This window comes from Ascaphus truei, unplaced genomic scaffold, assembly GCF_040206685.1.
Source record: "Ascaphus truei isolate aAscTru1 unplaced genomic scaffold, aAscTru1.hap1 HAP1_SCAFFOLD_484, whole genome shotgun sequence".
In the NCBI taxonomy this organism is placed as follows: Eukaryota; Metazoa; Chordata; class Amphibia; order Anura; family Ascaphidae; genus Ascaphus; species Ascaphus truei.
In genome coordinates, this window is record NW_027456815.1 from 12,912 (window position 1) to 157,090 (window position 144,179).

Below are 144,179 nucleotides of genomic sequence, written 5' to 3' on the forward strand. Positions count from 1 at the left end.
GTTCTGGAATATCTCGTGCACACCAGCTGCTGCTGCATGTTTCTCTGCGCACATTACGATGGATTATTTCTGAGAACTGACATTTGTGATTTTTTACCGTCATGATCACAGGGAGTTCTCTAGTTTTTGTAATGATATATTTTTGTGGTTATTTTGGGTATCTTCCTTAGTGCTTATATAGTATGTATAGAGAGGGGTTATGCTGTATGATTTAAGGGTTGTATCTATTGTCAAGAAATAGTATTATTTTTAGATAAGGGATAATTTATGCATTTTTCATTTGTAAGGGATTTGTTTGTAATAAATATCATGTTAAGGTTTGACATTGTGTTCAAAATGTATGCCTGTTATATGTATTTTTGAGTTTGCGTTTTCTCTTCCTGCTGTTTGATTGGGTTTGTGCTGATTCTAGGACCTCAGTTTGTCTTGTATCATTTATTCTATGCATGTATGTAATTTATAACATTGAGGATTTATTGCAGGTTAGTTTTTTCTTAATAATATCTCTTAATACCGGAGATCTAAAGCCAGCCAATCAGAACCCCAATGAAAATGTGACTTGCCTCCTCTTAATAGTAATCTTCATTAATTTAATACACTAATTATCTAATGTAAAGTAACCACCACTCCCATCATTGGGTAACGAGATGTATTTATTGGTCCATCTCCTGGTCTGTGTCTTTCTCGGTCCCTGCACCTCTCTGAGTTCCTACCTCATGAAGTGTTTATTTGATGTATCAGTTTGCAATCCCCCCACTGTATACCTTCCCGGTGCAAAGTCTTTGCTGTATAATTACCTTTGTGTTTTGTTTCAGATACGGCCCTGCTCTTGTTTCCTGCACTCTCGCTCCTGTCCACTGGAGGCATCCTTCTTATTTTAACTAATATTCAGGTCAGCATCTGTGTCCTCTGTACGTGACACCCCTGCATTGTGGCTTCATGGTGTCACTCACAGGGGTGACACCCCTTCATTGTGGCTTCATGGTGTCACTCACAGGCGTGACACCCCTGCATTGTGGCTTCATGGTGTCACTCACAGGCGTGACACCCCTGCATTGTGGCTTCATGGCGTCACTCACAGGCGTGACACCCCTGCATTGTGGCTTCATGGCGTCACTCACAGGCGTGACACCCCTACATTGTGGCTTCATGGTGTCACTCACCGGCGTGACACCCCTGCATTGTGGCTTCATGGTATCACTCACAGGCGTGACACCCCTGCATTGTGGCTTCTTGGTGTCACTCACCGGCGTGACACCCCTGCATTGTGGCTTCATGGCGTCACTCACAGGCGTGTCACCCCTGCATTGTGGCTTCATGGTGTCACTCACAGGCGTGACACCCCTGCATTGTGGCTTCATGGTGTCACTCACAGGCGTGACACCCCTGCATTGTGGCTTCATGGTGTCACTCACCGGCGTCACACCCCTGCATTGTGGCTTCATGGTGTCACTCACAGGGGTGACACCCCTGCATTGTGGCTTCATGGTGTCACTCACAGGCGTGACACCCCTGCATTGTGGCTTCATGGTGTCACTCACCGGCGTGACACCCCTGCATTGTGGCTTCATGGTGTCACTCACAGGCGTGACACCCCTGCATTGTGGCTTCTTGGTGTCACTCACAGGCGTGACACCCCTGCATTGTGGCTTCTTGGTGTCACTCACCGGCGTGACACCCCTGCATTGTGGCTTCATGGTGTCACTCACAGGCGTGACACCCCTGCATTGTGGCTTCATGGTGTCACTCACAGGAGTGACACCCCTGCATTGTGGCTTCATGGTGTCACTCACCGGCGTGACACCCCTGCATTGTGGCTTCATGGTGTCACTCACAGGCGTGACACCCCTGCATTGTGGCTTCATGGTGTCACTCACAGGCGTGACACCCCTGCATTGTGTCTTCATGGTGTCACTCACAGGCGTGACACCCCTGCATTGTGGCTTCATGGTGTCACTCACAGGCGTGACACCCCTGCATTGTGGCTTCATGGTGTCACTCATAGGCGTCACACCCCTGCATTGTGGCTTCATGGTGTCACTCACCGGCGTGACACCCCTGCATTGTGGCTTCATGGTGTCACTCACAGGCGTGACACCCCTGCATTGTGGCTTCATGGTGTCACTCACAGGGTGACACCCCTGCATTGTGGCTTCATGGTGTCACTCACAGGCGTGACACCCCTGCATTGTGGCTTCATGGTGTCACTCATAGGCGTGACACCCCTGCATTGTGGCTTCATGGTGTCACTCACAGGGGTGACACCCCTGCATTGTGGCTTCTTGGTGTCACTCACAGGGGTGACACCCCTGCATTGTGTCTTCATGGTGTCACTCACAGGGGTGACACCCCTGCATTGTGGCTTCATGGTGTCACTCACAGGGGTGACACCCCTGCATTGTGGCTTCATGGTGTCACTCACAGGCGTGACACCCCTGCATTGTGGCTTCATGGTGTCACTCACAGGCGTGACACCCCTGCATTGTGGCTTCATGGTGTCACTCATAGGCGTCACACCCCTGCATTGTGGCTTCTTGGTGTCACTCACCGGCGTGACACCCCTGCATTGTGGCTTCATGGTGTCACTCACCGGTGTGACACCCCTACATTGTGGCTTCATGGTGTCACTCACCGGTGTGACACCCCTACATTGTGGCTTCATGGCGTCACTCACAGGGGTGACACCCCTGCATTGTGGCTTCATGGCGTCACTCACAGGGGTGACACCCCTGCATTGTGGCTTCATGGTGTCACTCACAGGCGTGACACCCCTGCATTGTGGCTTCATGGTGTCACTCACAGGCGTGACACCCCTACATTGTGGCTTCATGGTGTCACTCACAGGCGTGACACCCCTGCATTGTGGCTTCATGGTGTCACTCACAGGGTGACACCCCTGCATTGTGGCTTCATGGTGTCACTCACAGGCGTGACACCCCTGCATTGTGGCTTCATGGTGTCACTCACCGGCGTGTCACCCCTGCATTGTGGCTTCATGGTGTCACTCACCGGCGTGTCACCCCTACATTGTGGCTTCATGGTGTCACTCACAGTCGTGACACCCCTGCATTGTGGCTTCATGGTGTCACTCACAGGGGTGACACCCCTGCATTGTGGCTTCATGGCGTCACTCACAGGCGTGACACCCCTACATTGTGGCTTCATGGTGTCACTCACAGGCGTGACACCCCTGCATTGTGGCTTCATGGTGTCACTCACCGGCGTGACACCCCTGCATTGTGGCTTCATGGTGTCACTCACAGGGTGACACCCCTGCATTGTGGCTTCATGGTGTCACTCACCGGCGTGACACCCCTGCATTGTGGCTTCATTTTGTCACTCACAGGGGTGACACCCCTGCATTGTGGCTTGATGGTGTCACTCACAGGCGTGACACCCCTGCATTGTGGCTTCATGGTGTCACTCACAGGCGTGACACCCCTGCATTGTGGCTTCATGGTGTCACTCACAGGGGTGACACCCCTGCATTGTGGCTTCATGGTGTCACTCACAGGGGTGACACCCCTGCATTGTGGCTTCATGGCGTCACTCACAGGCGTGACACCCCTGCATTGTGGCTTCATGGTGTCACTCACAGGCGTGACACCCCTGCATTGTGGCTTCATGGTGTCACTCACAGGCGTGACACCCCTGCATTGTGGCTTCATGGTGTCACTCACAGGGTGACACCCCTGCATTGTGGCTTCATGGTGTCACTCACCGGCGTGACACCCCTGCATTGTGGCTTCATGGTGTCACTCACAGGCGTGACACCCCTGCATTGTGGCTTCTTGGTGTCACTCACAGGCGTGACACCCCTGCATTGTGGCTTCTTGGTGTCACTCACCGGCGTGACACCCCTGCATTGTGGCTTCATGGTGTCACTCACAGGGGTGACACCCCTGCATTGTGGCTTCATGGTGTCACTCACAGGGGTGACACCCCTGCATTGTGGCTTCATGGTGTCACTCACAGGGGTGACACCCCTGCATTGTGGCTTCATGGTGTCACTCACAGGGGTGACACCCCTGCATTGTGGCTTCATGGTGTCACTCACCGGCGTGACACCCCTGCATTGTGGCTTCATGGTGTCACTCACATGCGTGACACCCCTGCATTGTGGCTTCATGGTGTCACTCACAGGCGTGACACCCCTGCATTGTGGCTTCTTGGTGTCACTCACCGGCGTGACACCCCTGCATTGTGGCTTCATGGTGTCACTCACAGGCGTGACACCCCTGCATTGTGGCTTCATGGTGTCACTCACAGGGGTGACACCCCTGCATTGTGGCTTCATGGTGTCACTCACAGGGGTGACACCCCTGCATTGTGGCTTCATGGTGTCACTCACAGGCGTGACACCCCTGCATTGTGGCTTCATGGTGTCACTCACAGGCGTGACACCCCTGCATTGTGGCTTCATGGTGTCACTCACAGGGGTGACATCCCTGCATTGTGGCTTCATGGTGTCACTCACAGGGGTGACACCCCTGCATTGTGGCTTCATGGTGTCACTCACAGGCGTGACACCCCTGCATTGTGGCTTCATGGTGTCACTCACAGGCGTGACACCCCTGCATTGTGGCTTCATGGTGTCACTCACCGGCGTGACACCCCTGCATTGTGGCTTCATGGTGTCACTCACAGGCGTGACACCCCTGCATTGTGGCTTCATGGTGTCACTCACAGGCGTGACACCCCTGCATTGTGTCTTCATGGTGTCACTCACAGGGGTGACACCCCTGCATTGTGGCTTCATGGCGTCACTCACAGGCGTGACACCCCTGCATTGTGGCTTCATGGTGTCACACACAGGCGTGACACCCCTGCATTGTGGCTTCATGGCGTCACTCACAGGGGTGACACCCCTGCATTGTGGCTTCATGGCGTCACTCACAGGGGTGACACCCCTGCATTGTGGCTTCATGGTGTCACTCACTGGCGTGACACCCCTGCATTGTGGCTTCATGGCGTCACTCACAGGGGTGACACCCCTGCATTGTGGCTTCATGGCGTCACTCACAGGGGTGACACCCCTGCATTGTGGCTTCATGGCGTCACTCACAGGCGTGACACCCCTGCATTGTGGCTTCATGGTGTCACTCACAGGCGTGACACCCCTGCATTGTGGCTTCATGGTGTCACTCACAGGCGTGACACCCCTGCATTGTGGCTTCATGGTGTCACTCACAGGGTGACACCCCTGCATTGTGGCTTCATGGTGTCACTCACCGGCGTGACACCCCTGCATTGTGGCTTCATGGTGTCACTCACAGGCGTGACACCCCTGCATTGTGGCTTCTTGGTGTCACTCACAGGCGTGACACCCCTGCATTGTGGCTTCTTGGTGTCACTCACCGGCGTGACACCCCTGCATTGTGGCTTCATGGTGTCACTCACAGGGGTGACACCCCTGCATTGTGGCTTCATGGTGTCACTCACAGGGGTGACACCCCTGCATTGTGGCTTCATGGTGTCACTCACAGGGGTGACACCCCTGCATTGTGGCTTCATGGTGTCACTCACAGGGGTGACACCCCTGCATTGTGGCTTCATGGTGTCACTCACCGGCGTGACACCCCTGCATTGTGGCTTCATGGTGTCACTCACATGCGTGACACCCCTGCATTGTGGCTTCATGGTGTCACTCACAGGCGTGACACCCCTGCATTGTGGCTTCTTGGTGTCACTCACCGGCGTGACACCCCTGCATTGTGGCTTCATGGTGTCACTCACAGGCGTGACACCCCTGCATTGTGGCTTCATGGTGTCACTCACAGGGGTGACACCCCTGCATTGTGGCTTCATGGTGTCACTCACAGGGGTGACACCCCTGCATTGTGGCTTCATGGTGTCACTCACAGGCGTGACACCCCTGCATTGTGGCTTCATGGTGTCACTCACAGGCGTGACACCCCTGCATTGTGGCTTCATGGTGTCACTCACAGGGGTGACATCCCTGCATTGTGGCTTCATGGTGTCACTCACAGGGGTGACACCCCTGCATTGTGGCTTCATGGTGTCACTCACAGGCGTGACACCCCTGCATTGTGGCTTCATGGTGTCACTCACAGGCGTGACACCCCTGCATTGTGGCTTCATGGTGTCACTCACCGGCGTGACACCCCTGCATTGTGGCTTCATGGTGTCACTCACAGGCGTGACACCCCTGCATTGTGGCTTCATGGTGTCACTCACAGGCGTGACACCCCTGCATTGTGTCTTCATGGTGTCACTCACAGGGGTGACACCCCTGCATTGTGGCTTCATGGCGTCACTCACAGGCGTGACACCCCTGCATTGTGGCTTCATGGTGTCACACACAGGCGTGACACCCCTGCATTGTGGCTTCATGGCGTCACTCACAGGGGTGACACCCCTGCATTGTGGCTTCATGGCGTCACTCACAGGGGTGACACCCCTGCATTGTGGCTTCATGGTGTCACTCACTGGCGTGACACCCCTGCATTGTGGCTTCATGGCGTCACTCACAGGGGTGACACCCCTGCATTGTGGCTTCATGGCGTCACTCACAGGGGTGACACCCCTGCATTGTGGCTTCATGGCGTCACTCACAGGCGTGACACCCCTGCATTGTGGCTTCATGGTGTCACTCACAGGCGTGACACCCCTGCATTGTGGCTTCATGGTGTCACTCACTGGCGTGACACCCCTACATTGTGGCTTCATGGTGTCACTCACAGGCGTGACACCCCTGCATTGTGGCTTCATGGCGTCACTCACAGGGGTGACACCCCTGCATTGTGGCTTCATGGCGTCACTCACAGGGGTGACACCCCTGCATTGTGGCTTCATGGTGTCACTCACTGGCGTGACACCCCTACATTGTGGCTTCATGGTGTCACTCACAGGCGTGTCACCCCTGCATTGTGGCTTCATGGTGTCACTCACCGGCATGACACCCCTGCATTGTGGCTTCATGGTGTCACTCACAGGCGTGACACCCCTGCATTGTGGCTTCATGGTGTCACTCACAGGCGTCACACCTCTGCATTGTGGCTTCATGGTGTCACTCACAGGCGTGTCACCCCTGCATTGTGGCTTCATGGTGTCACTCACCGGCATGACACCCCTGCATTGTGGCTTCATGGTGTCACTCACTGGCGTGACACCCCTACATTGTGGCTTCATGGTGTCACTCACAGGCGTGACACCCCTGCATTGTGGCTTCATGGTGTCACTCACAGGGGTGACACCCCTGCATTGTGGCTTCATGGTGTCACTCACAGGCGTGACACCCCTGCATTGTGGCTTCATGGTGTCACTCACCGGCATGACACCCCTGCATTGTGGCTTCATGGTGTCACTCACAGGCGTGACACCCCTGCATTGTGGCTTCATGGTGTCACTCACAGGGGTGTCACCCCTGCATTGTGGCTTCATGGTGTCACTCACAGGGGTGACACCCCTGCATTGTGGCTTCATGGTGTCACTCACCGGCATGACACCCCTGCATTGTGGCTTCATGGTGTCACTCACAGGCGTGACACCCCTGCATTGTGGCTTCATGGTGTCACTCACAGGCGTGACACCCCTGCATTGTGGCTTCATGGTGTCACTCACAGGGGTGACACCCTGCATTGTGGCTTCATGGTGTCACTCACCGGCATGACACCCCTGCATTGTGGCTTCATGGTGTCACTCACAGGCGTGACACCCCTGCATTGTGGCTTCATGGTGTCACTCACAGGGGTGTCACCCCTGCATTGTGGCTTCATGGTGTCACTCACCGGCGTGACACCCCTGCATTGTGGCTTCATGGTGTCACTCACAGGCGTGACACCCCTGCATTGTGGCTTCATGGTGTCACTCACAGGCGTGACACCCCTGCATTGTGGCTTCATGGTGTCACTCACAGGGGTGACACCCTGCATTGTGGCTTCATGGTGTCACTCACAGGGGTGACACCCCTGCATTGTGGCTTCATGGTGTCACTCACAGGGGTGACACCCCTGCATTGTGGCTTCATGGTGTCACTCACAGGGGTGACACCCTGCATTGTGGCTTCATGGTGTCACTCACAGGGGTGACACCCCTGCATTGTGGCTTCATGGTGTCACTCACAGGCGTGACACCCCTGCATTGTGGCTTCATGGTGTCACTCACAGGGGTGACACCCCTGCATTGTGGCTTCATGGTGTCACTCACAGGGGTGACACCCCTGCATTGTGGCTTCATGGTGTCACTCACCGGCATGACACCCCTGCATTGTGGCTTCATGGTGTCTGTCATGAGATATTATGTATTTTAATCCATCTGGTGCTTCAGGTTATGAGCTGCAGTTTGATAAAAATATATAAATAAATATTTTATGGCCCGCTTTCCCTTGACCAGGCCCGCTTCCCCTTGGCCAGGCCCGCTACCCCTTGGCCAGGCCCGCTTCCCCTTGGCCAGGCCCGCTTCCCCTTGGCCAGGCCCACTTTCCCTTGACCAGGCCCGCTTCCCCTTGACCAGGCCCGCTTCCCCTTGGCCAGGCCCGCTTCCCCTTGGCCAGGCCCGCTTCCCCTTGGCCAGGCCCGCTTCCCCTTGGCCAGGCCCGCTTCCCCTTGGCCAGGCCCGCTTCCCCTTGGCCAGGCCCGCTTCCCCTTGGCCAGGCCCGCTTCCCCTTGGCCAGGCCCGCTTCCCCTTGGCCAGGCCCGCTTCCCCTTGGCCAGGCCTGGTTGCAGGACTGTTAAAGGCTCTAGAGATGCAATTGTAACCCGTGTTCCCCCCCCCCCCCAGATCACTAAGCCTGCGGTCCCAGTGCATTCTACGGCCGCGGTCCCAGTGCGTTCTACGGCTGCGGTCCCAGTGCGTTCTACGGCTGCGGTCCCAGTGCGTTCTACGGCTGCGGTCCCAGTGCGTTCTACGGCTGCGGTCCCAGTGCGTTCTACGGCTGCGGTCCCAGTGCGTTCTACGGCTGCGGTCCCAGTGCGTTCTACAGCGCACGCCTTGGCTACACAATGCACTGGGACTGCAGCCTTAGACGCCAGTGCATGGGAAAGGAGCGCATTACCTCGCTGTTTGGTGCTTCACCGGTTGGTTCTCAGGAGGTCTGAGTGGTCTGCAGATATACATAGTTACATTGTATAGTTACATAGTTACATACTCACACAGTATAGTTACATAGTTACATAGTCACACAGTATAGTTACATAGTTAAATTGTATAGTTACATAGGTACATTGTATAGTTACATAGGTGCATTGTATAGTTACATAGTTAAATTGTATAGTTACATAGGTACATTGTATAGTTACATAGGTACATTGTATAGTTACATAGTTACATTGTATAGTTACATAGGTACATTGTATAGTTACATAGGTACATTGTATAGTTACATAGGTACATTGTATAGTTACATAGTTACATTGTATAGTTACATAGGTACATTGTATAGTTACATAGTTACATTGTATAGTTACATAGGTACATTGTATAGTTACATAGTTACATTGTATAGTTACATAGGTACATTGTATAGTTACATAGGTGCATTGTATAGTTACATAGTTACATTGTATAGTTACATAGTTACATTGTATAGTTACAGTTACATTGTATAGTTACATATAGTTACATAGTAGATGAGGATGAAAAAAGACGTACGTCCATCAAGTTCAACCTATGCTAAATTTAGATAACAGATACTTTATCCTATATCTACAGATACCCAGCAAGCTCAAACTTCCCCACCCACCACAAAGTGAATATATATTTATGTCAACCAGAGAGCTACTGAGCGTGGCAATTGTATATAACAAGATCATTTCACTTGCTGCAGGAACAAGACCCATTATGGTTTTTTCCCCTCTCACAGAGGTAAAAGGAAAGGTTTCACAGTGTAGTGTAGGACCTGCATTATTTTGGTTATACCTTGACGTTGGTATGCAGGCTTATGACGCCTTTGGCCAAAGGGTTAACTAAATAACCAATTATTATTATTGAAGTATTTTACTTTATATGTCTTGTCAATTGGATGCAGCATTGGGCACCCCCTGTCTCTTGTTATCCTATATCTATACTTCCTTATTGATCCAGAGGAAGGCAAACAAAAACCCCAGAGTCATATCATCCAATGATATCTCATAAGGGGAAAAATAAATTCCTTCCTGACTCCAAGAATTGGCAATCGGATTAATCCCTGGATCAACATCCTTCCCATGTGTACTTATTTGGTATATCCCTGTATACCTTTCCTTTCTAAAAAGATGTCCAACCTTTTTTTGAAGATATCTATTGTATCTGCCATCACAGTCTCCATGGGTAATGAATCCCACATTGTAACTGCCCTTACTGTAAAGAACCCTTTCCTTTGTTAGGAGACTTAAACAGGACTGGCTCACAGGACTCTGGTTCTTTCATGGTGTCATCAGCGCCTCCAATAGTGATGGCTCCCACATAGTGTAGGCATCAGCCCCCACCACTACACACATACCTTCACCCAGCCCAGGAACTGACACCTTGGACTGAGGTATAGTTGCAGGATCTTTATTCACAGCATACATCATTCAGCTCAGCAGCATATTCTTCTGCATTCGCCTCATGACTTCTGGACGGTGCTTTACTTCCACTGCTCCAGGTGGTCTTGACTAGCCAGCCAAGTGAACCAGCTTACCCCGCAATGGGGAAGACTCCCAGTTCCCAACTGCTTCATCCCTCCTTCACCCTAGCCAGGGACACCCTCCTCCACCTCCTCACACCCTGAAGTGCTCAGAGGATCTCCTTCTACCTCCTCACTCCATGAGGAGCTGAGAGGAACTGCCCTCTAACTTTAGCCTACTCCCCTTAAAAACTTCTGGAAGGGGCGGGCTCATGGACTGCACCCACCTACAAGGGGCTGAACACAATCCATGAGTCACCACAGACCTTCCTTAACTTTTTGGGGAAGCAGGAAGGGGGGTCAAGGGCCTACAGATTAACCTGCTAATGCCTGGATCTTAACAGGGCTTACATAGCAGACACACTGGGTGGAGAGAAACAGGTACAGCTGGACATACCCTGTTACATAAGTAAAAATTAAGTTCTCCCGACACTAACATAAACAGGACACTAGTTAAGGGATTTTAAAGCATTCTCTAGAAGGGGTTTATGGATGGCCAGGGGGGGCGTGGCTAAAAGTATTCAACATGAGTGACTTTATTAAAAATGAGAATATCCTGTGACATCATCTCCTCTGCATAATAAAAGTTACAAATCTGTAATCGTGTCACAGGGGGGATGTACAGACACCAGGCACCACATGGTTAAGCGATAATAAGAGACAGATATTAATTTGTCGCTTAAATTTAGGAATAAGATGGTCATTTTTTGTCTCGTTGGATCCGCCATGAGTGTATTGCTGTGTTTCACGTGTGTGTAAGTATTACAGAATTGAAGTTATGAGTGCAGTTATATACTGAGGCAGAATTCAAACGTAGTTGGTAAGAGTTTATTTTCCTCTGTTGTTAAACCATCAATCTCAGAGCTGATTTATGATGGGGGCTGAGTTTTTGTGGTTTACATGGCAAGAAAGAATATTTAAGTCTGAGCAAAGATTATGAAAAAACAGATGTTAAAAGAGGTATTTGGTACCAAATATGTGAAATCTCATATTCTGAACCAGTGACCTCTCTGGGAGAAAACCTTTTACATTTGGGGTAATGTACTATATAGTGTAGGGATTTCTATTTGGCGTTTTACCCTTTTATTTTAAGAAGCTGTTCTGCATTTATTTGTAATGTATGTTTTCGTAATCATTTTTTCTGTAATCTAAGCACTGTATTTTTATATATATATTAAATGTTTTAATAAGTAATACTTTGGGCTCTGAATGAACTGTTGCATGCTCTGGAGAGAGTATTTGCATTTTCTGACACATTTTTCTACAACAGTTTTTTTGGTGTATTAAAGTGCATAGTTTTTCCTATAATTAACAGGGACCTGTCATCACTTATTTGCATACCCTAGGTGGTGGCAGTGTATAGATATGATTGCAATTGAATAAGGGGTTAATATTAACTCACTGAAGGCACCTTGCGCAGGCGAAAGGTGAGTTGGCTAGAATAGCCGTGTGTATTAACCCTATTATAAAAAATACTAGGGCGCTCTCTCTCTAGGGGTTTCTAATTAGAACTCAAACATATAAAATACAGAATTGATGTTACCGTGTAAGAGAGCCCCACTCGTAAGCCTTATGAATGGTATATACTTCTAGAGTCCAATTTCCGCTGCTCGAGACCCTTTAAAGGGGAACCTTTCCTCGTTCCCCGCAAACAGTAGTAGAGACAAAAACACAAGGGGAGCGCAGATTAGAATATGATGATAAAAATATGGATACCAAAGGCAGGGTGGTTGTTATTTTAGCCAGAATTACCTGACACTTCAAGGGCGCACAAGGGTATAGTAGGACCTCAGTCAATGCCCTCTTTTCCGTGTATTCTGCGTGAATGCGGAATAGTGTAATGGGTATAATCAATAATACAGATACTCACACGGCCTTGTGTGAGTACGATCTTCTCAGAAGTTTCTTGTCTTTAATCCTCCCAGTGAGTGGTGTTGCTCTTCTACTGTGTATTAACCCTGATTGAGGCGTGACACCCTTGCATTGTGGCGTCATGGTGTAACTCACAGGCATGACTCCTCTCCCACAGGTGGGGAATCTGTTCGGCCTGCGGCGCTCCACGGTTATCACGCTGTATAATGGGGCCTTTGACTCATCTTCAGTTATTTTTCTGGTTGTCAAGGTAAGGGCACGGACGTCTGCGAGCTGTATCTGGGGTGCACTGTTCCAGGTTGTGCCTCTAAGTGACATATAAGGGGGTGTCTTTCCCAGAGGCGTCTCATGCCTGAATTTAGGAAACTCCAATGTGGGTTATCAGACCCTGATTTGGTGTTAACTATCAGACTTTAATGACCAGATGTGATTGGCCGCTTCAGACCTTGATTCATCTGCTCCTGTCTTTCTGTTCAGGTGCTACAGTACACGGGGACATGCTGTGTGTCCCTATAGGTGCTACAGTACACGGGGACATGCTGTGTGTCCCTATAGGTGCTACAGTACACGGGGACATGCTTTGTGTCCCTATAGGTGCTACAGTACACGGGGACATGCTGTGTGTCCCTATAGGTGCTATAGTACACGGGGACATGCTGTTTGTCCCTATAGGTACTGTAGTAGTGGGGTCTCTTACTCAGTTTCTCCTAGGTGCATTATTAGAGGGGTCTCGTTCTTACTCTATAGGTGAAGTATAAGAGGGGTCTCGTTCTTACTCTTTATGTGTTGCACTACAGGGGTCTCTTTCTTACTGTCTATAGGTGCTGCAGCAATGAGGACACTTACACAGCACCTATAGATAAGTTGTGTAAGAGGAGTTTTTCTTACTCTATATTGGTGCTGTATAAGAGGGGTCGCTTTCTTATTCTCTATAGGTGCTGTATACGAGGGGTCTATTTCTTACTCTATAGGTGCTGTATAAGAGGGGTCTATGTCTTACTCTCTATAGGTGCTGTATAAGAGGGGTCTATTTCTTACTCTATAGGTACTGTACAAGAGGGGTCTATTTCTTACTCTCTATAGGTGCTGTATAAGCGGGGTTTATTTCTTACTCTCTATAGGTGCTGTATAAGACGGGTCTATTTCTTACTCTCTATAGGTGCTGTATAAGCGGGGTCTATTTCTTACTCTATAGGTGCTGTATAAGAGGGGTTTATTTCTTACTCTATAGGTGCTGTATAAGAGGGGTCTATTTCTTACTCTCTATAGGTGCTGTATAAGAGGGGTCGCTCTCTTACTCTCTATAGGTGCTGTATAAGCGGGGTCTATTTCTTTTTCTATGTAGGTTCTCTATCAGAGCGGGATCTCCCTGCGCACCGTGTTTCTCACCATCTCTAGCTGCTGTGTTTGCCACATTGTAAGAACACTTTTTCTGATGCCGAAAACTCACATCCCATTCCCTCTGCCAGAGGGATACCGCTATGGGTGAGTGTGTAACTTTTTGTGTTTTATTATGATACTTGTTGAGTGCTTCAGCCTGATATACAGTAGTGCCTCATCTTTAGATGTACATTCCATGAGAAGACTCCGGGATTCTCACACATGCAGAACGGCTAAATTCTATCAATGTTCTTTAGACCATGTGACTGCGTCATGCTAAAGACCCCCACAGTAGGATAAATGAATGAATAACCAGATACATGTAGGGGGGACCCCTAAACATAAACTTGATAGAAGACAGGTACTGGGTTGCAGTCCCGGATGGTAAGCTCACTAATAAGTGACGCTGTTGTTAACAATAACACCAGGAAGATTGAGCATAATAACACCCTATAACGTACTAATTGTCTAAATAAAGTCCTAAACAGGAAAACATGTAGCAAGCGATCGACTCACTCTGAGTGCTGCACAGTCCATGCGATCCAAAGGTGAGGGGTCCCCAGGTGTGCTTCCGTCCAAAGGTGAGGGGTCCACAGGTGTGCTTCCGTCCAAAGGTGAGGGGTCCCCTGGTGTGCTTCCGTCCAAAGGTGAGGGGTCCCCAGGTGTGCTTCCGTCCAAAGGTGAGGGGTCCCCAGGTGTGCTCCCGTCCAAAGGTGAGGGGTCCCCAGGTGTGCTTCCGTCCAAAGGTGAGGGGTCCCCAGGTGTGCTTCCGTCCAAGGGTGAGGTGTCCCCAGGTGTGCTTCCGTCCAAAGGTGAGGGGTCCCCAGGTGTGCTTCCGTCCAAAGGTGAGGGGTCCCCAGGTGTGCTTCCGTCCAAGAGGTGAGGGGTCCCCAGGTGTGCTTCCATCCAAAGGTGAGGGGTCCCCAGGTGTGCTTCCATCCAAAGGTGAGGGGTCCCCAGGTGTGCTTCCGTCCAAAGGTGAGGGGTCCCCATGTGTGCTTCCGTCCAAAGGTGTGGGGACCCCAGGTGTGCTTCCATCCAAAGGTGAGGGGTCCCCAGGTGTGCTTCCGTCCAAATGTGAGGGGTCCCCAGGTGTGCTTCCGTCCAAAGGTGAGGGGTCCCCAGGTGTGCTTCCGTCCAAAGGTGAGGGGTCCCCAGATGTGCTTCCGTACAAAGGTGAGGGGTCCCCAGGTGTGCTTCCGTCCAAGAGGTGAGGGTCCCCAGGTGTGCTTCCGTCCAAGGGGTGAGGGGTCCCCAGGTGTGCTTCCGTCCAAAGGTGAGGGGTCCCCAGGTGTGCTTCCGTCCAAAGGTGAGGGGTCCCCTGGTGTGCTTCCGTACAAAGGTGAGGGGTCCCCAGGTGTGCTTCAGTCCAAAGGTGAGGGGTCCCCAGGTGTGCTTCCGTCCAAAGGTGAGGGGTCCACAGGTGTGCTTCCGTCCAAAGGTGAGGGGTCCCCTGGTGTGCTTCCGTCCAAAGGTGAGGGGTCCCCAGGTGTGCTTCCGTCCAAAGGTGAGGGGTCCCCAGGTGTGCTCCCGTCCAAAGGTGAGGGGTCCCCAGGTGTGCTTCCGTCCAAAGGTGAGGGGTCCCCAGGTGTGCTTCCGTCCAAGGGTGAGGTGTCCCCAGGTGTGCTTCCGTCCAAAGGTGAGGGGTCCCCAGGTGTGCTTCCGTCCAAAGGTGAGGGGTCCCCAGGTGTGCTTCCGTCCAAGAGGTGAGGGGTCCCCAGGTGTGCTTCCGTCCAAAGGTGAGGGGTCCCCAGGTGTGCTTCCATCCAAAGGTGAGGGGTCCCCAGGTGTGCTTCCGTCCAAAGGTGAGGGGTCCCCATGTGTGCTTCCGTCCAAAGGTGTGGGGACCCCAGGTGTGCTTCCATCCAAAGGTGAGGGGTCCCCAGGTGTGCTTCCGTCCAAATGTGAGGGGTCCCCAGGTGTGCTTCCGTCCAAAGGTGAGGGGTCCCCAGGTGTGCTTCCGTCCAAAGGTGAGGGGTCCCCAGATGTGCTTCCGTACAAAGGTGAGGGGTCCCCAGGTGTGCTTCCGTCCAAGAGGTGAGGGTCCCCAGGTGTGCTTCCGTCCAAGGGGTGAGGGGTCCCCAGGTGTGCTTCCGTCCAAAGGTGAGGGGTCCCCTGGTGTGCTTCAGTCCAAAGGTGAGGGGTCCCCAGGTGTGCTTCAGTCCAAAGGTGAGGGGTCCCCAGGTGTGCTTCCGTCCAAAGGTGAGGGGTCCCCAGGTGTGCTTCAGTCCAAGAGGTGAGGGGTCCCCAGGTATGCTTCCGTCCAAAGGTGAGGGGTCCCCAGGTGTGCTTCCGTCCAAGGGGTGAGGGGTCCCCAGGTGTGCTTCCGTCCAAAGGTGAGGGGTCCCCAGGTGTGCTTCCGTCCAAAGGTGAGGGGTCCCCAGGTGTGCTTCCGTCCAAGCGGTGAAGGGTCCCCAGGTGTGCTTCCGTCCAAGAGGTGAGGGGTCCCCAGGTGTGCTTCCGTCCAAGGGTGAGGGGTCCCCAGGTGTGCTTCCGTCCAAGGGGTAGGCTAGTAGAGAAAGAGAAAAACTGGAAGAGCACTACTGTAGGTATCAAAAAAGTATAAAGGAGGGTGCGTATCCCATAAAAAGATTATTTATTGGTCATGGAAAAACAGGGCGATGGAGAGCCCTACCAACGTTTCACGCGTCACAGAGCGCTTTCTCAAGGTGTGAAGCGTGAAGCGTTGGTAGGGCTCTCCATCGCCCTGTTTTTCCATGACCAATAAATAATCTTTTTATGGGATACGAACCCTCCTTTATACTTTTTTGATACCTACAGTAGTGCTCTTCCAGTTTTTCTCCTTCTCTACTATCAAGGTTCTTTTGCTGATTTTGCTCTGATCATATGAGGAGAGCTGGAGAATGGTCCGGTGAAGCAATGGAAATATTACAGGCCTACGTGCACAAACTACTGTTTCTCGGATGTCAATGCTCTTTCTCTTGTGACAGTCTAAGCTGTGGAAAGTTTGAACCTGATGCTTCCAAACCTCCCGAACCCCCTACACCATCAGCTGATGGAGGACAAGTGACAGATCCATCCATAAACAGCCTCTTAAAGCAAGGTGAGTGTCTCTCCTCCGGGGTCTGCAAGCAAAGTCAGTCCTCTGGGCTCTCCATACACAGGGAACTAGGGATTAGAACAGGAGAGGAGCGGGCAGTACTGTATGTATCAGCGCAGGAGAGGAGCGGGCAGTACTGTATGTATCAGCGCAGGAGAGGAGCGGGCAGTACTGTATGTATCAGCGCAGGAGAGGAGCGGGCAGTACTGTATGTATCAGCGCAGGAGAGGAGCGGGCAGTACTGTATTTATCAGCACAGGAGAGGAGCGGGCAGTACTGTATGTATCAGCGCAGGAGAGGAGCGGGCAGTACTGTATTTATCAGCGCAGGAGAGGAGCGGGCAGTACTGTATGTATCAGCGCAGGAGAGGAGCGGGCAGTACAGTATATATCAGCGCAGGAGAGGAGCGGGCAGTACTGTATTTATCAGCGCAGGAGAGGAGCGGGCAGTACTGTATTTATCAGCACAGGAGAGGAGCGGGCAGTACTGTATATATCAGCGCAGGAGAGGAGCGGGCAGTACTGTATTTATCCGCACAGGAGAGGAGTGGGCAGTACTGTATGTATCAGCGCAGGAGAGGAGCGGGCAGTACAGTATATATCAGCGCAGGAGAGGAGCGGGCAGTACTGTATTTATCAGCGCAGGAGAGGAGCGGGCAGTACTGTATTTATCAGCACAGGAGAGGAGCGGGCAGTACTGTATATATCAGCGCAGGAGAGGAGCGGGCAGTACTGTATTTATCAGCGCAGGAGAGGAGCGGGCAGTACTGTATTTATCAGCGCAGGAGAGGAGCGGGCAGTATTGTATGTATCAGTGCAGGAGAGGAGCGGGCAGTACTGTATGTATCAGCGCAGGAGAGGAGCGGGCAGTACTGTATGTATCAGCGCAGGAGAGGAGCGGGCAGTATTGTATTTATCAGCACAGGAGAGGAGCGGGCAGTACTGTATTTATCAGCACAGGAGAGGAGCGGGCAGTACTGTATTTATCAGCACAGGAGAGGAGCGGGCAGTACTGTATTTATCAGCACAGGAGAGGAGCGGGCAGTACTGTATTTATCAGCTCAGGAGAGGAGCGGGCAGTACTGTATTTATCAGCACAGGAGAGGAGCGGGTAGTACTGTATTTATCAGCACAGGAGAGGAGCGGGCAGTACTGTATGTATCAGCGCAGGAGAGGAGCGGGCAGTACTGTATGTATCAGCGCAGGAGAGGAGCGGGCAGTACTTTATGTATCAGCGCAGGAGAGGAGCGGGCAGTACTGTATTTATCAGCGTAGGAGAGGAGCGGGCAGTACTGTATTTATCAGCGCAGGAGAGGAGCGGGCAGTACTGTATGTATCAGCGCAGGAGAGGAGCGGGCAGTACTGTATTTATCAGCGTAGGAGAGGAGCGGGCAGTACTATATTTATCAGCACAGGAGAGGAGCGGGCAGTACTGTATTTATCAGTGCAGGAGAGGAGCGGGCAGTACTCTATTTATCAGCGCAGGAGAGGAGCGGGCAGTACTGTATGTATCAGTGCAGGAGAGGAGCGGGCAGTACTCTATTTATCAGCGCAGGAGAGGAGCGGGCAGTACTGTATGTATCAGCGCAGGAGAGGAGCGGGCAGTATTGTATGTATCAGTGCAGGAGAGGAGCGGGCAGTACTGTATTTATCAGCACAGGAGAGGAGCGGGTAGTACTGTATTTATCAGCGCAGGAGAGGAGCGGGCAGTACTGTATTTATCAGCACAGGAGAGGAGCGGGCAGTACTGTATGTATCAGCGCAGGAGAGGAGCGGGCAGTATTGTATGTATCAGTGCAGGAGAGGAGCGGGCAGTACTGTATTTATCAGCGCAGGAGAGGAGCGGGCAGTACTGTATGTATCAGCGCAGGAGAGGAGCGGTCAGTATTGTATGTATCAGTGCAGGAGAGGAGCGGGCAGTACTGTATTTATCAGCACAGGAGAGGAGCGGGCAGTACTGTATTTATCAGCACAGGAGAGGAGCGGGCAGTACTGTATGTATCAGCGCAGGAGAGGAGCGGGCAGTACTGTATGTATCAGCGCACGAGAGGAGCGGGCAGTACTGTATGTATCAGCGCAGGAAGGGAGCGGGTAGTACTGTATGTATCAGCGCAGGAGAGGAGCGGGCAGTACTGTATGTATCAGCGCAGGAGAGGAGCGGGCAGTACTGTATTTATCAGCACAGGAGGGGAGCGGGCAGTACTGTATTTATCAGCGCAGGAGAGGAGCGGGCAGTACTGTATTTATCAGCTCAGGAGAGGAGCTGGCAGTACTGTATTTATCAGCACAGGAGAGGAGCGGGCAGTACTGTATTTATCAGCTCAGGAGAGGAGCGGGCAGTACTGTATTTATCAGCACAGGAGAGGAGCGGGTAGTACTGTATTTATCAGCACAGGAGAGGAGCGGGCAGTACTGTATGTATCAGCGCAGGAGAGGAGCGGGCAGTACTGTATTTATCAGCTCAGGAGAGGAGCGGGCAGTACTGTATGTATCACACAGGAGAGGAGCGGGCAGTACTGTATTTATCAGCACAGGAGAGGAGCGGGTAGTACTGTATTTATCAGCACAGGAGAGGAGCGGGCAGTACTGTATGTATCAGCATAGGAGGGGAGCGGGTAGTACTGTATTTATCAGCACAGGAGAGGAGCGGGCAGTACTGTATGTATCAGCGCAGGAGAGGAGCGGGCAGTACTGTATATATCAGCGCAGGAGAGGACCGGGCAGTACTGTATGTATCACACAGGAGAGGAGCGGGCAGTACTGTATGTATCAGCGCAGGAGAAGAGAGGGCAGTACTGTATGTATCAGCGCAGGAGAGGAGCGGGCAGTACTGTATGTATCAGCGCAGGAGAGGAGCGGGCAGTACTGTATGTATCAGCACAGGAGAGGAGCGCGCAGTACTGTATTTATCAGCGCAGGAGAGGAGCGGGCAGTACTGTATTTATCAGCGCAGGAGAGGAGCGGGCAGTACTGTATGTATCAGCGCAGGAGAGGAGCGGGCAGCACTGTATGTATCAGCGCAGGAGAGGAGCGGGCAGTACTGTATTTATCAGCGCAGGAGAGGAGCGGGCAGTACTGTATATATCAGCACAGGCGAGGAGCGGGCAGTACATTATGTATCAGCGTAGGAGAGGAGCGGGCAGTATTGTATTTATCAGCGCAGGAGAGGACCGGGCAGTACTGTATTTATCAGCGCAGGAGAGGAGCGGGCAGTACTGTATATATCAGCACAGGAGAGGAGCGGGCAGTACTGTATTTATCAGCGCAGGAGAGGAGCGGGCAGTACTGTATTTATCAGCACAGGAGAGGAGCGGGCAGTACTGTATGTATCAGCGCAGGAGAGGAGCGGGCAGTACTGTATTTATCAGCGCAGGAGAGGAGCGGGCAGTACTGTATGTATCAGCGCAGGAGGGGAGCGGGCAGTACTGTATTTATCAGCGCAGGAGAGGAGCGGGTAGTACTGTTTTTATCAGCACAGGAGAGGAGCGGGCAGTACTGTATGAATCACACAGGAGAAGAGCGGGCAGTACTGTATTTATCAGCACAGGAGAGGAGCGGGCAGTACTGTATGTATCGGCACAGGAGAGGAGTGGGCAGTACTGTATGTATCACACAGGAGAGGAGCGGGCAGTACTGTATTTATCAGCACAGGAGAGAAGCGGGCAATACTGTATATATCAGCGCAGGAGAGGAATGGGCAGTACTGTATGTATCACACAGGAGAGGAGCGGGCAGTACTGTATTTATCAGCACAGGAGAGGAGCGGGCAGTACTGTATTTATCAGCGCAGGAGAGGAGCGGGTAGTACTGTATATATCAGCACAGGAGAGGAGCGGGCAGTACTGTATGTATAAGCACAGGAGAGGAGTGGGCAGTACTGTATATATCAGCACAGGAGAGGAGTGGGCAGTACTGTATGTATCACACAGGAGAGGAGCGGGCAGTACTGTATGTATCACACAGGAGAGGAGCGGGCAGTACTGTATTTATCAGCACAGGAGAGGAGCGGGCAGTACTGTATGTATCAGCGCAGGAGAGGAGCGGGCAATACTGTATATATCAGCACAGGAGAGGAGCGGGCAGTACTGTATGTATCAGCGCAGGAGGGGAGCGGGCAGTACTGTATGTATCAGCGCAGGAGAGGAGCGGGCAGTACTGTATGTATCAGCGCAGGAGGGGAGCGGGCAGTACTGTATGTATCAGCGCAGGAGAGGAGCGGGCAGTATTGTATGTATCAGCACAGGAGAGGAGCGGGCAGTACTGTATATAACAGTGCAGGAGAGGAGCGGGAAGTACTGTATATATCAGCGCAGGAGAGGAGTGGGCAGTACTGTATTTATCAGCACATGAGAGGAGCAGGCAGTACTGTATTTATCAGCGCAGGAGAGGAGCGGGCAGTACTGTATTTATCAGCGCAGGAGAGGAGCGGGAAGTACTGTATATATCAGCGCAGGAGAGGAGCGGGCAGTACTGTATGTATCAGCGCAGGAGAGGAGCGGGCAGTACTGTATTTATCAGCACAGGAGAGGAGCGGGCAGTACTGTATGTATCAGCGCAGGAGAGGAGCGGGCAGTACTGTATTTATCAGCACAGGAGAGAAGCGGGCAGTACTGTATGTATCAGCGCAGGAGAGGAGCGGGCAGTACTGTATATATCAGCGCAGGAGAGGGCGGGCAGTACTGAATGTATCAGCACAGGAGAGGAGCGAGCAGTACTGTATGTATCAGCGCAGGAGAGGAGCGGGCAGTACTGTATGTATCAGCGCAGGAGAGGAGCGGGCAGTACTGTATGTATCAGCGCAGGAGAGGAGCGGGCAGTACTGTATGTATCAGCGTAGGAGAGGAGCGGGCAGTACTGTATGTATCAGCGCAGGAGAGGAGCGGGCAGTACTGTATATATCAGCGCAGGAGAGGGCGGGCAGTACTGAATGTATCAGCACAGGAGAGGAGCGGGCAGTACTGTATGTATCAGCACAGGAGAGGAGCGGGCAGTACTGTATTTATCAGCACAGGAGAGGAGCGGGCAGTGCTGTATTTATCAGCACAGCAGAGGAGCGGGCAGTACTGTATATATCAGCGCAGGAGAGGACGGGCAGTACTGTATGTATCAGCGCAGGAGAGGAGCGGGCAGTACTGTATTTATCAGCGCAGTAGAGGAGCGGGCAGTACTGTATGTATCAGCGCAGGAGAGGAGCGGGCAGTACTGTATTTATCAGCACAGGAGAGGAGCGGGCAGTACTGTATGTATCAGCGCAGGAGAGGAGTGGGCAGTACTGTATATATCAGCGCAGGAGAGGAGCGGGCAGTACTGTATTTATCAGCGCAGGAGAGGAGCGGGCAGTACTGTATGTATCAGCGCAGGAGAGGAGCGGGCAGTACTGTATGTATCAGCGCAGGAGAGGAGCGGGCAGTACTGTATGTATCAGTGCAGGAGAGGAGCCGGCAGTACTGTATTTATCAGCACAGGAGAGGAGCGGGCAGTACTGTATGTATCAGCACAGGAGGGGAGCGCGCAGTACTGTATGTATCAGCGCAGGAGAGGAGCGGGCAGTACTGTATGTATCAGCACAGGAGAGGAGCGGGCAGTACTGTATGTATCAGCGCAGGAGAGGAGCGGGCAGTACTGTATTTATCAGCGCAGGAGAGGAGCGGGCAGTACTGTATGTATCAGCGCAGGAGAGGAGCGGGCAGTACTGTATGTATCAGCGCAGGAGAGGAGCGGGCAGTACTGTATGTATCAGCGCAGGAGAGGAGCGGGCAGTACTGTATTTATCAGCACAGGAGAGGAGCGGGCAGTACTGTATGTATCAGCACAGGAGAGGAGCAGGCAGTACTCTATGTATCAGCGCAGGAGAGGAGCGGGCAGTACTGTATTTATCAGCGCAGGAGAGGAGCGGGCAGTACTGTATTTATCAGCACAGGAGAGGAGCGGGCAGTACTGTATGTATCAGCGCAGGAGAGGAGCGGGCAGTACTGTATTTATCAGCGCAGGAGAGGAGCGGGCAGTAATGTATGTATCAGCGCAGGAGAGGAGCGGGCAGTACTGTATGTATCAGCGCAGGAGAGGAGCGGGCAGTACTGTATTTATCACACAGGAGAGGAGCGAGCAGTACTGTATGTATCAGCGCAGGAGAGGAGCGGGCAGTACTGTATTTATCAGCGCAGGAGAGGGCGGGCAGTACTGAATGTATCAGCACAGGAGAGGAGCGGGCAGCACTGTATTTATCAGCGCAGGAGAGGAGCGGGCAGTACTGTATGTATCAGCACAGGAGAGGAGCGGGCAGTACTGTATTTATCAGCGCAGGAGAGGAGCGGGCAGTACTGTATTTATCAGCGCAGGAGAGGAGTGGGCAGTACTGTATTTATCAGCGCAGGAGAAGAGCGGGAAGTACTGTATATATCAGCGCAGGAGAGGAGCGGGCAGTACTGTATGTATCAGCGCAGGAGAGGAGCGGGCAGTACTGTATGTATCAGCGCAGGAGAGGAGCGGGCAGTACTGTATGTATCAGCGCAGGAGAGGAGCAGGCAGTACTGTATTTATCAACACAGGAGAGGAGCGGGCAGTACTGTATTTATCAGCGCAGGAGAGGAGCGGGCAGTACTGTATGTATCAGCGCAGGAGAGGAGCGGGCAGTACTGTATTTATCAGCGCAGGAGAGGAGCGGGCAGTACTGTATGTATCAGCGCAGGAGAGGAGCGGGCAGTACTGTATTTATCAGCACAGGAGAGGAGCGGGCAGTACTGTATGTATCAGCGCAGGAGAGGAGTGGGCAGTACTGTATTTATCAGCACAGGAGAGGAGCGGGCAGTACTGTATGTATCAGCACAGGAGGGGAGCGCGCAGTACTGTATGTATCAGCGCAGGAGAGGAGCGGGCAGTACTGTATGTATCAGCACAGGAGAGGAGCGGGCAGTACTGTATGTATCAGCGCAGGAGAGGAGCGGGCAGTACTGTATTTATCAGCGCAGGAGAGGAGCGGGCAGTACTGTATTTATCAGCGCAGGAGAGGAGCGGGCAGTACTGTATGTATCAGCGCAGGAGAGGAGCGGGCAGTACTGTATGTATCAGCACAGGAGAGGAGCGGGCAGTACTCTATGTATCAGCGCAGGAGAGGAGCGGGCAGTACTGTATTTATCAGCGCAGGAGAGGAGCGGGCAGTACTGTATTTATCAGCACAGGAGAGGAGCGGGCAGTACTGTATCTATCAGCGCAGGAGAGGAGCAGGCAGTATTGTATGTATCAGCGCAGGAGAGGAGCGGGCAGTGCTGTATTTTTCCGCGCAGGAGAGGAGCGGGCAGTACTGTATTTATCAGCGCAGGAGAGGAGCGGGCAGTGCTGTATTTTTCCGCGCAGGAGAGGAGCGGGCAGTACTGTATTTATCAGCGCAGGAGAGGAGCGGGCAGTACTGTATTTATCAGCGCAGGAGAGGAGCGGGCAGTACTGTATGTATCAGCGCAGGAGAGGAGCGGGCAGTACTGTATTTATCAGCGCAGGAGAGGAGCGGGCAGTACTGTATTTATCAGCGCAGGAGACTAGCGGGCAGTACTGTATATATCAGCACAGGAGGAGCGGGCAGTACTGTATTTATCAGCGCAGGAGAGGAGCGGGCAGTACTGTATTTATCAGCGCAGGAGAGGAGCGGGCAGTACTGTATTTATCAGCGCAGGAGAGGAGCGGGCAGTACTGTATTTATCAGCACAGGAGAGGAGCAGGCAGTACTGTATATATCAGCGCAGGAGAGGAGCGGGCAGTACTGTATTTATCAGCGCAGGAGAGGAGCGGGCAGTACTGTATTTATCAGCACAGGAGAGGAGCAGGCAGTACTGTATATATCAGCGCAGGAGAGGAGCGGGCAGTACTGAATGTATCAGCGCAGGAGAGGAGCGGGCAGTACTGTATGTATCAGCACAGGAGAGGAGCGGGCAGAACGGTATTTATCAGCGCAGGAGAGGAGCGGGCAGTACTGTATGTATCACACAGGAGAGGAGCGGGCAGTACTGTATGTATCAGCGCAGGAGAGGAGCGGGCAGTACTGTATGTATCAGCGCAGGAGAGGAGCGGGCAGAACGGTATTTATCAGCGCAGGAGAGGAGCGGGCAGTACTGTATGTATCACACAGGAGAGGAGCGGGCAGTACTGTATTTATCAGCGCACGAGAGGAGCGGGCAGTACTGTATGTATCAGCACAGGAGAGGAGCGGGCAGTACTGTATGTATCAGCGCAGGAGAGGAGCGGGCAGTACTGTATATATCAGCGCAGGAGAGGAGCGGGCAGTACTGTATGTATCAGCGCAGGAGAGGAGCGGGCAGTACTGTATTTATCAGCGCAGGAGAGGTGCGGGCAGTACTGTATTTATCAGCGCAGGAGAGGAGCGGGCAGTACTGTATGTATCAGCGCAGGAGAGGAGCGGGCAGTACTGTATTTATCAGCGCAGGAGAGGAGCGGGCAGTACTGTATTTATCAGCGCAGGAGAGGAGCGGGCAGTACTGTATTTTTCAGTGCAGGAGAGGAGCGGGCAGTACTATATTTATCAGCGCAGGAGAGGAGCGGGCAGTACTGTATATATAAGCGCAGGAGAGGAGCGGGCAGTACTGTATTTATCAGCGCAGGAGGGGAGCGGGCAGTACTGTATTTATCAGCGCAGGAGAGGAGCGGGCAGTACTGTATTTATCAGCGCAGGAGAGGAGCGGGCAGTACTGTATTTATCAGTGCAGGAGAGGAGCGGGCAGTACTGTATGTATCAGCGCAGGAGAGGAGCGGGCAGTACTGTATTTATCAGCACAGGAGAGAAGCGGGCAGTACTGTATGTATCAGCGCAGGAGAGGAGCGGGCAGTACTGTATATATCAGCGCAGGAGAGGGCGGGCAGTACTGAATGTATCAGCACAGGAGAGGAGCGAGCAGTACTGTATGTATCAGCGCAGGAGAGGAGCGGGCAGTACTGTATGTATCAGCGCAGGAGAGGAGCGGGCAGTACTGTATGTATCAGCGCAGGAGAGGAGCGGGCAGTACTGTATGTATCAGCGTAGGAGAGGAGCGGGCAGTACTGTATGTATCAGCGCAGGAGAGGAGCGGGCAGTACTGTATATATCAGCGCAGGAGAGGGCGGGCAGTACTGAATGTATCAGCACAGGAGAGGAGCGGGCAGTACTGTATGTATCAGCACAGGAGAGGAGCGGGCAGTACTGTATTTATCAGCACAGGAGAGGAGCGGGCAGTGCTGTATTTATCAGCACAGCAGAGGAGCGGGCAGTACTGTATATATCAGCGCAGGAGAGGGCGGGCAGTACTGAATGTATCAGCACAGGAGAGGAGCGGGCAGTACTGTATTTATCAGCGCAGGAGAGGAGCGGGCAGTACTGTATTTATCAGCGCAGGAGAGGAGCGGGCAGTACTGTATATATCAGCGCAGGAGAGGGCGGGCAGTACTGAATGTATCAGCGCAGGAGAGGAGCGGGCAGTACTGTATGTATCAGCGCAGGAGGGGAGCGGGCAGTACTGTATGTATCAGCACAGGAGAGGAGCGGGCAGTACTGTATTTATCAGCGCAGGAGAGGGCGGGCAGTACTGAATGTATCAGCACAGAAGAGGAGCGGGCAGTACTGTATGTATCAGCACAGGAGAGGAGCGGGCAGTACTGTATTTATCAGCACAGGAGAGGAGTGGGCAGTACTGTATTTATCAGCGCAGGAGAGGAGTGGGCAGTACTGTATTTATCAGCGCAGGAGAGGAGCGGGAAGTACTGTATATATCAGCGCAGGAGAGGAGCGGGCAGTACTGTATGTATCAGCGCAGGAGAGGAGCGGGCAGTACTGTATTTATCAGCGCAGGAGAGGAGCGGGCAGTACTGTATGTATCAGCGCAGGAGAGGAGCGGGCAGTACTGTATTTATCAACACAGGAGAGGAGCGGGCAGTACTGTATTTATCAGCGCAGGAGAGGAGCGGGCAGTACTGTATGTATCAGCGCAGGAGAGGAGCGGGCAGTACTGTATGTATCAGTGCAGGAGAGGAGCCGGCAGTACTGTATTTATCAGCACAGGAGAGGAGCGGGCAGTACTGTATGTATCAGCACAGGAGGGGAGCGCGCAGTACTGTATGTATCAGCGCAGGAGAGGAGCGGGCAGTACTGTATGTATCAGCACAGGAGAGGAGCGGGCAGTACTGTATGTATCAGCGCAGGAGAGGAGCGGGCAGTACTGTATTTATCAGCGCAGGAGAGGAGCGGGCAGTACTGTATGTATCAGCGCAGGAGAGGAGCGGGCAGTACTGTATGTATCAGCGCAGGAGAGGAGCGGGCAGTACTGTATGTATCAGCGCAGGAGAGGAGCGGGCAGTACTGTATTTATCAGCACAGGAGAGGAGCGGGCAGTACTGTATGTATCAGCACAGGAGAGGAGCAGGCAGTACTCTATGTATCAGCGCAGGAGAGGAGCGGGCAGTACTGTATTTATCAGCGCAGGAGAGGAGCGGGCAGTACTGTATTTATCAGCACAGGAGAGGAGCGGGCAGTACTGTATGTATCAGCGCAGGAGAGGAGCGGGCAGTACTGTATTTATCAGCGCAGGAGAGGAGCGGGCAGTAATGTATGTATCAGCGCAGGAGAGGAGCGGGCAGTACTGTATGTATCAGCGCAGGAGAGGAGCGGGCAGTACTGTATTTATCACACAGGAGAGGAGCGAGCAGTACTGTATGTATCAGCGCAGGAGAGGAGCGGGCAGTACTGTATTTATCAGCGCAGGAGAGGGCGGGCAGTACTGAATGTATCAGCACAGGAGAGGAGCGGGCAGCACTGTATTTATCAGCGCAGGAGAGGAGCGGGCAGTACTGTATGTATCAGCACAGGAGAGGAGCGGGCAGTACTGTATTTATCAGCGCAGGAGAGGAGCGGGCAGTACTGTATTTATCAGCGCAGGAGAGGAGTGGGCAGTACTGTATTTATCAGCGCAGGAGAAGAGCGGGAAGTACTGTATATATCAGCGCAGGAGAGGAGCGGGCAGTACTGTATGTATCAGCGCAGGAGAGGAGCGGGCAGTACTGTATGTATCAGCGCAGGAGAGGAGCGGGCAGTACTGTATGTATCAGCGCAGGAGAGGAGCAGGCAGTACTGTATTTATCAACACAGGAGAGGAGCGGGCAGTACTGTATTTATCAGCGCAGGAGAGGAGCGGGCAGTACTGTATGTATCAGCGCAGGAGAGGAGCGGGCAGTACTGTATTTATCAGCGCAGGAGAGGAGCGGGCAGTACTGTATGTATCAGCGCAGGAGAGGAGCGGGCAGTACTGTATTTATCAGCACAGGAGAGGAGCGGGCAGTACTGTATGTATCAGCGCAGGAGAGGAGTGGGCAGTACTGTATTTATCAGCACAGGAGAGGAGCGGGCAGTACTGTATGTATCAGCACAGGAGGGGAGCGCGCAGTACTGTATGTATCAGCGCAGGAGAGGAGCGGGCAGTACTGTATGTATCAGCACAGGAGAGGAGCGGGCAGTACTGTATGTATCAGCGCAGGAGAGGAGCGGGCAGTACTGTATTTATCAGCGCAGGAGAGGAGCGGGCAGTACTGTATTTATCAGCGCAGGAGAGGAGCGGGCAGTACTGTATGTATCAGCGCAGGAGAGGAGCGGGCAGTACTGTATGTATCAGCACAGGAGAGGAGCGGGCAGTACTCTATGTATCAGCGCAGGAGAGGAGCGGGCAGTACTGTATTTATCAGCGCAGGAGAGGAGCGGGCAGTACTGTATTTATCAGCACAGGAGAGGAGCGGGCAGTACTGTATCTATCAGCGCAGGAGAGGAGCAGGCAGTATTGTATGTATCAGCGCAGGAGAGGAGCGGGCAGTGCTGTATTTTTCCGCGCAGGAGAGGAGCGGGCAGTACTGTATTTATCAGCGCAGGAGAGGAGCGGGCAGTGCTGTATTTTTCCGCGCAGGAGAGGAGCGGGCAGTACTGTATTTATCAGCGCAGGAGAGGAGCGGGCAGTACTGTATTTATCAGCGCAGGAGAGGAGCGGGCAGTACTGTATGTATCAGCGCAGGAGAGGAGCGGGCAGTACTGTATTTATCAGCGCAGGAGAGGAGCGGGCAGTACTGTATTTATCAGCGCAGGAGACTAGCGGGCAGTACTGTATATATCAGCACAGGAGGAGCGGGCAGTACTGTATTTATCAGCGCAGGAGAGGAGCGGGCAGTACTGTATTTATCAGCGCAGGAGAGGAGCGGGCAGTACTGTATTTATCAGCGCAGGAGAGGAGCGGGCAGTACTGTATTTATCAGCACAGGAGAGGAGCAGGCAGTACTGTATATATCAGCGCAGGAGAGGAGCGGGCAGTACTGTATTTATCAGCGCAGGAGAGGAGCGGGCAGTACTGTATTTATCAGCACAGGAGAGGAGCAGGCAGTACTGTATATATCAGCGCAGGAGAGGAGCGGGCAGTACTGAATGTATCAGCGCAGGAGAGGAGCGGGCAGTACTGTATGTATCAGCACAGGAGAGGAGCGGGCAGAACGGTATTTATCAGCGCAGGAGAGGAGCGGGCAGTACTGTATGTATCACACAGGAGAGGAGCGGGCAGTACTGTATGTATCAGCGCAGGAGAGGAGCGGGCAGTACTGTATGTATCAGCGCAGGAGAGGAGCGGGCAGAACGGTATTTATCAGCGCAGGAGAGGAGCGGGCAGTACTGTATGTATCACACAGGAGAGGAGCGGGCAGTACTGTATTTATCAGCGCACGAGAGGAGCGGGCAGTACTGTATGTATCAGCACAGGAGAGGAGCGGGCAGTACTGTATGTATCAGCGCAGGAGAGGAGCGGGCAGTACTGTATATATCAGCGCAGGAGAGGAGCGGGCAGTACTGTATGTATCAGCGCAGGAGAGGAGCGGGCAGTACTGTATTTATCAGCGCAGGAGAGGTGCGGGCAGTACTGTATTTATCAGCGCAGGAGAGGAGCGGGCAGTACTGTATGTATCAGCGCAGGAGAGGAGCGGGCAGTACTGTATTTATCAGCGCAGGAGAGGAGCGGGCAGTACTGTATTTATCAGCGCAGGAGAGGAGCGGGCAGTACTGTATTTTTCAGTGCAGGAGAGGAGCGGGCAGTACTATATTTATCAGCGCAGGAGAGGAGCGGGCAGTACTGTATATATAAGCGCAGGAGAGGAGCGGGCAGTACTGTATTTATCAGCGCAGGAGGGGAGCGGGCAGTACTGTATTTATCAGCGCAGGAGAGGAGCGGGCAGTACTGTATTTATCAGCGCAGGAGAGGAGCGGGCAGTACTGTATTTATCAGTGCAGGAGAGGAGCGGGCAGTACTGTATTTATCAACGCAGGAGAGGAGCGGGCAGTACTGTATGTATCAGTGCAGGAGAGGAGCAGGCAGTACTGTATGTATCAGCACAGGAGAGGAGCGGCAGTACTGTATGTATCAGCGCAGGAGAGGAGCGGGCAGTACTGTATTTATCAGCGCAGGAGGGGAGCGGGCGGTACTGTATGTATCAGCGCAGGAGAGGAGCGGGCAGTACTGTATGTATCAGCGCAGGAGGGGAGCGGGCAGTACTGTATGTATCAGCACAGGAGAGGAGCGGGCAGTACTGTATTTATCAGCGCAGGAGAGGAGCGGGCAGTACTCTATGTATCAGCGCAGGAGAGGAGCGGGCAGTACTGTATTTATCAGCGCAGGAGAGGAGCGGGCAGTACTGTATTTATCAGCACAGGAGAGGAGCGGGCAGTACTGTATGTATCAGCGCAGGAGAGGAGCGGGCGGTACTGTATTTATCAGCGCAGGAGAGGAGCGGGCAGTACTGTATGTATCAGCGCAGGAGAGGAGCGGGCAGTACTGTATGTATCAGCGCAGGAGAGGAGCGGGCAGTACTGTATTTATCACACAGGAGAGGAGCGGGCAGTACTGTATCTATCAGCGCAGGAGAGGAGCAGGCAGTATTGTATGTATCAGCGCAGGAGAGGAGCGGGCAGTACTGTATTTATCAGCGCAGGAGAGGAGCGGGCAGTACTGTATCAGCGCAGGAGAGGAGCGGGCAGTACTGTATGTTTCAGCGCAGGAGAGGAGCGGGCAGTACTGTATTTATCACACAGGAGAGGAGCGGGCAGTACTGTATCTATCAGCGCAGGAGAGGAGCAGGCAGTATTGTATGTATCAGCGCAGGAGAGGAGCGGGCAGTGCTGTATTTTTCCGCGCAGGAGAGGAGCGGGCAGTACTGTATTTATCAGCGCAGGAGAGGAGCGGGCAGTGCTGTATTTTTCCGCGCAGGAGAGGAGCGGGCAGTACTGTATGTATCAGCACAGGAGAGGAGCGGGCAGTACTGTATATATCAGCGCAGGAGGGGAGCGGGCAGTACTGTATTTATCAGCGCAGGAGAGGAGCGGGCAGTACTGTATTTATCAGCGCAGGAGAGGAGCGGGCAGTACTGTATTTATCAGCGCAGGAGAGGAGCGGGCAGTACTGTATGTATCAGCACAGGAGAGGAGCGGGCAGTACTGTATATATCAGCGCAGGAGAGGGCGGGCAGTACTGAATGTATCAGCGCAGGAGAGGAGCGGGCAGTACTGTATTTATCAGCGCAGGAGAGGAGCGGGCAGTACTGTATGTATCAGCACAGGAGAGGAGCGGGCAGTACTGTATGTATCAGCGCAGGAGAGGAGCGGGCAGTACTGTATGTATCAGCGCAGGAGAGGAGCGGGCAGTACTGTATGTATCAGCGCAGGAGAGGAGCGGGCAGTACTGTATGTATCAGTGCAGGAGAGGAGCGGGCAGTACTGTATTTATCAGCGCAGGAGACTAGCGGGCAGTACTGTATATATCAGCACAGGAGGAGCGGGCAGTACTGTATTTATCAGCGCAGGAGAGGAGCGGGCAGTACTGTATTTATCAGCGCAGGAGAGGAGCGGGCAGTACTGTATTTATCAGCACAGGAGAGGAGCGGGCAGTACTGTATATATCAGCGCAGGAGAGGAGCGGGCAGTACTGTATTTATCAGCGCAGGAGAGGACCGGGCAGTACTGTATTTATCAGCGCAGGAGAGGAGCGGGCAGTACTGTATTTATCAGCGCAGGAGAGGAGCGGGCAGTACTGTATTTATCAGCGCAGGAGAGGAGCGGGCAGTACTGTATTTATCGGAACAGGAGAGGAGCGGGCAGTACTGTATTTATCGGAACAGGAGAGGAGCGGGCAGTACTGTATTTATCAGCGCAGGAGAGGAGCGGGCAGTACTGTATTTATCGGAACAGGAGAGGAGCGGGCAGTACTGTATTTATCAGCGCAGGAGAGGAGCGGGCAGTACTGTATGTATCAGTGCAGGAGAGGAGCGGGCAGTACTGTATGTATCAGTGCAGGAGAGGAGCGGGCAGTACTGTATGTATCAGCACAGGAGAGGAGCGGGCAGTACTGTATGTATCAGCGCAGGAGAGGAGCGGGCAGAACGGTATTTATCAGCGCAGGAGAGGAGCGGGCAGTACTGTATGTATCAGCGCAGGAGAGGAGCGGGCAGAACGGTATTTATCAGCACAGGAGAGAAGCGGGCAGTACTGTATGTTTCAGCGCAGGAGAGGAGCGGGCAGTACTGTATTTATCAGCGCACGAGAGGAGCGGGCAGTACTGTATGTATCAGCGCAGGAGAGGAGCGGGCAGTACTGTATGTATCAGCACAGGAGAGGTGCGGGCAGTACTGTATTTATCAGCGCAGGAGAGGAGCGGGCAGTACTGTATTTATCAGTGCAGGAGAGGAGCGGGCAGTACTGTATTTATCAGCGCAGGAGAGGAGCGGGCAGTACTGTATTTATCAGTGCAGGAGAGGAGCGGGCAGAACGGTATTTATCAGCGCAGGAGAGGAGCGGGCAGTACTGTATGTATCAGCGCAGGAGAGGAGCGGGCAGTACTGTATGTATCACACAGGAGAGGAGCGGGCAGTACTGTATGTATCAGCGCAGGAGAGGAGCGGGCAGTACTGTATGTATCAGCACAGGAGAGGTGCGGGCAGTACTGTATTTATCAGCGCAGGAGAGGAGCGGGCAGTACTGTATTTATCAGTGCAGGAGAGGAGCGGGCAGTACTGTATTTATCAGCGCAGGAGAGGAGCGGGCAGTACTGTATTTATCAGCGCAGGAGAGGAGCGGGCAGTACTGTATTTATCAGCGCAGGAGAGGAGCGGGCAGTACTGTATTTATCAGCACAGGAGAGGAGCGGGCAGTACTGTATTTATCAGCACAGGAGAAGAGCGGGCAGTACTGTATGTATCAGCTCAGGAGAGGAGCGGGCAGTACAGTATATATCAGCGCAGGAGAGGAGCGGGCAGTACTGTATTTATCACACAGGAGAGGAGAGGGCAGTACTGTATTTATCAGCACAGGAGAGGAGCGGGCAGTACTGTATATATCAGCGCAGGAGAGGAGCGGGCAGTACTGTATTTATCAGCGCAGGAGAGGAGCGGGCAGTACTGTATTTATCAGCGCAGGAGAGGAGCGGGCAGTATTGTATGTATCAGTGCAGGAGAGGAGCGGGCAGTACTGTATGTATCAGCGCAGGAGAGGAGCGGGCAGTACTGTATGTATCAGCGCAGGAGAGGAGCGGGCAGTACTGTATTTATCAGCACAGGAGAGGAGCAGGCGGTACTGTATGTATCAGCGCAGGAGAGGAGCGGGCAGTACTTTATGTATCAGCGCAGGAGAGGAGCGGGCAGTACTCTATTTATCAGCGTAGGAGAGGAGCGGGCAGTACTGTATTTATCAGCGCAGGAGAGGAGCGGGCAGTACTGTATGTATCAGCGCAGGAGAGGAGCGGGCAGTACTGTATTTATCAGCGTAGGAGAGGAGCGGGCAGTACTATATTTATCAGCACAGGAGAGGAGCGGGCAGTACTGTATGTATCAGTGCAGGAGAGGAGCGGGCAGTACTCTATTTATCAGCGCAGGAGAGGAGCGGGCAGTACTGTATGTATCAGCGCAGGAGAGGAGCGGGCAGTATTGTATGTATCAGTGCAGGAGAGGAGCGGGCAGTACTGTATTTATCAGCACAGGAGAGGAGCGGGTAGTACTGTATGTATCAGCGCAGGAGAGGAGCGGGCAGTACTGTATTTATCAGCACAGGAGAGGAGCGGGCAGTACTGTATGTATCAGCGCAGGAGAGGAGCGGGCAGTATTGTATGTATCAGTGCAGGAGAGGAGCGAGCAGTACTGTATTTATCAGCGCAGGAGAGGAGCGGGCAGTACTGTATGTATCAGCGCAGGAGAGGAGCGGGCAGTATTGTATGTATCAGTGCAGGAGAGGAGCGGGCAGTACTGTATTTATCAGCACAGGAGAGGAGCGGGCAGTACTGTATTTATCAGCACAGGAGAGGAGCGGGCAGTACTGTATGTATCAGCGCAGGAGAGGAGCGGGCAGTACTGTATGTATCAGCGCAGGAGAGGAGCGGGCAGTACTGTATGTATCAGCGCAGGAAGGGAGCGGGTAGTACTGTATGTATCAGCGCAGGAGAGGAGCGGGCAGTACTGTATGTATCAGCGCAGGAGAGGAGCGGGCAGTACTGTATTTATCAGCACAGGAGGGGAGCGGGCAGTACTGTATTTATCAGCGCAGGAGAGGAGCGGGCAGTACTGTATTTATCAGCTCAGGAGAGGAGCTGGCAGTACTGTATTTATCAGCACAGGAGAGGAGCGGGTAGTACTGTATTTATCAGCACAGGAGAGGAGCGGGCAGTACTGTATGTATCAGCGCAGGAGAGGAGCGGGCAGTACTGTATTTATCAGCTCAGGAGAGGAGCGGGCAGTACTGTATGTATCACACAGGAGAGGAGCGGGCAGTACTGTATTTATCAGCACAGGAGAGGAGCGGGTAGTACTGTATTTATCAGCACAGGAGAGGAGCGGGCAGTACTGTATGTATCAGCATAGGAGGGGAGCGGGTAGTACTGTATTTATCAGCACAGGAGAGGAGCGGGCAGTACTGTATGTATCAGCGCAGGAGAGGAGCGGGCAGTACTGTATATATCAGCGCAGGAGAGGACCGGGCAGTACTGTATTTATCAGCACAGGAGAGGAGCGGGCAGTACTGTATGTATCAGCGCAGGAGAGGAGCGGGCAGTACTGTATGTATCAGCACAGAAGAGGAGCGCGCAGTACTGTATTTATCAGCGCAGGAGAGGAGCGGGCAGTACTGTATTTATCAGCGCAGGAGAGGAGCGGGCAGTACTGTATGTATCAGCGCAGGAGAGGAGCGGGCAGCACTGTATGTATCAGCGCAGGAGAGGAGCGGGCAGTACTGTATTTATCAGCGCAGGAGAGGAGCGGGCAGTACTGTATATATCAGCACAGGAGAGGAGCGGGCAGTACTGTATGTATCAGCGTAGGAGAGGAGCGGGCAGTATTGTATTTATCAGCGCAGGAGAGGACCGGGCAGTACTGTATTTATCAGCGCAGGAGAGGAGCGGGCAGTACTGTATATATCAGCACAGGAGAGGAGCGGGCAGTACTGTATGTATCAGCGCAGGAGAGGAGCGGGCAGTACTGTATATATCAGCGCAGGAGAGGAGCGGGCAGTACTGTATTTATCAGCGCAGGAGAGGAGCGGGCAGTACTGTATGAATCAGCGCAGGAGAGGAGCGGGCAGTACTGTATGTATCAGCGCAGGAGGGGAGCGGGCAGTACTGTATTTATCAGCGCAGGAGAGGAGCGGGTAGTACTGTATTTATCAGCACAGGAGAGGAGCGGGCAGTACTGTATTTATCAGCGCAGGAGAGGAGCGGGCAGTACTGTATGTATCAGCGCAGGAGAGGAGCGGGCAGCACTGTATGTATCAGCGCAGGAGAGGAGCGGGCAGTACTGTATTTATCAGCGCAGGAGAGGAGCGGGCAGTACTGTATATATCAGCACAGGAGAGGAGCGGGCAGTACTGTATGTATCAGCGTAGGAGAGGAGCGGGCAGTATTGTATTTATCAGCGCAGGAGAGGACCGGGCAGTACTGTATTTATCAGCGCAGGAGAGGAGCGGGCAGTACTGTATATATCAGCACAGGAGAGGAGCGGGCAGTACTGTATGTATCAGCGCAGGAGAGGAGCGGGCAGTACTGTATATATCAGCGCAGGAGAGGAGCGGGCAGTACTGTATTTATCAGCGCAGGAGAGGAGCGGGCAGTATTGTATGTATCAGTGCAGGAGAGGAGCGGGCAGTACTGTATTTATCAGCACAGGAGAGGAGCGGGCAGTACTGTATTTATCAGCACAGGAGAGGAGCGGGCAGTACTGTATGTATCAGCGCAGGAGAGGAGCGGGCAGTACTGTATGTATCAGCGCAGGAGAGGAGCGGGCAGTACTGTATGTATCAGCGCAGGAAAGGAGCGGGTAGTACTGTATGTATCAGCGCAGGAGAGGAGCGGGCAGTACTGTATGTATCAGCGCAGGAGAGGAGCGGGCAGTACTGTATTTATCAGCACAGGAGGGGAGCGGGCAGTACTGTATTTATCAGCGCAGGAGAGGAGCGGGCAGTACTGTATTTATCAGCTCAGGAGAGGAGCTGGCAGTACTGTATTTATCAGCACAGGAGAGGAGCGGGTAGTACTGTATTTATCAGCACAGGAGAGGAGCGGGCAGTACTGTATGTATCAGCGCAGGAGAGGAGCGGGCAGTACTGTATTTATCAGCTCAGGAGAGGAGCGGGCAGTACTGTATGTATCACACAGGAGAGGAGCGGGCAGTACTGTATTTATCAGCACAGGAGAGGAGCGGGTAGTACTGTATTTATCAGCACAGGAGAGGAGCGGGCAGTACTGTATGTATCAGCATAGGAGGGGAGCGGGTAGTACTGTATTTATCAGCACAGGAGAGGAGCGGGCAGTACTGTATGTATCAGCGCAGGAGAGGAGCGGGCAGTACTGTATATATCAGCGCAGGAGAGGACCGGGCAGTACTGTATGTATCACACAGGAGAGGAGCGGGCAGTACTGTATGTATCAGCGCAGGAGAAGAGAGGGCAGTACTGTATGTATCAGCGCAGGAGAGGAGCGGGCAGTACTGTATGTATCAGCGCAGGAGAGGAGCGGGCAGTACTGTATGTATCAGCACAGGAGAGGAGCGCGCAGTACTGTATGTATCAGCGCAGGAGAGGAGTGGGCAGTACTGTATGTATCAGCGCAGGAGAGGAGCGGGCAGCACTGTATGTATCAGCGCAGGAGAGGAGCGGGCAGTACTGTATGTATCAGCGCAGGAGAGGAGCGGGCAGTACTGTATATATCAGCACAGGAGAGGAGCGGGCAGTACTGTATGTATCAGCGTAGGAGAGGAGCGGGCAGTATTGTATTTATCAGCGCAGGAGAGGACCGGGCAGTACTGTATTTATCAGCGCAGGAGAGGAGCGGGCAGTACTGTATATATCAGCACAGGAGAGGAGCGGGCAGTACTGTATGTATCAGCGCAGGAGAGGAGCGGGCAGTACTGTATATATCAGCGCAGGAGAGGAGCGGGCAGTACTGTATTTATCAGCGCAGGAGAGGAGCGGGCAGTACTGTATGAATCAGCGCAGGAGAGGAGCGGGCAGTACTGTATGTATCAGCGCAGGAGGGGAGCGGGCAGTACTGTATTTATCAGCGCAGGAGAGGAGCGGGTAGTACTGTATTTATCAGCACAGGAGAGGAGCGGGCAGTACTGTATGAATCACACAGGAGAGGAGCGGGCAGTACTGTATTTATCAGCACAGGAGAGGAGCGGGCAGTACTGTATGTATCAGCACAGGAGAGGAGTGGGCAGTACTGTATGTATCACACAGGAGAGGAGCGGGCAGTACTGTATTTATCAGCACAGGAGAGAAGCGGGCAATACTGTATATATCAGCGCAGGAGAGGAGTGGGCAGTACTGTATGTATCACACAGGAGAGGAGCGGGCAGTACTGTATTTATCAGCACAGGAGAGGAGCGGGCAGTACTGTATTTATCAGCGCAGGAGAGGAGCAGGTAGTACTGTATATATCAGCACAGGAGAGGAGCGGGCAGTACTGTATGTATAAGCACAGGAGAGGAGTGGGCAGTACTGTATGTATCACACAGGAGAGGAGCGGGCAGTACTGTATTTATCAGCACAGGAGAGGAGCGGGCAGTACTGTATTTATCAGCGCAGGAGAGGAGCGGGCAGTACTGTATGTATCAGCGCAGGAGAGGAGCGGGCAATACTGTATATATCAGCACAGGAGAGGAGCGGGCAGTACTGTATGTATCAGCGCAGGAGGGGAGCGGGCAGTACTGTATGTATCAGCACAGGAGAGGAGCGGGCAGTATTGTATGTATCAGCACAGGAGAGGAGCGGGCAGTACTGTATATAACAGTGCAGGAGAGGAGCGGGAAGTACTGTATATATCAGCGCAGGAGAGGAGCGGGCAGTACTGTATTTATCAGCACATGAGAGGAGCAGGCAGTACTGTATTTATCAGCGCAGGAGAGGAGCGGGCAGTACTGTATTTATCAGCGCAGGAGAGGAGCGGGAAGTACTGTATATATCAGCGCAGGAGAGGAGCGGGCAGTACTGTATGTATCAGCGCAGGAGAGGAGCGGGCAGTACTGTATTTATCAGCACAGGAGATGAGCGGGCAGTACTGTATGTATCAGCGCAGGAGAGGAGCGGGCAGTACTGTATGTATCAGCACAGAAGAGGAGCGCGCAGTACTGTATTTATCAGCGCAGGAGAGGAGCGGGCAGTACTGTATATATCAGCGCAGGAGAGGAGCGGGCAGTACTGTATGTATCAGCGCAGGAGAGGAGCGGGCAGTACTGTATTTATCAGCACAGGAGAGGAGCGGGCAGTACTGTATGTATCAGCGCAGGAGAGGAGCGGGCAGTACTGTATGTATCAGCACAGAAGAGGAGCGCGCAGTACTGTATTTATCAGCGCAGGAGAGGAGCGGGCAGTACTGTATTTATCAGCGCAGGAGAGGAGCGGGCAGTACTGTATGTATCAGCGCAGGAGAGGAGCGGGCAGCACTGTATGTATCAGCGCAGGAGAGGAGCGGGCAGTACTGTATTTATCAGCGCAGGAGAGGAGCGGGCAGTACTGTATATATCAGCACAGGAGAGGAGCGGGCAGTACTGTATGTATCAGCGTAGGAGAGGAGCGGGCAGTATTGTATTTATCAGCGCAGGAGAGGACCGGGCAGTACTGTATTTATCAGCGCAGGAGAGGAGCGGGCAGTACTGTATATATCAGCACAGGAGAGGAGCGGGCAGTACTGTATGTATCAGCGCAGGAGAGGAGCGGGCAGTACTGTATATATCAGCGCAGGAGAGGAGCGGGCAGTACTGTATTTATCAGCGCAGGAGAGGAGCGGGCAGTACTGTATGAATCAGCGCAGGAGAGGAGCGGGCAGTACTGTATGTATCAGCGCAGGAGGGGAGCGGGCAGTACTGTATTTATCAGCGCAGGAGAGGAGCGGGTAGTACTGTATTTATCAGCACAGGAGAGGAGCGGGCAGTACTGTATTTATCAGCGCAGGAGAGGAGCGGGCAGTACTGTATGTATCAGCGCAGGAGAGGAGCGGGCAGCACTGTATGTATCAGCGCAGGAGAGGAGCGGGCAGTACTGTATTTATCAGCGCAGGAGAGGAGCGGGCAGTACTGTATATATCAGCACAGGAGAGGAGCGGGCAGTACTGTATGTATCAGCGTAGGAGAGGAGCGGGCAGTATTGTATTTATCAGCGCAGGAGAGGACCGGGCAGTACTGTATTTATCAGCGCAGGAGAGGAGCGGGCAGTACTGTATATATCAGCACAGGAGAGGAGCGGGCAGTACTGTATGTATCAGCGCAGGAGAGGAGCGGGCAGTACTGTATATATCAGCGCAGGAGAGGAGCGGGCAGTACTGTATTTATCAGCGCAGGAGAGGAGCGGGCAGTATTGTATGTATCAGTGCAGGAGAGGAGCGGGCAGTACTGTATTTATCAGCACAGGAGAGGAGCGGGCAGTACTGTATTTATCAGCACAGGAGAGGAGCGGGCAGTACTGTATGTATCAGCGCAGGAGAGGAGCGGGCAGTACTGTATGTATCAGCGCAGGAGAGGAGCGGGCAGTACTGTATGTATCAGCGCAGGAAAGGAGCGGGTAGTACTGTATGTATCAGCGCAGGAGAGGAGCGGGCAGTACTGTATGTATCAGCGCAGGAGAGGAGCGGGCAGTACTGTATTTATCAGCACAGGAGAGGAGCGGGCAGTACTGTATTTATCAGCACAGGAGAGGAGCGGGTAGTACTGTATTTATCAGCACAGGAGAGGAGCGGGCAGTACTGTATGTATCAGCGCAGGAGAGGAGCGGGCAGTACTGTATTTATCAGCTCAGGAGAGGAGCGGGCAGTACTGTATGTATCACACAGGAGAGGAGCGGGCAGTACTGTATTTATCAGCACAGGAGAGGAGCGGGTAGTACTGTATTTATCAGCACAGGAGAGGAGCGGGCAGTACTGTATGTATCAGCATAGGAGGGGAGCGGGTAGTACTGTATTTATCAGCACAGGAGAGGAGCGGGCAGTACTGTATGTATCAGCGCAGGAGAGGAGCGGGCAGTACTGTATATATCAGCGCAGGAGAGGACCGGGCAGTACTGTATGTATCACACAGGAGAGGAGCGGGCAGTACTGTATGTATCAGCGCAGGAGAAGAGAGGGCAGTACTGTATGTATCAGCGCAGGAGAGGAGCGGGCAGTACTGTATGTATCAGCGCAGGAGAGGAGCGGGCAGTACTGTATGTATCAGCACAGGAGAGGAGCGCGCAGTACTGTATGTATCAGCGCAGGAGAGGAGTGGGCAGTACTGTATGTATCAGCGCAGGAGAGGAGCGGGCAGCACTGTATGTATCAGCGCAGGAGAGGAGCGGGCAGTACTGTATGTATCAGCGCAGGAGAGGAGCGGGCAGTACTGTATATATCAGCACAGGAGAGGAGCGGGCAGTACTGTATGTATCAGCGTAGGAGAGGAGCGGGCAGTATTGTATTTATCAGCGCAGGAGAGGACCGGGCAGTACTGTATTTATCAGCGCAGGAGAGGAGCGGGCAGTACTGTATATATCAGCACAGGAGAGGAGCGGGCAGTACTGTATGTATCAGCGCAGGAGAGGAGCGGGCAGTACTGTATATATCAGCGCAGGAGAGGAGCGGGCAGTACTGTATTTATCAGCGCAGGAGAGGAGCGGGCAGTACTGTATGAATCAGCGCAGGAGAGGAGCGGGCAGTACTGTATGTATCAGCGCAGGAGGGGAGCGGGCAGTACTGTATTTATCAGCGCAGGAGAGGAGCGGGTAGTACTGTATTTATCAGCACAGGAGAGGAGCGGGCAGTACTGTATGAATCACACAGGAGAGGAGCGGGCAGTACTGTATTTATCAGCACAGGAGAGGAGCGGGCAGTACTGTATGTATCAGCACAGGAGAGGAGTGGGCAGTACTGTATGTATCACACAGGAGAGGAGCGGGCAGTACTGTATTTATCAGCACAGGAGAGAAGCGGGCAATACTGTATATATCAGCGCAGGAGAGGAGTGGGCAGTACTGTATGTATCACACAGGAGAGGAGCGGGCAGTACTGTATTTATCAGCACAGGAGAGGAGCGGGCAGTACTGTATTTATCAGCGCAGGAGAGGAGCAGGTAGTACTGTATATATCAGCACAGGAGAGGAGCGGGCAGTACTGTATGTATAAGCACAGGAGAGGAGTGGGCAGTACTGTATGTATCACACAGGAGAGGAGCGGGCAGTACTGTATTTATCAGCACAGGAGAGGAGCGGGCAGTACTGTATTTATCAGCGCAGGAGAGGAGCGGGCAGTACTGTATGTATCAGCGCAGGAGAGGAGCGGGCAATACTGTATATATCAGCACAGGAGAGGAGCGGGCAGTACTGTATGTATCAGCGCAGGAGGGGAGCGGGCAGTACTGTATGTATCAGCACAGGAGAGGAGCGGGCAGTATTGTATGTATCAGCACAGGAGAGGAGCGGGCAGTACTGTATATAACAGTGCAGGAGAGGAGCGGGAAGTACTGTATATATCAGCGCAGGAGAGGAGCGGGCAGTACTGTATTTATCAGCACATGAGAGGAGCAGGCAGTACTGTATTTATCAGCGCAGGAGAGGAGCGGGCAGTACTGTATTTATCAGCGCAGGAGAGGAGCGGGAAGTACTGTATATATCAGCGCAGGAGAGGAGCGGGCAGTACTGTATGTATCAGCGCAGGAGAGGAGCGGGCAGTACTGTATTTATCAGCACAGGAGAGGAGCGGGCAGTACTGTATGTATCAGCGCAGGAGAGGAGCGGGCAGTACTGTATTTATCAGCACAGGAGAGAAGCGGGCAGTACTGTATGTATAAGCGCAGGAGAGGAGCGGGCAGTACTGTATATATCAGCGCAGGAGAGGGCGGGCAGTACTGAATGTATCAGCACAGGAGAGGAGCGGGCAGTACTGTATGTATCAGCGCAGGAGAGGAGCGGGCAGTACTGTATGTATCAGCGCAGGAGAGGAGCGGGCAGTACTGTATGTATCAGCGCAGGAGAGGAGCGGGCAGTACTGTATGTATCAGCGTAGGAGAGGAGCGGGCAGTACTGTATGTATCAGCGCAGGAGAGGAGCGGGCAGTACTGTATATATCAGCGCAGGAGAGGGCGGGCAGTACTGAATGTATCAGCACAGGAGAGGAGCGGGCAGTACTGTATGTATCAGCACTGGAGAGGAGCGGGCAGTACTGTATTTATCAGCACAGGAGAGGAGCGGGCAGTGCTGTATTTATCAGCACAGCAGAGGAGCGGGCAGTACTGTATGTATCAGCACAGGAGAGGAGCGGGCAGTACTGTATGTATCAGCACAGGAGAGGAGCGGGCAGTACTGTATGTATCAGCGCAGGAGAGGAGCGGGCAGTACTGTATTTATCAGCGCAGGAGAGGAGCGGGCAGTACTGTATATATCAGCGCAGGAGAGGGCGGGCAGTACTGAATGTATCAGCACAGGAGAGGAGCGGGCAGTACTGTATTTATCAGCGCAGGAGAGGAGCGTGCAGTACTGTATTTATCAGCGCAGGAGAGGAGCGGGCAGTACTGTATATATCAGCGCAGGAGAGGGCTGGCAGTACTGAATGTATCAGCGCAGGAGAGGAGCGGGCAGTACTGTATGTATCAGCGCAGGAGGGGAGCGGGCAGTACTGTATGTATCAGCACAGGAGAGGAGCGGGCAGTACTGTATTTATCAGCGCAGGAGAGGGCGGGCAGTACTGAATGTATCAGCGCAGGAGAGGAGCGGGCAGTACTGTATTTATCAGCGCAGGAGAGGAGCGGGCAGTACTGTATTTATCAGCACAGGAGAGGAGCGGGCAGTACTGTATGTATCAGCGCAGGAGAGGAGCGGGCAGTACTGTATTTATCAGCGCAGGAGAGGAGCGGGCAGTAATGTATGTATCAGCGCAGGAGAGGAGCGGGCAGTACTGTATGTATCAGCGCAGGAGAGGAGCGGGCAGTACTGTATTTATCACACAGGAGAGGAGCGAGCAGTACTGTATGTATCAGCGCAGGAGAGGAGCGGGCAGTACTGTATTTATCAGCGCAGGAGAGGGCGGGCAGTACTGAATGTATCAGCACAGGAGAGGAGCGGGCAGTACTGTATGTATCAGCACAGGAGAGGAGCGGGCAGTACTGTATTTATCAGCGCAGGAGAGGAGCGGGCAGTACTGTATTTATCAGCGCAGGAGAGGAGCGGGCAGTACTGTATTTATCAGCGCAGGAGAGGAGCGGGAAGTACTGTATATATCAGCGCAGGAGAGGAGCGGGCAGTTCTGTATTTATCAGCGCAGGAGAGGAGCGGGCAGTACAGTATATATCAGCGCAGGAGAGGAGCGGGCAGTACTGTATGTTTCAGCGCAGGAGAGGAGCGGGCAGTACTGTATGTATCAGCGCAGGAGAGGAGCGGGCAGTACTGTATGTATCAGCGCAGGAGAGGAGCGGGCAGTACTGTATGTATCAGCGCAGGAGAGGAGCGGGCAGTACTGTATTTATCAACACAGGAGAGGAGCGGGCAGTACTGTATTTATCAGCGCAGGAGAGGAGCGGGCAGTACTGTATGTATCAGCGCAGGAGAGGAGCGGGCAGTACTGTATTTATCAGCGCAGGAGAGGAGCGGGCAGTACTGTATGTATCAGCGCAGGAGAGGAGCGGGCAGTACTGTATTTATCAGCGCAGGAGAGGAGCGGGCAGTACTGTATTTATCAGCACAGGAGAGGAGCGGGCAGTACTGTATGTATCAGCACAGGAGGGGAGCGCGCAGTACTGTATGTATCAGCGCAGGAGAGGAGCGGGCAGTACTGTATGTATCAGCACAGGAGAGGAGCGGGCAGTACTGTATGTATCAGCGCAGGAGAGGAGCGGGCAGTACTGTATGTATCAGCACAGGAGAGGAGCGGGCAGTACTGTATTTATCAGCGCAGGAGAGGAGCGGGCAGTACTGTATGTATCAGCGCAGGAGAGGAGCGGGCAGTACTGTATGTATCAGCGCAGGAGAGGAGCGGGCAGTACTGTATGTATCAGCGCAGGAGAGGAGCGGGCAGTACTGTATGTATCAGCGCAGGAGAGGAGCGGGCAGTACTGTATTTATCAGCGCAGGAGAGGAGCGGGCAGTACTGTATTTATCAGCACAGGAGAGGAGCGGGCAGTACTGTATGTATCAGCGCAGGAGAGGAGCGGGCAGTACTGTATTTATCAGCACAGGAGAGGAGCGGGCAGTACTGTATGTATCAGCACAGGAGAGGAGCGGGCAGTACTCTATGTATCAGCGCAGGAGAGGAGCGGGCAGTACTGTATTTATCAGCGCAGGAGAGGAGCGGGCAGTACTGTATTTATCAGCACAGGAGAGGAGCGGGCAGTACTGTATGTATCAGCGCAGGAGAGGAGCGGGCAGTACTGTATTTATCAGCGCAGGAGAGGAGCGGGCAGTACTGTATGTATCAGCGCAGGAGAGGAGCGGGCAGTACTGTATGTATCAGCGCAGGAGAGGAGCGGGCAGTACTGTATTTATCACACAGGAGAGGAGCGAGCAGTACTGTATGTATCAGCGCAGGAGAGGAGCGGGCAGTACTGTATTTATCAGCGCAGGAGAGGAGCGGGCAGTACTGTATCTATCAGCGCAGGAGAGGAGCAGGCAGTATTGTATGTATCAGCGCAGGAGAGGAGCGGGCAGTGCTGTATTTTTCCGCGCAGGAGAGGAGCGGGCAGTACTGTATTTATCAGCGCAGGAGAGGAGCGGGCAGTGCTGTATTTTTCCGCGCAGGAGAGGAGCGGGCAGTACTGTATTTATCAGCGCAGGAGAGGAGCGGGCAGTACTGTATTTATCAGCGCAGGAGAGGAGCGGGCAGTACTGTATGAATCAGCGCAGGAGAGGAGCGGGCAGTACTGTATGTATCAGCGCAGGAGAGGAGCGGGCAGTACTGTATGTATCAGCGCAGGAGAGGAGCGGGCAGTACTGTATTTATCAGCGCAGGAGAGGAGCGGGCAGTACTGTATTTATCAGCGCAGGAGACTAGCGGGCAGTACTGTATATATCAGCACAGGAGGAGCGGGCAGTACTGTATTTATCAGCGCAGGAGAGGAGCGGGCAGTACTGTATTTATCAGCGCAGGAGAGGAGCGGGCAGTACTGTATTTATCAGCGCAGGAGAGGAGCGGGCAGTACTGTATTTATCAGCGCAGGAGAGGAGCGGGCAGTACTGTATTTATCAGCACAGGAGAGGAGCAGGCAGTACTGTATATATCAGCGCAGGAGAGGAGCGGGCAGTACTGTATTTATCAGCGCAGGAGAGGAGCGGGCAGTACTGTATGTATCAGCGCAGGAGAGGAGCGGGCAGTACTGTATGTATCAGCACAGGAGAGGAGCGGGCAGTACTGTATGTATCAGCGCAGGAGAGGAGCGGGCAGTACTGTATATATAAGCGCAGGAGAGGAGCGGGCAGTACTGTATTTATCAGCGCAGGAGAGGAGCGGGCAGTACTGTATGTATCAGCGCAGGAGAGGAGCGGGCAGTACTGTATATATAAGCGCAGGAGAGGAGCGGGCAGTACTGTATTTATCAGCGCAGGAGAGGAGCGGGCAGTACTGTATTTATCAGCGCAGGAGAGGAGCGGGCAGTACTGTATTTATCGGAACAGGAGAGGAGCGGGCAGTACTGTATTTATCAGCACAGGAGAGGAGCGGGCAGTACTGTATTTATCAGCGCAGGAGAGGAGCGGGCAGTACTGTATGTATCAGCGCAGGAGAGGAGCGGGCAGTACTGTATGTATCAGCGCAGGAGAGGAGCGGGCAGAACGGTATTTATCAGCGCAGGAGAGGAGCGGGCAGTACTGTATGTATCACACAGGAGAGGAGCGGGCAGTACTGTATGTATCAGCGCAGGAGAGGAGCGGGCAGTACTGTATGTATCAGCGCAGGAGAGGAGCGGGCAGTACTGTATGTATCACACAGGAGAGGAGCGGGCAGTACTGTATGTATCAGCGCAGGAGAGGAGCGGGCAGTACTGTATGTATCAGCGCAGGAGAGGAGCGGGCAGAACGGTATTTATCAGCGCAGGAGAGGAGCGGGCAGTACTGTATGTATCACACAGGAGAGGAGCGGGCAGTACTGTATTTATCAGCGCACGAGAGGAGCGGGCAGTACTGTATGTATCAGCACAGGAGAGGAGCGGGCAGTACTGTATGTATCAGCGCAGGAGAGGAGCGGGCAGTACTGTATATATCAGCGCAGGAGAGGAGCGGGCAGTACTGTATGTATCAGCGCAGGAGAGGAGCGGGCAGTACTGTATTTATCAGCGCAGGAGAGGTGCGGGCAGTACTGTATTTATCAGCGCAGGAGAGGAGCGGGCAGTACTGTATGTATCAACGCAGGAGAGGAGCGGGCAGTACTGTATTTATCAGCGCAGGAGAGGAGCGGGCAGTACTGTATTTATCAGCGCAGGAGAGGAGCGGGCAGTACTGTATTTATCAGTGCAGGAGAGGAGCGGGCAGTACTATATTTATCAGCGCAGGAGAGGAGCGGGCAGTACTGTATGTATCACACAGGAGAGGAGCGGGCAGTACTGTATTTATCAGCGCAGGAGGGGAGCGGGCAGTACTGTATTTATCAGCGCAGGAGAGGAGCGGGCAGTACTGTATTTATCAGCGCAGGAGAGGAGCGGGCAGTACTGTATTTATCAGTGCAGGAGAGGAGCGGGCAGTACTGTATTTATCAACGCAGGAGAGGAGCGGGCAGTACTGTATGTATCAGTGCAGGAGAGGAGCAGGCAGTACTGTATGTATCAGCACAGGAGAGGAGCGGCAGTACTGTATGTATCAGCGCAGGAGAGGAGCGGGCAGTATTGTATTTATCAGCGCAGGAGGGGAGCGGGCGGTACTGTATGTATCAGCGCAGGAGAGGAGCGGGCAGTACTGTATGTATCAGCGCAGGAGGGGAGCGGGCAGTACTGTATGTATCAGCACAGGAGAGGAGCGGGCAGTACTCTATGTATCAGCGCAGGAGAGGAGCGGGCAGTACTGTATTTATCAGCGCAGGAGAGGAGCGGGCAGTACTGTATTTATCAGCACAGGAGAGGAGCGGGCAGTACTGTATGTATCAGCGCAGGAGAGGAGCGGGCAGTACTGTATTTATCAGCGCAGGAGAGGAGCGGGCAGTACTGTATGTATCAGCGCAGGAGAGGAGCGGGCAGTACTGTATGTATCAGCGCAGGAGAGGAGCGGGCAGTACTGTATTTATCACACAGGAGAGGAGCGGGCAGTACTGTATCTATCAGCGCAGGAGAGGAGCAGGCAGTATTGTATGTATCAGCGCAGGAGAGGAGCGGGCAGTGCTGTATTTTTCCGCGCAGGAGAGGAGCGGGCAGTACTGTATTTATCAGCGCAGGAGAGGAGCGGGCAGTACTGTATGTATCAGCGCAGGAGAGGAGCGGGCAGTACTGTATGTATCAGCGCAGGAGAGGAGCGGGCAGTACTGTATTTATCACACAGGAGAGGAGCGGGCAGTACTGTATCTATCAGCGCAGGAGAGGAGCAGGCAGTATTGTATGTATCAGCGCAGGAGAGGAGCGGGCAGTGCTGTATTTTTCCGCGCAGGAGAGGAGCGGGCAGTACTGTATTTATCAGCGCAGGAGAGGAGCGGGCAGTGCTGTATTTTTCCGCGCAGGAGAGGAGCGGGCAGTACTGTATTTATCAGCGCAGGAGAGGAGCGGGCAGTACTGTATTTATCAGCGCAGGAGAGGAGCGGGCAGTACTGTATTTATCAGCGCAGGAGAGGAGCGGGCAGTACTGTATTTATCAGCGCAGGAGACTAGCGGGCAGTACTGTATATATCAGCACAGGAGGAGCGGGCAGTACTGTATTTATCAGCGCAGGAGAGGAGCGGGCAGTACTGTATTTATCAGCGCAGGAGAGGAGCGGGCAGTACTGTATTTATCAGCGCAGGAGAGGAGCGGGCAGTACTGTATTTATCAGCACAGGAGAGGAGCGGGCAGTACTGTATATATCAGCGCAGGAGAGGAGCGGGCAGTACTGTATTTATCAGCGCAGGAGAGGACCGGGCAGTACTGTATTTATCAGCGCAGGAGAGGAGCGGGCAGTACTGTATTTATCAGCGCAGGAGAGGAGCGGGCAGTACTGTATTTATCAGCGCAGGAGAGGAGCGGGCAGTACTGTATTTATCGGAACAGGAGAGGAGCGGGCAGTACTGTATTTATCGGAACAGGAGAGGAGCGGGCAGTACTGTATTTATCGGAACAGGAGAGGAGCGGGCAGTACTGTATTTATCAGCGCAGGAGAGGAGCGGGCAGTACTGTATGTATCAGTGCAGGAGAGGAGCGGGCAGTACTGTATTTATCAGCGCAGGAGAGGAGCGGGCAGTACTGTATTTATCAGCGCAGGAGAGGAGCGGGCAGTACTGTATGTATCAGCACAGGAGAGGAGCGGGCAGTACTGTATGTATCAGTGCAGGAGAGGAGCGGGCAGTACTGTATGTATCAGTGCAGGAGAGGAGCGGGCAGTACTGTATGTATCAGCACAGGAGAGGAGCGGGCAGTACTGTATGTATCAGCGCAGGAGAGGAGCGGGCAGTACTGTATGTATCAGCGCAGGAGAGGAGCGGGCAGAACGGTATTTATCAGCACAGGAGAGAAGCGGGCAGTACTGTATGTATCAGCGCAGGAGAGGAGCGGGCAGTACTGTATTTATCAGCGCACGAGAGGAGCGGGCAGTACTGTATGTATCAGCGCAGGAGATGAGCGGGCAGAACGGTATTTATCAGCGCAGGAGAGGAGCGGGCAGTACTGTATGTATCACACAGGAGAGGAGCGGGCAGTACTGTATGTATCAGCGCAGGAGAGGAGCGGGCAGTACTGTATGTATCAGCGCAGGAGAGGAGCGGGCAGTACTGTATTTATCAACGCAGGAGAGGAGCGGGCAGTACTGTATGTATCAGTGCAGGAGAGGAGCAGGCAGTACTGTATGTATCAGCACAGGAGAGGAGCGGCAGTACTGTATGTATCAGCGCAGGAGAGGAGCGGGCAGTATTGTATTTATCAGCGCAGGAGGGGAGCGGGCGGTACTGTATGTATCAGCGCAGGAGAGGAGCGGGCAGTACTGTATGTATCAGCGCAGGAGCGGAGCGGGCAGTACTGTATGTATCAGCACAGGAGAGGAGCGGGCAGTACTCTATGTATCAGCGCAGGAGAGGAGCGGGCAGTACTGTATTTATCAGCGCAGGAGAGGAGCGGGCAGTACTGTATTTATCAGCACAGGAGAGGAGCGGGCAGTACTGTATGTATCAGCGCAGGAGAGGAGCGGGCAGTACTGTATTTATCAGCGCAGGAGAGGAGCGGGCAGTACTGTATGTATCAGCGCAGGAGAGGAGCGGGCAGTACTGTATGTATCAGCGCAGGAGAGGAGCGGGCAGTACTGTATTTATCACACAGGAGAGGAGCGGGCAGTACTGTATCTATCAGCGCAGGAGAGGAGCAGGCAGTATTGTATGTATCAGCGCAGGAGAGGAGCGGGCAGTGCTGTATTTTTCCGCGCAGGAGAGGAGCGGGCAGTACTGTATTTATCAGCGCAGGAGAGGAGCGGGCAGTACTGTATGTATCAGCGCAGGAGAGAAGCGGGCAGTACTGTATGTATCAGCGCAGGAGAGGAGCGGGCAGTACTGTATTTATCACACAGGAGAGGAGCGGGCAGTACTGTATCTATCAGCGCAGGAGAGGAGCAGGCAGTATTGTATGTATCAGCGCAGGAGAGGAGCGGGCAGTGCTGTATTTTTCCGCGCAGGAGAGGAGCGGGCAGTACTGTATTTATCAGCGCAGGAGAGGAGCGGGCAGTGCTGTATTTTTCCGCGCAGGAGAGGAGCGGGCAGTACTGTATTTATCAGCGCAGGAGAGGAGCGGGCACTACTGTATTTATCAGCGCAGGAGAGGAGCGGGCAGTACTGTATTTATCAGCGCAGGAGAGGAGCGGGCAGTACTGTATTTATCAGCGCAGGAGACTAGCGGGCAGTACTGTATATATCAGCACAGGAGGAGCGGGCAGTACTGTATTTATCAGCGCAGGAGAGGAGCGGGCAGTACTGTATTTATCAGCGCAGGAGAGGAGCGGGCAGTACTGTATTTATCAGCGCAGGAGAGGAGCGGGCAGTACTGTATTTATCAGCACAGGAGAGGAGCGGGCAGTACTGTATATATCAGCGCAGGAGAGGAGCGGGCAGTACTGTATTTATCAGCGCAGGAGAGGACCGGGCAGTACTGTATTTATCAGCGCAGGAGAGGAGCGGGCAGTACTGTATTTATCAGCGCAGGTGAGGAGCGGGCAGTACTGTATTTATCAGCGCAGGAGAGGAGCGGGCAGTACTGTATTTATCGGAACAGGAGAGGAGCGGGCAGTACTGTATTTATCGGAACAGGAGAGGAGCGGGCAGTACTGTATTTATCGGAACAGGAGAGGAGCGGGCAGTACTGTATTTATCAGCGCAGGAGAGGAGCGGGCAGTACTGTATGTATCAGTGCAGGAGAGGAGCGGGCAGTACTGTATGTATCAGTGCAGGAGAGGAGCGGGCAGTACTGTATGTATCAGCACAGGAGAGGAGCGGGCAGTACTGTATGTATCAGCGCAGGAGAGGAGCGGGCAGTACTGTATGTATCAGCGCAGGAGAGGAGCGGGCAGAATGGTATTTATCAGCACAGGAGAGAAGCGGGCAGTACTGTATGTATCAGCGCAGGAGAGGAGCGGGCAGTACTGTATTTATCAGCGCACGAGAGGAGCGGGCAGTACTGTATGTATCAGCGCAGGAGAGGAGCAGGCAGTACTGTATGTATCAGCACAGGAGAGGTGCGGGCAGTACTGTATTTATCAGCGCAGGAGAGGAGCGGGCAGTACTGTATTTATCAGTGCAGGAGAGGAGCGGGCAGTACTGTATTTATCAGCGCAGGAGAGGAGCGGGCAGTACTGTATTTATCAGTGCAGGAGAGGAGCGGGCAGAACGGTATTTATCAGCGCAGGAGAGGAGCGGGCAGTACTGTATGTATCAGCGCAGGAGAGGAGCGGGCAGTACTGTATGTATCACACAGGAGAGGAGCGGGCAGTACTGTATGTATCAGCGCAGGAGAGGAGCGGGCAGTACTGTATGTATCACACAGGAGAGGAGCGGGCAGTACTGTATTTATCAGCGCAGGAGGGGAGCGGGCAGTACTGTATTTATCAGCGCAGGAGAGGAGCGGACAGTACTGTATTTATCAGCGCAGGAGAGGAGCGGGCAGTACTGTATTTATCAGCGCAGGAGAGGAGCGGGCAGTACTGTATTTATCAGCGCAGGAGAGGAGCGGACAGTACTGTATTTATCAGCGCAGGAGAGGAGCGGGCAGTACTGTATTTATCAGCGCAGGAGAGGAGCGGGCAGTACTGTATTTATCAACGCAGGAGAGGAGCGGGCAGTACTGTATGTATCAGCGCAGGAGAGGAGCGGACAGTACTGTATGTATCAGCACAGGAGAGGAGCGGGCAGTACTGTATTTATCAGCACAGGAGAGGAGCGGGCAGTACTGTATGTATCAGCGCAGGAGGGGAGCGGGCAGTACTGTATGTATCAGCGCAGGAGAGGAGCGGGCAGTACTGTATTTATCAGCGCAGGAGAGGAGCGGGCAGTACTGTATGTATCAGCGCAGGAGAGGAGCGGGCAGTACTGTATTTATCAACGCAGGAGAGGAGCGGGCAGTACTGTATGTATCAGTGCAGGAGAGGAGCAGGCAGTACTGTATGTATCAGCACAGGAGAGGAGCAGCAGTACTGTATGTATCAGCGCAGGAGAGGAGCGGGCAGTATTGTATTTATCAGCGCAGGAGGGGAGCGGGCGGTACTGTATGTATCAGCGCAGGAGAGGAGCGGGCAGTACTGTATGTATCAGCGCAGGAGGGGAGCGGGCAGTACTGTATGTATCAGCACAGGAGAGGAGCGGGCAGTACTCTATGTATCAGCGCAGGAGAGGAGCGGGCAGTACTGTATTTATCAGCGCAGGAGAGGAGCGGGCAGTACTGTATTTATCAGCACAGGAGAGGAGCGGGCAGTACTGTATGTATCAGCGCAGGAGAGGAGCGGGCAGTACTGTATTTATCAGCGCAGGAGAGGAGCGGGCAGTACTGTATGTATCAGCGCAGGAGAGGAGCGGGCAGTACTGTATGTATCAGCGCAGGAGAGGAGCGGGCAGTACTGTATTTATCACACAGGAGAGGAGCGGGCAGTACTGTATCTATCAGCGCAGGAGAGGAGCAGGCAGTATTGTATGTATCAGCGCAGGAGAGGAGCGGGCAGTGCTGTATTTTTCCGCGCAGGAGAGGAGCGGGCAGTACTGTATTTATCAGCGCAGGAGAGGAGCGGGCAGTACTGTATGTATCAGCGCAGGAGAGGAGCGGGCAGTACTGTATGTATCAGCGCAGGAGAGGAGCGGGCAGTACTGTATTTATCACACAGGAGAGGAGCGGGCAGTACTGTATCTATCAGCGCAGGAGAGGAGCAGGCAGTATTGTATGTATCAGCGCAGGAGAGGAGCGGGCAGTGCTGTATTTTTCCGCGCAGGAGAGGAGCGGGCAGTACTGTATTTATCAGCGCAGGAGAGGAGCGGGCAGTGCTGTATTTTTCCGCGCAGGAGAGGAGCGGGCAGTACTGTATTTATCAGCGCAGGAGAGGAGCGGGCACTACTGTATTTATCAGCGCAGGAGAGGAGCGGGCAGTACTGTATTTATCAGCGCAGGAGAGGAGCGGGCAGTACTGTATTTATCAGCGCAGGAGACTAGCGGGCAGTACTGTATATATCAGCACAGGAGGAGCGGGCAGTACTGTATTTATCAGCGCAGGAGAGGAGCGGGCAGTACTGTATTTATCAGCGCAGGAGAGGAGCGGGCAGTACTGTATTTATCAGCGCAGGAGAGGAGCGGGCAGTACTGTATTTATCAGCACAGGAGAGGAGCGGGCAGTACTGTATATATCAGCGCAGGAGAGGAGCGGGCAGTACTGTATTTATCAGCGCAGGAGAGGACCGGGCAGTACTGTATTTATCAGCGCAGGAGAGGAGCGGGCAGTACTGTATTTATCAGCGCAGGAGAGGAGCGGGCAGTACTGTATTTATCAGCGCAGGAGAGGAGCGGGCAGTACTGTATTTATCGGAACAGGAGAGGAGCGGGCAGTACTGTATTTATCGGAACAGGAGAGGAGCGGGCAGTACTGTATTTATCGGAACAGGAGAGGAGCGGGCAGTACTGTATTTATCAGCGCAGGAGAGGAGCGGGCAGTACTGTATGTATCAGTGCAGGAGAGGAGCGGGCAGTACTGTATGTATCAGTGCAGGAGAGGAGCGGGCAGTACTGTATGTATCAGCACAGGAGAGGAGCGGGCAGTACTGTATGTATCAGCACAGGAGAGGAGCGGGCAGTACTGTATGTATCAGCGCAGGAGAGGAGCGGGCAGTACTGTATGTATCAGCGCAGGAGAGGAGCGGGCAGAACGGTATTTATCAGCACAGGAGAGAAGCGGGCAGTACTGTATGTATCAGCGCAGGAGAGGAGCGGGCAGTACTGTATTTATCAGCGCACGAGAGGAGCGGGCAGTACTGTATGTATCAGCGCAGGAGAGGAGCAGGCAGTACTGTATGTATCAGCACAGGAGAGGTGCGGGCAGTACTGTATTTATCAGCGCAGGAGAGGAGCGGGCAGTACTGTATTTATCAGTGCAGGAGAGGAGCGGGCAGTACTGTATTTATCAGCGCAGGAGAGGAGCGGGCAGTACTGTATTTATCAGTGCAGGAGAGGAGCGGGCAGAACGGTATTTATCAGCGCAGGAGAGGAGCGGGCAGTACTGTATGTATCAGCGCAGGAGAGGAGCGGGCAGTACTGTATGTATCACACAGGAGAGGAGCGGGCAGTACTGTATGTATCAGCGCAGGAGAGGAGCGGGCAGTACTGTATGTATCACACAGGAGAGGAGCGGGCAGTACTGTATTTATCAGCGCAGGAGGGGAGCGGGCAGTACTGTATTTATCAGCGCAGGAGAGGAGCGGACAGTACTGTATTTATCAGCGCAGGAGAGGAGCGGGCAGTACTGTATTTATCAGCGCAGGAGAGGAGCGGGCAGTACTGTATTTATCAGTGCAGGAGAGGAGCGGGCAGTACTGTATTTATCAGCGCAGGAGAGGAGCGGGCAGTACTGTATTTATCAGTGCAGGAGAGGAGCGGGCAGAACGGTATTTATCAGCGCAGGAGAGGAGCGGGCAGTACTGTATGTATCAGCGCAGGAGAGGAGCGGGCAGTACTGTATGTATCACACAGGAGAGGAGCGGGCAGTACTGTATGTATCAGCGCAGGAGAGGAGCGGGCAGTACTGTATGTATCACACAGGAGAGGAGCGGGCAGTACTGTATTTATCAGCGCAGGAGGGGAGCGGGCAGTACTGTATTTATCAGCGCAGGAGAGGAGCGGGCAGTACTGTATTTATCAGCGCAGGAGAGGAGCGGGCAGTACTGTATTTATCAGCGCAGGAGAGGAGCGGGCAGTACTGTATTTATCAGCGCAGGAGAGGAGCGGACAGTACTGTATTTATCAGCGCAGGAGAGGAGCGGGCAGTACTGTATTTATCAGCGCAGGAGAGGAGCGGGCAGTACTGTATTTATCAACGCAGGAGAGGAGCGGGCAGTACTGTATGTATCAGCGCAGGAGAGGAGCGGACAGTACTGTATGTATCAGCACAGGAGAGGAGCGGGCAGTACTGTATTTATCAGCACAGGAGAGGAGCGGGCAGTACTGTATGTATCAGCGCAGGAGGGGAGCGGGCAGTACTGTATGTATCAGCGCAGGAGAGGAGCGGGCAGTACTGTATTTATCAGCGCAGGAGAGGAGCGGGCAGTACTGTATGTATCAGCGCAGGAGAGGAGCGGGCAGTACTGTATTTATCAACGCAGGAGAGGAGCGGGCAGTACTGTATGTATCAGTGCAGGAGAGGAGCAGGCAGTACTGTATGTATCAGCACAGGAGAGGAGCGGCAGTACTGTATGTATCAGCGCAGGAGAGGAGCGGGCAGTATTGTATTTATCAGCGCAGGAGGGGAGCGGGCGGTACTGTATGTATCAGCGCAGGAGAGGAGCGGGCAGTACTGTATGTATCAGCGCAGGAGGGGAGCGGGCAGTACTGTATGTATCAGCACAGGAGAGGAGCGGGCAGTACTCTATGTATCAGCGCAGGAGAGGAGCGGGCAGTACTGTATTTATCAGCGCAGGAGAGGAGCGGGCAGTACTGTATTTATCAGCACAGGAGAGGAGCGGGCAGTACTGTATGTATCAGCGCAGGAGAGGAGCGGGCAGTACTGTATTTATCAGCGCAGGAGAGGAGCGGGCAGTACTGTATGTATCAGCGCAGGAGAGGAGCGGGCAGTACTGTATGTATCAGCGCAGGAGAGGAGCGGGCAGTACTGTATTTATCACACAGGAGAGGAGCGGGCAGTACTGTATCTATCAGCGCAGGAGAGGAGCAGGCAGTATTGTATGTATCAGCGCAGGAGAGGAGCGGGCAGTGCTGTATTTTTCCGCGCAGGAGAGGAGCGGGCAGTACTGTATTTATCAGCGCAGGAGAGGAGCTGGCAGTACTGTATGTATCAGCGCAGGAGAGGAGCGGGCAGTACTGTATGTATCAGCGCAGGAGAGGAGCGGGCAGTACTGTATTTATCACACAGGAGAGGAGCGGGCAGTACTGTATCTATCAGCGCAGGAGAGGAGCAGGCAGTATTGTATGTATCAGCGCAGGAGAGGAGCGGGCAGTGCTGTATTTTTCCGCGCAGGAGAGGAGCGGGCAGTACTGTATTTATCAGCGCAGGAGAGGAGCGGGCAGTGCTGTATTTTTCCGCGCAGGAGAGGAGCGGGCAGTACTGTATTTATCAGCGCAGGAGAGGAGCGGGCACTACTGTATTTATCAGCGCAGGAGAGGAGCGGGCAGTACTGTATTTATCAGCGCAGGAGAGGAGCGGGCAGTACTGTATTTATCAGCGCAGGAGACTAGCGGGCAGTACTGTATATATCAGCACAGGAGGAGCGGGCAGTACTGTATTTATCAGCGCAGGAGAGGAGCGGGCAGTACTGTATTTATCAGCGCAGGAGAGGAGCGGGCAGTACTGTATTTATCAGCGCAGGAGAGGAGCGGGCAGTACTGTATTTATCAGCACAGGAGAGGAGCGGGCAGTACTGTATATATCAGCGCAGGAGAGGAGCGGGCAGTACTGTATTTATCAGCGCAGGAGAGGACCGGGCAGTACTGTATTTATCAGCGCAGGAGAGGAGCGGGCAGTACTGTATTTATCAGCGCAGGAGAGGAGCGGGCAGTACTGTATTTATCAGCGCAGGAGAGGAGCGGGCAGTACTGTATTTATCGGAACAGGAGAGGAGCGGGCAGTACTGTATTTATCGGAACAGGAGAGGAGCGGGCAGTACTGTATTTATCGGAACAGGAGAGGAGCGGGCAGTACTGTATTTATCAGCGCAGGAGAGGAGCGGGCAGTACTGTATGTATCAGTGCAGGAGAGGAGCGGGCAGTACTGTATGTATCAGTGCAGGAGAGGAGCGGGCAGTACTGTATGTATCAGCACAGGAGAGGAGCGGGCAGTACTGTATGTATCAGCACAGGAGAGGAGCGGGCAGTACTGTATGTATCAGCGCAGGAGAGGAGCGGGCAGTACTGTATGTATCAGCGCAGGAGAGGAGCGGGCAGAACGGTATTCATCAGCACAGGAGAGAAGCGGGCAGTACTGTATGTATCAGCGCAGGAGAGGAGCGGGCAGTACTGTATTTATCAGCGCACGAGAGGAGCGGGCAGTACTGTATGTATCAGCGCAGGAGAGGAGCAGGCAGTACTGTATGTATCAGCACAGGAGAGGTGCGGGCAGTACTGTATTTATCAGCGCAGGAGAGGAGCGGGCAGTACTGTATTTATCAGTGCAGGAGAGGAGCGGGCAGTACTGTATTTATCAGCGCAGGAGAGGAGCGGGCAGTACTGTATTTATCAGTGCAGGAGAGGAGCGGGCAGAACGGTATTTATCAGCGCAGGAGAGGAGCGGGCAGTACTGTATGTATCAGCGCAGGAGAGGAGCGGGCAGTACTGTATGTATCACACAGGAGAGGAGCGGGCAGTACTGTATGTATCAGCGCAGGAGAGGAGCGGGCAGTACTGTATGTATCACACAGGAGAGGAGCGGGCAGTACTGTATTTATCAGCGCAGGAGGGGAGCGGGCAGTACTGTATTTATCAGCGCAGGAGAGGAGCGGACAGTACTGTATTTATCAGCGCAGGAGAGGAGCGGGCAGTACTGTATTTATCAGCGCAGGAGAGGAGCGGGCAGTACTGTATTTATCAGCGCAGGAGAGGAGCGGACAGTACTGTATTTATCAGCGCAGGAGAGGAGCGGGCAGTACTGTATTTATCAGCGCAGGAGAGGAGCGGGCAGTACTGTATTTATCAACGCAGGAGAGGAGCGGGCAGTACTGTATGTATCAGCGCAGGAGAGGAGCGGACAGTACTGTATGTATCAGCACAGGAGAGGAGCGGGCAGTACTGTATTTATCAGCACAGGAGAGGAGCGGGCAGTACTGTATGTATCAGCGCAGGAGGGGAGCGGGCAGTACTGTATGTATCAGCGCAGGAGAGGAGCGGGCAGTACTGTATTTATCAGCGCAGGAGAGGAGCGGGCAGTACAGTATTTATCAGCGCAGGAGACTAGCGGGCAGTACTGTATATATCAGCACAGGAGGAGCGGGCAGTACTGTATTTATCAGCGCAGGAGAGGAGCGGGCAGTACTGTATTTATCAGCGCAGGAGAGGAGTGGGCAGTACTGTATTTATCAGCGCAGGAGAGGAGCGGGCAGTACTGTATTTATCAGCACAGGAGAGGAGCGGGCAGTACTGTATATATCAGCGCAGGAGAGGAGCGGGCAGTACTGTATTTATCAGCGCAGGAGAGGACCGGGCAGTACTGTATTTATCAGCGCAGGAGAGGAGCGGGCAGTACTGTATTTATCAGCGCAGGAGAGGAGCGGGCAGTACTGTATGTATCAGTGCAGGAGAGGAGCAGGCAGTACTGTATTTATCAGCGCAGGAGAGGAGCGGGCAGTACTGTATTTATCCGCACAGGAGAGGAGCGGGCAGTACTGTATTTATCAGCACAGGAGAGGAGCGGGCAGTACTGTATTTATCAGCGCAGGAGAGGAGCGGGCAGTACTGTATGTATCAGTGCAGGAGAGGAGCGGGCAGTACTGTATGTATCAGTGCAGGAGAGGAGCGGGCAGTACTGTATGTATCAGCACAGGAGAGGAGCGGGCAGTACTGTATGTATCAGCGCAGGAGAGGAGCGGGCAGAACGGTATTTATCAGCGCAGGAGAGGAGCGGGCAGTACTGTATGTATCAGCGCAGGAGAGGAGCGGGCAGAACGGTATTTATCAGCACAGGAGAGAAGCGGGCAGTACTGTATGTATCAGCGCAGGAGAGGAGCGGGCAGTACTGTATTTATCAGCGCACGAGAGGAGCGGGCAGTACTGTATGTATCAGCGCAGGAGAGGAGCGGGCAGTACTGTATGTATCAGCACAGGAGAGGAGCGGGCAGTACTGTATGTATCAGCGCAGGAGAGTAGCGGGCAGTACTGTATGTATCAGCGCAGGAGAGGAGCGGGCAGTACTGTATTTATCAGCGCAGGAGAGGAGCGGGCAGTACTGTATGTATCAGCGCAGGAGAGGAGCGGGCAGTACTGTATGTATCAGTGCAGGAGTGGAGCGGGCAGTACTGTATGTATCAGCACAGGAGAGGAGCGGGCAGTACTGTATGTATCAGCGCAGGAGAGGAGCGGGCAGCACTGTATTTATCAGCGCTGGAGAGGAGCGGGCAGTACTGTATTTATCAGCGCAGGAGGGGAGCGGGCAGTACTGTATTTATCAGCGCAGGAGAGGAGCGGACAGTACTGTATTTATCAGCGCAGGAGAGGAGCGGACAGTACTGTATTTATCAGCGCAGGAGGGGAGCGGGCAGCACTGTATTTATCAGCGCTGGAGAGGAGCGGGCAGTACTGTATGTATCACACAGGAGAGGAGCGGGCAGTACTGTATTTATCAGCGCAGGAGGGGAGCGGGCAGTACTGTATTTATCAGCGCAGGAGAGGAGCGGACAGTACTGTATTTATCAGCGCAGGAGAGGAGCGGGCAGTACTGTATTTATCAGCGCAGGAGAGGAGCGGGCAGTACTGTATTTATCAGCGCAGGAGAGGAGCGGACAGTACTGTATTTATCAGCGCAGGAGAGGAGCGGGCAGTACTGTATTTATCAGCGCAGGAGAGGAGCGGGCAGTACTGTATTTATCAACGCAGGAGAGGAGCGGGCAGTACTGTATGTATCAGCGCAGGAGAGGAGCGGACAGTACTGTATGTATCAGCACAGGAGAGGAGCGGGCAGTACTGTATTTATCAGCACAGGAGAGGAGCGGGCAGTACTGTATGTATCAGCGCAGGAGGGGAGCGGGCAGTACTGTATGTATCAGCGCAGGAGAGGAGCGGGCAGTACTGTATTTATCAGCGCAGGAGAGGAGCGGGCAGTACAGTATTTATCAGCGCAGGAGACTAGCGGGCAGTACTGTATATATCAGCACAGGAGGAGCAGGCAGTACTGTATTTATCAGCGCAGGAGAGGAGCGGGCAGTACTGTATTTATCAGCGCAGGAGAGGAGTGGGCAGTACTGTATTTATCAGCGCAGGAGAGGAGCGGGCAGTACTGTATTTATCAGCACAGGAGAGGAGCGGGCAGTACTGTATATATCAGCGCAGGAGAGGAGCGGGCAGTACTGTATTTATCAGCGCAGGAGAGGACCGGGCAGTACTGTATTTATCAGCGCAGGAGAGGAGCGGGCAGTACTGTATTTATCAGCGCAGGAGAGGAGCGGGCAGTACTGTATGTATCAGTGCAGGAGAGGAGCAGGCAGTACTGTATTTATCAGCGCAGGAGAGGAGCGGGCAGTACTGTATTTATCCGCACAGGAGAGGAGCGGGCAGTACTGTATTTATCAGCACAGGAGAGGAGCGGGCAGTACTGTATTTATCAGTGCAGGAGAGGAGCGGGCAGTACTGTATGTATCAGTGCAGGAGAGGAGCGGGCAGTACTGTATGTATCAGTGCAGGAGAGGAGCGGGCAGTACTGTATGTATCAGCACAGGAGAGGAGCGGGCAGTACTGTATGTATCAGCGCAGGAGAGGAGCGGGCAGAACGGTATTTATCAGCGCAGGAGAGGAGCGGGCAGTACTGTATGTATCAGCGCAGGAGAGGAGCGGGCAGAACGGTATTTATCAGCACAGGAGAGAAGCGGGCAGTACTGTATGTATCAGCGCAGGAGAGGAGCGGGCAGTACTGTATTTATCAGCGCACGAGAGGAGCGGGCAGTACTGTATGTATCAGCGCAGGAGAGGAGCGGGCAGTACTGTATGTATCAGCACAGGAGAGGAGCGGGCAGTACTGTATGTATCAGCGCAGGAGAGTAGCGGGCAGTACTGTATGTATCAGCGCAGGAGAGGAGCGGGCAGTACTGTATTTATCAGCGCAGGAGAGGAGCGGGCAGTACTGTATGTATCAGCGCAGGAGAGGAGCGGGCAGTACTGTATGTATCAGTGCAGGAGTGGAGCGGGCAGTACTGTATGTATCAGCACAGGAGAGGAGCGGGCAGTACTGTATGTATCAGCGCAGGAGAGGAGCGGGCAGCACTGTATTTATCAGCGCTGGAGAGGAGCGGGCAGTACTGTATTTATCAGCGCAGGAGAGGAGCGGGCAGTACTGTATTTATCAGCGCAGGAGAGGAGCGGACAGTACTGTATTTATCAGCGCAGGAGAGGAGCGGGCAGTACTGTATTTATCAGCGCAGGAGAGGAGCGGGCAGTACTGTATTTATCAGCGCAGGAGAGGAGCGGACAGTACTGTATTTATCAGCGCAGGAGAGGAGCGGGCAGTACTGTATTTATCAGTGCAGGAGAGGAGCGGGCAGTACTGTATTTATCAACGCAGGAGAGGAGCGGGCAGTACTGTATGTATCAGCGCAGGAGAGGAGCGGACAGTACTGTATGTATCAGCACAGGAGAGGAGCGGGCAGTACTGTATTTATCAGCACAGGAGAGGAGCGGGCAGTACTGTATGTATCAGCGCAGGAGGGGAGCGGGCAGTACTGTATGTATCAGCGCAGGAGAGGAGCGGGCAGTACTGTATTTATCAGCGCAGGAGAGGAGCGGGCAGTACAGTATTTATCAGCGCAGGAGAGGAGCGGGCAGTACTGTATGTATCAGCGCAGAAGAGGAGCGGGCAGTACTGTATGTATCAGCACAGGAGAGGAGCGGGCAGCACTGTATTTATCAGCGCAGGAGAGGAGCGGGCAGTACTGTATGTATCAGCGCAGGAGAGGAGCGGGCAGTACTGTATGTATCAGCGCAGGAGAGGAGCGGGCAGTTCTGTATGTATCAGCGCAGGAGAGGAGCGGGCAGTACTGTATTTATCAGCTCAGGAGAGGAGCGCGCAGTACTGTATTTATCAGCGCAGGAGTGGAGCGGGCAGTACTGTATTTATCAGCACAGGAGAGGAGCGGGCAGTACTGTATGTATCAGTGCAGGAGAGGAGCAGGCAGTACTGTATTTATCAGCGCAGGAGAGGAGCGGGCAGTACTGTATTTATCCGCACAGGAGAGGAGCGGGCAGTACTGTATTTATCAGCACAGGAGAGGAGCGGGCAGTACTGTATTTATCAGCGCAGGAGAGGAGCGGGCAGTACTGTATTTATCAGCGCAGGAGAGGAGCGGGCAGTACTGTATGTATCAGCGCAGGAGAGGAGCAGGCAGTACTGTATGTATCAGCGCAGGAGAGGAGCGGGCAGTACTGTATGTATCAGCGCAGGAGAGGAGCGGGCAGTACAGTATGTATCAGCGCAGGAGAGGAGCGGGCAGTACTGTATTTATCAGCGCAGGAGAGGAGCGGGCAGTACTGTATGTATCAGCACAGGAGAGGAGCGGGCAGTACTGTATGTATCAGCGCAGGAGAGGAGCGGGCAGTACTGTATGTATCTGCACAGGAGAGGAGCGGGCAGTACTGTATTTATCAGCGCAGGAGAGGAGCGGGCAGCACTGTATTTATCAGCGCAGGAGAGGAGCGGGCAGTACTGTATGTATCAGCGCAGGAGAGGAGCGGGCAGTACTGTATGTATCAGCGCAGGAGAGGAGCGGGCAGTACTGTATGTATCAGCGCAGGAGAGGAGCGGGCAGTACTGTATGTATCAGCGCAGGAGAGAAGCGGGCAGTACTGTATGTATCAGTGCAGGAGAGGAGCGGGCAGTACTGTATGTATCAGCACAGGAGAGGAGCGGGCAGTACTGTATGTATCAGCGCAGGAGAGGAGCGGGCAGCACTGTATTTATCAGCGCAGGAGAGGAGCGGGCAGTACTGTATGTATCAGCGCAGGAGAGGAGCGGGCAGTACTGTATTTATCAGCGCAGGAGGGGAGCGCGCAGTACTGTATATATCAACGCAGGAGAGGAGTGGGCAGTACTGTATGTATCAGCGCAGGAGAGGAGCGGGCAGTACTGTATGTATCAGCGCAGGAGAGGAGCGGGCAGTACTGTATGTATCAGCTCAGGAGGAGCGGGCAGTACTGTATTTATCCGCACAGGAGGGGAGGGGTGTGATACAGTATTTATCAGCACAGGAGGGGAGGGGTGTGATGAGTATTTATCAGCGCAGGACGGGAGGGGTGTGATACAGTGTTTATCAGTGCAGGTGGGGAGGGGTGTGATACAGTATTTATCAGCGCAGGAGGGAAGGGGTGTAATACAGTATTTATCAGCACAGGAGGGGAGGGGTATGATACAGTTTTTATCCGCACAGGAGGGGAGGGGTGTGATACAGTATTTATCCGCAAAGGAGGGGAGGGGTGTGATACAGTATTTATCAGCGCAGGAGGGGAGGGGTGTGATACAGTATTTATCAGCACAGGAGGGGAGGGGTGTGATACAGTATTTATCAGCGCAGGACGGGAGGGGTGTGATACAGTATTTATCAGCGCAGGACGGGAGGGGTGTGATACAGTGTTTATCAGTGCAGGTGGGGAGGGGTGTGATACAGTATTTATCAGCGCAGGACGGGAGGGGTGTGATACAGTATTTATCCGCACAGGAGGGGAGGGGTGTAATACAGTATTTATCAGCACAGGAGGGGAGGGGTATGATACAGTTTTTATCCGCACAGGAGGGGAGGGGTGTGATACAGTATTTATCCGCAAAGGAGGGGAGGGGTGTGATACAGTATTTATCTGCGCAGGAGGGGAGGGGTGTGATATAGTATTTATCAGCACAGGAGGGGTGTGATACAGTATTTATCAGCACAGGAGGGGAGGGGTGTGATATAGTATTTATCAGCACAGGAGGGGTGTGATACAGTATTTATCAGCACAGGTGGGGAGGGGGTTGATACAGTATTTATCCGCACAGGAGGGGAGGGGTGTGATACAGTATTTATCAGTGCAGGAGGGGAGGGGAGGGGTGTGATACAGTATTTATCAGCACAGGAGGGGAGGGGTGTGATACAGTATTTATCAGCACAGGAATGGAGGGGTGTGATACAGTATTTATCAGCGCAGGACGGGAGGGGTGTGATACAGTATTTATCAGCACAGGTGGGGAGGGGTGTGATACAGTATTTATCAGCGCAGGACGGGAGGGGTGTGATACAGTATTTATCAGCACAGGAGGGGAGGGGTGTGATACAGTATTTATCAACACAGGAGGGGAGGGGTGTGATACAGTATTTATCAGCGCAGGACGGGAGGGGTGTGATACAGTATTTATCAGCACAGGAGGGGAGGGGTGTGATACAGTATTTATCAGCACAGGAGGGGAGGGGTGTGATACAGTATTTATCAGCACAGGAGGGGAGGGGTGTGATACAGTATTTATCAGCACAGGAGGGGAGGGGTGTGATACAGTATTTATCAACAGGAGGGGAGGGGTGTGATACAGTATTTATCAGCACAGGAGAGGAGCGGGCAGTACTGTATGTATCAGTGCAGGAGAGGAGCGGGCAGTACTGTATTTATCAGCGCAGGAGAGGAGCGGACAGTACTGTATTTATCAGCGCAGGAGAGGAGCGGGCAGTACTGTATTTATCAGCGCAGGAGAGGAGCGGACAGTACTGTATTTATCCGCGCAGGAGAGGAGCGGGCAGTACTGTATATATCAGCGCAGGAGAGGAGCGGGCAGTTCTGTATTTATCAGCGCAGGAGAGGAGCGGGCAGTACTGTATTTATCAGTGCAGGAGAGGAGCGTCAGTACTGTATTTATCAACGCAGGAGAGGAGCGGGCAGTACTGTATGTATCAGCGCAGGAGAGGAGCGGACAGTACTGTATGTATCAGCACAGGAGAGGAGCGGGCAGTACTGTATTTATCAGCACAGGAGAGGAGCGGGCAGTACTGTATGTATCAGCGCAGGAGGGGAGCGGGCAGTACTGTATGTATCAGCACAGGAGAGGAGCGGGCAGTACTGTATTTATCAGCGCAGGAGAGGAGCGGGCAGTACTGTATGTATCAGTGCAGGAGAGGAGCGGGCAGTACTGTATTTATCAGCACAGGAGAGGAGCAGGCAGTACTGTATTTATCAGCGCAGGAGAGGAGCGGGCAGTACTGTATTTATCAGCGCAGGAGAGGAGCGGACAGTACTGTATTTATCCGCGCAGGAGAGGAGCGGGCAGTACTGTATATATCAGCGCAGGAGAGGAGCGGGCAGTTCTGTATTTATCAGCGCAGGAGAGGAGCGGGCAGTACTGTATTTATCAGTGCAGGAGAGGAGCGTCAGTACTGTATTTATCAACGCAGGAGAGGAGCGGGCAGTACTGTATGTATCAGCGCAGGAGAGGAGCGGACAGTACTGTATGTATCAGCACAGGAGAGGAGCGGGCAGTACTGTATTTATCAGCACAGGAGAGGAGCGGGCAGTACTGTATGTATCAGCGCAGGAGGGGAGCGGGCAGTACTGTATGTATCAGCACAGGAGAGGAGCGGGCAGTACTGTATTTATCAGCGCAGGAGAGGAGCGGGCAGTACTGTATGTATCAGTGCAGGAGAGGAGCGGGCAGTACTGTATTTATCAGCGCAGGAGAGGAGCGGACAGTACTGTATTTATCAGCGCAGGAGAGGAGCGGGCAGTACTGTATGTATCAGCACAGGAGAGGAGCTGGCAGTACTGTATGTATCAGCACAGGAGAGGAGCGGGCAGTACTGTATTTATCAGTGCAGGAGAGGAGCGGGCAGTACTGTATTTATCAACGCAGGAGAGGAGCGGGCAGTACTGTATGTATCAGCGCAGGAGAGGAGCGGACAGTACTGTATGTATCAGCACAGGAGAGGAGCGGGCAGTACTGTATTTATCAGCACAGGAGAGGAGCGGGCAGTACTGTATGTATCAGCGCAGGAGAGGAGCGGGCAGTACTGTATGTATCAGCGCAGGAGAGGAGCGGGCAGTACTGTATGTATCAGCACAGGAGAGGAGCGGGCAGTACTGTATTTATCAGCACAGGAGAGGAGCGGGCAGTACTGTATTTATCAGCGCAGGAGAGGAGCGGGCAGTACAGTATTTATCAGCGCAGGAGAGGAGCGGGCAGTACTGTATGTATCAGCGCAGAAGAGGAGCGGGCAGTACTGTATTTATCAGTGCAGGAGGGGAGGGGAGGGGTGTGATACAGTATTTATCAGCACAGGAGGGGAGGGGTGTGATACAGTATTTATCAGCGCAGGACGGGAGGGGTGTGATACAGTATTTATCAGCGCAGGACGGGAGGGGTGTGATACAGTGTTTATCAGTGCAGGTGGGGAGGGGTGTGATACAGTATTTATCAGCGCAGGACGGGAGGGGTGTGATACAGTATTTATCCGCACAGGAGGGGAGGGGTGTAATACAGTATTTATCAGCACAGGAGGGGAGGGGTATGATACAGTTTTTATCCGCACAGGAGGGGAGGGGTGTGATACAGTATTTATCCGCAAAGGAGGGGAGGGGTGTGATACAGTATTTATCAGCGCAGGAGGGGAGGGGTGTGATACAGTATTTATCTGCGCAGGAGGGGAGGGGTGTGATATAGTATTTATCAGCACAGGAGGGGTGTGATACAGTATTTATCAGCACAGGAGGGGAGGGGTGTGATATAGTATTTATCAGCACAGGAGGGGTGTGATACAGTATTTATCAGCACAGGTGGGGAGGGGGTTGATACAGTATTTATCCGCACAGGAGGGGAGGGGTGTGATACAGTATTTATCAGTGCAGGAGGGGAGGGGAGGGGTGTGATACAGTATTTATCAGCACAGGAGGGGAGGGGTGTGATACAGTATTTATCAGCACAGGAATGGAGGGGTGTGATACAGTATTTATCAGCGCAGGACGGGAGGGGTGTGATACAGTATTTATCAGCACAGGTGGGGAGGGGTGTGATACAGTATTTATCAGCGCAGGACGGGAGGGGTGTGATACAGTATTTATCAGCACAGGAGGGGAGGGGTGTGATACAGTATTTATCAACACAGGAGGGGAGGGGTGTGATACAGTATTTATCAGCGCAGGACGGGAGGGGTGTGATACAGTATTTGTCAGCACAGGAGGGGAGGGGTGTGATACAGTATTTATCAGCACAGGAGGGGAGGGGTGTGATACAGTATTTATCAACAGGAGGGGAGGGGTGTGATACAGTATTTATCAGCACAGGAGGGGAGGGGTGTGATACAGTATTTATCAGCACAGGAAGGGAGGGGTGTGATACAGTATTTATCAGAGCAGGAGGGGAGGGGTGTGATACAGTATTTATCAGCACAGGAGGGGAGGGGTGTGATACAGTATTTATCAGCGCAGGAGGGGAGGGGTGTGATACAGTATTTATCAGTGCAGGACGGGAGGGGTGTGATACAATATTTATCAGGACAGGAGGGGAGGGGTGTAATACAGTATTTATCTGCGCAGGTGGGGAGGGGTGTGATACAGTATTTATCAACAGGAAGGGTGCGGTGTGATACAGTATTTATCAGCACAGGAGGGGAGGGGTGTGATACAGTATTTATCAGCGCAGGAGAGGAGGGGTGTGATACAGTATTTATCATCAGAGGAAGGGAGGGGTGTGATACAGTATTTACCAGCACAGGTTGGGAGGGGTGTGATACAGTATTTATCAGCACAGGAGGGGAGGGGTGTGATACAGTATTTATCAGCACAGGTGGGGAGGGGTGTGATACAGTATTTATCAGCACAGGAGGGGAGGGGTGTGATACAGAATTTATCAGCAGAGGAAGGGAGGGGTGTGATACAGTATTTATCAGCACAGGAGGGGAGGGGTGTGATACAGTATTTATCAGCACAGGAGGGGTGTGATACAGTATTTATCAGCACAGGAGGGGAGGGGTGTGATACAGAATTTATCAGCAGAGGAAGGGAGGGGTGTGATACAGAATTTATCAGCACAGGACGGGAGGGGGTTGATACAGTATTTATCAGCACAGGAGGGGAGGGGTGTGATACAGTATTTACCAGCACAGGTTGGGAGGGGTGTGATACAGTATTTATCAGCACAGGAGGGGAGGGGTGTGATACAGTATTTATCAGAGCAGGAGGGGAGGGGTGTGATACAGTATTTATCAGCACAGGAGGGGAGGGGTGTGATACAGTATTTATCAGCGCAGGAGGGGAGGGGTGTGATACAGTATTTATCAGTGCAGGACGGGAGGGGTGTGATACAATATTTATCAGGACAGGAGGGGAGGGGTGTAATACAGTATTTATCTGCGCAGGTGGGGAGGGGTGTGATACAGTATTTATCAACAGGAAGGGTGCGGTGTGTTACAATATTTATCAGCACAGGAGGGGAGGGGTGTAATACAGTATTTATCAGCGCAGGTGGGGAGGGGTGTGATACAGTATTTATCAACAGGAAGGGTGCGGTGTGATACAGTATTTATCAGCACAGGAGGGGAGGGGTGTGATACAGTATTTACCAGCACAGGAGGGGAGGGGTGTGATACAGTATTTATCAGCGCAGGAGAGGAGGGGTGTGATACAGTATTTATTATCAGAGGAAGGGAGGGGTGTGATACAGTATTTACCAGCACAGGTTGGGAGGGGTGTGATACAGTATTTATCAGCACAGGAGGGGAGGGGTGTGATACAGAATTTATCAGCAGAGGAAGGGAGGGGTGTGATACAGTATTTAACAGCACAGGAGGGGAGGGGTGTGATACAGTATTTATCAGCACAGGAGGGGTGTGATACAGTATTTATCAGCACAGGAGGGGAGGGGTGTGATACAGAATTTATCAGCAGAGGAAGGGAGGGGTGTGATACAGAATTTATCAGCACAGGACGGGAGGGGGTTGATACAGTATTTATCAGCACAGGAGGGGAGGGGTGTGATACAGTATTTATCAGCACAGGACGGGAGGGGGTTGATACAGTATTTATCAGCACAGGAGGGGAGGGGTGTGATACAGTATTTACCAGCACAGGTTGGGAGGGGTGTGATACAGTATTTATCAGCACAGGAGGGTAGGGGTGTGATACAGTATTTATCAGAGCAGGAGGGGAGGGGTGTGATACAGTATTTATCAGCACAGGAGGGGAGGGGTGTGATACAGTATTTATCAGCGCAGGAGGGGAGGGGTGTGATACAGTATTTATCAGTGCAGGACGGGAAGGGTGTGATACAATATTTATCAGGACAGGAGGGGAGGGGTGTAATACAGTATTTATCTGCGCAGGTGGGGAGGGGTGTGATACAGTATTTATCAACAGGAAGGGTGCGGTGTGTTACAATATTTATCAGCACAGGAGGGGAGGGGTGTAATACAGTATTTATCAGCGCAGGTGGGGAGGGGTGTGATACAGTATTTATCAACAGGAAGGGTGCGGTGTGATACAGTATTTATCAGCACAGGAGGGGAGGGGTGTGATACAGTATTTATCAGCGCAGGTGGGGAGGGGTGTGATACAGTATTTATCAGCACAGGAGGGGAGGGGTGTGATACAGTATTTATCCGCAGAGGAAGGGAGGGGTGTGATACAGTATTTATCAGCGCAGGAGAGGAGGGGTGTGATACAGTATTTATCATCAGAGGAAGGGAGGGGTGTGATACAGTATTTACCAGCACAGGTTGGGAGGGGTGTGATACAGTATTTATCAGCACAGGAGGGGAGGGGTGTGATACAGTATTTATCAGCACAGGAGGGGAGGGGTGTGATACAGAATTTATCAGCAGAGGAAGGGAGGGGTGTGATACAGTATTTATCAGCACAGGAGGGGAGGGGTGTGATACAGTATTTATCAGCACAGGAGGGGTGTGATACAGTATTTATCAGCACAGGAGGGGAGGGGTGTGATACAGAATTTATCAGCAGAGGAAGGGAGGGGTGTGATACAGAATTTATCAGCACAGGACGGGAGGGGGTTGATACAGTATTTATCAGCACAGGAGGGGAGGGGTGTGATACAGTATTTATCAGCACAGGACGGGAGGGGGTTGATACAGTATTTATCAGCACAGGAGGGGAGGGGTGTGATACAGTATTTATCAGCACAGGAGGGGAGGGGTGTGATACAGTATTTATCAGCACAGGAGGGGTGTGATACAGTATTTCTCCGCACAGGTGGGGAGGGGTGTGATACAATATTTATCAGCACAGGAGGGGAAGGGTGTGATACAGTATTTATCAGCACAGGAGGGGAGGGGTGTGATACAGTATTTATCAGCACAGGAGGGTAGGGGTGTGATACAGTATTTATCAGCACAGGTTTGGAGGGGCGTGATACAGTATTTATCAACAGGAAGGGAGGGGTGTGATACAGTATTTATCAGCACAGGACTTACTCTGCACTGGGGGAGAGGGGACAGCTACTGCTTCAGGGGCAGTCAGTGAAAGGAATCCCTGCAACATACCAGATAAGAACTAAAACTATACTGCTGTGCCTTAAGACTGTTTTGTTGTTTTTTATTTTGGTGACCTCTGCATGCGATTCTTCTGCCGACCACTGCCACCATATGTGACGGATCGGCCTGTAGGCGAGGTCAGTAAGACGCATAGACAGAGGGTTAAGCTTAATCACAGTGGTTTATTATCCACAAGACACTTCAACCATGGGTACACTGTCCCTTTAAATCAAAACCAAATCATAAAATAAACACCTATTCCCTTTAGGGAAACTAACTTACTACTTCAGCCCTATGTAACGGGCCGCAAGCTAAGCTGGTTGCCAGCCCCAAACATGCACTATTACAGGGGAGCGCAATCGTTTCCCCCTGCGCCCCCTGCCTCTGTAAACCATGCGCCTCCCGCAGCGAATCGTGCACCCCCCACTTTACGCACCACTGCACTATTATATACAAACAAAACAGTCTTTAGGCACAGCAGTATAGTTTTAGTTCTTATCTGGTATGCTGCAGGGATTCCTCCACAGTGTCTCCATATAGCCCCTTCTTCAGGTCAGGAATGTCCTTTGCCCTATTCATGCAGGCTTCTCTGCTATGTGGGTCTTTTGGTTCCCCACTGTTGCCAGGCAAAACCTTCTGGTCAACAAGCCTTGATCCCTGCGGACAGGAGCTCTGTGATCCTCTCACCGAGACTCCAACAGGGACACTAACAAGCAGTTACTGCCCGCTGTATAAACCCTGCTCAATCAGGAGTTACTTATATCCACCTCCCAGCTCAGCTAGGAAACCCGACACCAGTGCAGCCTCCTGATGCTTGCAAAGGGAGTTTAACTCCTTGAGTCCCTTACAGGTGCGTTTGGATCAAACGCGTGAATCTCATCTCCAGCAGTGCCCTCTCTGGGGGAAAACATATGACATATGGTGATGTATAGGTTTTTCTTTTGTTATATCCTTTTTATTTTGAGAAACTGTTTGCATTTATTTGTAACTGTATGATCTTGTAATCACCTTTTCTGTAATCTAAGCACTGTATTTTTTATATATATTAAAACATTTAATAAGTGATGCTTTGGGCACTGAATGAACTATTGCACGCTCTGGGGAGGGCATTTACATATTCTGACACATTTTGCTACAACTGATTTTTGTGTGTTAAAGTGCATCGTTTTTTCTATAATCAACAGGGACCTGGGACCATTGCAAATATTAATATTACATCTTTGATTTGTATTTCCTGGGCTGTGGCAATGTATAGATATGATTGTAATTGAGTAAGTGGTTAATATTAAGTTATTGGATGTACCTTGTGCCGGAGAAAGGTGAGTTGGCTAGAGTAGCCGTGTGTATTAACCCTGGCTGCATATCTAGGTCACGTGCCTACTTATGTGCTGTTTGTGACGGTGATATATGGGGACGGATTTAGAGTAGATGTTAACTCATTTGAGGGACCTCTGCAGGGGTGAAAAGTGGGAGCCCTTGCGAGTATTAACCCTTGTCTTGTATGTAGGTCACATGCTCACAGAGCGCCGTACGTGACAATCCTCCTTACTGTAACACTGCAGACGTTGTTACAACTCTGGCTTCAATGAGTGTTCTCTTACGCTCCTCGTTCTGGTGGTTTCTCTTCAGGTGAGCAGTCTCATATGAGGCAATTTAATGTTTTTTTATGGTCTGTGTTTCTACAGAGGATCAGTCTACTAAAGAAACGCTCTCCTTCTGGAGCTGTGCGCTCTCATCTCTCTTCTGGTGTCACGTCGCCTGGCTGTCTCTTATGCAGCTGAGGCATTATCTCTTTATTGGAACTCTCAACCCTACACTGACCCGTCTGAGTGGGGGAGACCCACACACAGGTTTGTGTTGTATTGTATTGCACAATTGTGTAACAGTCGTGATGTCTCTATAGCTCACACTGTCTATGGTGGTCATATCTGGAGAGAGTTATCTTCCTGTGAATAAAGTGTCTCTGTGGGGATCACACGTGTGTCTCTGTGGGGATCATGCGTGTGTCTCTGTAGCTCCCTCTGTAAGGGGATCACACGTGTGTCTCTGTAGCTCCCTCTCTGTGGGGATCACACGTGTGTCTCTGTGGGGATCACGCGTGTGTCTCGGTAGCTCCCTCTGTAAGGGGATCACACGTGTCTCTGTAGCTCCCTCTCTGTGGGGATCACACGTGTGTCCCTGTAGCTCCCTCTCTGTGGGGATCACACGTGTGTCTCTGTGGGGATCATGCGTGTGTCTCTGTAGCTCCCCCTCTGTAAGGGGATCACACGTGTGCCTCTGTGGGGAATCGCAATGACGCGTGTGTCTCTGTAGCTCCCTCTGAGGATCACGCGTGTGTCTCTGTAGCTCCCTCTGAGGATCACATGTGTGTCTCTGTAGCTCCCTCTGAGGATCACGCGTGTTTCTCTGTAGCTCCCTCTCTGTTGGGATCACACGTGTGTCTCTGTGGGGATCACGCGTGTCTCTGTAGCTCCCTCTCATGTTTATATAATGCTTTGCTCTCCCTCTTTTCTAGTCAGTCATTACACAAACATATTTGCAGTGACTCAGTTTTGTGGCGTTCTTTGCGCTCCTTGGAATGGTCTCATAATGGACAGGCATAAAGGGAAACGCCACAAAGGTAACAGCCACACGCCACTGCCACACAGTGCCACAGCCATGCAATACTTGCCATATAAACACACACCACGCAGTGCCACAGCCATGCAATACTTGCCATATAAACACACACCACGCAGTGCCACAGCCATGCAATACTTGCCATATAAACACACACCACGCAGTGCCACAGCCATGCAATACTTGCCATATAAACACACACCACGCAGTGCCACAGCCATGCAATACTTGCCATATAAACACACACAACGCAGTGCCACAGCCATGCAATACTTGCCATATAAACACACACAACGCAGTGCCACAGCCATGCAATACTTGCCATATAAACACACACCACGCAGTGCCACAGCCAAACCCATACACCACCATGCAGTGCCACAACCAAACCCATACACCACCATGCAGTGCCACAGCCAAACCCATACACCACCACGCAGTGCCACAACCAAACCCATACACCACCATGCAGTGCCACAACCAAACCCATACACCACCATGCAGTGCCACAACCAAACACATACACCCCCCATGCAGTGCCACAACCAAACCCATACACCCCCCATGCAGTGCCACAACCAAACCCATACACCACTACCACGCAGTGCCACAACCAAACCCATACACCCCCCATGCAGTGCCACAACCAAACCCATACACCCCCCATACAGTGACACAACCAAACCCATACACCCCCCATACAGTGCCACAACCAAACCCATACACCCCCCATACAGTGCCACAACCAAACCCATACACCCCCCATGCAGTGCCACAACCAAACCCATATACCACTACCACGCAGTGCCACAACCAAACCCATACATCCTCACTCATGCAGTGCCACAACCAAACCCATACACCACCATGCAGTGCCACAACCAAACCCATACACCCCCCACGCAGTGCCACAACCAAACCCATACACCCCCACGCAGTGCCACAACCAAACCCATACACCACCATGCAGTGCCACAACCAAACCCATACACCACTACCACGCAGTGCCACAACCAAACCCATACACCCCCCATGCAGTGCCACAACCAAACCCATACACCACCATGCAGTGCCACAACCAAACCCATACACCCCCCATGCAGTGCCACAACCAAACCCATACACCACCATGCAGTGCCACAACCAAACCCACACACCACCATGCAGTTCCACAACCAAACCCATACACCCCCCACGCAGTGCCACAACCAAACCCATACACCACCATGCAGTGCCACAACCAAACCCATACACCACTACCACGCAGTGCCACAACCAAACCCATACACCACCATGCAGTGCCACAACCAAACCCACACACCACCATGCAGTGCCACAACCAAACCCATACACCACCACCACGCAGTAACACAACCAAACCCATACACCACCATGCAGTGCCACAACCAAACCCATACCCCACACGCAGTGCCACAACCAAACCCATACACACCCCAATGCCGTGCCACAACCAAACCCATACCCCCACACGCAGTGCCACAACCAAACCCATACACCCCCCATGCAGTGCCACAACCAAACCCATACACCCCCCATGCAGTGCCACAACCAAACCCATACACCCCCCATGCAGTACCACAACCAAACCCATACACCCCCACGCAGTACCACAACCAAACCCATACACCCCCCATGCAGTACCACAACCAAACCCATACACCACCACGCAGTGCCACAACCAAACCCATACACCCCCACACAGTACCACAACCAAACCCATACACCACCATGCAGTGCCACAACCAAACCTATACTCCCCCACGCAGTGCCACAACCAAACCCATACACCCCCCATGCAGTGCCACCACCAAACCCATACACCACCATGCAGTGCCACAACCAAACCCATACACCACCATGCAGTGCCACAACCAAACCCATACACCCCTACCACGCAGTGCCACAACCAAACCCATACACCCCCCCATACAGTGCCACAACCAAACCCACACCCACCCACGCAGTGCCACAACCAAACACACACACCCCCACGCAGTGCCACAACCAAACCCACCCCCCCCCCACGCAGTGCCACAACCAAACCCATACACCACCATGCAGTGCCACAAGCAAACCCACACACCACCCACGTAGTGCCACAACCAAACCCATACACCCCCACGCAGTACCACAACCAAACCCATACACCACCATGCAGTGCCACAACCAAACCCATACACCACCATGCAGTGCCACAACCAAACCCACACCCCCCCACGCAGTGCCACAACCAAACCCATACACCACCATGCAGTGCCACAACCAAACCCACAAACCCCCCACGCAGTGCCACAACCAAACCCATACACCACCATGCAGTGCCACAACCAAACCCATACCCCACACGCAGTGCCACAACCAAACCCATACACCCCCCCACGCAGTGCCACAACCAAACCCATACACCACCATGCAGTGCCACAAACAAACCCATACACCCCCACGCAGTGCCACAACCAAACCCACACACCCCCCACGCAGTGCCACAGCCAAACCCATACACCCCCCACACAGTGCCACAACCAAACCCATACACCACCATGCAGTGCCACAACCAAACCCATACACCACCATGCAGTGCCACAGCCAAACCCACACCCCCCCACGCAGTGCCACAACCAAACCCATACACCACCATGCAGTGCCACAACCAAACCCATACACCACCATGCAGTGCCACAACCAAACCCACACCCCCCCACGCAGTGCCACAACCAAACCCATACACCACCATGCAGTGCCACAGCCAAACCCATACACCCCCACGCAGTGCCACAACCAAACCCATACACCACCATGCAGTGACACAACCAAACCCATACACCCCCCCACGCAGTGCCACAACCAAACACATACGCTCCCCCCACGCAGTGCCACAACCAAACCCATACACCCCCCACGCAGTGCCACAACCAAACCCATACACCCCCCATGCAGTGACACAACCAAACCCATACACCACCATGCAGTGCCACAACCAAACCCATACACCCCCCCACGCAGTGCCACAACCAAACACATACGCTCCCCCCACGCAGTGCCACAACCAAACCCATACACCCCCCATGCAGTGCCACAACCAAACCCATACACCACCATGCAGTGCCACAACCAAACATATACTCCCCCACGCAGTGCCACAACCAAACCCACACCCCCCCCCCACGCAGTGCCACAACCAAACCCACACCCCCCCCACGCAGTGCCATAGCCAAACCCACACACCTCCCACGCAGTGCCACAACCAAACCCATACACCACCATGCAGTGCCACAACCAAACCCATACACCCCCCACGCAGTGCCACAACCAAACCCATACACCACCATGCAGTGCCACAACCAAACCCATACACCACCATGCAGTGCCACAACCAAACCCATACACACCCCAATGCCGTGCCACAACCAAACCCATACACCACACGCAGTGCCACAACCAAACCCATACCCCACACGCAGTGCCACAACCAAACCCATACCCCACACGCAGTGCCACAACCAAACCCATACACCACCATGCAGTGCCACAACCAAACATATACTCCCCCACGCAGTGCCACAACCAAACCCATACACCCCCACGCAGTGCCACAACCAAACCCATACACCCCCCACGCAGTGCCACAACCAAACCCATACACCACCATGCAGTGCCACAACCAAACCCACACACCACCATGCAGTTCCACAACCAAACCCATACACCACCATGCAGTGCCACAACCAAACCCATACACCCCCACGCAGTGCCACAACCAAACCCATACACCCCCCACGCAGTGCCACAACCAAACCCATACACCACCATGCAGTGCCACAACCAAACCCATACACCACCACGCAGTGCCACAACCAAACCCATACACCACCATGCAGTTCCACAACCAAACCCATACACCACCATGCAGTGCCACAACCAAACCCATACACCACCATGCAGTGCCACAACCAAACCCATACACCACCATGCAGTGACACAACCAAACCCATACACCACCATGCAGTGACAAAACCAAACCCATACACCCCCCATGCAGTGCCACAACCAAACCCATACACCACCATGCAGTGCCACAACCAAACCCACACACCCCCACGCAGTGCCACAACCAAACCCATACACCACCATGCAGTGCCACAACCAAACCCATACACCCCCCCACGCAGTGCCACAACCAAACCCATACACCACCATGCAGTGCCACAGCCAAACCCATACACCACCATGCAGTGACACAACCAAACCCATACACCACCATGCAGTGACAAAACCAAACCCATACACCCCCCATGCAGTGCCACAGCCAAACCCATACACCCCCCACGCAGTGCCACAACCAAACCCATACACCACCATGCAGTGCCACAACCAAACCCATACACCACCATGCAGTGCCACAACCAAACCCATACACCACCATGCAGTGCCACAACCAAACCTATACTACCCCACGCAGTGCCACAACCAAACACATACACCCCCACGCAGTGCCACAACCAAACCCATACACCCCCACGCAGTGCCATAACCAAACCCATACACCACCATGCAGTACCACAACCAAACCCATACACCACCATGCAGTGCCACAGCCAAACCCATACACCACCATGCAGTGCCACAACCAAACCCATACACCACCATGCAGTGCCACAACCAAACCTATACTCCCCCATGCAGTGCCACAACCAAACCTATACACCACCATACAGTGCCACAACAAAAACCATACACCACCATGCAGTGCCACAACCAAACCCATACACCCCCCACGCAGTGCCACAGCCAAACCCATACACCACCATGCAGTGCCACAACCAAACCCATACACCACCATGCAGTGCCACAACCAAACTTATACACCACCATGCAGTGCCACAACCAACCCCCCCACGCAGTGCCACAACCAAACCCATACACCACCATGCAGTGCCACAACCAAACCCATACACCACCATGCAGTGCCACAACCAAACTCATACACCCCCCACGCAGTGCCACAGCCAAACCCATACACCACCATGCAGTGCCACAACCAAACCCATACACCACCATGCAGTGCCACAACCAAACTTATACACCACCATGCAGTGCCACAACCAACCCCCCCACGCAGTGCCACAACCAAACCCATACACCACCATGCAGTGCCACAACCAAACCCATACACCACCATGCAGTGCCACAACCAACCCCCCCACGCAGTGCCACAACCAAACCCATACACCACCATGCAGTGCCACAACCAAACCCATACACCACCATGCAGTGCCACAACCAAACCCCCCACACACACACTGGCACAACCAAACCCCCCATCCCCCACGCAGTGCCATAACCAAACCCATACACCACCATGCAGTGCCACAACCAAACCCACACACCACTACCACGCAGTGCCACAACCAAACCCATACACCCCCATGCAGTGACACAACCAAACCCATACACCCCCCACGCAGTGCCACAACCAAACCCATACACCCCCCATGCAGTGCCACAACCAAACACATACGCTCCCCCCACGCAGTGCCACAACCAAACCCATACACCCCCCATGCAGTGCCACAACCAAACCATACACCACCATGCAGTGCCACAACCAAACCCATACACCACCATGCAGTGCCACAACCAAACCCATACACCACCATGCAGTGCCACAACCAAACCCATACACCACCATGCAGTGCCACAACCAAACCCATACACCACCATGCAGTGCCACAACCAAACCCACCCCCCCATGCAGTGCCACAACTAAACCCATACACCCCCACGCAGTGCCACAACCAAACCCATACACCCCCCACGCAGTGCCATAACCAAACCCATACACCACCATGCAGTGCCACAACCAAACCCATACACCACCATGCAGTGCCACAACCAAACCCATACACACCCCAATGCCGTGCCACAACCAAACCCATACCCCACACGCAGTGCCACAACCAAACCCATACACCACCATGCAGTGCCACAACCAAACCCATACACCCCCCACGCAGTGCCACAACCAAACCTACACCCCACACGCAGTGCCACAACCAAACCTATACACCACCATACAGTGCCACAACCAAACCCATACACCACCATGCAGTGCCACAACCAAACCCATACACCACCACGCAGTGCCACAACCAAACCCATACACCACCATGCAGTGCCACAACCAAACCCATACACCACCATGCAGTGCCACAACCAAACCCACACCCCCCCACGCAGTGCCACAACCAAACCCATACACCACCATGCAGTGCCACAACCAAACTCATACACCCCCCACGCAGTGCCACAGCCAAACCCATACACCACCATGCAGTGCCACAACCAAACCCATACACCACCATGCAGTGCCACAACCAAACTTATACACCACCATGCAGTGCCACAACCAAATCCACACACCACCACGCAGTGCCACAGCCAACCCCCCCACGCAGTGCCACAACCAAACCCATACACCACCATGCAGTGCCACAACCAAACCCATACACCACCATGCAGTGCCACAACCAAGCCCATACACCACCATGCAGTGCCATAACCAAACCCATACTCCACCATGCAGTGCCACAACCAAACCCATACACCACCATGCAGTGCCACAACCAAACCCACACACTACTACCACGCAGTGCCACAACGAAACCCATACACCACCATGCAGTGCCACAACCAAACCCACACACCACCATGCAGTGCCACAACCAAACCCACACACCACCATGCAGTGCCACAACCAAACCCATACACCACTACCACGCAGTGCCACAACCAAACCCACACCCCCCCAGACACGCCACAACCAAACCCACACCCCCCCATACACGCCACAACCAAACCCATACATCCTCACCCACGAAGTGCCACAACCAAACCCATATACCACCATGCAGTGCCACAACCAAACCCATACACCACCATGCAGTGCCACAACCAAACCCATACACCACTACCACGCAGTGCCACAACCAAACCCACACCCCCCCAGACACGCCACAACCAAACCCACACCCCCCCATACACGCCACAACCAAACCCACACCCCCCCATACAGTGCCAAAACCAAACCCACACCCCCCCATACAGTGCCACAACCAAACTCACACCCCCCCATACACGCCACAACCAAACCCACACCCCCCATACAGTGCCACAACCAAACCCACACCCCCCCATACAGTGCCACAACCAAACCCACACCCCCCCATACCGTGCCACAACCAAACCCACACCCCCCCATACCGTGCCACAACCAAACCCACCCCCCCCATACAGTGCCACAACCAAACCCATACACCCCCCCACACAGTGCCACAACCAAACCCATACATCCCCACCCACACACGCCACAACCAAACCCATACATCCCCACACATACAGTGCCACAACCAAACCCATACATCCCCACACATACAGTGCCACAACCAAACCCATACACCCCCCACACACGCCACAACCAAACCCATACATCCCCAGACATACAGTGCCACAACCAAACCCATAAATCCCCAGACATACAGTGCCACAACAAAACCCATACCCCCCCACACACGCCACAACCAAACCCATACACCCCCCACCCACACAGTGCCACAACCAAACCCATACACCCCCCCCACATACGCCACAACCAAACCCATACATCCCCACACATACAGTGCCACAACCAAACCCATACATCCTCACACATACAGTGCCACAACCAAACCCATACACCCCCCATACAGTGCCACAACCAAACCCACATCCCCCCATACAGTGCCACAACCAAACCCACACACCCCCCCACACAGTGCCACAACCAAACCCATACATCCCCACCCACACACGCCACAACCAAACCCATACATCCCCACACATACAGTGCCACAACCAAACCCATACACCCCCCCCCACACACGCCACAACCAAACCCATACATCCCCACACATACAGTGCCACAACCAAACCCACACCCCCCCATACAGTGCCACAACCAAACCCATACATCCCCACACATACAGTGCCACAACCTAACCCATACACCCCCCATGCAGTGCCACAACCAAACCCACACCCCCCCATACATTGCCACAACCAAACCCATACACCCCCCACACACGCCACAACCAAACCCATACACCCCCCCACACACGCCACAACCAAACCCATACATCCCCACACATACAGTGCCACAACCAAACCCATACACCCCCCCACACACGCCACAACCAAACCCATACACCCCCCACACATACAGTGCCACAACCAAACCCATACACCCCCCCACACACGCCACAACCAAACCCATACCCCCCATACAGTGACACAACCAAACCCATACATCCCCACCCACGCAGTGCCACAACCAAACCCATACACCCCCCCACACACGCCACAACCAAACCCATACACCCCCCCACACGTACAGTGACACAACCAAACCCATACACCCCCCATACAGTGCCACAACCAAACCCATACACCCCCCATACAGTGCCACAACCAAACCCATACACCCCCCATACAGTGCCACAACCAAACCCATACACCCCCCACACACGCCACAACCAAACCCACACCCCCCCACACATACAGTGACACAACCAAACCCATACACCCCCCATACAGTGCCACAACCAAACCCATACACCCCCCATACAGTGCCACAACCAAACCCATACACCCCCCATGCAGTGCCACAACCAAACCCATACACCCCCCATACAGTGACACAACCAAACCCATACACCCCCCATACAGTGCCACAACCAAACCCATACACCACCATGCAGTGCCACAACCAAACCCATACACCCCCCATGTAGTGCCACAACCAAACCCATACACCACTACCACGCAGTGCCACAACCAAACCCATACACCACCATGCAGTGCCACAACCAAACCCATACACCCCCCATGCAGTGCCACAACCAAACCCATACACCACTACCACGCAGTGCCACAACCAAACCCATACACCACCATGCAGTGCCACAACCAAACCCATATACCACTACCACGCAGTGCCACAACCAAACCCATACACCACCATGCAGTGCCACAGCCAAACCCATACACCCCCCACGCAGTGCCACAACCAAACCCATACACCACCATGCAGTGCCACAGCCAAACCCATACACCCCCCATGCAGTGCCACAACCAAACCCATACACCACCATGCAGTGCCACAACCAAACCCATACACCACCATGCAGTGCCACAACCAAACCCATACACCCCCCATGCAGTGCCACAACCAAACCCACCCCCCCACGCAGTGCCACAACCAAACCCATACACCCGCCATGCAGTGCCACAACCAAACCCATACACCACCACGCAGTGCCACAACCAAACCCACACACCACTACCACGCAGTGCCACAACCAAACCCATACATCCTCACCCATGCAGTGCCACAACCAAACCCATACACCCCCCATACAGTGCCACAACTAAACCCATACACCCCCCATACAGTGCCACAACCAAACCCATACACCCCCCATGCAGTGCCACAACCAAACCCACCCCCCCCACGCAGTGCCACAACCAAACCCATACACCCGCCATGCAGTGCCACAACCAAACCCATACACCACCATGCAGTGCCACAACCAAACCCATACACCCCCCATGCAGTGCCACAACCAAACCCACCCCCCCACGCAGTGCCACAACCAAACCCATACACCCGCCATGCAGTGCCACAACCAAACCCATACACCACCACGCAGTGCCACAACCAAACCCACACACCACTACCACGCAGTGCCACAACCAAACCCATACACCACTACCACGCAGTGCCACAACCAAACCCATACACCCCCCATGCAGTGCCACAACCAAACCCATACACCCCCCATGCAGTGCCACAACCAAACCCATACACCCCCCATGCAGTGCCACAACCAAACCCATACACCACTACCACGCAGTGCCACAACCAAACCCATACACCACCATGCAGTGCCACAACCAAACCCATACACCACCATGCAGTGCCACAACCAAACCCATACACCACCATGCAGTGCCACAACCAAACCCATACACCCCCCACGCAGTGCCACAGCCAAACCCATACACCCCCATGCAGTGCCACAACCAAACCCATACACCACCACGCAGTGCCACAACCAACCCATACACCCCCCACGCAGTGCCACAACCAAACCCATACACCACACGCAGTGCCACAACCAAACCCATACACCACCATGCAGTGCCACAACCAAACCCATACACCACTACCACGCAGTGCCACAACCAAACCCATACATCCCCCACGCAGTGCCACAACCAAACCCATACACCCCCCATACAGTGCCACAACTAAACCCATACACCCCCCATGCAGTGCCACAACCAAACCCACACCCCCCCACGCAGTGCCACAACCAAACCCATACACCCGCCATGCAGTGCCACAACCAAACCCATACACCCCCCATGCAGTGCCACAACCAAACCCATACACCACCATGCAGTGCCACAACCAAACCCATACACCACCATGCAGTGCCACAACCAAACCCATACACCACCATGCAGTGCCACAACCAAACCCATACACCACCATGCAGTGCCACAACCAAACCCATACACCCCCCATGCAGTGCCACAACAAAACCCACACCCCCCCATACAGTGCCACAACCAAACCCATACCCCCCATACACGCCACAACCAAACCCACACCCCCCCCATACAGTGCCACAACCAAACCCACACCCCCCCATACAGTGCCACAACCAAACCCACACCCCCCCATACAGTGCCACAACCAAACCCACACCCCCCCATACACGCCACAACCAAACCCACACCCCCCATACAGTGCCACAACCAAACCCACACCCCCCCATACAGTGCCACAACCAAACCCACCCCCCCCATACAGTGCCACAACCAAACCCACACCCCCCCCATACAGTGCCACAACCAAACCCACACCCCCCCATACAGTGCCACAACCAAACCCACACCCCCCCATACACGCCACAACCAAACCCACACCCCCCATACAGTGCCACAACCAAACCCACACCCCCCCATACAGTGCCACAACCAAACCCACCCCCCCCCATACAGTGCCACAACCAAACCCATACACCCCCCCACACAGTGCCACAACCAAACCCATACATCCCCACCCACACACGCCACAACCAAACCCATACACCCCCCCACACACGCCACAACCAAACCCATACATCCCCACACATACAGTGCCACAACCAAACCCATACATCCCCACCAACACACGCCACAACCAAACCCATACACCCCCCACACACGCCACAACCAAACCCATACACCCCCCCACACACGCCACAACCAAACCCATACATCCCCCCACCCACGCAGTGCCACAACCAAACCCATACATCCCCACACATACAGTGCCACAACCAAACCCATACACCCCCCACCCACACAGTGCCACAACCAAACCCATACACCCCCCCACACACGCCACAACCAAACCCATGCACCCCCCACCCACGCAGTGCCACAACCAAACCCATACATCCCCACACATACAGTGCCACAACCAAACCCATACACCCCCCCACACACGCCACAACCAAACCCATACATCCCCACACATACAGTGCCACAACCAAACCCATACACCCCCCCACACACGCCACAACCAAACCCATACACCCCCACACATACAGTGCCACAACCAAACCCACACCCCCCCATACAGTGCCACAACCAAACCCATACATCCCCACACATACAGTGCCACAACCAAACCCATACACCCCCCCACACACGCCACAACCAAACCCATACATCCCCACACATACAGTGCCACAACAAAACCCATACACCCCCCACACACGCCACAACCAAACCCATACACCCCCCACCCACGCAGTGCCACAACCAAACCCATACATCCCCACCCACGCAGTGCCACAACCAAACCCATACACCCCCCCACCCACGCAGTGCCACAACCAAACCCATACACCCCCCACCCATACAGTGCCACAACCAAACCCATACATCCCCCCACCCACGCAGTGCCACAACCAAACCCATACACCCCCCACCCATACAGTGCCACAACCAAACCCACACCCCCCCACACAGTGCCACAACCAAACCCATACATCCCCCACCCACACAGTGCCACAACCAAACCCATACACCCCCCGACACACGCCACAACCAAACCCATACACCCCCCCACACACGCCACAACCAAACCCATACACCCCCCACCCACACAGTGCCACAACCAAACCCATACACCCCCCACACACGCCACAACCAAACCCATACATCCTCACCCACACAGTGCCACAACCAAACCCATACACCCCCCACACAGTGACACAACCAAACCCATACACCCCCATACAGTGACACAACCAAACCCATACACCCCCCACACAGTGACACAACCAAACCCATACACCCCCATACAGTGACACAACCAAACCCATACACCCCCCACACACGCCACAACCAAACCCATACAACCCCCCATACAGTGCCACAACCAAACCCATACACCCCCCACACACGCCACAACCAAACCCATACACCCCCCACACATACAGTGCCACAACCAAACCCATACACCCCCCCACACAGTGCCACAACCAAACCCATACACCCCCCCACACACGCCACAACCAAACCCATACACCCCCCACACATACAGTGCCACAACCAAACCCATACATCCCCCACCCACACAGTGCCACAACCAAACCCACACCCCCCCATACAGTGCCACAACCAAACCCACAGCCCCCCATACAGTGCCACAACCAAACCCACAGCCCCCCATACAGTGCCACAACCAAACCCACACACGCCACAACCAAAACCATACACCCCCACACACACAGTGCCACAACCAAACCCATACACCCCCCCATACAGTGCCACAACCAAACCCACACCCCCCCATACAGTGCCACAACCAAACCCATACACCCCCCCACACACACCACAACCAAACCGATACATCCCCCCACACATACAGTGCCACAACCAAACCCATACATCCCCACCCACACAGTGCCACAACCAAACCTATACATCCCCACACATACAGTGCCACAACCAAACCCATACATCCCCACCCACACAGTGCCACAACCAAACCCATACATACCCACCCACGCAGTGCCACAACCAAACCCACACCCCCCCACACACGCCACAACCAAAACCATACACCCCCACACACACAGTGCCACAACCAAACCCATACACCCCCCACCCACACAGTGCCACAACCAAAACCATACATCCCCACCCACACAGTGCCACAACCAAACCTATACATCCCCACACATACAGTGCCACAACCAAACCCACACCCCCCCACACACGCCACAACCAAAACCATACACCCCCACACACACAGTGCCACAACCAAACCCATACACCCCCCCATACAGTGCCACAACCAAACCCACACCCCCCCATACAGTGCCACAACCAAAACCATACACCCCCCCACACACACCACAACCAAACCCATACATCCCCACACATACAGTGCCACAACCAAACCCACACCCCCCCACACACGCCACAACCAAACCCATACACCCCCCCATACAGTGCCACAACCAAACCCACACCCCCCCATACAGTGCCACAACCAAAACCATACACCCCCCCACACACACCACAACCAAACCCATACATCCCCACCCACACAGTGACACAACCAAACCCATACATCCCCCCCATACAGTGCCACAACCAAACCCATACACCCCCATACAGTGCCACAACCAAACCCACACCCCCCCATACAGTGCCACAACCAAACCCATACATCCCCACCCACACAGTGCCACAACCAAACCCATACCCCCCCATACAGTGCCACAACCAAACCCATACACCCCCCCACACACGCCACAACCAAACCCTTACATCCCCCCACATACAGTGCCACAACCAAACCCATACACCCCCCCACACACGCCACAACCAAACCCATACACCCCCCACACACGCCACAACCAAACCCATACATCCTCACACATACAGTGCCACAACCAAACCCATACACCCCCCCATACACGCCACAACCAAACCCACACACCCCCATACAGTGCCACAACCAAACCCACACCCCCCCATACAGTGCCACAACCAAACCCACACCCCCCCATACAGTGCCACAACCAAACCCATACACCCCCCACACACGCCACAACCAAACACATACCCCCCCACACATACAGTGCCACAACCAAACCCATACACCCCCCCATACAGTGACACAATCAAACCCATACACCCCCCACACACGCCACAACCAAACACATACCCCCCCATACAGTGACACAACCAAACCCATACACCCCCCACACACACAGTGCCACAACCAAACCCATACCCCCCATACACGCCACAACCAAACCCATACATCCCCACACATACAGTGCCACAACCAAACCCACACCCCCCCATACAGTGACACAACCAAACCCATACACCCCCCCACACACGCCACAACCAAACCCATACCCCCCATACAGTGACACAACCAAACCCATACACCCCCCCATACACGCCACAACCAAACCCACACCCCCCCATACAGTGCCACAACCAAACCCACACCCCCCCATACAGTGCCACAACCAAACCCACACCCCCCCATACACGCCACAACCAAACCCACACCCCCCCATACAGTGCCACAACCAAACCCATACACCCCCCCACACACGCCACAACCAAACCCACACCCCCCCATACACGCCACAACCAAACCCACACCCCCCCATACAGTGCCACAACCAAACCCACACCCCCCCATACAGTGCCACAACCAAACCAACACCCCCCCATACACGCCACAACCAAACCCACACCCCCCCATACAGTGCCACAACCAAACCCATACACCCCCCCACACACTCCACAACCAAACCCACACCCCCCCATACAGTGCCACAACCAAACCCACACCCCCCATACAGTGCCACAACCAAACCCACACCCCCCTATACAGTGCCACAACCAAACCCACACCCCCCATACAGTGCCACAACCAAACCCACACCCCCCCATACAGTGCCACAACCAAACCCATACCCCCCCATACAGTGCCACAACCAAACCCATGCACCCCCCCCACACACGCCACAACCAAACCCATACATCCTCACCCACACAGTGCCACAACCAAACCCATACACCCCCCCACACACGCCACAACCAAACCCATACACCCCCATACAGTGACACAACCAAACCCATACACCCCCCACACACGCCACAACCAAACACATACCCCCCCATACAGTGACACAACCAAACCCATACACCCCCCCACACACGCCACAACCAAACCCATACCCCCCCACACACACAGTACCACAACCAAACCCATACACCCCCCCACACACGCCTCAACCAAACCCATACACCCCCCACACACGCCACAACCAAACCCATTCACCCCCCCACACGCCACAACCAAACCCACACCCCCCCCACACACACAGTGCTACAACTAAACCCATACACCCCCCACACACACAGTGCCACAACTAAACGCATACACCCCCCCACACACACAGTGCCACAACCAAACCATGTTTATTTATTTATTTATAAAATATTTTACCAGGAAGTAATACATTGAGAGTTACCTCTCGTTTTCAAGTATGTCCTGGGCACAGAGTAAAACAAATAATACATGGTTACAAATACAGTTACATAAATGAACAAGGTATACATTTATATACAAGACATTGCATGCACAGTTAAAGAAAATATATATTATGAGCGTATGAAACAGTTACAGACCAGATTAAAGTGTGAGACAGCCTTAGATTTGAAAGAACTTAAGCTGGTGGTGGATATGAGAGTCTCTGGTAGGTTGTTCCAGTTTTGGGGTGCACGGAAGGAGAAGGAGGAACGTCCGGATACTTTGTTGAGTCTTGGGACCATGAATAGTCTTTTGGAGTCTGATCTCAGGTGATAGGTACTGCATGTGGTAGGGGTGAGGAGCTTGTTCAGGTAGCTGGGTAGCTTGCCCAGAAAGTATTTGAGGGTGAGACAGGAAAGGTGAACTTTGCGCCTAGACTCTAGTGATGACCAATCTAGTTCTTTGAGCATTTCGCAGTGATGTGTGTTGTAGTTGCATTGGAGAACAAAACGACAAATTGAATTGTAGAGGGTGTCAAGTTTGCTAAGGTGGGTTTGAGGAGCCGAGCCATATACTATGTCTCCATAGTCAATAATTGGCATTAGCATCTGCTGTGCAATACGCTTTCTGACCAGGAGACTTAGGGAGGATTTGTTCCTGTAAAGTACCCCTAGTTTGGCATAGGTCTTGGTTGTCAGGGTATCAATGTACATCCCGAATGTTAAGTGGGAGTCAAACCATAAGCCCAGGTATTTAAAACTAGTGACAGGTGTTAGGGTGGTTTTAGCGTTGGTTCTAATCAGGAGCTCAGTCACTGGAAGCTTTACAAATTTAGTCTTGGTCCCAAATACCATTGTTACAGTCTTGTCAGTGTTTAAAAACAGTTTGTTTTGGGAAATCCAGTTTTCGAGTCTCAAAAAGTCAGACTGAAGTATGTGTTGAAGGTCAGAGAGGCTATGGCTGTGTGCATACAGGATTGTGTCATCTGCATACATGTGTATTGAGGCTTCCTTACAAGCTGTGGGAAGATCATTAATGAACACTGAGAAGAGTAGGGGCCCCAGAACAGAGCCTTGCGGGACACCACAGGTGATATCCAGGGGGTTGGAGTTAGAGCCTGAGATGGACACATGTTGGGATCTTCCTGATAGGTAGGACTGAAACCAGTTTAAAGCATGTTTCCCTATTCCAGAGCTCTGGAGTTTGTTAAGCAGGATAACATGATCAACTGTGTCAAAAGCCTTTGCAAAATCTAGGAATACTGCACCAGTGAGTTGTCCCCGTTCCATTCCACACTGGATTTCATTGCAAACTTTTAGCAGGGTAGTTACGGTGGAGTGTTTGGGACGAAACCCAGACTGGAATTGGCTAGGGAAATTTGTCTTGGTGTAGAACTCGCTTAATTGGGAGTGGACACATTTTTCCATGACTTTGGATAGAATTGGGAGAAGTGAGATTGGCCTGTAGTTTGAGACAGTGTTTTTGTCCCCACTTTTGAAGATTGGGACAACTCTGGCAGTTTTCCAGGTCTTAGGGATATGGCCTGCAGACAGGATAGAGTTGACTATGGACGCAATTGGTTTGGCAATGGCTGGGGCACCAAGTCGTAGGAACCTAGATTGTAGTAAGTCGGGTCCACATTGGCTGCTTAGTTTTAGTTTGAGGAGCGCTTGTGTAATCTCCTCTTCAGATACTGGGCTAAATTGAAAATTGTGGGCAGTGTTGGGAGGGGGTGGGACTATAGGGGTACTCCCAGGATGAGATTCAGGTTTGGGGTTTGTGCTGCGTTTCGCTAATAAGTTAGTGGCACACCCCACAAGTAATCATTGAATGCATTTGCAATGTCAGTGGGGTTTGTCAGAGTAATATCCCCCTTAGTGATATTACTTGGTTGTTGATGGTTAGGAGGCTGGAATATATTGTTGATAACCTTCCAGAAATTAGCTGGGTTTGATGTATTCTGGAGGAGATTGTCAGAGTAATATTGTGCTTTTGCATGCCTTGTTTGCCTTGTGCACACGTTCCGCAGGCATCTGTAGTGATTGAGATCCTTGGTAGTGCCAGTTACTTTGTAGCTTTTCCACAAGGCATCCCTGAACTGGTAGAGTGCTATAAGGTCAGGTGTAACCCATGGAAGGTGGGCCCCCCGTACCCTTATTTTGCGTAGTGGAGCATGGGTATCGCAGAGTTTTAAGAACTCGGATTGGAAATAGTCGAGCGCAGAATCAGGGTCGGGAATTAAATCGATTCTGTGCCATGGGCAGTTGGTAAGGTCATCCAGAAACTGTTGTGGGTTAAAGTTTTTAAATGTTCTAGTGAGGAGAACTTTGGGGCTTGAATGGGGCGGTTTAATTTTCCTTACACAGTACACTATTGCATGGTCACTGAAAATGTCAGGAAGGATGCCAGAGGATTGGATTCTGCTGGGGTTTGAGGAGAGAATCCAGTCTAGCAAGGAATGGTTATGCGACTTCAGGTTTATTCGTGTGGGTTGGGAAATGAGTTGCGATAGGTTAAGTGACTTGAGTTGTATCTGGATTTTGTGGTTTTTAGGGTCAAGCCAATTGAAGTTGGAATCCCCTAGAACTAGCAGCTCACTCTTCTCATTCAGAGAGGAAATGGAGGCAAGAAATTGGGTGATATCAGTCAGGGATTGTAGAGGGGCTTTAGGGGGGCGGTAGATGCCAGCAAGCAAGATGGGCACCATAAATACACCATAATGACAACGCTGCTCTTTTCTTCCAGTTTCAGACTCGCTGGATGACCTGCACTCCTCTGCGCTCTCGCTGTTTCTCACAGTGGTGCAATGTACTCTCTTCTCTCTGTGTGCCGCATTCCTGCAGCTTCCGGCACTGTACCCAACGTTTATCCTGCAAGTGCTGAACCGCTCATTCCTGTATGGAGGAAACGCAGCTTTCCTGTCCATTGCGTAAGAGAGAATGCGATGAAAGAAGGGAAAAGTCTGTAAGGAGAGGAGGGAGAGTACATGAGGAACAGCATACGTAGTGACACAGAGAGACTGTTAAAAGATATAAGGGAATAGGACTCGCACATTTACCTCTCATCTTACTCTATCCTCTCTCTCCCTCTCTCTGTCTGTCTTTCTCTCTCTGTCTCTCTGTGTCTCTCTGTCTCTCTCTCTCTCTGTGTCTCTCTCTCTCTGTGTCTCTCCTTGATGGACTGGACTTCGTACTCCTGCTGTCCTCGGACAAGAAGGGGAGGTGGAGGTGAGGTGGTCCTGGAAAAACCAGGACTCTGAAATGCTGGTTTTAACAGGGATCCTCATCGAGGGTGGAAGACACAGGCGGTTCGCCACCGGGTTGATTTTCCTAACCACAGGAAAGGGACAGAGGAACCTGGGTGCCAGCTTCAGTGTGGGAACTTTGAGCCGAATGTTCCTTGAGAACAGCCACACCCTGTCTCCTGGAGAGAATTCCTGGACCTGGTGCCGATGGTGATCTGCCTGGATTTTTTGCCTTCCAGTAGCCATTCTCCGGTTCTCCTGGATCTTCCTCCAAAAGTTTTGCAGAAGGGTGATACGATTGTCTAATGCTGGTACGCCCGAGGATTGGGAGGCCGAGGGTAAACGGGAAGGGTGGAACCCCTAATTTATAAAGAATGGTGACTCTTGAGTGGAGTTGTTATGTAGGGAGTTGAGAGCAAACTCGGCCCATGGCAGAAGATCCACCCAGTCGTCCTGTGTATCGGCTATGAAGCACCGTAGATATTGCTCCAGGGTTTGATTGGCTCTCTCCATCTGCCCATTGGTTTGTGGGTGATATCCCGAAGAGAACCGTAACGAAATGCCCAATCTTTTGGAAAACGCGTGCCATAATTTAGAAACAAATTGTCAGCCCCTGTCAGAGACGATGGTTAACGGCACCCCATGAAGACAGAAGAGTTCTTGGACGAAGACATCTGCGAGCCTGGAGGAATTTGGGAGACGCCTAAAAGGAACAAAATGAGTCTGCTTAGAAAAGCGGTCAACGATGACAAGGATAGTATTCATCCCCTTGGAAGTCTGAAGGTTCACTATACAGTAAAATCCATTGATATGTGATTCGATATGTGATATGTGATCTGGGATTGGTAGTGGATGAAGAAGACCCACTGGTTTGTCCCGAGGCACTTTGTTGCGGGCACATGTGCCACATGCCTTAACAAATTCTTCCACATCCTTAAGCATCTCTGGCCACCAGAAGGTTCATTGGATGAGGTCGTTGGTTCTTCGCGTGCCCGGGTGTCCCACTGATTTAGAGGAGTGACACCACTCGAGTACCTTCTTTCGATGTTGTGGTGCGTTGACGAGCCGTCCCTCCAGGACTTTGAGACCCCTAGGAATCTGTGACTGTTCAGATCGGATCTTGTCCATGACGTCAAAGGAGTTGGTAGAAACTATATATTTGGATGGGATTACTGTCTCTAGCCGCTCCTCGGACCTATCCTCCGCAAGGAATTGCCGTGACAGGGCATCTGCCTTTAGGTTTTTGGAGCCCAGGACGAAGGAAATAATATAATTGAACCGGGAGAAGAATAGAGCCCAGTCAACGTGCACCTTCTAAGTAAAGAAGGTTTTTGTGATCAGTAAGAATGGTTATGGGGCTTTCAGTACCCTCTAAGAGATGCCTCCACTCCTCTAATGCCATCTTGATTGCTAGGAGCTCCCAGTTCCCCACATCATAATTCCGTTCTGCGGAAGACAATTTTTTCGAAAAGAAAGCACACGGGTGTAACCTTGCTAGTGGCGATCTCCTTTGAGACAAAATTGCGCTGGCCCCGACGTCTGAGGCGTCCACGTCTAGGATAAATGGCAATTTGGGTTCCGGGTGGACGAGGATAGGAGCTGACACAAAGGCTTTTTTGAGAAGGTCAAAAGCTTGGATGGTGGTCCCAGACCATGATGAGGGATCTGCGCCTTTCTTGGTTAATGCTGTGATGGGGGCTACGGTGGTAGAGAAATTATGAATGAAGCGACGATAAAAATTTGCGAAACCCAGAAAGCGCTGTACGGCCCTGAGGGTGGTCGGCCAGGGCCAGTCCAGGATAGCCTTAAGTTTCGCTGGGTCCATAGTGAAACCGGAGTCAGAGATAATGTATTAGAGGAATGCCACGGATGTTTGGTGGAATTGGCATGTCTCCAATTTTGCGAAAAGTTGGTTCTCCTGGAGGCGTAACAGTACCTGCTGGACATGGCTAACGTGCTCTTGGACAGACTTGGAAAAGATCAAGAAGTCATTGAGGTAGAAAATGAGGAATTTGTTAAGGATGTCGCGGAAGATCTCGTTGACGAAATCCTGAAAGACTGCAGGTGCGTTGCACAGTCCGAACGGCATGAACAGATATTCATAATGGCCATCGCGGGTGTTAAATGCAGTCTTCCACTCGTCACCTTCACGTATATTGACCAAATTGTAGGAACCCCGTAAGTCCAGTCTAGAAAAAATGGTTGCCCCTTGAAGGCAGTCGAAGAGCTCGGTAATCAAAGGTAATGGGTAACGGTTCTTCAGCGTGATTTTGTTCAGACCCTGGTAGTCAATGCAAAAAAGAAGCCAGCTCCGACTGGGGAGGAAGATTTCCGGATGAAGCCCCTCTCCAAATTCTCCAGAATATAGTTGTTCATGGTCTTAGTTTCTGGAAGTGAAAGCGAATAGGATCGTCCCCTTGGAAGGGCTGCCCCGGGCAGAAGATCGATGGGACAGTCAAAGGGACGGTGCGGGGGTAAAACCTCGGAACGTACCTTGTCGAATACATTGCAGTATTCCTGATAGACTACGGGCAGAGAGTTTGTCTCCTTTGGTGTTGTTCACAAACCTCCCAGCTTCTGGACCGGCATGATAGAGGTCTTGGCACATTGGCCACTCCACTGGACAGGTTCACGGTTGGTCCAATCGAAGTGGGGATTATGGAGTTGGAGCCAGGGAAGACCCAAGATCAGCTCCACCGAGGGAGTGTGATCACGTCAAGGCTAATCCTTTCCTTATGGTCCCGCCGATCTGTAGTTGGAGTGGAAAGGTCTGCAGAGATATGAAGGCCGGTAGTGGTCTACCGTCAATGGCCTCCAGACCAATCGGAATCCTCTTGCAGATAAGTGGAATGTTACTCCGTTCTGCGAAGGCCTGGTCGATGAAGTTGCCTCCAGAGCCGGAGTCCACAAATGCCAGTGCTTTGGTGTGAAACCCCTCTCCTGAAAGTGTCACTGGCAGCAGGATCCTGGTGGGAAGGGCATCCTTGGTGATGGGGGAGAGGGACAGTGTTCCCAATGAGACTCACAGGGATCTCATTGGGATTTGGTGTTTCCCGGCTTGTGGGGACACTGGAGCACCAGATGACCGGAATTGCCACAATACAGGCAAAGGCCCGCGCTGTGCCGGCATTGTTTCTCTGCAGAGGATAGCTTATTTCCTCCTAACTGCATAGGTTCAAGAACATCCGAGGAAGAGGATGACAGAGTAGAGAATGGTTGAGTAGGAAACCTCGAGACCCGTTGACAGGAGCACCAATGCTCTGCCCTCCGCTCCTGTAGGTGCTGGTCCATCCGGATGCGATGCACAAGGCAATTAGTTCCTCTAAGTCTGTGGGACATTCCTGCGCTGCAAGCTCGTCTTTCAGGGACTCCGACAGGCCCTGCCAAAATGCAGAAGATAATGCCTCATTATTCCACGTAGTTTCAGCCGCAATGGTGCGGAACTCCACGGCATACCTGGGGACTGGACGATCTCCCTGGGAGATGTGGAAGAGGGAGGAGGGTGCCGTCAGCTGACATCCGGGCGTATCAAAGACCCTCCGGAACTCCTGGGCGAACAGATCGATGTCCTGAGTGAAGTGCGATTGTTATTCCCAAATGGGGGAGGCCCAGGCAAGCGCCTCGTCAGTGAGAAGAGCAATGATGTAAGCCACCCTCGACCTTGAGGAGGCAAAACGAGAAGGTGAGAGTTCGAATTGAATGAAGCACTGATTTAGGAAGCCCCTACACCCGAGGGAATCCCCGGCATAGCGGTTGGGAGTCGGGATACAGGGTTCGACCTTAGACAGAGAGGAGGCGGACAGTCGCCGAGGGTGTAGAGACTGGTGTCGGGTGTTTCAGGCGTAGAGGCCCTTGCTTGTACGGTGAAGGTGTGCAGACTCTGCTGAAGCAGATCCATCCGCCTGTCATTTTGCTCGAGGTAGGACCCTAGTCTGGCGAAGAGATTGGTATGGGAAGTCAAGGTTCGCTCCACTCAGCGGGGTCCATGTTTGTGGGGCAGAGCATAATGTCACGCTGTGCTCACCACAAACTAGACGGGACCACGGTGCTGAGGTGGGAATAGATATGACACCACCCACGGCCACGGGGGCACGTCTTGAGTGTAGGTTGGTCTTGGATAGTCGGGCCAGGGTAGGAGAGGTACGGATAGTTGAAGGTACTGTTAGCCGAGTCCGGTGTAGGAGAGGGGGACGTAGTCGTATTACCGTAAGCCAAGATTGGGTGTGGAGAGAGCAGAATGGTCGTTTGCCGTAGCCAAGGTCAATATACAGAAGAAGCACTACAAAACAAGACAGGACTAGGGAGGCAGAGAGTGAGGAGGATAGCAAATGGTTCTATGCTCAGCCGAAGTGCCAGTGGCACAGCTGAGCATATGTAGGTGAGAGAGTCCAATGGCAGAACAGCAGTGTGGAGGTGTGAATATGAGTGTGGCTGTGTTAGGAGGCAGGTTCCAGGTGAGCTCCCCAGGGTGGAGCTTGAGATGACCGTGTTGGCGTCCATGCGCGCCTGATTTGCGCGTGCCTGCCGTCCGAGATGTTGTGCCTTTAAGAGGCTGGAGCGGGTATAATGATTACACAGTACATGAATAACGGGGGTAGGTATAATGATTACACAGTACATGTATAACAGGGGGTAGGGTATAATGATTACACAGTACATGTATAACAGGGGGTAGGTATAATGATTACACAGTACATGTATAACAGGGGGTAGGTATAATGATTACACAGTACATGTATAACGGGGGGTAGGGTATAATGACTACACAGTACATGTATAACAGGGGGTAGGTATAATGATTACACAGTACATGTATAACAGGGGGTAGGGTATAATGATTACACAGTACATGTATAACGGGGGTAGGGTATAATGATTACACAGTACATGTATAACAGGGGGTAGGGTATAATGATTACACAGTACATGTATAACAGGGGGTAGGTATAATGATTACACAGTACATGTATAACAGGGGGTAGGGTATAATGATTACACAGTACATGAATAACAGTGGGTAGGGTATAATGATTACACAGTACATGTATAACAGGGGGTAGGGTATAATGATTACACAGTACATGTATAACAGGGGGTAGGGTATAATGATTACACAGTACATGTATAACAGGGGGTAGGATATAATGATTACACAGTACATGTATAACAGGGGGTAGGGTATAATGGTTACACAGTACATGTATAACAGGGGGTAGGTATAATGATTACACAGTGCATGTATAACAGGGGGTAGGTATAATGATTACACAGTACATGTATAACAGGGGGTAGGGTATAATGGTTACACAGTACATGTATAACGGGGTAGGGTATAATGATTACACAGTACATGTATAACAGGGGGTAGGGTATAATGGTTACACAGTACATGTATAACGGGGTAGGTATAATGATTACACAGTACATGTATAACAGGGGGTAGGTATAATGATTACACAGTACATGTATAATAGGGGGTAGGTATAATGATTACACAGTACATGTATAACGGGGTAGGGTATAATGATTACACAGTACATGAATAACAGTGGGTAGGGTATAATGATTACACAGTACATGTATAACAGGGGGTAGGGTATAATGATTACACAGTACATGTATAACAGGGGGTAGGGTATAATGATTACACAGTACATGAATAACGGGGGTAGGTATAATGATTACACAGTACATGTATAACAGGGGGTAGGGTATAATGATTACACGGTACATGTATAACAGGGGGTAGGGTATAATGATTACACAGTACATGAATAATGGGGGTAGGGTATAATGATTACACAGTACATGTATAACGGGGTAGGGTATAATGATTACACAGTACATGAATAACGGGGTAGGGTATAATGATTACACAGTACATGTATAACAGGGGGTAGGGTATAATGATTACACGGTACATGTATAACAGGGGGTAGGGTATAATGATTACACAGTACATGTATAACAGGGGGTAGGGTATAATGATTACACGGTACATGTATAACAGGGGGTAGGGTATAATGATTACACAGTACATGTATAACAGGGGGTAGGGTATAATGATTACACGGTACATGTATAACAGGGGGTAGGGTATAATGATTACACAGTACATGTATAACAGGGGGTAGGGTATAATGATTACACGGTACATGTATAACAGGGGGTAGGGTATAATGATTACACGGTACATGTATAACAGGGGTAGGGTATAATGATTACACAGTACATGTATAATGGGGGGTAGGTATAATGATTACACAGTACATGTATAACGGGGTAGGTATAATGATTACACAGTACATGTATAACGGGGTAGGTATAATGATTACACAGTACATGAATAACAGGGGGTAGGGTATAATGATTACACAGTACATGTATAACAGTGGGTAGGGTATAATGATTACACGGTACGTGTATAACAGGGGGTAGGGTATAATAATTACACAGTACATGAATAACAGGGGGTAGGGTATAGTGATTACACAGTACTTGTATAACAGGGGGTAGGGGTATAATGATTACACAGTACATGTATAACAGGGGTAGGGTATAATGATTACACAGTACATGAATAACAGGGGGTAGGGTATAATGATTACACAGTACATGTATAACGGGGGGTAGGGTATAATGGTTATACGGTACATGTATAACAGGGGGTAGGTATAATGATTACACAGTACATGTATAACGGGGGGTAGGGTATAATGATTACACAGTACATGTATAACAGGGGGTAGGGTATAATGATTACACAGTACATGAATAACAGGGGGTAGGGTATAATGATTACACAGTACATGAATAACAGGGGGTAGGTATAATGATTACACAGTACATGAATAACAGGGGGTAGGTATAATGATTACACAGTACATGAATAACAGGGGGTAGGTATAATGATTACACAGTACATGAATAACAGGGGGTAGGGTATAATGATTACACAGTACATGTATAACAGGGGGTAGGGTATAATAATTACACAGTACATGAATAACAGGGGGTAGGGTATAGTGATTACACAGTACTTGTATAACAGGGGGTAGGGGTATAATGATTACACAGTACATGTATAACAGGGGTAGGGTATAATGATTACACAGTACATGAATAACAGGGGGTAGGGTATAATGATTACACAGTACATGTATAACGGGGGGTAGGGTATAATGGTTATACGGTACATGTATAACAGGGGGTAGGTATAATGATTACACAGTACATGTATAACGGGGGGTAGGGTATAATGATTACACAGTACATGTATAACAGGGGGTAGGGTATAATGATTACACAGTACATGAATAACAGGGGGTAGGGTATAATGATTACACAGTACATGTATAACAGGGGTAGGGTATAATGATTACACAGTACATGAATAACAGGGGGTAGGGTATAATGATTACACAGTACATGTATAACGGGGGGTAGGGTATAATGATTACACAGTACATGTATAACAGGGGGTAGGTATAATGATTACACAGTACATGAATAACGGGGTAGGTATAATGATTACACGGTACATGTATAACGGGGGGTTTGGTATAATGATTACACAATACATGTATAACAGGGGGTAGGGTATAATGATTACACAGTACATGAATAACAGGGGGTAGGGTATAATGATTACACAGTACATGTATAACGGGGGGTAGGGTATAATGATTACACAGTACATGTATAACGGGGGGTAGGGTATAATGATTACACAGTACATGAATAACAGGGGGTAGGGTATAATGATTACACAGTACATGTATAACGGGGGGTAGGGTATAATGATTACACAGTACATGTATAACGGGGGGTAGGGTATAATGATTACACAGTACATGTATAACGGGGGGTAGGGTATAATGATTACACAGTACATGTATAACAGGGGGTAGGTATAATGATTACACAGTACATGAATAACAGGGGGTAGGTATAATGATTACACGGTACATGTATAACAGGGGGTAGGTATAATGATTACACAGTACATGTATAACAGGGGGTAGGGTATAATGATTACACAGTACATGAATAACAGGGGGTAGGGTATAATGATTACACAGTACATGTATAACGGGGGGTAGGGTATAATGGTTACACGGTACATGTATAACAGGGGGTAGGTATAATGATTACACAGTACATGAATAACAGGGGGTAGGTATAATGATTACACAGTACATGAATAACAGGGGGTAGGGGTATAATGATTACACAGTACATGAATAACAGGGGGTAGGGGTATAATGATTACACAGTACGTGTATAACAGGGGGTAGGGGTATAATGATTACACGGTACATGTATAACGGGGGGTTTGGTATAATGATTACACACTACATATATAACAGGGGGTAGGGTATAATGATTACACAGTACATGAATAACGGGGGGTAGGATATAATGATTACACAGTACATGTATAACGGGGTAGGTATAATGATTACACAGTACAGGTATAACAGGGGGTAGGTATAATGATTACACAGTACATGTATAACAGGGGGTAGGGTATAATGATTACACAGTACATGAATAACAGGGGGTAGGGTATAATGATTACACAGTACATGTATAACGGGGGGTAGGGTATAATGGTTACACGGTACATGTATAACAGGGGGTAGGTATAATGATTACACAGTACATGTATAACAGGGGGTAGGGTATAATGATTACACAGTACATGAATAACAGGGGGTAGGGTATAATGATTACACAGTACATGTATAACGGGGGGTAGTGTATAATGGTTACACGGTACATGTATAACAGGGGGTAGGTATAATGATTACACAGTACATGAATAACAGGGGGTAGGTATAATGATTACACAGTACATGAATAACAGGGGGTAGGGGTATAATGATTACACAGTACATGAATAACAGGGGGTAGGGGTATAATGATTACACAGTACATGTATAACAGGGGGTAGGGGTATAATGATTACACGGTACATGTATAACGGGGGGTTTGGTATAATGATTACACACTACATATATAACAGGGGGTAGGGTATAATGATTACACAGTACATGAATAACGGGGGGTAGGATATAATGATTACACAGTACATGTATAACGGGGTAGGTATAATGATTACACAGTACAGGTATAACAGGGGGTAGGTATAATGATTACACAATACATGTATAACAGTTGGTAGGGTATAATGATTACACAGTACATGTATAACAGGGGGTAGGGTATAATGATTACACAGTACATGTATAACGGGGTAGGTATAATGATTACACAGTACATGTATAACAGGGGGTAGGTATAATGATTACACAGTACATGTATAACAGGGGGTAGGGTATAATGATTACACAGTACATGTATAACAGGGGGTAGGTATAATGATTACACAGTACAGGTATAACAGGGGGTAGGTATAATGATTACACAGTACATGAATAACGGGGTAGGTATAATGATTACACAGTACATGAATAACGGGGTAGGTATAATGATTATCTATTATTAATAATTATCTAACAAATTATTATTATCCATCCTCTCTCTCATCTTACCCTATCTACTCTCTCTCTCTCTCACCTCTTACTCTATCCTTTCTCTCTCATCTTACCTCCCCCCTCTCTCTCATCTTACTTTATCCTCTCTCTCTCACTCATCTTACTCTATCCTTTCTCTCATCTTTTCTCTCTCCCGCCCTCTCATCTTACTATATCTTCTCTCTCACTCTCTCATCTTACTCTATCCTTTCTCTCTCTCACCTTACTCTATCCTTTCTCTCTCTCACCTTACTCTATCCTTTCTCTCTCTCACCTTACTCTATCCTTTCTCCCTCTCTCACCTTACTCTATCCTTTCTCTCTCTCACATCTTTTCACTCTCTCGCTCCCCCTCTCTCTCTCATCTTACTCTATCCTTTCTCTCGCTCTCATCTTTTCTCTCTGTCCCACCTTCTGTCTCTCACCTTACTCTATCTTCTCTCTCTCTCATCTTACTTTATCCTTTCTCTCTGTCTCTCATCTTACTCTATCCTTTCTCTCATCTTTTCTCTCTCTCCCGCCCTCTCTCTCATCTTACTTTATCTTATCTCACTCTCTCTCATCTTACTCTATCCTTTCTCTTTCTCTCTCTCTCACCTTACTCTATCCTTCCTCTCTCTCTCTCACACCTTTCTCTCTCCCTCCTTCTGTCTCTCATCTTACTCTATCTTATCTCTCTCTCGCCCTCTCTCTCATCTTACTCTCTCCTTTCTATCACATCTTTTAACTCTCTCGCTCCCCCTCTCTCTCATCTTACTCTATACTTTCTCTCGCTCTCATCTTTTCTCTCTCCCTCCTTCTGTCTCTCATCTTCTCTCTCTCTCTCTCTCTCTCTCTCATCTTACTTTATCCTTTCTCTCTCATCCTTTCTCGCTCACTCTCTCTCATCCTTTCTCGCTCACTCTCTTTCTCTCACTTTCTCTCTCTCTGATCTTACTCTATCCTTTCTCTCATCTTTTCTCTCTCTCCCGCCCTCTCTCTCATCTTACTCTATCTTATCTCTCACTCTCTCTCATATTACTCTATCCTTTCTCTCTCTCATCTTGCGCTCTCTCTCACCTTGCGCTCTCTCTCTCATCTTGCGCTCTCTCTCATCTTTCGCGCTCTCTCTCATTTTGTGCGCTCTCTCTCATTTTGTGCGCGCTCTCTCTCATCTTGCACTCTCATCTTGCGCTCTCGCTCTCTCACCTTGCGCTCTCTCTCATCTTGCTCTCTCTCTCATCTTGCGCTCTCTCACATCTTGCTCTCGTGTTACTCTATCCTTTCTCTCGCTCTCATCTTACTCTCTCTCTCATCTTGCACTCTCTCTCATCTTGCGCTCTCGCTCTCTCACCTTGCGCTCTCTCTCACCTTGCGCTCTCTCTCATCTTGCTCTCTCTCTCATCTTGAGCTCTCTCTCATCTTGCTCTCGTGTTACTCTATCCTTCATAGTACTCATCATGTTTTATTTTCAACCTTCCACACAATATCTTTTCCCTTCTCATCTTCTCGTGATCTTCACTCTTGTTTCTCGGTGTTGTGCTCTCTTCTCTCTATTTCACATTGCTCCGTGTTCTCAATCCCTGTTCCTGATTACACTCACACCATCTTTTCCATCCCCTGTTTCTGCCTCTTAGATTCCCGCCCCTGCACTTTGGGAAGTTGTATGGACTGGTGATGTCTCTTGCTGCAGTGGTGTCTCTCCTTCAATATCCTGCATTCTACATCATCAGGACTCATCTACAGGGCGACCCCTTCTATGTGTGTACCAAATACTACAGGGTGACCCCTTCTATGTGTGTACCAAATACTACAGGGCGACCCCTTCTATGTGTACCCAAATACTACAGGGCGACCCCTTCTATGTGTGTACCAAATACTACAGGGCGACCCCTTCTATGTGTGCACCAAATACTACAGGGTGACCCCTTCTGTGTGTGCACTAAATACTACAGGGTGACCCCTTCTGTGTGTGCACCAAATACTACAGGGTGACCCCTTCTGTGTGTGCACTAAATACTACAGGGTGACCCCTTCTATGTGTGTACCCAAATACTACAGGGCGACCCCTTCTATGTGTGTACCAAATACTACAGGGCGACCCCTTCTATGTGTGCACCAAATACTACAGGGTGACCCCTTCTGTGTGTGCACTAAATACTACAGGGTGACCCCTTCTATGTGTGTACCCAAATACTACAGGGTGACCCCTTCTGTGTGTGCACTAAATACTACAGGGTGACCCCTTCTATGTGTGTACCAAATACTACAGGTTGACCCTTTCTGTGTGTGCACTAAATACTACAGGGCGACCCCTTCTATGTGTGTACCAAATACTACAGGGTGACCCCTTCTGTGTGTGCACTAAATACTACAGGGTGACCCCTTCTATGTGTGTACCAAATACTACAGGGTGACCCCTTCTGTGTGTGCACTAAATACTACAGGGTGACCCCTTCTATGTGTGTACCAAATACTACAGGGTGACACTTTCTGTGTGTGCACTAAATACTACAGGGCGACCCCTTCTATGTGTGTACCAAATACTACAGGGTGACCCCTTCTGTGTGTGCACTAAATACTACAGGGTGACCCCTTCTATGTGTGTACCAAATAATACTGGATGACCCCTTCTGTGTGTGCACTAAATACTACAGGGTGACCCCTTCTATGTGTGTACCAAATAATACTGGATGACCCCTTCTGTGTGTGCACTAAATACTACAGGGTGACCCCTTCTGTGTGTGCACTAAATACTACAGGGCGACCCCTTCTGTGTGTGCACTAAATACTACAGGGTGACTGACCCCTTCTATGTGTGCACTAAATACTACAGGGTGACCCCTTCTGTGTGTGCACTAAATACTACAGGGTGACCCCTTCTGTGTGTGCACTAAATACTACAGGGTGACCCCTTCTATGTGTGCACTAAATACTACAGGGTGACCCCTTCTGTGTGTGCACTAAATACTACAGGGTGACCCCTTCTATGTGTGTACCAAATACTACAGGGTGACCCCTTCTATGTGTGTACCAAATACTACAGGGTGACCCCTTCTATGTGTGCACTAAATACTACAGGGTGACCCCTTCTATGTGTGCACCAAATACTACAGGGTGACCCCTTCTATGTGTGCACTAAATACTACAGGGTGACCCCTTCTATGTGTGCACTAAATACTACAGGGTGACCCCTTCTATGTGTGCACTAAATACTACAGGGTGACCCCTTCTATGTGTGCACTAAATACTACAGGGTGACCCCTTCTATGTGTGCACTAAATACTACAGGGTGACCCCTTCTATGTGTGCACTAAATACTACAGGGTGACCCCTTCTGTGTGTACCCAAATACTACAAGGTGACCCCTTCTGTGTGTGTACCAAATACTACAGGGTGACCCCTTCTGTGTGTACCCAAATACTACAGGGTGACTGTGACGATCATGAGGGTTTGGCCCGGGATTAACGGGGTTACCCCCCCAATGGCCCCCTCTAACCTCGCCAGGGAGAAAAGGGGTTAACTGGGCTGAGGCCCAGAAATGTGATTTAACCCTTGTTATAACATGAACATGTATTTTCCCCTGTTCCCCTGTTCCATTGTAATGTCTGGGTTAATCAGTGTCTGCATAACACACACACTGGGTCTTAAGGGGTTAATAAGCTACAGTTTAAGAAAATACCCCGGTATTGTGTCTTTTCAGAGAATCTGGACTTCAAAAGGCTTAATTGAAGTTGAATGTGAAAAGCAGAAGGGTTCTTTAGTGTACAGTATGTTAATACCTGTTTGCAGCCAGCTAGTGTGGATTGTGAGCATTATAACTCACACTAACAAAGACCTCTGATTAAGGAGGTCTGGGCTTAGGTGTGACACATAGCACCAGTGAGCAAAAGGTAACTGCCCTAATTGTTTATGCGGGAGGCAGGAACCAAGAAACGGAGTATTTGTTATTCACACTTATAATGGAAGCCAAAAGCCTGCTTCAAAGGGTTTATTGATGGGGGTAGGGGTGGGGCTACCCCAAGCAGGAAATCGGATTGAGTGACCTTATTAAATATAAGAATATTATGAGATGTCCTTGGCTGAACATGCTAAGAGTTACATATGTGTATTCGTGGGATTTAGCCCATTTTTTGAATCTAAACACTGTGTATCTAACAGCTACTAAGTGCCAGATATTAATATCTCTATTAATTTTCATATTACACTGTAATGTTTGGTCTCTCTGAGAGCGGCAGGTGTGACGGAATGTATTAATATGTCTGCTCGCCTGCCTGTATGTTTTACTTAACGGAAGTTAGGAAGTGATTTGCAGTAAATATGAAATTTTGGTTGAGTTCTGAGAAACTGCCACCCCCTAATGAGCAGGAAGGCTAGAATTTATATCGCCTGGTCATCAAAGGCTAAATTGCTAATTGCTTATGCTTGGCCCAACTGACCAAAGGAACTAACCAGTTTAAGTGTAACATTTCACACTGGACAATGGAAGTCCCAAGTCAGCTTCAAAAGCTTCAAAGGGACTTTTGCTAGACGGCTCGGCGCCGTCACTGGGGAAGAAGGGTTAAAATGATATATAAGTCAAAGCCACCCTTTTACCCATTGTCTTCATGCAAAGTCTTCATTCAAAGTCTTCATGTAAAGTCTCATGCAAATGATCTTCATGCCTGCATGTCATCAGGCCTGTTGTGCTATACCATCTTGATTGCTGAGAAGAAATGCCATGCAATGTCTTGGGCTGATTGCTGTATGAAACTGCCAGTCCAGATGGGATTGTTTTCATTATTTTCATCTTTTAAGTAAGTGTCTATATGTTGCTGTTATTTGTACATTTTTTGTGTGTTCACCTTTATCAAGGAATAAATTATATTTTATCATATCTAAGTCTCTTCCCAGTTCAAACCCAGGTATATATATATTTATATATATTTTTGGTGTAAATTACAGCCTGTCACAAGCTACCGTGACAAGCTTGTAATTAACTGGTGGCAGCTGGCGGGACTGAACTGGACCTGGATTACAGTATTCTGCGGGGTACTGTGATCCAGTGGGAACTTGATGGTAATTGCAAGTTCCTGGGACTAAAGATATTGAACACACAGTGTACAACATATAACACAAGATATGGCACCTCCTCACTGTTCCCCTACTTGTGAGAAGCATTGCCTCCAGAACCAAAGTGCCGGCCATCCGTCTGACTGGAGCCGGGCACTGAGACCGGAGGAGTGCATCAAGTCGGCGCGGGGAGCAGCAGCCAGCAAGGCTGAGAGAGAGACAGACAGCGATCGGTGAGCATGAAACCCGGCAGGCTGAGCAAAGATCCACAGCTGCAGCTGCTGTAACCATCACACCGCCCGGAGAGCAGGGACGGGACCCAGCTCCGGGACGGCAGAGACTTGTGGAGGGAGCGGGTGGTCTTGCACCAAGAGAGGTATTGGCCGTTGCGGCGGCCATTCCATTTTACCCAGAATTGCTGGCCCTGATGTTTGTGCAGGGAGAGATGTCCCCGGCAGAGCGGCTCGAGCAGCTGAAGCTGGCAATGATCCGATCCGCTTATCTCCTCCCAGAGCCCGGCGCTCAAGCATCTCCGCTCTGGACTCCGTTGCCCCTTGCTGGGGTTAGTCCACCGGCGGCGGAGAAGCTCTGGAATGAGCCCGGCGCTCCAGCAACTCTTCTCTGGACTCCGTTGCCCCTTGCTGGGGTTAGTCCAACGGTGGCGGAGAAGCACCGGCAGCTGCTGCGGCACTGCCAACAAATGGGCCACAATAATGCCCAGTGCCCTGACCGTGCGCGGTCAGGCGAAGAAGCCCCTCAGGGCCAACGCTCACGAGCTGCGGAAAAGATGACCCAGTTAGCGGCATCCTCTGATGGCTCCCACCCAGCCGAGGCGACAACCCTCCTCGGGACGTCTCATGGAGAACCTGGACGGGCTGCATCAGCAACAGCGGCGGAGAGCAGCGGCCATCCACCTGATCCCGGCGGAGATCCGGCGGCGGAGAAGAAGCCGCCACTCCGGCATCCTGCCGGCGGCAATTTTATTTGGGGGGAAGGTTGGGGTGTGCGGGAGGTGCGTGTTTCACATTGTTTGGCGGAGTCAGCGATTCCCAGCGATGACCGGAGCCCCACAATCCACGCCGGCGACCCTGCATCACCGCCGGGTACTGCTGCGGCAGCTACCCGGTGCTCGCCCATGGCGGTGGCGGCAGAAGAGCCGCGATTCCGGCAAAGTGCCGGAGCCCTTTCTGAGTGGGGGGAGGGACAGGGATTGCGGGCGGGGGTTATGTTACCTGGTTTGCATGGAGCTGTGTTCCTCCACAAAGACCTGGAACCCTTGTCCTGCACCGTTTTACCTTTACCCAACCCGGGCGCTGTTGCAGCAGCGGCCCGGCACTGCCCAGCCTAGAGGGGGCCGGCGGCGGCCGCTCCAGTCCCCCTGCAATTGGGACCAACGAAGGCGGCGGTCTCTGCGGGACCAGCAAGGTAAGCCAGACCAAGTCGCAGACTGACCCTGACTTATTTTTCCCTATGACTGTACCCTGTTGTTTCACTATAGGGGTGACCGGGGGGTGGCAGGAGATAGTGGTACCAGGGGAGGGGAAGGAAGGGCAGCTTGTAGGGCAGCTAGACTCCCCCATAACCCTGGCGGAGCAGCAAGGGGACTCTCAGTTAAGAGCCCCACTGTTGCAGCCTTGCTATGGGCTGGAGGTATCCGGGGTTGTGGCAAAGTTAGACCACCCCCGGATTACCTGCCAGCCAGGAGCTAAGGTGGGTGCATCTGCACCAGCAACCCTGAGCTCATCCCCGGTAATGGGGAGACAGTGTCAGGGAGATGGCCCCACTCAGGTGTCCCTAGGATCCAGGTCAGGATTAGCTAGGGAGAAGCGGAGTGAGGGGAGGCTGCAGGTAGGTAGCCAGCAGCAGATCTCAGTGAGAGACGGAGGGCTAGTGGTAGCCGGGGAGGGAAGGCAGCAGGTATTGCAGCTAGAGTCCCCCATTACCCTGGCAGAGCCTCAGGGGGTATCTCATATCAGCAACCCCCTGTTGCAGCCTAGCTATGGGCTGGGGGTATCATGGGCAGTGGCCAGTTTGTGCCACCCCAGAGATACCTGCCAGCCAAGAGCTAAGGCGGTTGCATCTGGAGAGATGCCCCTGAGCTCATCCCTGGTCAGGGGGAGACAAGGTCAGGGAGGTAGGTGCACTCAGGTAGTTCCAGGGTCTGGGTTGATTGCCCAGGGAGGAGAGGATTGCAGGTGGGCTGCAGGGAGGTAAGCAGCAGGAGCCATCGGCAGGGGCTGAGGTGCTGGGCGTAGGGGAGGCTAGGCAGGGAGACCCTGGGAAGCAGGGGAAGATAGAAAGTCAGTGGGGTGTCAGGCAGCTGGCAGAAGCGAGGGATGGGCTAGGTAGGCAGAAAGTCCCTTGCTCTGACGGGCCAGGAGTGACCCCCCTGACAGATTCCCCAGGGTTCCCAATAGGAAGGGCTGTGGGTAGATAGGCAGCCAGGGAGGAGAGTCAGGAGTATAGCGGAGCAGCTACGGGTGGGCACAGAGCCAGGGCAGGTAGGGTCCCTACAGACTAGTGACATAACCCTTTCCCAGACTTGGTTGACAGGGAAGCGACGGTCTGTGCTGGATAGCTGGTCTCCTGCAGATGCAGAGACATGCCAGTCTCTGGGCAGTGTGCAGCCTGGACTGCACAGGAGCCCCTTTCACCATGGACTTGGTTCACAAGGCACTGGGTGGGGGGCAGAGGGAGGCAAAGGAGAATGCCCGGCGTTGCAGGATCTGGACTTTACAATCCACTGTGTACTGGTCATGGCCGGAGGACAATTTTGCCAGGCCAATCCCTCAGGACGTATTGAGTGCGTCAAGGGCGCTAGTGGTATCCCAGGGCCAGGGGGAGACCGCGGGGGTACCAGGCAACCCTTGAGCTGGGGAGGTGTGACGATCGTGAGGGTTTGGCCCGGGATTAACGGGGTTACCCCCCCCAATGGCCCCCTCTAACCTCGCCAGGGAGACAAGGGGTTAACTGGGCTGAGGCCCAGAAATGTGCTTTAACCCTTGTTATAACATGAAAATGTATTTTCCCCTGTTCCATTGTAATGTCTGGGTTAATCAGTGTCTGCATAACACACACACTGGGACTTAAGGGGTTAATAAGCTACAGTTTAAGAAAATACCCCGGTATTGTGTCTTTTCAGAGAATCTGGACTTCAAAAGGCTTAATTGAAGTTGAATGTGAAAAGCAGAAGGGTTCTTTAGTGTACAGTATGTTAATACCTGTTTGCAGGCAGCTAGTGTGGATTGTGAGCATTATAACTCACACTAACAAAGACCTCTGATTAAGGAGGTCTGGGCTTAGGTGTGACACATAGCACCAGTGAGCAAACGGTAACTGCCCTAATTGTTTATGCGGGAGGCAGGAACCAAGAAACGGAGTATTTGTTATTCACACTTACAATGGAAGCCAAAAGCCTGCTTCAAAGGGTTTATTGATAGGGTAGGGGTGGGGCTACCCCAAGCAGGAAATCGGATTGAGTGACCTTATTAAATATAAGAATATTATGATAAGTTAATTACAAGCTTGTCACGGTAGCTTGTGACAGGCTGTAATTTACACCAAAAATATATATAAATATATATATATCTGGGTTTGAACTGGGACGAGACTTAGATATGATAAAATATAATTTATTCCTTGATAAAGGTGAACACACAAAAAATGTACAAATAACAGCAAAATATAGACACTTACTTAAAAGATGAAAATAATGAAAACAATCCCATCTGGACTGGCAGTTTCATACAGCAATCAGCCCAAGACATTGCATGGCATTTCTTCTCAGCAATCAAGATGGTATAGCACAACAGGCCTGATGACATGCAGGCATGAAGATCATTTGCATGAGACTTTGCATGAAGACTTTGAATGAAGACTTTGCATGAAGACAATGGGTAAAAGGGTGGCTTTGACTTATATATCATTTTTACCCTTCTTCCCCAGTGACGGCGCCGAGCCGTCTAGCAAAAGTCCCTTTGAAGCTTTTGAAGCTGACTTGGGACTTCCATTGTCCAGTGTGAAATGTTACACTTAAACTGGTTAGTTCCTTTGGTCAGTTGGGCCAAGCATAAGCAATTTAGCCTTTGATGACCAGGTGATATAAATTCTAGCCTTCCTGCTCATTAGGGGGTGGCAGTTTCTCAGAACTCAACCAAAATTTCATATTTACTGCAAATCACTTCCTAACTTCCGTTAAGTGAAACATACAGGCAGGCGAGCAGACATATTAATACATTCCGTCACACCTGGCGCTCTCAGAGAGACCAAACATTACAGTGTAATATGAAAATTAATAGAGATATTAATATCTGGCACTTAGTAGCTGTTAGATACACAGTGTTTAGATTCAAAAAATGGGCTAAATCCCACGAATACACATATGTAACTCTTAGCATGTTCAGCCAAGGACATCTCATAATATTCTTATATTTAATAAGGTCACTCAATCCGATTTCCTGCTTGGGGTAGCCCCACCCCTACCCCCATCAATAAACCCTTTGAAGCAGGCTTTTGGCTTCCATTGTAAGTGTGAATAACAAATACTCCGTTTCTTGGTTCCTGCCTCCCGCATAAACAATTAGGGCAGTTACCTTTTGCTCACTGGTGCTATGTGTCACACCTAAGCCCAGACCTCCTTAATCAGAGGTCTTTGTTAGTGTGAGTTATAATGCTCACAATCCACACTAGCTGGCTGCAAACAGGTATTAACATACTGTACACTAAAGAACCCTTCTGCTTTTCACATTCAACTTCAATTAAGCCTTTTGAAGTCCAGATTCTCTGAAAAGACACAATACCGGGGTATTTTCTTAAACTGTAGCTTATTAACCCCTTAAGACCCAGTGTGTGTGTTATGCAGACACTGATTAACCCAGACATTACAATGGAACAGGGGAACAGGGGAAAATACATGTTCATGTTATAACAATGGTTAAATCACATTTCTGGGCCTCAGCCCAGTTAACCCCTTGTCTCCCTGGCGAGGTTAGAGGGGGCCATTGGGTGGGTAACCCCGTTAATCCCGGGCCAAACCCTCACGATCGTCACAGTGACCCCTTCTGTGTGTGCACTAAATACTACAGGGTGACCCCTTCTATGTGTGCACCAAATACTACAGGGTGACCCCTTCTATGTGTGCACTAAATACTACAGGGTGACCCCTTCTATGTGTGTACCCAAATACTACAGGGTGACCCCTTCTATGTGTGTACCCAAATATTACAGGGTGACCCCTTCTATGTGTGTACCAAATACTACAGGGTGACCCCTTCTATGTGTGTACCAAATACTACAGGGTGACCCCTTCTATGTGTGTACCAAATACTACAGGGCGATTCCTTCTGTGTGTACCCAAATACTAAAGGGTAATCCCTTCTGTGTGTACCCAAATACTACAGGGCGATCCCTTCTGTGTGTACCAAATACTAGAGGGTAATCCCTTCTGTGTGTACCCAAATACTTGGAAAAAGTTGATACTGGATGAGTTGTAACCCTGAGGTTACTGGGGGTGGAGAGGTTGTTATTCCAGGATTGCTGGGGTGGGGGGAAGTTTTACCCCTACGATACATAGAGGTTGCTACGCCGGCGTCACTGGGGAGATATGTTACTCCAGGGTTAATGGGGGAGAAGACTAGAGGTCGTTATCCCAGGGTTGCTGTGGGGGCAGAGGTTTGAGGTTTTTCCACAGTTACTTTGAGAGGGGAAGTTCTTACCAATGTGTTACTGGGAAGAGATATTGCTACTTCAGGGTTATTGGGGAGGCGAGGTGGTTACCCTCAGGGGTTCTGGGGGAGGGGAGGTGGTTACCCTCGGGGATACTGGGAGAGGAGGTTACCCTCGGGGATACTGGGAGAGGAGACGTGGTTACCCTCTGGGATTCTGGGGGAGGAGAGGTGGTTACCCTCGGGGATACTGGGAGAGGAGACGTGGTTACCCTCAGGGGTTCTGGGGGAGGGGAGGTGGTTACCCTCGGGGATACTGGGAGAGGAGGTTACCCTCGGGGATACTGGGAGAGGAGACGTGGTTACCCTCTGGGATTCTGGGGGAGGAGAGGTGGTTACCCTCGGGGATACTGGGAGAGGAGACGTGGTTACCCTCGGGGATTCTGGGAGAGGAGAGGTGGTTACCCTCGGGGATACTGGAAGAGGAGACGTGGTTACCCTCGGGGGTTCTGGGGGAGGAGAGGTGGTTACCCTCAAGGGTACTGGGGGAGGAGAGGTGGTTACCCTCGGGGGTTCTGGGGGAGGAGAGGTGGTTACCCTCGGGGATACTGGGAGAGGAGAGGTGGTTACCCTCGGGGGTTCTGGGGGAGGAGAGGTGGTTACCCTCAAGGGTTCTGGGGGAGGGGAGGTGGTTACCCTCGGGGATACTGGGAGAGGAGGTTACCCTCGGGGATTCTGGGAGAGGAGGTTACCCGCAAGGGTTCTGGGGGAGGAGAGGTGGTTACCCTCGGGGATTCTGGGGGAGGAGAGGTGGTTACCCTCGGGGATACTGGAAGAGGAGAGGTGGTTACCCTCGGGGGTTCTGGGGGAGGAGAGGTGGTTACCCTCAAGGGTTCTGGGGGAGGAGAGGTGGTTACCCTCGGGGGTTCTGGGGGAGGAGAGGTGGTTACCCTCGGGGATACTGGGAGAGGAGAGGTGGTTACCCTCGGGGGTTCTGGGGGAGGAGAGGTGGTTACCCTCGGGGTTTCTGGGGGAGGAGAGTTGGTTACCCTCGGGGGTTCTGGGGGAGGAGAGGTGGTTACCCTCGGGGATACTGGGAGAGGAGAGGTGGTTACCCTCGGGGGTTCTGGGGGAGGAGAGGTGGTTACCCTCAAGGGTTCTGGGGGAGGAGAGGTGGTTACCCTCGGGGGTTCTGGGGGAGGAGAAGTGGTTACCCTCGGGGGTTCTGGGGGAGGTGTTTACCCCGGGGATACAGGGAGTGGAAGTGAAGTGTCTATCTCTTCCCCTTTTCTAGGTGGATATCACTCTTCTGATCCTTGGGCTCCTGGCTTTCCTTCACCCTATCAATGTTCTCCGTGTTTGCAGAAGACAGAAGTTGGCGAGGCAGCGTGCAGAGGCGCAGATCTGAGCCTCCTCTCTGTCCTGCCCTGACACGCTTCCTAGAATTGTTTTTTTAAATATCTTTTTATTAAATGGAAAGTGACCAACCTTTGGCTTAGTGAGTTTGTTCATCGGGTTTACACAGGTACAGGTAGAAGAAGCAGGTGGCTGACACACAAGGACTGGTTATATTACTTCTCCAATATGTACAGGCAATTTCTCATTTGCTTATGGCTGGACAGGGGAAATATCTATAGTTAGTCACACATCTCGCTGGGGTTGTCCATGCTGAGCACCATTTTCTAAGCACAGGGCTAGCGGGACACCACGGCAATGGGAGGGTTTGTGATAAAGCGACTTACTATGATCCATGAGGTTCTTCTTGTGGAGTCGGGGTCTCCTGAGAAACATTTTTGTTAATGGGGGACATTGTACAACAGTACAATCCCATACAATTATCCCATATTTCCCCCCTTACATAATGCAAAAAGGTTACTAAATGTTCTATTGTCATTTTATTAATTATATCAGGGGTCGACAAAAGTATTACAAAAATATGGAGCCAGACAGAATTTTTAAGAGCACGAGGATTTGTTGAGCAGGGGGTGAGGGTAAGGAGAAAGTCCGACTATGCCCGCTCCTCCTGCCCGCGTCTCTGTGATTCAGAGTGCGTCTGTGACACGACATACACAGACTGGCGCACACCGCGACACACGCACGTGCACACACAGCGACATGCACACCACGACACACGCATGTGCGCCCACACAGCCACATGCCGACAGGTGTGCACACAGCGACATGCCGACAGGTGCGCACACAGCGACATGCCGACAGGTGCGCACACAGCGACATGCCGACAGGCACGCACACAGCGACATGAAGACAGGCGCGCACACAGCGACATGCAGACAGGCACGCACACAGCGACATGCAGACAGGCGCGCACACAGCGACATGCCGACAGGTGCGCACACAGCGACATGCAGACAGGCACGCACACAGCGACATGCCGACAGGCGCGCACACAGCGACATGAAGACAGGTGCGCACACAGCGACATGCAGACAGGCACGCACACAGCGACATGCAGACAGGCGCGCACACAGCGACATGCCGACACGCGTGCACACAGCGACATGCAGACAGGCGCACACACAGCGACATGCAGACAGGCGCGCACACAGCGACATGCAGACAGGCGCGCACACAGCGACATGCCGACAGGTGCGCACACAGCGACATGCAGACAGGCACGCACACAGCAACATGAAGACAGGCGCGCACACAGCGACATGCAGACAGGCGCGCACACAGCGACATGCAGACAGGCGCGCACACAGCGACATGCAGACAGGCACGCACACAGCGACATGCAGACAGGCGCGCACACAGCGACATGCAGACAGGCACGCACACAGCGACATGCAGACAGGCGCGCACACAGCGACATGCAGACAGGCGCGCACACAGCGACATGCAGACAGGCGCGCACACAGCGACATGCCGACACGCGTGCACACAGCGACATGCAGACAGGCACGCACACAGCGACATGCAGACAGGCACGCACACAGCGACATGCAGACAGGCGCGCACACAGCGACATGCAGACAGGCACGCACACAGCGACATGCAGACAGGCGCGCACACAGCGACATGCAGACAGGCGCGCACACAGCGACATGCAGACAGGCGCGCACACAGCGACATGCCGACACGCGTGCACACAGCGACATGCAGACAGGCGCGCACACAGCGACATGCAGACAGGCGCGCACACAGCGACATGCAGACAGGCGCGCACACAGCGACATGCAGACAGGCGCGCACACAGCGACATGCCGACAGGTGTGCACACAGTGACATGCAGACAGGCACGCACACAGCGACATGCAGACAGGCGCGCACACAGCGACATGCCGACAGGTGTGCACACAGTGACATGCAGACAGGCGCGCACACAGCGACATGCAGACAGGCACGCACACAGCGACATGCAGACAGGCACGCACACAGCGACATGCAGACAGGCGCGCACACAGCGACATGCAGACAGGCACGCACACAGCAACATGCCGACAGGCGCGCACACAGCGACATGCAGACAGGCGCGCACACAGCGACATGCAGACAGGCGCGCACACAGCGACATGCCGACAGGCGCGCACACAGCGACATGCAGACAGGCGCGCACACAGCGACATGCCGACAGGTGTGCACACAGTGACATGCAGACAGGCACGCACACAGCGACATGCAGACAGGCGCGCACACAGCGACATGCAGACAGGCACGCACACAGCGACATGCAGACAGGCACGCACACAGCGACATGCAGACAGGCGCGCACACAGCGACATGCAGACAGGCGCGCACACAGCGACATGCAGACAGGCGCGCACACAGCGACATGCCGACACGCGTGCACACAGCGACATGCAGACAGGCGCGCACACAGCGACATGCAGACAGGCGCGCACACAGCGACATGCAGACAGGCGCGCACACAGCGACATGCAGACAGGTGCGCACACAGTGACACAGTTCTCAAGGAGTTAAGTGCAATAATAGCCAAACCCTTACATTTAATATTCAAGGACTCCATCTCCACAGGCTCAGTACCACAAGATTGGCGTAAAGCAGATGTGGTGCCTATATTTAAAAAGGGAGCTAGATCACAACCAGGGAATTACAGACCTGTAAGCCTGTCCTCAGTAGTGGGGAAACTACGTGAAGGTTTAATACGTGATAATATTCAGGAATACCTAATGGAAAACAAAATTATAAGTAATAGTCAGGATGGATTTATGAAGGATAGATCATGCAAAACTAACCTTATTTGTTTCTTTGAGGCGGTAAGTAGGAATTTAGACCAGGGTAATGCAGTTGATGTGATCTACTTAGATTTTGCAAAGGCTTTTAATACGGTTTCACACAAGAGGTTGGTGTACAAAATAAAGCAAATATATGCACCTGGATTGAAAACTGGTTAAAGGATAGACAGCAGAGGGTTGTCATAAATTGAACTTTTTCAGGTTGGGCTAAAGTCGTGAGTGGAGTACCTCAGGGATCGGTACTGGGACCCCTGCTTTTTAACTTGTTTATTAATGACCTTGAGTTTGGCATCGAGAGCAAAGTCTCCATCTTTGCTGATGACACGAAATTGTGTAAGGTAACAGAATCAGAGCAGGATGTAATTTCTCTTCAGAAGGACTTGGGGAGACTGGAAACGTGGGCAGGTAAATGGCAGATGAGGTTTAATACAGATAAATGTAAGGTTATGCATTTGGGATGCAAGAATAAAAAGGCGAATTACACATTAAATGGGGATAAATTGGGGGAATCCTTGATGGAGAAGGATTTAGGAGTGCTTGTAGACAGCAGGCTTAGCAATAGTGCCCAATGTCATGCAGTAGCTGCAAAGGCAAACAAGATCTTATCTTGCATCCATCAGGCAATGAATGGAAGGGAAGTAAACATAATTATGCCCCTTTACAAAGCATTAGTAAGACCACACCTTGAATATGGGGTACAATTTTGGGCACCAATCCTAAGAAAAGACATTATGGAACTAGAGAGAGTGCAGAGAAGAGCCACCAAATTAATAAAGGGGATGCACATTCTAACTTATGAGGAGAGGCTAGCTAAATTAGATTTATTTACATTAGAAAAGAGGCGTCTAAGAGGGGATATGATAACTATATACAAATATATTCGGGGACAATACAAGGAGCTTTCAAAAGAACTATTCATCCCACGGGCAGTACAAAGGACTCTGGGTCATCCCTAAAGGTTGGAGGAAAGGAGATTTCACCAGCAACAAAGGAAAGGGTTCTTTACAGTAAGTAAATACCAATGTAAAAGGGGTATAAGGCTGCACACCATAATATAATAAATACATACAGTTTACCGGTGCTGCTGGTTCAAGGAAGTACCTGCCAGGCAAATTCCAATGTACACTGAGGAAAAAAGAGAGATCCAGCGCTCCACGGATTTCAAGATAAATGAATTTATTGTGCCACACGACGTTTCGACCAACAGAAAGAAATAGAATTTTTGGCCCACAGTACCACTTTGGCCCACGGTACCACTTTAAGTGAAAACTATAAACAAAGACTTATCCCCAGAGGTTTCAGGATCCGAAACCGTCCCACCATTGGCATAAATAACCAAACATTTTGTGAGAATTGGAGCAAAATATTGAATAAAGCCTCCTTGGATTTAATGGTATTGGTTATAGAGGAAGCAGGGAACCAACTATCCAACACAAGACATTACATGTTAAAACTTGAGGTCACTATAGAACATACACATCAAAGTGACATTACACTCAAGCTTTTGGATGACCTAAAAACAAATGGTACTGGATAGGTATCAATGGCGCTAAACACAATAGAATGGTAAATAAATTAAATATACAACCAGATGGGATGGAGGGATGATCTCAGCCGGCGTGAATCAAACATGAAATAAGAAATACAGTGTGATACTGTTAAGACACTAAAACAACAAACAAACAAACAAAAACTGGCAATGTTGCTGAACCACACACTAGACTAAAAAAGATGAATTTAATACATTATAAAAACATACAGTACAATTAAGCACAAATAGACAAAGTTATAGGACCCAATCGATATCTGGCCGAATTGCCCGCTTACCGAAGCCAAGATGTTAAACCGCAGTGGATATTTTAGAGAGTATCCCCTCTCACAGTGGCTGGCACAGCTCCCAGATCGATTTCCGGTATTCGCCGCGTGTAGAAGTATGGTAATGGAGGACGCGTTCATCCACGCTGTAGCAGGGGCAGGAAAACACTGTCTGTAGGTTAGGCAGTACGGGCATGCGCAGAGGCGCCCGACACAGTGTAGATGGTGCCTCCAACTCCCCTGCTCCTCGCGGTCGCGTGTGCTCCAAAGGCAGCAAATTCAAAGATGCTTCTGAGTCACAGAGCCACACGGCAGGGCTGGCAATGGGTAACGGCAGCTGATGGCAACGCAGGGATATCGCGGACCACCCAACGCGTTTCGGAAGCTGCTGCCTCCTTCCTCAGGGGTAAATTGAATAAAGAAGTCCCTGTGTGTCCGTTTATTTATAGGAGAAATTTAAAGGTACATGTACCATAATAAAGTCCCGGTCATGCGTAGTAGTGCAAATTCAATACTGCAGCATATATCAGCAACATCACGGAAAATGCATAAAAACAATTGGTTAGCAGACAAATAGTTAAACACATTTGCACAAATAAGAACACATAAAAACATATAATCCAAGATCATTATAATGATTCAAATCATCAATATTGATATTAATATTAAAGATATTAAAGATAGACAGCATGCAATATATGATGTGAAGTGAACATTGACACTAGCCCAATTGATGGTCAGTGGTGGATATAGGTGTTAGAGGCAACATGTATTGGATGAGATACACTGTCTGGGTAATGGATAATAATATACTGCATTAATGTTGCAAATAAACCTACAATAACTACATATAAGTGACTTACCTAGTGTCTTATTGATATTTAATTAAAAAGATATCAAAAAAATGACAAAGAATATGATAACTTAGTATCTTAACATATAAACCAATATGTGTCAAGAAACATACGTGATTAATCATTAATAATTAGTGTATACATAAGGTACTAGGCTGCTACACTTTTTATATTAATTCACTTTTTATATTAATTCAATTTCATTATTTTTAGAGCATATGTTTTGATATATATTAGTGTCAGCGCTACCTATTGTTTTTTATTGTGACCTAAAAACAAAGCTACAAAAATTTAAGGAGGACTTAGTCCATTTCAAAAAACAGAAATTCAAAAAAGTAGTGGGATACTATAAACAGTGTTTACATATGGACTAAGCAAGACAAACGCACCAGATCCACAGGTAAAGGAAAGGCGAGAAAGAATCAAAAAAGGGGAGACAATTTCTCCAGTGACCAAGAGGCCAGCTCATCTGCTGATGAGACACAGGGACAGACACCAGGACCCTCCAGCTCTTCTTCTTCTTTTTTAGGAGGAGGGAGAGGGACGGGGAAAAAGGCAAAAGAAAAAAGACAAGGAGGGGGAGACGAAAACCATCTGACACCGCCCGTCTTGAGACCCCGGCAATAAGTAGCGTGCATAATCTTGTTATCAATCTCTCTGATTACTCACTGTCCAAAACAGAATTGGAGGTTCTGTCTAGAGGTCCCTCATTTGTACTCACCTCTACAGCAAACAGATTTGATTTAGAGGTGGAGCTTTTCAAGATGGAGAGAAAACTAAACCTTAAATCTTTTTTTCTCAACAGGGGACCGGCCATGCAACAGCAGCAGCCATCAGTAGCCACTCAAAGTTTGACTGAAGATACGGTATGTAAATTAATCTACGTTTGTACCTCCTGTTAAGAATTCAGCAATACAAGCATACATGAGTTTGGTGAAACATGATGTAAATACATAGTTTAAGAAAAAACATTGCATACAATACAACCTTACCATCAGTCAAAAGCAGTGTTTAAAACATTTAGCCGATAACCCCAAGATCATCCTGAAGAGAGCAGACAAAGGAGGGGCTCTCGTTCTCCAAAATTATGAACAAGATAGAGCAGAAGCAAACAGACAACTAGCAGACACAAACTGTTATGTGAAATTAACACATGATCCCACAAACCCATACCAAGAAGAAATAAAACAAATCTTACAATTGGGTTTGGGTAACACGTGGCTGACAGAAAAGGAGGTAGAATTTTTAACAATGGAGCACCCACGCAGACCAGTGCTGTATCTACTACCAAAGATACATAAGAGTCTGCATAATACCCCAGGTAGACCGATCATATCTGCCACAAGTTCCATCAACCAGCCATTGTCAATGTTTGTAGACACTTTTTTACAACCATTAGTGAGAGAGGGAAGATCGTATATAAAAGACATGTTTGATTTTTTAAATAAAATAAGGTCAATTGAGTTTAAAGATAGAGAAGTATTTCTAGTGACCATGGATGTCACTAGTCTCTATACATTCATCCCTCACACAGAAGGTTTAGAAGTGGTCAGGGAAAAATTAGAATTAAGTCACAAAAAAGGACCACCAACTGATTACATCATGCTACTGTTACATTTTATCTTGCACAAAAATTATTTCAAGTTTGAGAACAAGTCCCTGCCCATAAGAGACTCCTCGTCTGAGCCCAGGTGTTAACAACAGCAGCAGCAGCAGCAGCAGCAGCAGCAGCAGCAGCAGCAGCAGCAGCAGCAGCAGCTATCCATAAGAGGGGATACTCTTTGAATTATCCATTGCCTGATAACATCTTGTTTTCGGTAAGCAGGTACCCCCACCCGAGTTGGAGATTCTTGCCTGAACCTAATATATGTTTTTATGTACTATTTTATATGTAATAAGTGTATTTTATGATATTAATGATATGCCATATTAAATGCCATTGTGATTAGTTACCTGTTGTTCTCAGCGTCTGTTAAGTGTTGTTTGTTCATTTATGTGTATGTTTTACAGTATTATGCTATGATTTGATTTCTTTGTATATTTACATGTTCACCCTTACACTGGCGACACACTTTATTCGAGCTCGGCTAGTCCCACGAATTCGGGTATACCCGGGTGTATTGAGGTTTGTGACTGTTTTCTGCCCGAGTGCATTGAGGTATTTTCCAGGCAGGGATTGAAGCATTTTATTCCCGCTGGCTGCAATACTTCACAGTATATATATATATACTGCATTACAATTCATGAATTTATGCCATCTGGTAGACACGCGAAGCATTGCAGCCTATTAAATCCTAATCATTATCATTTAACAGATCAGCCGCCCGTCAGCCAGGCATGAACCCAGGCTGGGAAGGCAAACGCAACGGGGCTTGTCAGAGGTGAGGAGCGGCGCATTCCAGGTATCTGCCAGGTACATACTGGGTATTTGCTTGAATAAAGTGTGTCGGTGCAGTACCACGTGGAGCATCCATTCGGACGGGCGATTTCCGTGGCTCTGGTTGTATATTCTATATTATCTATCAGAATTGTTTTGATCATTACAGTGTTGAGCGCCACTGATATAACTTTTTTTCCACCATCCTATGCTAACTTATACATTACACATTTTGAGGAACAACACATCTATGACACACAATTCTTTTGTAAAATGCTCTTCTATTGTCGCTATATAGACGACCTCTTTTTTATCTGGGAGGGAACAGAAAATGAACTTATTGAGTTCTTCACATATTCGGCAGAAGTACCTACGCCAATTAAATTTACTAAGAATTGGAGTAAATCACAAATATCATACCTAGATGTAATGATCACATATGATGGACATGAGATACACACAGATCTATTCCGTAAGCCTACGGATAGAAATGCTACACTGCATGGGTCTAGCTTTCATCCAGACCCGTTTAAAAGGATGTTACCATATTCGCAAAAAATCAGAGCGGGAAAAATTGTTGACAGGCCTATACATTTAGCTAGAACCATAGAAGATATAAAAACTAGGTTCACTGAAAGGGGACATAAAGCATCCAAAGTGGAAAAATCTTTGGGAAAGGAACCACTAATGGAGACTAGGCCAATAGCTAAAGAAGATAGAATGACCTTTGTCAGCAAATACACCACTGCAAGTAAATTTGTCAAACAAACCATACAAAAACATTGGAAAATTCTTCAAACAGATCAGATATTAGGAAACATATGTAAGGAAACACCTAGATTTGCCTACAAAAGAGGAGAGAACATCAAGGATATTCTTATCAAAGCAGATAAAAAAGAGCACTATATGAGTACACATTTTTTAAGTAATCCAAAAGCAGGCTGCTATAAGTGTTTTAATTATTCGGTATGTAACAGTTTAATGATAGGCGATGTATTTTGTCATCCGAGAAGTGGTGCAAAATTTAAAATCAATAAACGTATCACCTGCACTACCACACAAGTCATTTATATTATCAAATGTCCTTGTGGACTTTTATATGTGGGTAAGACAAAAGGGAGTCTAAAAAAAGGATTTATTGAACATAAAAGTAGAATCAATAATAAATCGGAGAATACGGTTTTTATTGACCATTGTACAGACCACAAACACCCAGTCTCATCCCTTCGTGTAATGGGGATAGAACTAATAAAAAGAAAGTCCACAGGAAGTGATGTAGATACACTGTTACTGCAACGTGAGACATACTGGACATACACGTTGGACACAGTTTATCCAAAAGGGCTAAATGACTACATATCTTATAACTGTTTTCTTAATAGGAGATAAAATTGTTTCTTATATGGCATGGCTGCTGTTGGTGAAAAGCCTTTAAAGTGAGTAAGGGCCAAATAGATTGATAAGCATTCCATAAACTTTTATTAAATGTTGATTTTGCACATTCTAAATTTTACACTGGAACACACTATATACAGCTACCACTGATCACATACTATGGTTCATTCATGCATAGTAAAGGACTTTTATTGCAGGAAGAGAAAGAAGGAAAGCCCATTTTTACAGGACTCAAGAAGGACTACAGGATTCCAGTGATGACACAGGACGCAGGAGCACCTCCCACATCGAGACGCAGAAGGAAGGAAGGCTTACAGCTCATAGAGCGAGCATACAGCCCCCACAGCATCATGAGGGAAGGAAAATCAATCCAGGCAAGAAGACTGACGTCCCAGCAGGCCGACGGGGAGACGATGACGACGCTGGAACGCATGCGCATGCGCAGAAGGGGATTGTGACGTCACTGGAACGCACAGACCGGAAATGGACAAAGAAACCGGAAATGAACTCTCATGGACTATTATGGCTATGCATGAAGGTAGCACTGACCAGGGGAAGCGGATTGGGAGCAGCTGGGGTGATTATGTAACTGTTTTCACTTGTTTTATTAATGGTAGAGGGTAAATATACTAGGTATATCCTCATTTGAGTATGCCTTATCACTTGAAAAAGACCTGTTGGTCGAAACGTCGTGTGGCACAATAAATTCATTTATCTTGAAATCCGTGGAGCGCTGGATCTCTCTTTTTTCCTTCTTTACAGTAAGGGCAGTTAAAATGTGGAATTCATTACCCATGGAGACTGTGATGGCAGATACAATAGATTTGTTCAAAAAAAAGGTTGGACGTCTTTTTATATGGGAAAGGTATACAGGGATATACCAAATAAGTATACATGGGAAGGATGTTGATCCAGGGATTAATCCGATTGCCAATTCTTGGAGTCAGGGAGGAATTTAATTTTCCCCTTATGAGATATCATTGGATGATGTGACTCTGGGGTTTGTGTTTGCCTTCCCCTGGATCAATAAGTATAGATATAGGATAAAGTATCTGTTGTCTATATTTAGTATAGGTTGAACTTGATGGACGTACGTCTTTTTTCAACCTCATCTACTATGTAACTATGTAACTATGTAACTATGTTATACTCTATCATAGGGGTTACCTTGAGGTGTTTGTATTACACTGTTCACAACAGTATTTCAAGTGCATTTCTGAGTCTCAGGACTGATACTATTTCCGAACAGATGAGATCTGAGCGCGCGTATTTGGGGTTTCTATACTTTCCCTGTCTTTGGGGAAAGAGACCTCTTTTAATGCTATTGCCACTACCCTAGTGCACCCAGACTATATGTAAGACTGAGTGAGCGGGTTTATACCCTCCGTGTGGTGGCAACGTCTTCCGGCATCATCCTCGGCAACCACTGCGTCAGATGCCGCGTGCCATGACAACAGGACCGGCACGTGACGTAACAGGATTACGTGACACACATTGTAATAATAACAAGACGCTACTTTACGTCACAAAGTCATGCGCACCACGTTGTCATGGCAACTTGACGCCGCGTGGCGTTGTGACGCGGGCAGCCATATTGAAGTGAGTTGCAGGGGGAGATGCCGGGAGGACGCCGGGGGGGGAGATGCCGGGAGGACGCCGGGGGGGAGATGCCGGGAGGACGCCGGGGGGGAGATGCCGGGAGGACGCCGGGGGGAGATGCCGGGAGGACGCCGGGGGGGAGATGCCGGGAGGGAGATGCCGGGAGGACGCCGGGAGGACGCCGGGGGGGAGATGCCGGGAGGGAGATGCCGGGAGGACGCCAGGGGGGAGATGCCGGGAGGACGCCGGGGGGGAGATGCCGGGAGGACGCCGGGGGGGAGATGCCGGGAGGACGCCGGGGGGGAGATGCCGGAGGACGCCGGGGGGGAGATGCCGGGAGGACGCCGGGGGGGGAGATGCCGGGAGGATGCCGGGGGGGAGATGCCGGGAGGACGCCGGGGGGGAGATGCCGGGGGGAGATGCCGGGAGGGGAGATGCCGGGAGGGGAGATGCCGGGAGGGGAGATGCCGGGAGGACGCCGGGGGGAGATGCCGGGAGGACGCCGGGGGGAGATGCCGGGAGGACGCCGGGGGGGAGAGATGCCGGGAGGACGCCGGGGGGGAGATGCCGGGAGGGAGATGCCGGGAGGACGCCGGGGGGGAGATGCCGGGAGGGAGATGCCGGAGGGAGATGCCGGGAGGACGCCAGGGGGGAGATGCCGGGAGGACGCCGGGGGGAGATGCCGGGAGGACGCCGGGGGGGAGATGCCGGGAGGACGCCGGGGGGGAGATGCCGGGAGGACGCCGGGGGGAGATGCCGGGAGGATGCTGGGGGGGAGATGCCGGGAGGACGCCGGGGGGGAGATGCCGGGGGGAGATGCCGGGGGGGGAGATGCCGGGGGGGAGATGCCGGGAGGGGAGATGCCGGGAGGGAGATGCCGGGAGGACGCCGGGGGGAGATGCCGGGAGGACGCCGGGGGGAGATGCCGGGAGGACGCCGGGGGGGAGAGATGCCGGGAGGACGCCGGGGGGAGATGCCGGGAGGGAGATGCCGGGAGGACGCCGGGAGGACGCCGGGGGGGAGATGCCGGGAGGGAGATGCCGGGAGGACGCCAGGGGGGAGATGCCGGGAGGACGCCGGGGGGGAGATGCCGGGAGGACGCCGGGGGGGAGATGCCGGGAGGACGCCGGGGGGGAGATGCCGGGAGGACGCCGGGGGGGGAGATGCCGGGAGGACGCCGGGGGGGGAGATGCCGGGAGGACGCCGGGGGGGGAGATGCCGGGAGGACGCCGGGGGGGGAGATGCCGGGAGGACGCCGGGGGGGGGGAGATGCCGGGAGGACGCCGGGGGGGAGATGCCGGGAGGACGCCGGGGGGGAGATGCCGGGGGGGGAGATGCCGGGAGGACGCCGGGGGGGGGGAGATGCCGGGAGGACGCCGGGGGGAGATGCCGGGAGGACGCCGGGGGGGAGATGCCGGGGGGGGAGATGCCGGGAGGACACCGGGGGGGAGATGCCGGGAGGACGCCGGGGGGGAGATGCCGGGAGGACGCCGGGGGGAGATGCCGGGAGGACGCCGGGGGGGGAGATGCCGGGAGGACGCCGGGGGGGAGATGCCGGGAGGACGCCGGGGGGGGGGAGATGCCGGGAGGACGCCGGGGGGGAGATGCCGGGAGGACGCCGGGGGGAGATGCCTGGGGGGGGAGATGCCGGGAGGACGCCGGGGGGGGGAGATGCCGGGAGGACGCCGGGGGGGAGATGCCGGGAGGACGCCGGGGGGGAGATGCCGGGAGGACGCCGGGGGGGAGATGCCGGGAGGACGCCGGGGGGGGGAGATGCCGGGAGGACGCCGGGGGGGGGAGATGCCGGGAGGGAGATGCCGGGAGGACGCCGGGGGGGAGATGCCGGGAGGACGCCGGGGGGGGGAGATGCCGGGAGGACGCCGGGGGGAGATGCCGGGAGGATGCCGGGGGGGGGAGATGCCGGGAGGACGCCGGGGGGGAGATGCCGGGAGGACGCCGGGGGGGAGATGCCGGGAGGACGCCGGGGGGAGATGCCGGGAGGACGCCAGGGGGGAGATGCCGGGAGGACGCCGGGGGGAGATGCCGGGAGGACGCCAGGGGGAGATGCCGGGAGGACGCCGGGGGGGGAGATGCCGGGAGGGGAGATGCCGGGGGGGAGATGCTGGGAGGACGCCGGGGGGGAGATGCCGGGGGGGAGATGCTGGGAGGACGCCGGGGGGGAGATGCCGGGAGGACGCCAGCGGGGAGATGCCGGGGGGGAGATGCCGGGAGGACGCCGGGGGGGAGATGCCGGGAGGACACCGGGGGGGAGATGCCGGGAGGACGCCGGGGGGGGGGAGATGCCGGGAGGACGCCGGGGGGGAGATGCCGGGAGGACGCCAGGGGGGGAGATGCCGGGAGGACGCCGGGGGGGGGGAGATGCCGGGAGGACGCCGGTGGGGGGAGATGCCGGGAGGACGCCGGGGGGGAGATGCCGGGAGGACGCCGGGGGGGGAGATGCCGGGAGGACGCCGGGGGGGGAGATGCCGGGAGGACGCCGGGGGGGGGAGATGCCGGGAGGACGCCGGGGGGGGGGAGATGCCGGGAGGACGCCGGGGGGGGAGATGCCGGGAGGACGCCGGGGGGGGGAGATGCCGGGAGGACGCCGGGGGGGGAGATGCCGGGAGGACGCCGGGGGGGAGATGCCGGGAGGACGCCGGGGGGGGGAGATGCCGGGAGGACGCCGGGGGGGAGATGCCGGGGGGGGAGATGCCGGGAGGACGCCGGGGGGGAGATGCCGGGAGGATGCCAGAGGTAAGTGCTCTATTTAAAAAAAAAAAAATCTCCGGGTTGGCCTTCAGTGGAAGGTGGCAACTCTGATAAAGGCATACTAGAGGGAGAGTGTGGGGGGGGGGGGGGGAGAGAGTGTGGGGGGGGGGAGAGTGTGTGGGGGGGGGGAGAGTGAGTGGGGGGAGAGTGAGTGGGGGGGGGGGAGAGTGGGGAGAGAGTGTGGGGGGGGGGAGAGTGTGTGGGGGGGAGAGTGTGGGGGGAGAGAGTGGGGGGGGAGAGTGGGGGGGGGAGAGAGTGGGGGGGGGGAGAGAGTGGGGGGGGGAGAGAGTGGGGGGGGGAGAGAGTGGGGGGGGAGAGAGTGGGGGGGGGGGGAGAGAGTGGGGGGGGAGAGTGTGGGGAGGGAGAGTGGGGGGGGGGAGAGTGGGGGGGGGGAGTGTGGGGGAGGGAGAGTGGGGGGGAGAGTGTGGGGGGAGAGAGTGGGGGGGGGGAGAGTGTGGGGAGAGAGTGTGGGGAGAGAGTGTGGGGGGGGAGAGTGGGGGGGGAGAGAGTGGGGGGGGGGAGAGAGTGGGGGGGGGAGAGAGTGTGGGGGGGGAGAGAGTGTGGGGGGGGGAGAGAGTGTGGGGGGGGGAGAGAGTGGGGGGGAGGGAGAGTGGGGGAGGGAGAGTGTGGGGAGGGAGAGTGGGGGGAGGGAGAGTGGGGGGGAGAGTGAGTGGGGCTACCAAATGAAGTGCAGTTAAAAAGCCATGATCCTGCCGAAGTAGTGGCAGAAGTGACGTTTTAAAGCCACGCGCCAGACCAAAGTACTGGCGGAAGTGATGTCATAAAACCGCAAGGCAGACCGAAGCACTGGCGGAAGTGACGTTCGAGGTTGCGCGCCTGCCCGATGCAATAGTGTGATTTCCGGCGCGGGAAGAGAGGGGGACACCGAGAGGGAACCGGAGCACGGAACACGTGACTGACGTCATGGCCGAGACTCTGGAGTTTAACGACATTTACCAGGAGGTGAAAGGGTCTATGGTGAGAGATGACGTCACAACGTCTATGTATATTACATAAAAGTGCTCTGAAATGGAGGCAGTGACGGATATTAGTGATGGCAGTAATATTAGTAATGTGTAATAAGGTCAAGAAATCACTAAATAAAGTAAATCAGGTGGGCTAAAAATCATACCGGTATATCTGTATATCTCTATATATCTCAGTATATATGTGTGTGTGTGTGTGTGTGTGTATATGTATGTGTGTGTGTGTGTGTGTGTGTGTATATATGTGTGTGTGTGTGTATGTATGTATATATATATATATGTGTGTGTGTGTGTGTATATATATATTGTATTGTATGTCTTTATTTATATAGCGCCATTAGTGTACATAGCGCTTCACAGTAGTAATACATGTGGTAATCAAATAAATAGCAGATAATATAAATAACAGAGCATGGGAATAAGTGCTTCAGACATGAACATAACATTAAGGAAGAGGAGTCCCTGCCCCGAGGAGCTTACAATCTAATTGGTAGGTAGGGAGAACGTACAGAGACAGTAGGAGGGAGTTCTGGTAAGTGCGTCTGCAGGGGGCCAAGCTTTATGTATCATGTGTTCAGAATATCCACAGTGCTATTCATATGCTTCTTTAAGCAAGTGTGTCTTAAGGTGGGTCTTAAAGGTGGATAGAGAGGGTGCTAGTCGGGTACTGAGGGGAAGGGCATTCCAGAGGTGCGGGGCAGTCAGTGAGAGAGGTTTAATGCGGGAGAGGGCTTTAGATACAAAGGGGGTAGAAAGAAGACATCCTTGAGCAGAACGCAAGAGTCTGGATGGTGCATAACGAGAAATTAGGGCTGAGATGTAAGGAGGGGCAGAAGAATGTAAAGCTTTAAAAGTGAGGAGAAGAATTAAGTGTGTATTACGGGATTTGATCGGAAGCCAGGAGAGGGATTTTAGGAGGGGAGATGCTGAGACAGATGTAGGAAAGAGTAGAGTGATTCCGGCAGCAACGTTTAGGATAGATTGTAGGGGAGACAGGTGAGAGGCAGGAAGGCCGGACAGCAGGAGGTTACAGTAATCAAGACGGGAGAGAATGAGGGCCTGAGTCAGAGTTTTAGCAGTCGAGCAACAGTGGAAAGGGCGAATCTTTGTGATATTGCGGAGGGAAAAGCGACAGGTTTTAGAAATGTTTTGAATGTGAGAGAGGAGTCGAGTGTGACCCCTAGGCAGCGTGCTTGGGCTACTGGGTGAATGATGGTACTTCCAACAGTAATGTGGGAGGAGGTAGTGGGGCCAGGTTTGGGAGGAAGTATAAGGAGCTCTGTTTTAGCCATGTTGAGTTTAAGGCGGCGGAGGGCCATCCAGGAAGATATACTGTAGCAGAGAGACATTCAGAAACTTTGGTTTGTACAGCAGGTGTAAGGTCGGGTGTTGAAAAGTATATTTGTGTGTCGTCAGCATAGAGGTGATAATTAAACCCAAAAGATGTTATTAGGTCACCTAGAGAGAGTGTATACAGAGAAAAGAGAAGAGGTCCCAGGACAGAGCCCTGGGGTACCCCCACAGAGAGATCAATAGAGGAGGAGGAGGTGTTAGCAGAAGAGACACTGAAAGTACGATGGGAGAGGTAGGATGAGATCCAGGATAGAGCTTTGTTCCGAATGCCAAGAGTATGGAGAATGTGAAGGAGAATATATATATATATAATATATATATATATATAATATATATATATACACACACAGTGTTCGACAAACCTATACATTTGCTCGCCCTGGGCGAGTGGATTTAACCCCCGGGCGAGTAAATATTGCCCCAAGCAGCACACGTTTGGTACTAGGTGGCGAGTAGATTTTTTTGTGTGGCGAGTAGATTTTTTGGTGATTTGTCAACCACTGTGTATATATATATATATATATGCAAATATAACTGTATGCTCATCTGCATGTCTTAGGCATTCCACTGCAGCAAGGGATTCTGGGAAATGACATGCAAATGAGCACACAGTGACACTGTGTGCTCATTTGCATGTCATTTCCCAGAATCCCTTGCTGCAGTGGAAGTGCTGTATGCGGGGTGATAATGGGGAAAGGCGGGGTTGCAGACCTGCCTAAGACATGCAGATGAGCATACAGTTATATTTGCATATTTGCTTTCCTGTGGAGGGTTTTTGTCACTTTTTTTTACTCACCATAACTTAACTCAGTATTATGGTTTATATATATATATATATATATATATATATATATATATATCTCTATCTCTAACTGTGCATGCAATGTCTTGTATATGATGTATAACACTGCTCACTTATGTAACTTTGTATAGCTGAACCCCGTTATAACGCGGTCCTTGGGGTCCACAGAATGAGACCGCGTTATAACCGGGATCACGTTATAAAATTTCGCTGTGCGAGGACTTACCGCCATCTGCAGCTTTCCCTGCTTCATCAGGCTGCGTCCACGTGTACGGCACTTACGTAGTCTTTCGAGCGCAGAGGAGGGTCACATTACACACACGCACACATATACGGGTGGGTGTGTCATGTGACCCTCTGTGCTCGAAAGACTACGTAAGTGTCGCGTGTGGCGGGGAAAGGGTTAACCAGGCTTATAATAAAGGTCAGGCCCACTTTGTTACCCCTGACCCGTGTTTTGGGGTCCTAGAGTGTCAGCTCCAGGGCCCGGGCATTGTGTATGCATTACTGTGACTGTGTGCAAAATATGAGAAAACTGCCATTTTTGTGTTTGACCTTTTCCAGAGGTGCTGGGACCGGGAGATGTTCAGGAGGTAAGTCTCAGGGTGGGTTGGCCGGAGAAAGTCTTTACAGATTGTGGCTATGTATCGGGGTTCCCATGTTATAAGTTACTCCAGAAATGTATCTGGGAATCAAGAGAGATTCTCGGATACATAGAAGCCCAGCTCTCCGGGCAGACCCCATCCTGAAAACGTTCTTGCGACTCACCACTAGGACATCCTGCTTCAGCATAATCCAGGAAAAAGTAAAATGAGGCACAGGGTTCCCTAGTATAAGGGAGGAAGCCCAAGTAATGCCCAGGTACTCTGAATCCAGGATAGGGGTTCAGGTCGGAAATCATATCATGTGGTAAATGAATGCATTATGATAACAATGTTTTTGAATCGGGGGGGGAAAGAGCATGGGTTTTAACCATTCCCCAAGATTAATATGTGTAAACTTTAGTCCTGCAAAGACCCAGCGGGGGCTTATGGCTAATAGATGAGACATTTGTCCCAGAGGTGCGATCTGTTGTGTTAGCAGGAAAGGCTAAATGCTGAGGCCTAGGGGGGACCCTTTCGTCCACTTTTTATGTAATAAATCTATTTTTTGTTGCTAAAAACCGTGAGCCTCCTTCTGTTACTTTGGGCAGTGCACTGCCTTATTTTTCGACAGGGGGAGGAAGATTAAATTTGTGTTGCACATACTCAGTTGCGATACTGAGGCTTTGTGCCAGTTGTTGCAGGACTGGAAGAACCTGACGATAGGTGGAGAAATTGGTTCCCACGCCAGAGATTGGCTGTACATTATGGAAATAGGACATTTGGCGTTTTTAAAAGTTGGTGCAGTCAGTCAGACTGTTCCATCTGAGAGTTCTATCATGTAAAGAAATTCATCAGTTCCATCTTGTGTGATTCACCTGAGAGTCAGTCCCATTGGAGAAGTTGCAGCTCTGAGTAAATTGTCTAAATTTCTCAGAGGATAAGTGACCAGAATCCAACAGCCAGAGGCTACGGGAATGAGAAGTGGCCAGGATTATTTTGCTGTGTGTTTTCAACTAAGAAAGATAAGTTTTGTTATCCCAGTTTCCAAAGTAAGTGTGTCTTTTTCCTGTAATTTGTGTAACATAGTTGGGTACGTTCTTTGTGAATAAATGCAATTTATTTTATCTCTCTGCTTTTCTCAATCAATGATCCCGGTAATTAAGAGGTTAATAAGTTTGGTCTACCGTGACACCGCGCACGTGGACGCCGCCTGGTGTGTGCGTCTGTTTGTCTGTACGTCTCAATATATGGTCTGTCTCAGATTGACTTGTGGTTGTGATTTTTAAATATATAAAGCTACGTCATGACATGTATAATGTATCACAGATTGATGGACGATTGCGTGTGTCCCGTACTGGCCTCATGTATAAGAACAGCAAGACAGGGAAGGTGGAGAACATTGCGTCCGCTGACCTCTCCGAGGGAATCTGGCGTCGCGTGGCCCTTGGATACGGTATCAAACTGCTGACACGTACAGGCCACGTGTACAAGTACGATGGATTCAGGGAGACGGTAAGATTGGCGGACAAAATGATCAGTTACTGTGGAGCCAGCGTTAAGGGGCATGGGGATGGGGTGTGACATGCTGATTGCCCCACCCCCTGTGACGCTCGCTCGCTGTGTGTGAATCTGTCTCTGCAGGAGTATGACAAGCTGTCTGAGTACTTTAAGTCTAATTTCCATGTGGATCTAGTGGAAAAAGATCTGTGCGTAAAAGGCTGGAACTGGGGCAGTGTCCGGTTTGGAGGTGAGTCACTTCATGGTCCTTCCTGCGTTGTATCCTACACCACTTCTTGTCTGTGTATTCTTCCTCTCCCCCTGCCTTTGTGTCTCAATTTCTCACTTTCCCTTATGAAGTATACAATCTTCCCTGAGCTGGAGAAGAATGTATCCCCATTCATTTGCATGGAGATGATCTCTCCTCCGGCATTGGGAAGACACCTTAATGAAATTGAATAGGGGCCTCAGTTTTGCCCTCCTCTGTATCCTCTCTGGTTCCTTTGCGCCTCTTCCTGTGCGCGTCTCCCTGTGTATCGCTCGGGTTCTCTGTGCGCCTCTCCCTGTGTACCGCTCGGGTTCCCTGTACGCCTCTCCCTGTGTACCTCTCTGGTTCTCTGTGCGCCTCTCCCTGTGTACCTCTCTGGTTCGCTGTGCGCCTCTCCCTGTGTACCTCTCTGGTTCTCTGTGCGCCTCTCCCTGTGTACCTCTCTGGTTCTCTGTGCGCCTCTCCCTGTGTACCTCTCTGGTTCCCCGTGCGCCTCTCCCTGTGTACCGCTCTGGTTCCCTGTGCGCCTCTCCCTGTGTATCTCTCTGGTTCCCTGTGCGCCTCTCCCTGTGTACCTCTCTGGTTCCCTGTGCGTCTCTCCCTCTGTACCTCTCTGGTTCCCTGTGCGCCTCTCCCTGTGTACCTCTCTGGTTCCCTGTGCGCCTGTCCCTGTGTATCTCTCTGGTTCCCTGTGCGCCTCTCCCTGTATACCTCTCTGGTTCTCTGTGCGCCTCTCCCTGTGTACCTCTCTGGTTCTCTGTGCGCCTCTCCCTGTGTACCTCTCTGGTTCCCCGTGCGCCTCTCCCTGTGTACCGCTCTGGTTCCCTGTGCGCCTCTCCCTGTGTATCTCTCTGGTTCCCTGTGCGCCTCTCCCTGTGTACCTCTCTGGTTCCCTGTGCGTCTCTCCCTCTGTACCTCTCTGGTTCCCTGTGCGCCTCTCCCTGTGTACCTCTCTGGTTCCCTGTGCGCCTGTCCCTGTGTACCTCTCTAGTTCTCTGTGCGTGTCTCCCTGTATACCTCTCTGGTTCCCTGTGCGCGTCTCCCTGTGTTCCTCTCTAGTTCTCTGTGCGCCTCTCCCTGTGTACCTCTCTGGTTCTCTGTGCGGCTCTCCCTGTGTACCTCTCTGGTTCCCTGTGTGCGCCTCTCTCTGTGTACCTCTCTAGTTCTCTGTGCGCCTCTCCCTGTGTACCGCTATGGTTCTCTGTGCGCCTCTCCCTGTGTACCGCTCGGGTTCTCTGTGCGCCTCTCCCTGTGTACCTCTGGTTTCCTGTGCGCCTCTCCCTGTGTACCTCTCTGGTTCTCTGTGCGCCTCTCCCTGTGTACCTCTCCCTGTGTACCTCTCTGGTTCCCTGTGCGCCTCTCCCTGTGTACCTCTCTGGTTCGCTGTGCACCTCTCCCTGTGTACCTCTCTGGTTCCCTGTGCGTCTCTCCCTGTGTACCTCTCTGGTTCCCTGTGCGCCTCTCCCTGTGTACCTCTCTGGTTCCCTGTGCGCCTCTCCCTGTGTACCGCTCTGGTTCCCTGTGCGCCTCTCCCTGTGTACCTCTCTGGTTCCCTGTGCGCCTCTCCCTGTGTACCTCTCTGGTTCCCTGTGCGCCTCTCCCTGTGTACCTCTCTGGTTCCCTGTGCGCCTCTCCCTGTGTACCTCTGGTTCCCTGTGCGCCTCTCCCTGTGTACCTCTCTGGTTCTCTGTGCGCCTCTCTCTGTGTACCTCTCTGGTTCCCTGTGCGCCTCTCCCTGTGTACCTCTCTGGTTCCCTGTGCGCCTCTCCCTGTGTACCTCTCTGGTTCCCTGTGCGCCTCTCCCTGTGTACCTCTCTGGTTCCCTGTGCGCCCCTCCCTGTGTACCTCTCTGGTTCCCTGTGCGCCCCTCCCTGTGTACCTCTCGGGTTCCCTGTGCGCCCCTCCCTGTGTACCTCTCTGGTTCCCTGTGCGCCCCTCCCTGTGTACCTCTCTGGTTCCCTGTGCGCCTCTCCCTGTGTACCTCTCTAGTTCTCTGTGCGCCTCTCCCTGTGTACCTCTCTGGTTCCCTGTGCGCCTCTCCCTGTGTACCTCTCTGGTTCCCTGTGCGCCTCTCCCTGTGTACCTCTCTAGTTCTCTGTGTGCCTCTCCCTCTGTACCGCTCTGGTTCCCTGTGCGCCTCTCGCTGTGTACCTCTCTGGTTCTCTGTGCGCCTCTCCCTGTGTACCTCTCTTTTTCTCTGTGCGCCTCTCCCTGTGTACCTCTCTGGTTCCCTGTGCGCCTCTCCCTGTGTACCTCTCTGGTTCCCTGTGCGCCTCTCCCTGTGTACCTCTCTGGTTCCCTGTGCGCCTCTCCCTGTGTACCTCTCTGGTTCTCTGTGCGCCTCTCCCTGTGTACCTCTCTGGTTCCCTGTGCGCCTCTCCCTGTGTACCTCTCTGGTTCTCTGTGCGCCTCTCCCTGTGTACCTCTCTGGTTCCCTGTGCGCCTCTCCCTGTGTACCCCTCTGGTTCCCTGTGCGCCTCTCCCTCTGTACCTCTCTGGTTCCCTGTGCGCCTCTCCCTCTGTAACACCCTGGTTCTCTGTGCGCCTCTCCCTGTGTACCCCTCTGGTTCCCTGTGCGCCTCTCCCTGTGTACCTCTCTGGTTCTCTGTGCGCCTCTCCCTGTGTACCTCTCTGGTTCTCTGTGCGCTTCTCCCTGTGTACCGCTCTGGTTCTCTGTGCGCCTCTCCCTGTGTACCTCTCTGGTTCTCTGTGCGCGTCTCCCTATGTACCTCTCTGGTTCCCTGTGTACCTCTCTGGTTCCCTGTGCGCCTCTCCCTATGTACCACTCTGGTTCCCTGTGCGCCTCTCCCTATGTACCACTCTGGTTCCCTGTGCGCCTCTCCTGTGTACCTCTCTGGTTACCTGTGCGCCTCTCCCTGTGTACCTCTCTTGTTCTCTGTGCGCCTCTCCCTGTGTACCTCTCTGGTACTCTGTGCGCCTCTCCCTGTGTACCTCTCTTGTTCCCTGTGCGCCTCTTCCTGTGTACCTCTCTGGTTCCCTGTGCGCCTCTTCCTGTGTACCTCTCTGGTTCTCTGTGCGCCTCTCCCTGTGTAACTCTCATGTTCCCTGTGCGCCTCTCCCTGTGTACCTCTCTGGTTCCCCGTGCGCCTCTCCCTCTGTACCTCTCTGGTTCTCTGTGCGCCTCTCCCTGTGTACCTCTCTGGTTCCCTGTGCGCCTCTCCCTGTGTACCTCTCTGGTTCCCTGTGCGCCTCTCCCTGTGTACCTCTCTGGTTCTCTGTGCGCCTCTCCCTGTGTACCTCTCTGGTTCTCTGTGCGCCTCTCCCTGTGTACCTATCTGGTTCTCTGTGCGCTTCTCCCTGTGTACCTCTCTGGTTCCCTGTGCGCCTCTCCCTGTGTACCTCTCCCTGTGTACCTCTCTGGTTCCCTGTGCGCCCCTCCCTGTGTACCTCTCTGGTTCTCTGTGCACCTCTCCCTGTGTACCTCTCTGGTTCTCTGTGCGCTTCTCCCTGTGTACCTCTCTGGTTCCCTGTGCGCCTCTCCCTGTGTACCTCTCTTGTTCCCTGTGCGCCTCTCCCTGTGTACCTCTCTGGTTCTCTGTGCGCCTCTCCCTGTGTACCTCTCTGGTTCTCTGTGCGCCTCTCCCTGTGTACCTATCTGGTTCTCTTTGCGCTTCTCCCTGTGTTCCGCTCTTGTTCTCTGTGCGCCTCTCCCTGTGTACCTCTCTGGTTCTCTGTGCGCCTCTCCCTGTGTACCGCTCTGGTTCCCTGTGCGCCTCTCCCTGTACCTCTCTGGTTCCCTGTGCGCCTCTCCCTGTGTACCTCTCTGGTTCCCTGTGCGCCTCTTCCTGTGTACCTCTCTTGTTCCCTGTGCGCCTCTCCCTGTGTACCGCTCTGGTTCCCTGTGTGCGCCTCTCCCTGTGTACCGCTCTGGTTCTCTGTGCGCCTCTCCCTGTGTTCCGCTCTGGTTCCCTGTGCGCCTCTCCCTGTGTTCCTCTCTGGTTCCCTGTGCGCCTCTCCCTGTGTACCTCTCTTGTTCCCTGTGCGCCTCTCCCTGTGTACCGCTCTGGTTCCCTGTGTGCGCCTCTCCCTGTGTACCGCTCTGGTTCTCTGTGCGCCTCTCCCTGTGTTCCGCTCTGGTTCCCTGTGCGCCTCTCCCTGTGTTCCTCTCTGGTACCCTGTGCGCCTCTCCCTGTGTACCTCTCTGGTTCTCTGTGCGCCTCTCCCTGTGTACCTCTCTGGTTCCCTGTGCGCCTCTCCCTGTGTACCTCTCTGGTTCCCTGTGCGCCTCTCCCTGTGTACCTCTCTCGTTCCCTGTGCGCCTCTCCCTCTGTACCTCTCTGGTTCTCTGTGCGCCTCTCCCTCTGTACCTCTCTGGTTCCCTGTGCGCCTCTCCCTCTGTACCTCTCTCGTTCCCTGTGTACCTCTCTGGTTCCCTGTGCGCCTCTCCCTCTGTACCTCTCTGGTTCTCTGTGCGCCTCTCCCTGTGTGCGCCTCTCCCTCTGTACCTCTCTGGTTCCCTGTGCGCCCTCCCTGTGTACCTGTCTGGTTCCCTGTGCGCCTCTCCCTGTGTACCTCTCTGGTTCCCTGTGCGCCTCTCCCTGTGTACCTCTCTGGTTCCCTGTGCGCCTCTCCCTGTGTACCTCTCTGGTTCCCTGTGCGCCTCTCCCTGTGTACCTCTCTGGTTCCCTGTGCGCCTCTCCCTGTGTACCGCTCTGGTTCCCTGTGCGCCTCTCCCTGTGTACCTCTCTGGTTCCCTGTGCGCCTCTCCCTCTGTACCTCTCTGGTTCCCTGTGCGCCTCTCCCTCTGTACCTCTCTGGTTCCCTGTGCGCCTCTGCCTCTGTACCTCTCTGGTTCCCTGTGCGCCTCTCCCTGTGTACCTCTCTGGTTCCCTGTACGCCTCTCCCTGTACCTCTCTGGTTCCCTGTGCGCCTCTCCCTCTGTACCTCTCTGGTTCCCTGTGCGCCTCTCCCTCTGTACCTCTCTGGTTCCCTGTACGCCTCTCCCTGTGTACCTCTCTGGTTCCCTGTGTACCTCTCTGGTTCTCTGTACGCCTCTCCCTGTGTACCTCTCTGGTTCTCTGTACGCCTCTCCCTGTGTACCTCTCTGGTTCCCTGTGCGCCTCTCCCTGTGTACCTCTCTGGTTCCCTGTGCGCCTCTCCCTGTGTACTTCTCTGGTTCCCTGTGCGCCTCTCCCTGTGTACCTCTCTGGTTCCCTGTGCGCTTCTCCCTGTGTACCTCTCTGGTTCCCTGTGCGCCTCTCCCTGTGTACCTCTCTGGTTCCCTGTGCGCCTCTCCCTGTGTACCTCTCTGGTTCTCTGTGCGCCTCTCCCTGTGTGCGCCTCTCCTTCTGTACCTTTCTGGTTCCCTGTGCGCCTCTCCCTGTGTACCTCTCTGGTTCCCTGTGCGCCTCTCCCTGTGTACCTCTCTGGTTCCCTGTGCGCCTCTCCCTGTGTACCTCTCTGGTTCCCTGTGCGCCTCTCCCTGTGTACCGCTCTGGTTCCCTGTGCGCCTCTCCCTGTGTACCTCTCTGGTTCCCTGTGCGCCTCTCCCTCTGTACCTCTCTGGTTCCCTGTGCGCCTCTCCCTGTGTACCTCTCTGGTTCCCTGTACGCCTCTTCCTGTGTACCTCTCTGGTTCCCTGTACGCCTCTCCCTGTGTACCTCTCTGGTTCCCTGTGTACCTCTCTGGTTCTCTGTACGCCTCTCCCTGTGTACCTCTCTGGTTCTCTGTACGCCTCTCCCTGTGTACCTCTCTGGTTCCCTGTGCGCCTCTCCCTGTGTACCTCTCTGGTTCCCTGTGCGCCTCTCCCTGTGTACTTCTCTGGTTCCCTGTGCGCCTCTCCCTGTGTACCTCTCTGGTTCCCTGTGCGCTTCTCCCTGTGTACCTCTCTGGTTCCCTGTGCGCCTCTCCCTGTGTACCTCTCTGGTTCCCTGTGCGCCTCTCCCTGTGTACCTCTCTGGTTCTCTGTGCGCCTCTCCCTGTGTGCGCCTCTCCCTCTGTACCTCTCTGGTTCCCTGTGCGCCTCTCCCTGTGTACCTCTCTGGTTCCCTGTGCGCCTCTCCCTGTGTACCTCTCTGGTTCCCTGTGCGCCTCTCCCTGTGTACCTCTCTGGTTCCCTATGCGCCTCTCCCTGTGTACCTCTCAGGTTCCCTGTGCGCCTCTCCCTGTGTACCGCTCTGGTTCCCTGTGCGCCTCTCCCTGTGTACCTCTCTGGTTCCCTGTGCGCCTCTCCCTCTGTACCTCTCTGGTTCCCTGTGCGCCTCTCCCTGTGTACCTCTCTGGTTCCCTGTACGCCTCTCCCTGTGTACCTCTCTGGTTCCCTGTGCGCCTCTCCCTCTGTACCTCTCTGGTTCCCTGTGCGCCTCTCCCTGTGTACCTCTCTGGTTCCCTGTACGCCTCTCCCTGTGTACCTCTCTGGTTCCCTGTGTACCTCTCTGGTTCTCTGTACGCCTCTCCCTGTGTACCTCTCTGGTTCTCTGTACGCCTCTCCCTGTGTACCTCTCTGGTTCCCTGTGCGCCTCTCCCTGTGTACTTCTCTGGTTCCCTGTGCGCCTCTCCCTGTGTACCTCTCTGGTTCCCTGTGCGCTTCTCCCTGTGTACCTCTCTGGTTCCCTGTGCGCTTCTCCCTGTGTACCTCTCTTGTTCCCTGTGCGCCTCTCCCTGTGTACCTCTCTGGTTCCCTGTGCGCCTCTCCCTGTGTACCTCTCTGGTTCCCTGTGCGCCTCTCGCTGTGTACCTCTCTGGTTCCCTGTGCGCTTCTCCCTGTGTACCTCTCTGGTTCCCTGTGCGCTTCTCCCTGTGTACATCTCTGGTTCCCTGTGCGCCTCTCCCTGTGTACCTCTCTGGTTCCCTGTGCGCTTCTCCCTGTGTACCTCTCTGGTTCCCTGTGCGCCTCTCCCTGTGTACCTCTCTGGTTCCCTGTGCGCCTTTCCCTGTATACCTCTCTGGTTCCCTGTGCGCCTCTCCCTGTGTACCTCTCTGGTTCCCTGTGCGCTTCTCCCTGTGTACCTCTCTGGTTCCCTGTGCGCTTCTCCCTGTGTACCTCTCTGGTTCCCTGTGCGTCTCTCCCTGTGTACCTCTCTGGTTCCCTGTGCGCTTCTCCCTGTGTACCTCTCTGGTTCCCTGTGCGCCTCTCCCTGTGTACCTCTCTGGTTCCCTGTGCGCCTCTCCCTGTGTACCACTCTGGTTCCCTGTGCGCCTCTCCCTGTGTACCTCTCTGGTTCCCTGTGCGCTTCTCCCTGTGTACCGCTCTGGTTCCCTGTGCGGTTCTCCCTGTGTACCGCTCTGGTTCCCTGTGCGCCTCTCCCTGTGTACCGCTCTGGTTCCCTGTGCGCCTCTCCCTGTGTACCTCTCTGGTTCCCTGTGCGCCTCTCCCTGTGTACCTCTCTGGTTCCCTGTGCGCCTCTCCCTGTGTACCGCTCTGGTTCCCTGTGCGCCTCTCCCTGTGTACCTCTCTGGTTCCCTGTGCGCCTCTCCCTGTGTACCTCTCTGGTTCCCTGTGCGCCTCTCCCTGTGTACCTCTCTGGTTCCCTGTGCGCCTCTCCCTCTGTACCTCTCTGGTTCCCTGTGCGCCTCTCCCTGTGTACCTCTCTGGTTCCCTGTACGCCTCTCCCTGTGTACCTCTCTGGTTCCCTGTGTACCTCTCTGGTTCCCTGTACGCCTCTCCCTGTGTACCTCTCTGGTTCCCTGTGCGCCTCTCCCTGTGTACCTCTCTTGTTCCCTGTGCGCCTCTCCCTGTGTACCTCTCTGGTTCCCTGTGCGCCTCTCCCTGTGTACCTCTCATGTTCCCTGTGCGCCTCTCCCTGTGTACCTCTCTGGTTCCCTGTGCGCTTCTCCCTGTGTACCTCTCTGGTTCCCTGTGCGCCTCTCCTTGTGTACCTCTTTGGTTCCCTGTGCGCCTCTCCCTGTGTACCTCTCTGGTTCCCTGTGCGCCTCTCGCTGTGTACCTCTCTGGTTCCCTGTGCGCTTCTCCCTGTGTACCTCTCTGGTTCCCTGTGCGCTTCTCCCTGTGTACCTCTCTGGTTCCCTGTGCGCCTCTCCCTGTGTACCTCTCTGGTTCCCTGTGCGCCTCTCCCTGTGTACCTCTCTGGTTCCCTGTGCGCTTCTCCCTGTGTACCTCTCTGGTTCCCTGTGCGCCTCTCCCTCTGTACCTCTCTGGTTCCCTGTGCGCCTCTCCCTGTGTACCTCTCTGGTTCCCTGTACGCCTCTCCCTGTGTACCTCTCTGGTTCCCTGTGCGCCTCTCCCTCTGTACCTCTCTGGTTCCCTGTGCGCCTCTCTCTGTGTACCTCTCTGGTTTCCTGTACGCCTCTCCCTGTGTACCTCTCTGGTTCCCTGTGCGCCTCTCCCTGTGTACTTCTCTGGTTCCCTGTGCGCCTCTCCCTGTGTACCTCTCTGGTTCCCTGTGCGCTTCTCCCTGTGTACCTCTCTGGTTCCCTGTGCGCTTCTCCCTGTGTACCTCTCTTGTTCCCTGTGCGCCTCTCCCTGTGTACCTCTCTGGTTCCCTGTGCGCCTCTCCCTGTGTACCTCTCTGGTTCCCTGTGCGCCTCTCGCTGTGTACCTCTCTGGTTCCCTGTGCGCTTCTCCCTGTGTACCTCTCTGGTTCCCTGTGCGCTTCTCCCTGTGTACATCTCTGGTTCCCTGTGCGCCTCTCCCTGTGTACCTCTCTGGTTCCCTGTGCGCCTCTCCCTGTGTACCTCTCTGGTTCCCTGTGCGCTTCTCCCTGTGTACCTCTCTGGTTCCCTGTGCGCCTCTCCCTGTGTACCTCTCTGGTTCCCTGTGCGCCTTTCCCTGTATACCTCTCTGGTTCCCTGTGCGCCTCTCCCTGTGTACCTCTCTGGTTCCCTGTGCGCTTCTCCCTGTGTACCTCTCTGGTTCCCTGTGCGCTTCTCCCTGTGTACCTCTCTGGTTCCCTGTGCGTCTCTCCCTGTGTACCTCTCTGGTTCCCTGTGCGCTTCTCCCTGTGTACCTCTCTGGTTCCCTGTGCGCCTCTCCCTGTGTACCTCTCTGGTTCCCTGTGCGCCTCTCCCTGTGTACCACTCTGGTTCCCTGTGCGCCTCTCCCTGTGTACCTCTCTGGTTCCCTGTGCGCTTCTCCCTGTGTACCGCTCTGGTTCCCTGTGCGGTTCTCCCTGTGTACCGCTCTGGTTCCCTGTGCGCCTCTCCCTGTGTACCGCTCTGGTTCCCTGTGCGCCTCTCCCTGTGTACCTCTCTGGTTCCCTGTGCGCCTCTCCCTGTGTACCTCTCTGGTTCCCTGTGCGCCTCTCCCTGTGTACCGCTCTGGTTCCCTGTGCGCCTCTCCCTGTGTACCTCTCTGGTTCCCTGTGCGCCTCTCCCTGTGTACCTCTCTGGTTCCCTGTGCGCCTCTCCCTGTGTACCTCTCTGGTTCCCTGTGCGCCTCTCCCTCTGTACCTCTCTGGTTCCCTGTGCGCCTCTCCCTGTGTACCTCTCTGGTTCCCTGTACGCCTCTCCCTGTGTACCTCTCTGGTTCCCTGTGTACCTCTCTGGTTCCCTGTACGCCTCTCCCTGTGTACCTCTCTGGTTCCCTGTGCGCCTCTCCCTGTGTACCTCTCTTGTTCCCTGTGCGCCTCTCCCTGTGTACCTCTCTGGTTCCCTGTGCGCCTCTCCCTGTGTACCTCTCATGTTCCCTGTGCGCCTCTCCCTGTGTACCTCTCTGGTTCCCTGTGCGCTTCTCCCTGTGTACCTCTCTGGTTCCCTGTGCGCCTCTCCTTGTGTACCTCTTTGGTTCCCTGTGCGCCTCTCCCTGTGTACCTCTCTGGTTCCCTGTGCGCCTCTCGCTGTGTACCTCTCTGGTTCCCTGTGCGCTTCTCCCTGTGTACCTCTCTGGTTCCCTGTGCGCTTCTCCCTGTGTACCTCTCTGGTTCCCTGTGCGCCTCTCCCTGTGTACCTCTCTGGTTCCCTGTGCGCCTCTCCCTGTGTACCTCTCTGGTTCCCTGTGCGCTTCTCCCTGTGTACCTCTCTGGTTCCCTGTGCGCCTCTCCCTCTGTACCTCTCTGGTTCCCTGTGCGCCTCTCCCTGTGTACCTCTCTGGTTCCCTGTACGCCTCTCCCTGTGTACCTCTCTGGTTCCCTGTGCGCCTCTCCCTCTGTACCTCTCTGGTTCCCTGTGCGCCTCTCTCTGTGTACCTCTCTGGTTTCCTGTACGCCTCTCCCTGTGTACCTCTCTGGTTCCCTGTGTACCTCTCTGGTTCTCTGTACGCCTCTCCCTGTGTACCTCTCTGGTTCTCTGTACGCCTCTCCCTGTGTACCTCTCTGGTTCCCTGTGCGCCTCTCCCTGTGTACCTCTCTGGTTCCCTGTGCGCCTCTCCCTGTGTACTTCTCTGGTTCCCTGTGCGCCTCTCCCTGTGTACCTCTCTGGTTCCCTGTGCGCTTCTCCCTGTGTACCTCTCTGGTTCCCTGTGCGCCTCTCCCTGTGTACCTCTCTGGTTCCCTGTGCGCCTCTCCCTGTGTACCTCTCTTGTTCCCTGTGCGCCTCTCCCTGTGTACCGCTCTGGTTCGCTGTGCGCCTCTCCCTGTGTACCTCTCTGGTTCCCTGTGCGCCTCTCCCTCTGTACCTCTCTGGTTCCCTGTGCGCCTCTCCCTCTGTACCTCTCTGGTTCCCTGTGCGCCTCTCCCTCTGTACCTCTCTGGTTCCCTGTGCGCCTCTCCCTGTGTACCTCTCTGGTTCCCTGTACGCCTCTCCCTGTGTACCTCTCTGGTTCCCTGTGCGCCTCTCCCTCTGTACCTCTCTGGTTCCCTGTGCGCCTCTCCCTGTGTACCTCTCTGGTTCCCTGTACGCCTCTCCCTGTGTACCTCTCTGGTTCCCTGTGCGCTTCTCCCTGTGTACCTCTCTGGTTCCCTGTGCGCCTCTCCCTGTGTACCTCTCTGGTTCCCTGTGCGCCTCTCCCTGTGTACCTCTCTGGTTCCCTGTGCGCCTCTCGCTGTGTACCTCTCTGGTTCCCTGTGCGCTTCTCCCTGTGTACCTCTCTGGTTCCCTGTGCGCTTCTCCCTGTGTACCTCTCTGGTTCCCTGTGCGCCTCTCCCTGTGTACCTCTCTGGTTCCCTGTGCGCCTCTCCCTGTGTACCTCTCTGGTTCCCTGTGCGCTTCTCCCTGTGTACCTCTCTGGTTCCCTGTGCGCCTCTCCCTGTGTACCTCTCTGGTTCCCTGTGCGCCTTTCCCTGTATACCTCTCTGGTTCCCTGTGCGCCTCTCCCTGTGTACCTCTCTGGTTCCCTGTGCGCTTCTCCCTGTGTACCTCTCTGGTTCCCTGTGCGTCTCTCCCTGTGTACCTCTCTGGTTCCCTGTGCGCTTCTCCCTGTGTACCTCTCTGGTTCCCTGTGCGCCTCTCCCTGTGTACCTCTCTGGTTCCCTGTGCGCCTCTCCCTGTGTACCTCTCTGGTTCCCTGTGCGCCTCTCCCTGTGTACCTCTCTGGTTCCCTGTGCGCCTCTCCCTGTGTACCTCTCTGGTTCCCTGTGCGCTTCTCCCTGTGTACCGCTCTGGTTCCCTG

The 144,179-nt window shown here is 52.5% G+C and overlaps 2 protein-coding genes across 2 annotated transcripts in view; both read left to right on the forward strand.

Moving 5' to 3' along the window:
* Positions 1–815: 815 nt before the first annotated feature.
* Positions 816–113,686, forward strand: SLC43A3 (solute carrier family 43 member 3; the record flags this gene model as incomplete). Its single annotated transcript, XM_075584211.1, has 8 exons — positions 816–892; positions 13,824–13,963; positions 16,810–16,922; positions 72,105–72,269; positions 72,935–73,039; positions 91,469–91,652; positions 103,122–103,245; positions 113,494–113,686. Coding segments are annotated over 8 exons (1,022 nt in total), but the record flags the coding sequence as incomplete, so codon positions are not given.
* Positions 113,687–128,040: 14,354 nt separating this feature from the next.
* SSRP1 (structure specific recognition protein 1) overlaps positions 128,041–144,179 on the forward strand; it is a 68,133-nt gene continuing 51,994 nt past the window's right edge. The window contains exons 1-3 of the mRNA XM_075584210.1: positions 128,041–128,203; positions 132,277–132,462; positions 132,592–132,697. Of these exons, the coding sequence (XP_075440325.1) occupies positions 128,150–128,203; positions 132,277–132,462; positions 132,592–132,697 (346 nt within the window). The 5' untranslated portion in view covers positions 128,041–128,149. The remainder of the gene's footprint in view (positions 128,204–132,276; positions 132,463–132,591; positions 132,698–144,179) is intronic.